The sequence below is a fragment of the Pecten maximus genome, chromosome 9 (genome assembly GCF_902652985.1).
Source record: "Pecten maximus chromosome 9, xPecMax1.1, whole genome shotgun sequence".
Taxonomy (NCBI): domain Eukaryota; kingdom Metazoa; phylum Mollusca; class Bivalvia; order Pectinida; family Pectinidae; genus Pecten; species Pecten maximus.
Genome location: NC_047023.1, coordinates 26,280,177 through 26,411,782, shown reverse-complemented (window position 1 = coordinate 26,411,782; position 131,606 = coordinate 26,280,177). Strand labels below are relative to the sequence as shown.

General features: G+C 34.0%; 7 protein-coding genes across 14 annotated transcripts; 1 reads left to right on the top strand and 6 right to left on the bottom strand.

Moving 5' to 3' along the window:
* Nucleotides 1-7,358: 7,358 nt before the first annotated feature.
* On the bottom strand, nucleotides 7,359-13,349 carry LOC117335156 (3-oxoacyl-[acyl-carrier-protein] reductase FabG-like). The gene is made up of 9 exons (XM_033895114.1): nucleotides 13,201-13,349; nucleotides 11,653-11,792; nucleotides 11,290-11,382; nucleotides 9,469-9,607; nucleotides 9,119-9,159; nucleotides 8,496-8,565; nucleotides 8,206-8,242; nucleotides 8,047-8,101; nucleotides 7,359-7,717 (listed from the first exon to the last, which is right to left on the bottom strand). Exons 1-9 carry the CDS (start codon nucleotides 13,235-13,237, stop codon nucleotides 7,523-7,525), a joined length of 807 nt encoding a protein of 268 aa, XP_033751005.1. The 5' UTR covers nucleotides 13,238-13,349; the 3' UTR covers nucleotides 7,359-7,522.
* Nucleotides 13,350-17,102: 3,753 nt separating this feature from the next.
* Nucleotides 17,103-18,900, bottom strand: LOC117333841 (mu-type opioid receptor-like). The gene has a single exon (XM_033893256.1). The coding sequence runs from the start codon at nucleotides 18,874-18,876 to the stop codon at nucleotides 17,734-17,736; it is 1,143 nt and encodes a 380-aa protein (XP_033749147.1). The 5' UTR covers nucleotides 18,877-18,900; the 3' UTR covers nucleotides 17,103-17,733.
* Nucleotides 18,901-28,061: 9,161 nt separating this feature from the next.
* On the bottom strand, nucleotides 28,062-30,055 carry LOC117335150 (temperature-induced lipocalin-1-like). Its single transcript, XM_033895107.1, has 4 exons — nucleotides 29,821-30,055; nucleotides 29,135-29,198; nucleotides 28,789-28,950; nucleotides 28,062-28,506 (listed from the first exon to the last, which is right to left on the bottom strand). Exons 1-4 carry the CDS (start codon nucleotides 29,953-29,955, stop codon nucleotides 28,271-28,273), a joined length of 597 nt encoding a protein of 198 aa, XP_033750998.1. The 5' UTR covers nucleotides 29,956-30,055; the 3' UTR covers nucleotides 28,062-28,270.
* Nucleotides 30,056-40,555: 10,500 nt separating this feature from the next.
* LOC117334860 (secretory carrier-associated membrane protein 1-like) lies at nucleotides 40,556-59,243 on the top strand. 3 transcript variants are annotated; one of them, XM_033894689.1, is made up of 10 exons: nucleotides 40,556-40,751; nucleotides 41,842-41,952; nucleotides 42,404-42,430; nucleotides 45,630-45,776; nucleotides 46,698-46,764; nucleotides 47,311-47,439; nucleotides 47,806-47,965; nucleotides 48,437-48,535; nucleotides 51,698-51,815; nucleotides 53,522-59,243. In XM_033894689.1, the coding sequence occupies exons 1-10, from the start codon at nucleotides 40,695-40,697 to the stop codon at nucleotides 53,684-53,686; spliced, it is 1,080 nt and encodes a 359-aa protein (XP_033750580.1). In that variant the 5' UTR covers nucleotides 40,556-40,694; the 3' UTR covers nucleotides 53,687-59,243. The 3 variants fall into 3 exon arrangements, with proteins under 3 accessions (XP_033750580.1, XP_033750581.1, XP_033750582.1); XM_033894690.1 differs by lacking the exon at nucleotides 51,698-51,815 and adding an exon at nucleotides 50,091-50,208; XM_033894691.1 differs by lacking the exon at nucleotides 42,404-42,430 and having other exon boundaries at nucleotides 53,522-53,718.
* A 4,201-nt stretch (nucleotides 59,244-63,444) lies between these two features.
* On the bottom strand, nucleotides 63,445-79,366 carry LOC117334859 (aquaporin-10-like). Of its 2 annotated transcripts, XM_033894687.1 has the most exons (8): nucleotides 79,113-79,363; nucleotides 75,393-75,519; nucleotides 74,895-75,032; nucleotides 74,321-74,439; nucleotides 71,574-71,791; nucleotides 70,464-70,651; nucleotides 69,565-69,624; nucleotides 63,445-65,789 (listed from the first exon to the last, which is right to left on the bottom strand). In XM_033894687.1, the coding sequence occupies exons 1-7, from the start codon at nucleotides 79,200-79,202 to the stop codon at nucleotides 69,584-69,586; spliced, it is 921 nt and encodes a 306-aa protein (XP_033750578.1). In that variant the 5' UTR covers nucleotides 79,203-79,363; the 3' UTR covers nucleotides 63,445-65,789; nucleotides 69,565-69,583. The 2 variants fall into 2 exon arrangements, with proteins under 2 accessions (XP_033750578.1, XP_033750579.1); XM_033894688.1 differs by lacking the exon at nucleotides 69,565-69,624 and having other exon boundaries at nucleotides 79,113-79,366.
* A 3,098-nt stretch (nucleotides 79,367-82,464) lies between these two features.
* LOC117334949 (aquaporin-9-like) lies at nucleotides 82,465-94,447 on the bottom strand. The gene is made up of 7 exons (XM_033894814.1): nucleotides 94,336-94,447; nucleotides 93,576-93,702; nucleotides 92,745-92,882; nucleotides 87,455-87,573; nucleotides 86,695-86,912; nucleotides 83,751-83,923; nucleotides 82,465-83,506 (listed from the first exon to the last, which is right to left on the bottom strand). Exons 1-7 carry the CDS (start codon nucleotides 94,396-94,398, stop codon nucleotides 83,451-83,453), a joined length of 894 nt encoding a protein of 297 aa, XP_033750705.1. The 5' UTR covers nucleotides 94,399-94,447; the 3' UTR covers nucleotides 82,465-83,450.
* A 1,785-nt stretch (nucleotides 94,448-96,232) lies between these two features.
* LOC117334095 (myosin-IIIa-like) lies at nucleotides 96,233-130,336 on the bottom strand. 5 transcript variants are annotated; one of them, XR_004534033.1, is made up of 32 exons: nucleotides 130,175-130,336; nucleotides 126,782-126,850; nucleotides 125,386-125,619; nucleotides 124,787-124,889; nucleotides 124,455-124,611; nucleotides 123,989-124,094; nucleotides 123,420-123,542; nucleotides 122,266-122,374; nucleotides 121,845-121,958; nucleotides 121,519-121,619; nucleotides 120,206-120,292; nucleotides 119,395-119,460; nucleotides 118,896-119,012; nucleotides 117,170-117,281; nucleotides 116,822-116,895; nucleotides 116,340-116,393; nucleotides 113,719-113,838; nucleotides 113,188-113,273; nucleotides 112,893-112,988; nucleotides 112,134-112,225; nucleotides 111,636-111,800; nucleotides 110,009-110,142; nucleotides 109,418-109,605; nucleotides 109,216-109,305; nucleotides 108,658-108,775; nucleotides 108,261-108,308; nucleotides 107,217-107,282; nucleotides 106,522-106,560; nucleotides 103,322-103,525; nucleotides 102,277-102,320; nucleotides 101,130-101,160; nucleotides 96,233-99,614 (listed from the first exon to the last, which is right to left on the bottom strand). XR_004534033.1 is itself a non-coding variant. In XM_033893542.1 (31 exons), exons 1-30 carry the CDS (start codon nucleotides 130,286-130,288, stop codon nucleotides 101,146-101,148), a joined length of 3,201 nt encoding a protein of 1,066 aa, XP_033749433.1. In that variant the 5' UTR covers nucleotides 130,289-130,336; the 3' UTR covers nucleotides 96,233-99,614; nucleotides 101,130-101,145. The 5 variants fall into 5 exon arrangements, 4 of the variants coding, with proteins under 4 accessions (XP_033749433.1, XP_033749432.1, XP_033749431.1 ...); XM_033893542.1 differs by lacking the exon at nucleotides 102,277-102,320; XM_033893541.1 differs by lacking the exon at nucleotides 101,130-101,160 and having other exon boundaries at nucleotides 130,175-130,335.
* Between the last annotated feature and the right edge of the window lie 1,270 nt (nucleotides 130,337-131,606).

Genomic DNA, 131,606 nt, shown 5'->3' with positions numbered 1-131,606 from the left:
ACTCAGTAATAGTATCAAAGCTTTGTATGTGATTTTGTAATGTTTGTGTGAAACACCAGGTAATTATCATCAGGTATATATCCATATATTGTAAGGTCTTGAACTTTTTTTTGAAATCTAACTCAAGCCTTGATGTCCAGTAAGTAGATCACAATGAAGTATTACCAATCTATAGAACAAAGCGTTGTATGCAAAACAACACCAAAGGAAAATAAAGTATTCAGGGCGTAAAAGAAATCAAATATATTTAAATTACTTTTGTCTTACCAAAATATCCTGTCTTCCAAATTTTGAAATAAATTCGTCGATAATTTTCTTTCTGTCGTCTTCTTTCGTAATGTTTGCTTCCACGGTGAGAATCTGAAACAATAAAGCGACAGGGGGACACCATATACATGTACCTTACCTTGTTATGGAAAATAGTTTAAGTTAAGCATCCGAATTTTGCTAACTATCACTGTGATGTAATCTCGCCAGAAGATATATTAAAATTCTTTAATCAATTCACAACCACGTAGCTAGGTTGTTTACGTTCAAAAATTCAACATTGGTCATAATAATCTTACGTCATCACTCGATAGTCCTGCCTTTTTACACTCCTCAATGGCAAGCCAAGTTGTCATTTATTCCCGGAGCAATGTAATGAGATATCTTATATGTTTATGAGATATCTTATATGTTTATGAGATAGCTTATATGGTTTAGGTTTATTTTGTTTAACGTCCTATTAACAGCTAAGGTCATTTCAGGACGGCCTCCCGTGCGTGCGACATGCATGCGTGTGGTGAGTGCGTATGTGTTCTTTGGGAGGCTGCGGTATGTTCGTGTTAAGTCTCCTTGTGATAGGCCGGAACTTTTGCCGATTTATAGTGCTACCTCACTGAAGCATACTGCCGAAGACAACCAGCAGCACACCCCACCCGGTCACATTATACTGATAACGGGCGAACCAGTCGTCCCACTCCTAATATGCTGAGCGCTCAGCAAGGAGCAGCAACTACCATTTTTAAAGACTCTGGTATGTCTCGCCTAGGGGACAGGGCCTAAAGCCTTCCTCACAGGGGTAAACGCTCAACTAAAGGCCAAAAGTGAGGCATTGTCAAGGGAGACATTAGGAAGAAGAAAGTTGTTCAGAAAGAAGGGAAAAGATAAGATCCCAAATTTAGTCGCCTCTTACGATCATGCAATGGGGGCAGCAGGTACAATTCTTACGCCCTACCTGCAGGGCAATAAGCTTATATGTTTATAAGATATCTTATCTAAAGTTTATAAGATATCTTATATAATATATGAGATATCTTATCAACTTTTCTTTATAAGATATCTTATATGATATATAAGATATTTAATATCTTTTATAAGATATCTTATAATAAACTTTTCCTTATGATATATCTTATAAAGTATATAAGATATATCATAAAAGATATACGATATTTCATAAAAGATATAAGATATCTTATAAAGAAAAGGTTATAAGATATCTTATAAAGAACGACACCCTCGTGAGACCGGCAAAATCGTAAAGTTAGAGAATGACTGCTCCCTCCGTAAGGTAACTTTGGTTTTGTTGAAAGGCACGCGGAACATATACAATCAACCCTCTATGGCGACGATAGGCTAGGCACGGAGCAGATGTCGTGTTCGAGCAAACATGAATATATGGCAATTATAAATCTGTTTACAAATCATTATATGTAGTTTCAGCTTCATCTCGTCTACTTCATCCAGTGGAGGAGAGTTCATTATTTCAAATTCAAATCTTTTTCTTTATAAGATATCTTACATGTATAATCGAATTATATAAGATATCTAATTTAATTTTCTTTATAAGATATCTTATATCTGTTATAAAATATCTTATATATTATATAAGATATCTTATAAAGAAAAATATATAAGATATCTCATTTATTATATAAGATATCATATAAAGTATATAAGATATATTATAAAGTTTATAAGATATATTATTTAAATATATAAGATATCTTGTATAATTTGGTAAAATCCTGGATGATTGTTGCTCCGTGAATAAATGACAACTTGACTTGCCATTCTCCTCTGCTACAGCTTCTGCACCCGCGATGGTGAGGTCACCAAGTACCAGCTTTGCTCCATATTTAGCAAAAAGAAGTACTGTTACTCTTCCAACTCCAGCACCACTGCCTTTTGTTAAAAATACACAAATCGAGATGACTCTTCATAGAGAAGCAGTAAGATATGATAATAACGTACATTTGTGATCATGTGTTTGATACTAGACTGATTCTCAAAATAGTACAAAATGGAAGGTTTCAGGTTCGGGAAAACTACGGGGAAGCCTTATGGCAATCACCATGATAGTATTTAGAAACGATTTAGTTCTAGCTTAATATGAAATCTGATGCGTTTGATGCAAATGGGACATGTTGATATATCATCCAACATCCACATATCGTTCAATATGATATTCATTTAATTTCTCAATATACAAACGTATGCAAAGTCATTGTCAATGTTACATATAGACCAAGAAATGTAATAGCTCATCTTTTATCATTTATCATTAGTACGGTGACTTGTCTTCTTATCGAGATACTCTGAAGTAGTTCATACACTGCATTATGCAATAGGGGACTATACATGATAGCCATTGAGATATAGTAATCATTCTAGCTTTAACATAGTAATATAAAAAAAAAGTTACAACTATGCATGCTTGTTTGTCGCTAGTCACATTTATCTCTTGGATAATGTCCTTGGCCTCTGTAGCTACAGCCCCGAAACAGGAGAAGCGTCAGTCGAGACTTAGTCCTATTTTCTGACACCAGTACGATCAATGGCAGCTTGTTATTTACATACTGCAGACGTTAAATGTTAGAATGTTCATTAGTATCCTAATATGTGCATAGCATTTGATTTGTGAGCCCTTTAACATATTTTCTAAGTATTCATACATTATACGCAGTATTAAGTTTTACCTTCGAAATATTACACACATGACAACAGATATTAAAACCTTGCAAATTAGAGACAGTGCCTCCCAATGGTAGATTGATGATTTATATTTACATCAAAAAGATATACAGGAAAGGATTTTAATTTACAAAATATACAAATTTATAGATAAAATGTCATTCTCTCAACGAAACGGACATCATCATACCTGTGATGATAATTACTTTGTCTCTGAGAGATTCCATGCTCGTTTGCAGTATCGGCTGGCCGGTAGCTTATCAACTGTCAAGCTGTCTGTATTATGTGTGTCGGCTTGTTTAACTATTGTTTCATTATTATCGACAAGATGTGTATATCACACATATTTGTGTTGTAAACGCTGTAATGTTAGCATTTGAATTTTTTTTAACAACGCTGTTTGGCGTTTTCACCTGGAAAAAGACATGTTGGAAAACGAAGCTAATATGATCATTAAAGTCAGTATAGTCGATACTAAAAGTACAACGTGTCATCATCTACGTTCTTTCAATTATTTTTATACCAGCGCATTGAAGGGCCGCGTTTTAGTAGTGTAATAGGATTTGGCTTGTCGTTTGGTGCATGGAGTAAAATAAGACATGGTAAAAGTTGGTTATCCCATGTACTCAATGTCAAAAATTATTTAAATTATGGAAAAAAACTCGACAGTTGCAAATAACCCAATGATGCAACTTTACAGTCATATTATGAAATATTCCTTTTTAGCAAATATGAATATTTATATATCATAGATTTAATGTTTGTATTCTAATACTCAGTTTGTAGCATTTATTTATTTACTTTAAAAACGGGTCGCGTGTAGGTCGAAACAAGCCAGTGTGCGCTATATCTCTTTCGTTGTGAGCTGACAATTAACATTGATTTATACATGAAGGAATCGAAGACATGAAGAAAGAATGTGGCTCCTTACTTGATTTATACATATGTAAAGAACATATATATTGTACGGACAAATGAGCGGGTCTTTAATTTAATACACAAACGAAAAGATAGATTATGTCAGAATATCGATATTTTCACGAGTGAAAAGCACTCGTGAAAAAAATCGAAATATTCTGTCATACGAGTGAAATATATGTTATATTAAACGGGAAATCGATTCAATTTTCTTTTCTTGCATTGTATGTACTTTAAAACAAAATTAAAAAAAATGAAAAATTATTGCTATCAAAACGTGCAGGAATTTATGACGTCATCTCTTTGTGACGTTAGTCCATGTCAACTTGACAACGCCATTTTAAAAGGATTTATCAACGGAATTTTTGCGTTTTCTGCTGTTATCGGAGAATTTGTGCATGGATAGCTAACGTCAAGTGAGTATTTTGTCAAAAAGATAAAAAAATATTCAGAAATACAGCAAACTAACCTATTTATCTATCTTCGCCTCGATTGGAAAAATCGGTAAGTATCAATAAGGTGAATACCAATCTGATTGGTCAAACACGAAAATGTTACATTGTCACTCCCGGAGAAAAACCACCGGCCTACGGTCAGTACCTGGCAACTGCCCCACGTAGGTTTCGAACTCGCAACCCAGAGGTGGAGGGCTAGTGTTAAAGTTTCGGGACACCTTAACCACTCGGCCACCGCGGCCCTGTTTAAAGAAGGTATCATACAAATATTCCCAGTGTTTCAAGTCAATGTTTCATTGAAATCTTCATTCAAATACACAATGGTAGGCACAGTATAAATATTTTAATAATACGTCACATACAAATAGTTCCTATAAGGTCACAAGCACATATCTAGATAATAAGTGCCATACAAATATGTCATAGTTATTCCCATACCGGTATTTCTATTTTGATCCACCAAATGAATTGTAGTATTTCTAGCACAATCCGTCGCGGTAAATTGTTCTTCTTAAGTCATTTGTCTACGATTAAAACTGTTAAGAAGGTGGTTAATTACAGTCCTGAATACGATCCTGACAAACAGTACAAGAGGAAGTTGAATGTATTGTTAGCGTACATCAGTACGTTCACCAATGTGCAGAAAAGGGTCAGATTCGCTTTGGTGGCCTCATAGCTGATCAAATAATGCTGATGGGTGTCGTACAAAGCAAGAGGACAGAGTTCAGACAGAATAACATTATACTCATAGATGACATTTGAGACCGCTACGTGTGGCCTTGAGATCATGTGGAACTACCTGTCTTCTTGTAGTTCTTTGACTGGCAACGCTTTTGAGATTAGCAACACAATGCCGGAGACGAGAAAAACGGAAAGGCCACAAAATATTGTTAAATCAATCCAAGGCCACATTTTTCGAAGGCGATAACTTTCGAAAACGATATTGCACTTAATACTAGTTAAATTGCCATCATTTTACGACCCTATATATACCGTAAAATATATGACTAGTTGATTAACATGAGAAACACTAGTGTAGGTGTTATTACGAAGGCCGCTGTTTTTCTTAGTGCACTTCACCTTGGTCATTTTGGGGGAACTAGACCAACGCTACCCACTCTGCCATGACAGCTACAATAATCCAGGCGGATAAATTCAGGGAAACATACAGATATTAATTGTATTGAACTTACCGCTTTTTCATCATACTTTACAATATTGCTGTTCGTCTGATTAGACCAATTTGCTTTTGCAGGCAGAAAATATGTCGGATTTTATTCAAAATACATTTCAACATCATTATACTTTATGCATGTATTTCGATGACATAATTTTCGGTATAATTATATTTGTAAATATCTCTATTACCATTTCTATGGTGCCTTGTATTAAGCTGTGGGCAATGCATGCGTCGGGATAGAAGTCATGTGAAACGCTAATGTGTCCTCAGTAGACATCTACGACTTCCCCATAGATATCTGTTATAGATAATTACGATATTCACTGAGTATTGTTTAAACCGTTCATAGTGTCTTTATCGTAAGTTCAATTCTGATCTCTGTTATTCATATTCGCTGATATAGTATTTCTACTTTAGGAATATATGTCAAACAATTCATAATACACGCTCTAGTGGATTTCTGTTCACCAGGTTTTATTTTTAAATCTTTTTTGTAAGTTTATTTTCGATATAACTGTAATAGGCGAATGCGGTTAAGCATCTGTATTTCTGTTTGGAGTGACTTTTTTTGTCTAAGATTTGTTTATACATATCATTTGTGTTAATATTGTTTGTTTATCGACATAATTTGTCATGTTCCTTATCAGCGAATATAACAAGATAAATCGTCTTTCCATGTTCCTAGAAACAACAGGCTATTATCTTGTCAAATACATGCAAAACAACAATGATATATCTCCTTTTTAGGAACAATCTTTGTTTTCAGTTTAGATTTAAGCCTCTTTTGATTGACTGATTGATTGATTGATTGATTGATTGATTGATTGATTGATTGATTGATTGGTTGATTGAAAAGTGGCAATACAGCATATGGAGACAGATACAAAGGTATATAGGGAACATCAACAGAAGAAAAAGTATAGACTAAAGAAAATGTGTACAGGAAAGATCCCAGGCTTTGCAGTCTATCAATTTTTATATTTTAGTGTTGTTTAAGTAGAAAAATAGCAGGTACATGTAACATCTGATTATGTACTTTAAGTAATAATGAGTTCTCAAGTGAAAAATATATAAATCCTAATTTCTACATACGTATTAGTAAATCTCACTATGTCATATTACATTTGTTTGAGTTTCAGCTCGTCCAAAATTAATTTATTTTTACTTTACTAGTATATATTTCTTAAATAAAATGTCCCTATTATTAAATTAATTAGCCAGTATTTCTTATATTACAATGTATATGTAACTCGCGTTTTCTTTTTGTGTCCAATTAAAAAGACGAAAGCACCATTGCTTTATGAAAACAAATATATAATACTGTGAGCTAACATAGTTATAATTTCTAGTTAAGTAGAGGAACGCTTTACTAGTTTAGTTTTGAAGTATTAACATTGTAAATGTTCATTGCATGATTTCAAACATATTTTATTGCCTTTTTGATAGCAACGGAATTGGCTGCAATGTATAGAATTTGTTCAAGGCCATTGAATGTTTTAGTGATTGTGGATGATTCTGAGTGTGTGTTGGAGCGTGCGTTTTATGGTAGATACCAGTTAATGGTTGTATGTATGGAACCTTAGCCCGGATAAGATGGATATTTTATATAAACATTTAATCATAAATTTCACCATGTTACATAGTCTATATGTCATTACCAGCTAGTGTCAGTATATCGTTATTATTTTACACACGATTATTTCAATATCTTTATGCATTTCACAATTCCTTGTATTTTTCCATTATGTGTTTTTATTGTTTATTGGATCGTGCAATCTAGAATGTTTGATACGAAATCAAACTAAATCGGAAATAATAAATGATAAAACAATTTATTTTGTTTCTTCTTACTCTGAAGCCAGACACATGTTTTTGTGATTGTACAACCACGCACCTTTTTATTGATATAACGACGTGTTTACCAACAACAGTTTAAAAGTTTAAACAACCAAGTATACACACACAATCATGAATATAATCTATAACAGAAATATATTCTGGTAAAAAGACATCACTTTGTCTTTGGCATCGCAGCGAATCCGGCCCCAACACAATGACGCCCACCGTCAACATAAATGGCATTTCCGGTTGTGTAGGACGCCATGTCTGACGCGAGAAAAGCAATCGCATTTGCCACCTCCTCTGGTGTTGCAAGTCTTCCTAAGGGATGCTTCGGGTGTTCTGCCGTCATCAGCAACTGTAATTTCTGTTGTTAAAAAGTGCGATACCGTTATTGCTACGCATACCATTAATGTTACACCAGAGAGTTTTTATGATTATATTTTTTTTCTAGAATGTTAAAGATAAAATGTATAACGCTATTATTACTAGCTATATCAGTTTTTCTTTATTGCAAATCTTGCACTTAAGGTTACGTAATGATCAAATACCAATAGTAGTTATACAATTTTACACCTAGCATCACTGGCGATTCATAGAAGGACGAAACATCAAGTGGTGTTATTATATTGTATATATATTACTTGACTCATACTTAAAAGTTTTGTTAATGTGTAGCCTTTTTAGGATAATTACCTCAGTATCTCCACCAAAAAAAGCATCATAGAAGTTCGTGTTCACAGTGCCAGGCCTATAAAATAAAGCATAGTTTTTTTATAAGAATTATGTTTGTTCCACTGAACTTATAATTCTAATTTTTATCATAGCCAGAGAAGAGCGATATATTTATCTTACCTAACTTCGTTTACACGTACTCCAAACTCTGCCATTTCTAAAATAGAAAATATGTACTATTGATATCGTGTATATTTTCCTTTTAGTCCAAACAACTGATGGTGAAAGATTGCATTATCTGAGTATAAAAACGTATCAAATGTATTGACAGGTTATTTTCCTATATCTTTTGATTCATTAACATAAACTGCATTATATTGCTGGTTTTTGGGAATTCCGTAGCGTGTTATCAGTAAATTCCATATGTTAAATCTTTATAATATGTTAAGCTTATTCTATGTGTGTCTAACCTAAGGCCAGAGTTTTGGTAAACATCGCCACAGCTGCTTTACTCATTCCGTAAACGCCACTCAAAGGCATCTAAACAAAAGAAAACGAATCAAAAAGATTTCATTCAATCAGATCTAATAGTATCAATCAAGTTGAGTACATGCATAGCCCACTGGCAATTAAGAAAATCTCAATTACCTTACATTGGATTTATAAAAGCGCAATATATTACCAAAATAAAACAAAATCAAATATATATATATATATATATAGACATCGACAACTTAAAAGTTAAAAGTCGTGCGTTTCGTTCTATTGTTTTTATTGATTTTCGGGGCCTCGGTGGCCGAGTGGTTAAGGTGTCCCGACACTTTATCACTAGCCCTCCCCCTCTGGGTTGCGGGTTCGAAACCTACGTGGGGCCAGTTGCCAGGTAATGACCGTAGGCCGGTGGTTTTTCTCCGGGTACTCCGGCTTTCCTTCACCTTCAAAACCTTGCACGTCCTTAAATGACCTTGGCTGTTAATAGGACGTTAAACAAAAACAAACCAAACTATTGTTTTGACTACACTGGTTTCTTGCTGCATACAACAAAACTTAGTTAAACGTTTTTTGACGATGCCAAGCAATATTTTTATCTTACCGCTTCCTCCGATACAATGCTTGCTAGATTCACAATGTTCCCTGAAATAACAAGAAATGCATACCATGTAACACCCATTTAGTTTGATTATGTAATAACATACAATATTGTAGATTATACCGTAACACCCATTTTGTCTGGTTCAGTAATTACATGAAGTATAGTTAGTGATGTTGTAACATCCATTTAGACTGATTTACTAACAACTTACAGTATTGTATGTGGTGGTGTGACGTGTGTGTGAAACACCAGGTCATTATTATCTGGTATATATCCATATATCATAAGGTGTTAAAAGCTTCTAACACATTATTTAATGATATATCATTATTTACTTAGAAAACATGTACCTTTAGTTGCCTTTAGGTGTGGAACAGCTAGTTGTGTCATATAAAGCTGTGCCTTTACATTGAGGTCCATTACAGCATCATACATGTCGGGTGGTGTCTGTGTTAGGGGTGCAAATCGTCCTATACCGGCGTTATTTATCTACAATACAAACACAAAAGCTATTATAATGTGTGCTAAAACAAACAAGTCCCGGGTTCTTAGACAAAGGCAAAATAGGAACAACAACAAATTTGTTCCGAAGAAGACGTTTGTAAGACTCCAGCCTTGAACTCACGGTCTATGGCACCAAATCACCTAACCAGAAATATCCGCAGCTTTTACCGCTGCGCCACATCAATATTCTTAAAAATAACGTTTCATCGGTGCAGTGATGGTTGGCCCGATACCCTGACATGATCATAGTGACAAATCGTATATTAGATAGTATGAATACCTGGACCGCAATGTATATACATACATGGGTGCGAATCGTACACATATACATTCTGTAGATATAATTATCAGTGTACAATGCATGTCTGGCTCAATTCCAAAAGATAAAGGACGGGATAAAAAAGGAGAGCTTTACCAGCACAAAATGTCCACACAATGTAATAGATGGAATACGTGGAGACGAATAAACAAACTTTTTTCTGAAATCTGAAGATGGCAGGTGCGCGGTCAGAATCCCAACTGGGCAAGGAAGAATCGCGGATTGTTCTATATACTTAAAGTTCCATATGTTTGGTCAACTAGGGCTCTAAGACCACGGGTTATGATTCTCCCATGCACTGATCACGCGTGATGATTCCCTTAAGGAATAATGCATATATGTCCAGTAATACTTGATAGCTATAATTAGTTCAGAGCTGTTCAATAACCGAAAGATGATCACTAACTGAAATTTTAGTAATCTCTTTGTCATAATAACTTGAGCCAACCTAATATCTAGTTAAGGGGCATGTACATCTTACTATGGTGCAAATTAACAGCAGTAACTCTTAGTTTGTATCATGGAAGACCTCGAAATTGTTATGCTGTTTTTCTTATTTCAACGAAACCTACGAAAAAGTATGTTTCGGGTGGGGGGTATAAATAGCTCATTTGCATCGCGTATAATACACTAAATAGCATTGTAGTTTTGCTCACAAATATCATAGGAGTATTGTTTTGAACAGATTTGACTTCATAATATGTAAGAACACTGATTTTATTTCGACCTTGAAATGAAAATGGTGGTTGTTAATAATATCACACAATTATGGCATATAAGGATGCGTTTCAAACATCGAAAATGCTCTTATTAGACACTAAAAAGAACTCTAGACATGGCAGAAAGACTGCTTTTAGGGTGGATGTTAAACCGTTGAGTTTAGGGTAAAAGATGCATATTTCTGATAAAAGACCCAAGTTCACAATTTTAACAATTTGTCTTAAAAGGTTTATTCTTGCTATGATCAGATGTCTTAAAAGTAATACCTCCCTTTATGCAATGTTTGTGTAATATCATTCACAACGCCCTTTACATTTCAGGTCAAAACAAAATAAGTGTTTATACATAAAGTAAAATCTGGTCAACAAATGCTCCTACCCATGTGACACTTGTCAGCATAACTGCTTGGCAATTTTTCATGTATGGTTATTTGTGTGACTAATTATATCGTTTATAGCAGTACAGCGACCGAAATATTACTTAAATCATAGCTGCACAGTATGTAGATTACAATATAATATTACCAATATATCGAGCAAAGCATTGTTAACAAAAACAATACTGGAGTGATTCACGATGAATGGAGGCATTCACGACGTATAAAATCAAACATATTTAAATTTCTTACCAAAATATCCAGTCTACCAAATTTGGAAATACATTCGTCGACAATTTTCTTTCTATCGTCTTCTTTGGTAATGTTTGCTTCCACGGTGAGAACCTGAAACAATACAACGACAGGGTAGCGTCAGTATACATTACCTTAACTTGCTTTGACAAACGCAATAATAAAAGTCCATTTTTTTTGCTAGATACTACGGTGTTATCTCGCAAGAGGATACATTAAAATCAAAGAATATCACGAAAAAATCCTCAACAAAATGATATAACTATAAAAGACAATCGCTTCTTCTTCCATCAATTCACAACTTCGTGACTAAGATGGTACCCTCCTTCTCCAATTCTTTAACATTCGTCATAATAATCTTACGTCATCAATCGATAGTCCTGCCTTTTTACACTCCTCTGCTACAGCTTCCGCACCCGCGATGTTGAAGTCACCAAGTACCAACTTGGCTCCATATTTAGCAAAAAGAAGCGCTGTTACTCTTCCAAATCCAGCACCACCGCCTTTAGGTAAAATGTGAAACAAATCGGAATAACACATAATAGAGAAGCATTAAGATATGACAGTGACGTACATTTGTGATCGTGTGTTAGATGTACTCGTCTGATTGTCTATACGGTTCAAAATGGAAGGAAGCAGATGCGGGGGAACTCTAGATGGGACGTCTGAAGGAAATCCTCAAGATTTTATTCAGAAAAAAAACTACGTTCTTTAACGATATGAAGTTTGACGTGTTTGATACAAATGCTGCGCACTCGTGAAAAATATCGAAATATTAGCCCCACTCGTGAAATATATTTGGTACTACAGAAGACAGTGTTAGATATCCTCTATATATATACTTGTACCAGGAAATATCATAGCTTCTATTCACCGTCTATATCTATCGATTTGACATTGTTATTTTATCAAATGCTATAATCATGAAAGACTGATAACATGATGAAACACTTAAAAAGATTTTGAGGCTTAGAAGATTTGACCAGGAAATCCACTCAGTCAAAGTACGTTTATGATCATACGGGACATAAGAAAATGAATTCCAAGGGACAGATTTTAGCTGGGAGAATTTCAGCTATATACATCTGACAGCGACAGATTGATAAAGGTTGATATCAAAAGAGATATGGGAGAGAGATACCTAGAGATGGTTTGAAGGTTAGAACTAGACATATAGAGGAAGAAACTTATACAAGACACTGTACTAACAACAATCACCAGAGAAACGTCAACGAACGAGCTATTGTCTGAGCGTGTTGTGTAAAAATGATATCCCATTTCAGTTTTTAATGATGCATTTATCGTGATTACAGTGACTTGCCTTCCTATCGAGATACTCTCACATCTGACTTGATTCTCTAATTCCGTGATATAACATTGGACTATATATCATAACCATTGAGACATAGTAATCATTCTAGTTTTAACATAGTACAAAGTTAAAACTTGGCGGTACATGTTTGTAGCAAGTAAAGTTTATCCCTGGTGTAATGTCCTTGACCTCTGTAGCTACAGCCCCGAAACAAGAGAAGCGTCAGTCGAGACTTAGTCCTATTTTCTGACACCAGTACGATCAATGGCAGCTTGTGATGTATACTGACTTCATAACTTTAAAAATGTCCCCTCGCTCGAAACGCACACGTACATTATGTACAAGGTAGCTGTTAGAATGTTCATTAACATCCTAACATGTGTACAATATATTACATTTGTGCGCAGTAATTGTTTACCTACGGAATATTGTACACAAGACATTAGATGATAGCACCTTTCAAATAGGATAGAGTACAGCAAAATGGAGATTACTGATTTAACTTTACATCAAAATCATACGGGAATGGATCAAATTTACAAAATATACAAATATATAGATAAAATGTCATTTCAGCGGCGAAACAGACATTGTCATACCTGTGATGATAGTGACTTTGTCTCTGAGAGATTCCATGCTCGTTTCCAGTATCGCCTGGCCGGTAGCTTGCTGTCGACCAGAGTACAACCACTGACTGGGAGATAGACAAATTCTTCGTATAGAATAACAGATAAATCAAGAGGGCAATGGCCTCGTAGGTCTCTGGCAGGTTGTTTTTATCATTAAAACATATTTTCACATCTTAAATTAATCTGTCAATACATACACACCAGACATGTAGGTTTTTATCTATTTTTTTCATACTGAGCAAATAGTTTCAATAGACTACAACCTATACATCTAACTATAGCTCTCTACCTATGTGTGGAGGTTTGCAGCGATAATGGCAAGTCTACGTTTAAGACACATTCATTATATATGGACAGTGAATACATTTGGTATTATCAATCTAAGATAAACTTTTATCAGTGTTCTAATAACCATGAAATTTGGGTATAAGGCTTTGGTGAGTTCATGTTCTTTTCTCAAGGGCCACCATTCATACATGTATTGTGTTTTATTCACTTATTTTGTCGATTTCTAATTTGAGCTATGCTTTAGTTTTTTATGATTGAAAATAAATACATACATTAAAAGGCAAAGAGAAATCGATAGAAATAGTATATTGTAATTCTGATAAATATATAAAGAACAACAAAAACAAGAGAAAAATAGGCCTTATTTTATTCTTAAATAATAATATTGTCTAACCATTCATATATCTTTAGATCAATGAGCAATATCCCTATGCATAAATAGTCATATAGCACGTTTTAGTACAGTGTAATAGGATTTAAGCTGTCTTTTGTTACATAGAGTAAAATAGGATTTTTTAAATGTTGGTTCTCTGATGCGCTCTATGTCAAAAAAGTATTTAAATTCGGAGGAAAACGCGAAAGTTGCAAATAGCCCGACGATGAAACTTTACGGTTATGTAATGATCAATACATTACAATCAAGAAACACCTTTTTTGCAAATAAAATTATTTATATATTTTAGAGTTAATATTTGTATTCCAAAACTCAGTTTTTTATATCTATTTTTTTAAACGGTCACTTTTAGATCGAAACAAGCCAGTATGCGCTATACCTCTTTCGTCGTGAGCAGAAAATAAACATTGATTTATACATGTGGTTTTCTAAAATATGAAGAAGGAATGTGGCTCCTTACTTTGATGTATACACATGGCAGGAATGTACATATTGTACGGACAAATTAGCCGGTCTTTAATTTGTATCAATCACAGTATATATATACATTAACGGTGCAATAGGTTCTCCGTGATAAAAATGGTTTTGGGGGATTTTAACATAAAACATTGGTTCCTCTTGAAAGATTTCCAAGTTTGTTCATACATTTACACACAATTACTTTATTTATGATACATTAAATGTGGTTTATTTCAATGTTACAATGTTATTTGTGGCTTTAAAATAGAGTAAACAGACTAGGCTTGGCTTGTTTTCCTCTTGTCACAGTCAATGCTGCTACATTTGTAGGCCGTTGAAGTGATACTTGTAAGGGAAGTAACTCCAGCAGAACAACAGTATCTCTCACAGGAGCTATGTTTTCAATATCAGACGGGGGTGCTTAATGAGGTTCTGAGAAAACTAAATACATCACAATCCCGGCTGTGGTTTCATCAATGTTCCTTAACTTAAAGAAATTATTTCACTTAAAATTTTCCGAAGAAACCATTATTGTATTTAGGTTAACATTTCCCTTCAATTATGTAATGCTTTCCTATTTTCATGTTAAAGAATTTCCTTAAATCAACAAACATTGATGAAACTGGAGTCAGGATTTCAAGATTCACAAAAACTTCTTTTAATATGTGTTAAGATAAAACGTATTGACTTACCAGACCCAAAATGGTATCAAAGAAAAAACAAATAAAATATTATATTATATACTTAATATAATAGTCATGCTTTTATTTATTATTATAAATGAAAATGTAAATTTTGTTTATTTTTCGACAACTGTGGAACAAGATACAGTATATCAGCTTATATTGATCAGTACTGTTGGGCCGGATGGAAGTGGCGAGGGTTATGTATCTGTCTGTGATGTATATCATATGAATATATACACATCTATACCTAATTGTTTGCTGTCTCGAGTTTCGTTTTCAGATCCCATGCGTATCTATAGAGTTTTGTTTAACTTTTTCCAATTGATGTATCATTTATGGTTAGTATGTATACGTATGTGTGTAGATGATTGTTCCCTCTTTCATAAAATATCATATCATCTAAACTAAAGTTTCATGTCATTAACAACTCCTATAGTCGGTACGAAAAACGATATTTCATATCCTCTGTCATGCGTCAGATACACAAACAGGACTTCATTCATCTTTGCAATAAATATAATCTGACAATCAGTAAATAGCTATATGTGTATCATTAGATCCTTCTGAAATAGTCTCGTGTCAGTTCTAACAATTTATTAAAGCTTCTTTCATATATCTATTTAGCCTAAAAGCCTACTTCTATCGTAACCACAAACTTTAAGACTATCCGAACAACACACTGGGAATGGAGACTTGTCGATTTATTGTAACCTGCCACATTGCTCAGAGAGCACGGCGAGTAACTGCTTGACGTCGTATTGTTGAGGAGTACAACGAGGTGTAGTATTGCAATGTGTGATTTAATATACGATGAGGTGCATATAAGTACACTCAAAATCAACATTAAAGCTGACAGTGCAAGTTAAAAGCATCCAATTAAGACTAAAAAAGAAAATACATGTACAAATTTCCAAAAATCGTCTCCGAGACATCCCCCAGTTATGGTCGTGTCGTATCTAAGGACGGACAGATATTTTTCTTTTTGGTTATGCGTGGATACGAACCGCTATAAAAGCGCGTGTGTTCATTGAGACAAGTATCAGTCTATCGATACATGCGCAAAGCGACACATCTCTCCATTGTATATAGTATACGTTCTCAATACACACGCCAACGGATTTTTATTTACATTGTACGCAATTGCAGAACTAGAAGAGATAATTGTATATATACATATATAGTTTATTTCACAATAAAAGAAAGAGAAGAAAATATTGACAATATTGGGCCACAACAAAACATACACCTAATAAAATTATAAACAGAGTAAATAATATGAGTAAATTCCTACCCGAGTCTTTCCAGTGGGATGTGCAGCAAGAATAACTTTACAACTGTATATCCATAGTTTCCATCGAAATATTTCCCGTGTTTTCGTATCATTTGTGCACGTGTCATAACGCAATTAAAGCGTGATAAAACTGCACTACTGCACTACAACAGCCCTAGTTTAGTGTAGACAATAGGAATACATCCGAGAAGTTCCGAGTGCTAGTGTAGACGCGAGTAAAAGTCGAAACTCCTCGGACTGTTTACTTGTTATCAAAATGGCTGCACCCACGAAAAACACGTGAGAAAATGGATATAGTATTTGGGATTAACTCGTTATGCATTTTCAGCATTTATTTGGAGACTTTATTTTGAACAAGATTTGAAAGATTGTTGAGAGACACTGACTATCTTTCTGCTCAGGTTACAGGTAAGTGCTTCTGTTTGGTGTCGTTCGCGAATGCAGTTGTAGGTTACGTGGTGTACAGATATAGTGTAGGTGATACAGGTGTGTCACCGTGAACACCCGAGGTTAGAGTGAATGCAAGTGTGACGAAGCACCTTCTTTTTATAGTAGCAGCGGCTTGGATGTATCCACGCATAGCAAAAAAGAAAAATGTCTGCCTGTCCTTAGTTACGACACTACCATAACTGGGGAATGTCTCGGAAACGATTTTTGGAAATCTTTGTACGTGTATTTTTTTTTTTTTTTTTTTCAAAATCTCAATTGGATGCTTTTTTAACTTGCACTGTCAGCTTTAAGTTAAGAAACCGAAACATAAAATTTAAACATCTGTCATAAATCACATAGCAAGTACAGATTAATTCATATACATATACTTTCCTGGCAAATACTTGATAGTACATAGCTTACAAAAATATTTATAGGAAGTACCATTCAAATGTTCCAAGTGTTCTAATTAAAAAATTGATAGAAACACAAATACAAATAAATGATAGTAAGCTCCATAAAAATTTATGACAGAGAGTTTTATACAAATAATTGATGACAAGTCTCATGAAATACTTGTACAGTGTAGTACATTTCATACAAACAGTAATAGTCAGTTATCAAAACATACTTGATAGTTAGTCATAAACAATAAAATACAATATCGATATTTGCGAATAGGTCCCATATAAATAGGTCAAAGAAAGTAACAAGCACATATTTGATAGCAAGTCTCATACAAATAGTTTCTAGAAAGCCACAAACACATATTGACAATAAATCTCATACAAATATTCGATAGCAAGTACCATATAAAGCCCCTATGACGTTGAGTTTTGTTTTCGTTTCGCTTGTTTCGCTTTTAGGTTCCATGTTTTTTCTCATTCATAGGTTCCATTTTTTTCATTCATAAAAAAACATTATTCACAACATATTAACAGGTTCATTGACATTACCTACGAGTTTGTTCTGCTGTCACATTTGATTTCCCCAGGTTGTGTTAGCACAGAGAGAAAATTATTGTTGTCTTTTGAATCACCGGTATTTCTTTCTCGATCCTCCAAAGGAATGGTAGTATTTCTAGCACGATCCGTCGCGCCCATTGTTCTCCTTAAATTATTTTCTGTCCTATCAAAATTGTTATGAAGTTTAAATACAGTCCTGAACACGACCCTAACTTCCGCTCTAAAGCGACTTCCACTCATACAGTATAAGAGGAAGTTGAATGTATTGTTAGCGTACATCAGTACGTTCACCAATGTCCAGAAGAGGGTCAGATTGGCTTTGGTGGCCTCTGTAGCTCCACGGGCCCAGTGTACATAACCGATTAAATAAATGCTGATAGGTGTCGTACAAAGCAAGAAGACGCAGTTAAGACAGAATAACATTATACTCATAGATGACATTTGAGACCGCTGCGTGCGACCGTTGGGATCATGAGGTACTACTTGTCTTCTTGTCGTTCTTTGACTGGCAAACACTTTTGTTATTATCAACACATTGCCTGAAACAAGAAAACAAAACGGAAGTCCACAAAATATCGTTAAATCAACCCAAGGCCAGAGTTCTTCGAAGAAATGACGGTAACTCTCGGAAACGAAATAACACTCTATACTAGTTGAATTGCCGTCAATTTTTACCACCCTGTCTATACCGTAAAAAATATGACTGTTGATTAACATGAGAAACACAAATATAGGTGTTATTACGAAGGCGGCTGTTTTCTTAGTGCATTTGACCTTGGCCTTGTGGGGGAACCAAACCAAGGCTACACGCTCTGCCGTGACAGCTACGAGAATCCAGGCTGAGAAATCCAGGGAAACGTACACTAACCAGGTGTGTATTTTACAAATACCGGAAGTGTGAGTTCGGATGTCGTTCTGGAAGGTGGCGGATATCCACGTGCGCAAAAGACCGGTATAAAGCACAACGAGGTCGGAACAAGCTAACACCACGAGATATACTGTACACGTTGACTGTCGAATGTTCTTTCTCGTAAGAATGTAAATAGAAAAGATGTTTCCGAACGTCCCGAAAACTATCATAAATGGTGGAATCCCCTTGGCAAGAGAATTTGCTGTGTGGTGCTGTTCTGTCATCTTCTAGGTGTAATATGCACCGCTGACCTAATCTGTAAAATAGCAAGAATTCTTTAAAGTCTTTATATACCATTCTTATGCGTTAGTGACTAACATGTGCATTTGTTATGACTTGTCAATACATATTCTGTTCTATTAACAATTAATGTTGATCGGAGCGAGAATACGCTATGAACTGAATATACGATCCTAGATAGCATGATGAACATACACGCAGATTAAAGAAGATAACGCATATGCTGGCAGTTTGTCTAGAAAAGCAGAGAGTAATCAGATGTGCTGACCATCTCGTAGGTGGTAAAATTATCTGGGGATCTTACCTATACACTGAACAGTTCGACAACCAATTAGTGGAGATCTGTAGGCCTATAACACCCAGCGGAAAGATACAATGCTTACATTCGTTTTCCACCTTCTAATTTCGTATTAAACTTTGTACGTATTTATCACACAATTATCAATTTACATATGTTATGTATATATATCTATATAAGACAAAGTTATATACTTCATAGTTGTTGTATTAGTATTACATGGTATCATTGGGCTTTACTCTACGGAACTCTGAAGATTTTCAAGATTGCATATATTATATTATATCTATTATATTTATATATATTATAGAAAACACTGATGAGTATATTTGAAATCCGGATATCTGTATATTTGTTTGAACATATCACATTTGTGAATATTTGTACAAGGCATTAAAGTTCACGTTAATATTTATTCGTTAACATACCTTAGATTCTAGAGAATCATTAATTTATGATGTTTCCTTACAAAATATGTGTGTATGCCAAAGGAAAACCGCACGTTGTTAGCTTTATTCCGTACATATACCCGTTCTTTGGTATTTTGAATAGTGTATATCCCCTCTAAAGAAGTGGACTAATTTCCTTTTCATTGATTTATTCTTAATTCCAAAACATCAGATACCGTTTTATCATATTGCCAATAAGGAGAGAGCTTCTGCGTTAAAGTCGTTAAACATTAAAGTAATTAAAAATGTTCATAATGTTAGCTAAATCCATCTATGTGACAAATAACTCAAGTGAACATCAATTGAATCAGACTGACGTCATTTTTACATTTCCCATGATTGTGTAATGGCCTAACGTTTGTAAACATGTATCAATTTATTCTAATTTCTAATAAGACCATGCCTTACAGGGGAAAAAATTGCGTTTATATTCTCACGAAAAAATAAGATTTTTCTGTATAGTTTGTCTGTCTTAATTATCACTAGGTTCTAAATGAATACTTACATTCCGTCTGCTGAATCAAGAAGTCTTCCTGATGTAAGCTGTAGACCATATATAAAGCCCCCCGATAGAAAACATTTGTTTATATACTTAACATATACCGTATTACGTTCAGAGACTCCAAAGGTCGTTCACACTATTATGCGCATTGTTGAAATAATGTGAAGTATCATTCCAATCGTAACAGAACTGTCTTTGACGTTTCACCAGCAATGCTTGCTGTTCATTGGTCAATTGTTGTTTGTCATCATGACATGTACATGTGTTTCTGAGACAGAGGCCCCACCTCTCGCTATATTGACACGATAAACTCATGAACCTTTGTCCGAATTACAGCTCACATGAGAATGTTAGCAATATCAAATGGCTTAACGGCCACTGATGTGATGTCAGGCGGGATACCGTTATTGAATTATAGCTGCTGCATTTTGCTATGTTGTAAATATTACGAAACCCCCAGAGTAATTGAACACTGACACAATCAGTTAGTCATGAAATGTATGTATGCGTATCATAAACCATATGATCTAGAATACAAACTAATTCTAGAAATCTTATGAGACTTCTACGTTTTGTCGTGGTCTTGTTTTTACATCGAACAAAGGTACATTTTCCTAACCGATATCTCTATATTTTATTATATATGTACAATATTAGAGTTAATACAAATCCAAAACTAGATTATATCATTTTAACAAGAATACTGTTACATGTAAGTATGTAATCAAAACTCATTTATAGATACATTTTAACAAATCACAATAAATACTCACACTCTTGTTTATCTTGTTTATTATAAAATTGTGTCATTAGATTATCGGCCAATAATTGCAAAGTGTTACATTCTTGTAATATATCGATCTTCATACCATGGACACTAGCTAAGTATTATCACATGTACTATGAGGGAGATGATTTCAAAGGTTCGTATCCGTTTATAATTGTTATAGACAAACTATCAACCATCGGCTGCATTCGAGTGCCCATATCATTTGCGTTGTCTAATTGAATCTATATGAATACATGCTTCGTAAATCAGGGATCACCATGGCTTCAGATTTTACTATGGAGGAACGGTAAATGTATGCAAAGATACGTGCGCAAGTCCAAGATATGGCAAAGAACAGGGTTGATAGTCTACGTCTTAGAAAAGTCAATGCCTTACATTAATGCGTTAATTGCGCTTATGTGTCTGATATGACGATACAGATGTATCTGCTACGTAAATTCACACCCTGTTGGACCGATAGGTCAAAGTGCAGGCTACTAGGCATATATGACGATGTCATATTTCTGCCTGTTTTTTCGTTGAAAGGAAAATGACATGACATAGGGTAATTATTTTGGTTTGTTTTTTGTTTAACGTCCTATTAACAGCCAGGGTCATTTAAGGACGTGCCAGGTTTTGGAGGTGGAGGAAAGCCAGAGTAACCGGAGAAAAACCACCGGCCTACAATCAGTACCTGGCAACTGCCCCACGTCGGTTTCGAACTCGCAACCCAGTGGTGGAGGGCTAGTGATAAAGTGTCGGTACACCTTAACCACTTGGCCACCGCGGCCCCCTACCAGGATACTCATAAGATGCAAATAAAAAAGTGCCATAGAGTGACCTGTATAGCATCAGAGAAAGATTCAACACCAAAAGCAAAGCTTCCGTGATTTACAGAACAGAAAATGAAAAAAAAAAAAAAAGCAATTACAGTTAATTAAAGTTGAAACATCTTCTACGCGCTGTATCCAGAACTTCGTTCGTGTTGGATCATAGAACTTATTTTGGCCATCTCAATCCTGCACCGATTACAGAGACAGGAATGCGGTTTCGGACAGATTCCGAAGTTTTGTTTAGAGAATCACTTACAGCTGTAGATATTCCATTGCCTATATTTGTATATGCCTATTGCGATAAAGTAGCGAGAGTAATAGAATCAGGCATGACTTACAATGCATCGTCAAAGTGAAAATGTTTTCGGTCATTGTGGTGTGTCCTATCTCTATTGTGTGATGTAGGTTCCCATTCTGAAGTATCTGGTCCATCGTTAACGTCGGTGAACCATGATATGTACTGAAGAACAAGAAATGGAATAAACAATACGTCTGATTATTCTTATTAGCTAAACTCGTTTACCTGGACATGTGATGATGTAATCTTGAATAAAAGCCTGACTTCTTGTAGAGTTGAACTTTTTTATCTTACCTTTTAACACGTGACCTGCCTTCTGATAGTCGTGTTCTTAGTTGATCCTTAACATTTTGCTTCGTATTTGATACTTTGTAACAGAATAATCATTCATACTAAACGTATCTATCAGTTACTTAATACATTGTAGCTTGGAACCGATGACGTTGTCCTTTAGTTACTCGATTTCTTATTTTATTTCTCTTTACGATGCTTCATAATCTCATACAAAGTAACATACATTTTTGTATTAACAATACAGTGAGCACATCATTTTGATGATGCAGTTATACTTGCAGTTAAATCATCAATAATAATGCACTGGATATTGCATTGATCAATGCTGATCTTGCATTTAGAATGTCGACTTATGAAGTAAACCATTCATTTTCAACCTTGAATGAATCTGATGGTCAATGGTTCTTGTAATGATTTTCAGAGATGCTCGGAATCATCTCTAGATCAACTAATGAAAAAAACACCAATATTACTAGCTTTTAAAACATGCCCTGGGGAAGTCGCACATTCATAGGTGAATAAAGTCAAGTGTATATTTAATTAGACGGTGAAATGTTTGCAAGCAGTATCCTCGATTAATGAACATGTATTCTAGATCAAGATACGGTGTCCTAGCCAATGGCTATAACAGAATATGTTGTCGACCAAAACCTACATGTATCCTCATGCTCTAGTAAATTAAAAGGGACTTTTGACAAATACGTTACATATTTATAGCAAGGAATATAAAAAGAGTCTTCCAGAAGCCATCCTGATGCTTTTACATGTAATATGTCTGATGTAAGGTGAGGATATATCTATTGCGTATGACATTTCTCGTTAGCATTTTTTTTCATTTGCGTTACCATAGGAATTGTACATAGGGGATGACGGATAGCAATATTGTTTAGCCGTCGGTGGATATGTCTCCCACAAAGATGTGATTTCTATTAATTTTCTCTTGACTGATTGGCTGAACCCTCCCTAGAGACTTTTGTGACAAGCAATTAGAGAAAAAATGCAAATATGCTGGAGGTGAGCTACTGGAATTATTGTAATTATGAGAAATGAGAAATATAAAATGAATGTCATGCTGAGTAGAATATATATTTCACACGTTTGGAATCCTAATATTATACTTCCATTAAGTCAATAAATTTGTATAAACCCCAAATATCAGACCATTCCACTATAGTCGTAGGCAAATGATTCATGTAATAAATTCATAAATCCAAATGTCATTCTTGATTGGTTATCTGGACTTTGTTTACGTCATCAGGGGAGGGTTAGCGGTTTAGACTGATTAGATAGACATTTATGTACATAAGCCAACACAAACTCCCTCTAGACGTGCAATGACAAATGAATAGGAGTGCTAGAACAACAGACCGACATCGTGTATGCCCATAATGTTTATGACTAGAAATTTCAGCTAGTGTGTAAATTACAAAATATATTTTATCAGAAATATGATAATCAAACCATTGAAATTTTATGCTCTTTATATTTTTCATCTAATCCATCTTATTGACCAATTTGGAAGCTATTACGTACTGAGAAAAAATGAGATGTATAAATGTATATATAAACATAAATAGAAGAATACAAGGGATATTACAATGTCAAATTGTATTTCTATATTGCAAAGTAAACTTTGGCGAGTTTTCAAGCTTATGCAGTCAATATCACACGCTGACAAGGAAACGTGTTTAAGTTCATCACATAAGGAATGCAATCTTTGGTTAGAATAACGAATACAGCTATAACACTAAATAGACAGAGCTAGTTCTGTGGAATTTACCGTTCGCCTGTCTTTCGAGGATGTTTCCATGCGTACATAAACCACCAATTTAAATTTCCGTAGGAATATATTTGCATAGAGGCTTTCTTCTTTTTGTATATACTGTACTGTACATAGAGCAAAAGGATAGATTTTCACTGTAAATACGGACAATTATTTGACATAAACCTATATAGTATATAGAAGCAAAGTTAATCGATTCAAACAAAATAAATGTACAGAAAATAATTATATCAAATGTCTACCTGTTAATATTAAAACAAGAATCACCATTTCGTTGCAACGCATCACTTGAGATTTCTGGAAGGACTAAATACCAACATACTACAGGAGTCATCATTGATAGGAAAATGGGTATATCTTGTAGTCTATTGAGGTTTTGAATTCAAAGTAAGGCAAATTACTCTCAATTTGACAAAACCATAAACTGCGAATTCAAACTATACCTATGACATATGTTGAATCTGGTTGGGGTCACAAAGAACACACTATTGATTATAATAACAATAGTAATGTATGTTTACTGGAGGCAGTGCTTTTAATATTTACAAGTCGATACGTGTAAATAAACGCAAATTCCCATAACCCTACATTATGCAAATACATGTAATCTACTTCTGCTATATTCCTTCTTGTTTCCAAACCTATTTAAATTCAAATTACCTATACAATTATTTAAGAACAAATAACAAAAAACGGAGGATTTGAATTCAGGCGCATTAAGACATCTGTTGAAATGTAATCAACTTGATAGATTACTTTTTAATCAGGCTCGTTATTTTCCATGTTGTTGTTTTGGGGGGTTTTTTTTTGGGGGGGGGGGGGGGGGTTGGAAAAAGTAATCCGTTTACATTTTTGCAACATCCATGGGTTCACAAATCAAATTACTGACGATTTTAGTAATAATTGTTTGGGGGATTAGATGATATTTCAGTAAATTTCAAACATTTTTTCGTGAATATTTATGCTTTTGAGGCATAACAAATAGCTGTATATAAACCACGAAGCTCACGTTTTTTCTGCCCTATGGCTCTGTAACATGAAAACTATATCAAAGTCAATCATTAAAGTTAAATCTACTCTGCCTAATCTCTATGGAAATCTCCTTTTATTAGTGTATTCTTTTCTCCTGGAAATTAATACGTCGCTGTATCAGGCAATCAAAACCGACGTTACAAAAGGCGACGTCATTTGTTTACGCTATGGGCTCATAACATAGTTTTAAGCCAATCAAAGTGCTTCTTACAAGCAAGATTGAATAATCATTAATCTAAAGAAAATATTTGCATCAATTCATTTAGACGTAAAACGAAGTCCTTAAACATACGTTGTACCACTAGCAGGTGTTCTTGTTGTTTTGGTTTTGAGCGGTGCGCCGAGTAATAAAGTAAGCATGTGCGTTTCCTTGGCAACGAGCGAAAACTATGGATATCAAACGTTACAATATTAAAACTTAAACGATCTTATGATAAGAATATAATTGATTAAGATTCAAAATCATATGAATATTCTGATATATATATATACATGAAAATACGTATAATATAAATAAATACGTATAATGCGTAATGCCTTTGATAAAAGCTACTAATAGAAGCTACATGATAATGCATCACCAGTATCAGAAGACATAATCATGAATTTGAAAACTGTAAAGATGATGTATTTCATTTGTTCAGGTATTCTGTAGCCAATGGCTCTTCCTAGCATTCATATTAATCCTCTCCTTACTCAAATATGAAGAATATACGTTGTTAAGAATTCGAATTAGGAATATACGCCATAATACCAATTACCAGAAAGTTTCCAATAAGCGTTATAAGAGCCAAGTTGCTGTGTGCTAGATATCATATAGGTTTACATTGATTTGTATCAACTACACCATGGACATTTTGAAACACCTACGAGGGCGCAATATTGATATTTTGTATATTTTTGATAAAAGATCAAAATTCAAAGAAAAAAAATGATTCCAAATTTCAATTGTCAAGGCTTACAGACATTATATACAAAAAGTAAAATATATCAGTTTGTATTAAAAGTATCATTAACTGAATATCCTGGGCATCTTGTAGAATCTTAACTGAATGGATAGATCGTGTAACAATGAACTAGATATTGGGGTTATCGGACGACAAACATGATTTTCAGACAATAGGCTTATGGCGTCACTAAAGATAGCCATTCTTTGTTCTGGCATCTAAACACAGATAAACCCGATAGCAACGGTATCGCCCTAAGGCGTTTGGCGGTGTACGCAGTCAAGTCACTTTGCCCAAGATGGCTTATCTTGTGATCATTAGAATAAACAAATACAATTCGTACGGCACTAGGTATTAGCCTAAACTATTCTTCTTAAACTATTTTATACTGTATTGGTGTTCCATAATATCATTGCAAGAACTTACGAGTCAAGGTACTCACGATGTAGAGATTATTAAAATGTTTAGTGTAAAGTTAACAAGATGCATATCTATCCTTGACCCTTGTTGAGATGTTGAGTCAATACCCAAGTAGTAATTGAACCCTCGATCTCGTACGTATATACAAGGCATTATCTTGCCTGTACCCGCTGAATTATCCTTCAATTGATCAACTCTTATGCCAACTCGTTGGAGTTATTGTCATACTTGACCAGTACATAATGTTTGAGTAAAATCCATTTAAAATTGAAGTCGCAAGAGTGTTGACAAATTTGTTCTGTATATAGTAACAGCGACCCTGTCCTTGACATTGGCAGTTTGAAGCACAAATCCTTCTGAGTTTTTATCATTCTTAATCATTATATGAACTATATTATCAAAATCCGTTTAAAACTGAAGTCGCTAAAGCGCCAACAAATATTTATTTTTTGCAGACAACAATGGGGACTTTGTCCTTGACCATGGCAGCCTGAAGCACAAACTTGTTTGAGGTTACTCAATGCTTGACCTAATGCATGAATTATTATTCTAACTTCGCTGCGAGGATTTTACCTGGTGTGTTCCTAGCTTTCACTAACATTCGTATTTGTTTATTAATTAATTTATCTATTTATGTATTTTCATGAAAAATCTAGAAGGTCATTGTATGAAGTCCTTTCTAAGCTAATTGAATATATATCAACTTGGCTGTTGATATTTTCTGTGGAACTCTTTTTCTCCTTGGAAATGACATAAATACATAGTTCACTATCGACGTGCGCACAACAGATGTATGGTAAATCTACAAGATCCATACCAATTGACACAATCATCAGAGATCGACCCCTCTGACCAGCAGCCCTCTAACGACGTTGCCCATTACTAGGTATCAACTAAGCTGTCATATATGGCACTGACATGTCCTGTGATGGAGACAAAAGGTTCGCTACTTCTTGTGGCGATGTTCTATGCCCAGTGAAATGAAAATGCCCATTCCACAAGATAACCTGGTCGATATGCATTAGCAATTATCATCAGGTCCTTGTCAAATATCTATATAAAGGAATGTATATCAAATTATAATGGATTGACATGACGTTTCTTATAGAACAAATGGGCTTGTTTGAGGGCTACGAAATAGGTCATATATAATTAGTACATATTCAACAGCAGGCACACTCGTAGTTAAGCGTTTGACGCATGCTTATGGGAGGGGGAAGCGAAGAGGTTATTAGCCTCATATGAGCAAGGATTGTAAGGGAATACAATTATACACACTATGTAAAGTAAATGTACCATTTTCTTACTTCTATAACATAAGCGGAAAGTATACATACTCAAAATTGTTCTAGAACTTCCTTCAGTGGAAATGTTGACTCGAGAACCTGTGCGCATTGTCATTAGCAGTCAGAGTGTGGCAATATATTGGTGATGTTTGTCAGCGTTGGTAGAGTTGTCAATATTTCGATATGTGTATCATCAATACTAAAACCTTATGACCAGATCATACTGTTTTAAGACAATAGTGAAAACGCATAACTTTATTCAATCTATTATTCAATTTATTATAAAAGCAGCATTTTAGGAAATACACAACACAATAGAAATAAACAAGGGAAAACATGTGATTAACAAATGTACATTTATAAATAGCATTTAATAACATTTTGTATTTTGTTTTAGAATTATTTACATCGCAAATAATTTACATTTGTACTTTGACCTATGACCTCGATATTATTGCTTGTGTTTGTTATTGTTTAACATAATTGCAGTCTGATCCTTGGTACATAGATACCGGTTTGTTGATAAAGGTGGTGAATCCTTGTTGTTTGAGGAACTGGAGAACCTCCTCGTTGTAGTCACGTTTGAACGTTTCTGGGTCTCGCGCCAGTACGAAGAGTGTGGCTTTCAGGTTATCGGTCACTAAAGAGTACTGGTATTGGTCATCGTGTCCGAAGGTTGCGGGTCCGAGTTTGATCACCCAGTCTGAAATAATCATTAACATACATACTGTCCACCGATATATTTTGTTCTAATAAAAGAAAACATCTTTATTAAGTTGATATTCAAAGAGTGAATAGTAAAAGTTAGAATGAATACCATCCAATGTTATAAACATAAAGATGATGTATCGAGATTGCAATTCGCAACTATCAAACTTTCAAATTATAACACTTTGGCCAGTATGTTTGACTTGTCGCTCGTCTATATATATGGCACTCTAATGATAAAAGCATTCTGTCTAATTGGAATAATCTGAATCCTTACAAGGTGCTGGAAAGGGGGCTGTCTCGAGGTTGACGGTCAACTTGCCAGGCTCACTAGACGTAGTGGCATATCCACTGATAGTTTGCTGCGTCCCGTTCGGGGTATTAAGATTTTCTGCATTAAAGACGATCACTTTCCCGGAACCATCCGTAGACTTGGAATCTGCAATTCAATCGACCAAGGTTTTGAGTTGGACGTTTTAGGCAACTGCAGTCAAACATAAATTCTGACTACACGTACTTTTGCACATCTAATAAATTATGTTATGGACCAATGTTTAAGCAGATGACATTCAGGCCTGTGGATTAAAACTGTCAAATGATCAAATATGCCTTGCCAGACTTACAATCGGCGGTCACACACACAGCATTCCTTTCAAATGTGTCAAGCACTGAGGGACTGGTGTACATCTGTAGGCAAAGGAAATTAAAAACTTTCTAAGATAATAAGTTTGCATTATGTTTAACATTTGAATTTGATTATTGAAAAGTAATTTGTTTTAATTTGAAAATAACACCATTGAAAAAAGTTTTATACGTATTAAACTATTCAAACAGAGATTGATCTAGATTTGAGTTCACTTTTTATGCCCATACACCGGAAATTGGTACCATGGAGGTGGAGAAGGAACACCACACAGGTATGTGCATTTTCACTGAATGTAGTAATCTTTCACTTTCAAACCAATTTCCGGTGAATGGGTATACACAGTGGATATGTCTGTTATAAAATGGTAATTCTTCGTGGAGAATGAAGGCTGAGCTGTTAACCTTTAAATCTTGTAAACTTGTGTCATATGCATTCATTCGATAGGCTTTGAATTTTAGTAAATGGGTTTGGTTTTTTTTTTTTTTTTTTTTTTTTTTTTAGTGCAATGTGCCAACGATTCATATCTTAAAAGAATGTGAGATTGTAACCATAATCCTAACCTTACATATACAGTTATAACCGCAGTTAGCTTTTTTTAACGATCTTTCTGTTGTAAGTCTTTATTGTATATTGCGCAGATAAGACAGAACAAGGCTCACTTACCTGATACCATCGTCCCAAATACTTAGGCAAGTCCAGTTCGGTAACGGTTTTGATACCGCTGCCCAGTCCAAAACTGTCTAAAAAGAAGGCCTGTACGGCCGGTACAAAGAGGGCAATCAGAAACATACGGCACATCGTGTAGGTTATTCCTTTTCTCAGCTGTAGTTATGGAATGGTAGGACCTCCCCATATATATACATATTCTTGGTTACGTAAAGCTGAATAACTCACGTTTCTGTCAACACGTTCACGTGTTCATGACGACATACTGGTCAGTGACTTTACCTATCTAAGATAACCATATCAAGACAGTTTGTCTTCAATCTAGAACAGTTTATGTAAAAGTTTCCAGAAAGCACTTTTCACCAAACGTTACGGCTTCTACCGTTCTTGTCAATACACGGTCACACGTGATTCTTGGTAATTACTTCTTCAAGTGATGTTAATATTGTTAAAGTAGACAAGCAATAAGTGGCGATAGGAAGTTCATAATCCTATAAAATTTAGCTTTATAATTCTGGTCTCTATAGAATACAGTATCTAGGATTCTAAGTTTCAAGGTGGGGAAAGATAACACTTTATAAGAATTAAGCTGCACAATTCCTTACAAAAACTATAAGGATCTGGGCCAGTCAAGCTTTTCCCGGGGCATAGAAATGTAGAGATGCACCCACATACGGTATTACGTAGATACGTAGGTAGCGTACGAACAAATCAACAAGAGAAAAATATGTCTTCGCTCGCGAAAAACCAATTTAGCGTCCCTTCATCATACCTCGTTTGTTCAGGCATGGAACAAGGCGTATATATCAACCATGAAACTGTTCTTGTCAATATGACTTATATAAGTGAATATTTGAATTAACGCATCACTAAAGGATGGCCACCACAGTTTATAGAATATCTTTTTTAGTTTTGTAGTTACGATATATAGGTCAAAACGTAGTTAGCATATGCTTGCAACGTATTAAAGGGAGAATTTACCGAAGATTCGTTCGTTTTAACTATGTTGCAAAGTTCTCAATAACTTTGATCGAAATTCATTATGAAGAATTCATTCTCGATGCAGACGATGCATTATAGACTCTCATAGTTATCAGTATCAACTGTCAGACAAAAACAGACTAACAAACTGCCCTGCAGGTTTGGCGTAAGAATTGTACATGCTGCTCCTGATGCCTGATTGTGATAGGCGACTCTAAATTTGGGATCTTTTCTCTTCTTTATAACAACTTCATTCTTATTTATGTCTCCTTAGCACTGCCTCGATCACTTTTGACCTTTAGTTGAGCATTTGTCACTGTGATGTTTGGTTCTGTCCCCTGACCGAGACATATACCAGAAAATTATACATATGGTAGTTGTTACTCCTGCTTAACGTTCGCTCAATATTTTTGGGAGTGGGACGACTGGTTCGCCCGTTGTCAGTATCATGTGACCGGTCCTGGAGTCCTGCTAGGTGTCTCTAGATATGGCAGTATGCTTCAGTGATGTAACACACACACACACACACACACACACCCTACAGCTCGTACATCTCGCACACTGGGGAGACCATCCATAAATTACCGGACGTTAAACAATACTATACAAAAAACACACAATCAGAAAAATTAAGAACGACGCCATCTCGCTCCGAAACAATTTGCTGGTACAAGTACATCTGTGTGTGAATATTGTATTGTAAAGTTGAAAGACCAGTTCCGTCGGTCAGTGATAGGAGAACACTGACAGCAGACGAAATGATAATTTAGTGTATAGCGATGTTATTGGAACATTGACTCCCATCAGAATATTATCAGATAATTACGCATTGTGTACGCACGTGTAAATAAGAAAATCTATATGAATGGTACCGCCAGTTTTATATCAATATTGATAAGCCAATGTATGCTTCTAATTAACAGGTTAGAAACAACAGGTCTAATTAATCAAAACAAACGTTACTTTTTACATAAAATTGAAACTTTTATTTTGTACGTGTACTAGATATATATAATTATACACATCAATCCAATCCCGAGATATACATTTACTTATCAGATATATATAGGTTAAACAGATATCGCCACCTAAAATCTTAGCATTTTTTTTATTCTTGGTCGGAAACCTATATATATATATATATACAAACAATCACTTAAAAGAGGGTAGATTTGTTTAAATCATAATTTGACATCAATCACGAAATTCCCCTTTTATTATTTTTTCTTTTCACACGTGCGCATACGTAAAAACAAACAAAAACAAACAAACAAAAACAAAGAATACCGACATCAAAACGAAGCAATCATTCAAAGTCATATTGATTATACGATGGCAAAATACAAACGAAATTATAGAAAATTACAAGGAGAATAAAAGTGTTCCAGAATGGAATAAGTGACTTCGTAGGCTACTTCATTCACTTTGTGTTGGCAGTGGTAGGGTAAGGACAATGTACTGTGGTAGATACAGGTAGTAAGACAATCAGTCTGGTCTCTATATTGTCTCAGTGTGTATGATATTCTACCAAGGGCCAGTTAGTCGCGTAAGAATATTGTCTTTGAAAAACACTGACAGTTGGGTCTCTGTATTGATTAAACACGAGAAATGTTGATTATTGAAATTGAAAAAAAAAGCGTCGAGGGGAAAATAATTTCATAAAGAATACGAAATGACTTAATCAGATTAAATTCGTTGGAAGTACAATACCGCTGGTCGTGATATTATTGTGCAACCTCTAAATAAGTATTACCAAAGGAAGGGAGATCAATGCACCGTGATAGTCTTTGATGACTCGTCGTGAAGGGTGAGCGATTTCTCCTGTATGTTACAAAATCAAAATCTGGACAAGATTTGTGTTATGGAATTATCTTGATTCCTATCCTGTCTTTGATGTATTGGAATAGTTTGTTTTAATATCCGTGTCTTATCGGCTATATACTTACAGCTGATTCTACTGGTATTACCAAAGTCATTGAAGTCAGATCATCAACCGGATAATAACTCCCCATACCGGTGTTACGTGTGTAGAATCTGAGATTAGCATACCAATACAGACCGTGGATAGGTGTCAAAAGGTACAGAAGTATCTGATGGAAGGTCAACAAAATGTCAACAGGTAATCATAATGTCAACAAGTAAACATAATGTCAACAGGTAAATATAATGTAAACAGGTAATAATAATGTAAACAGGTAAACATAATGTCAACAGGTACTCATAATGTCAACAGGTAAACATAATGTCAACAGGTAAATATAATGTAAATAGGTAACCATAATGTAAACAGGTAAACATAATGTCAACAGGTACTCATAATGTCAACAGGTAAACATAATGTCAACAGGTAATCATAATGTAAACAGGTAAACATAATGTAAACAGGCAAAAATAACGCAAACAGGTAAAAATAATGTAAACAGGTAAAATCAATGTCAACAAGTAATCATAATGTCAACAGGTAATCATAATCTAAACAGGTAATCATAATGTCAACAGGTAATCATAATGAAAACAGGTAAACATAATGTAAACAAGTAAACATAATGTAAACGGGTAAACATAATGTCAACAGGTAAAAATAATGTCAACAGGTAATCATAATCTAAACAGGTAATCATAATGTCAACAGGTAATCATAATGAAAACAGGTAAACATAATGTAAACAAGTAAACATAATGTAAACAAGTAAACATAATGTAAACAGGTAAACATAATGTCAACATGCAATCATTATGTAAACAGGTAAACAATGTAAACAGGTAATCATAATGTCAACAGGTAATCATAATGTCAACATGTAATCATAATGTCAACAGGTAAACATAATGTCAACATGTAATCATAATAACAACAGGTAAACATAATGTAAACAAGTAATCATAATGTAAACAGGTAAACATAATGTCAACATGTAATCATTGTGTAAACAGGTAAACAGTGTAAACAGGTAATCATAATGTCAACAGGTAAACATAATGTAAACAGGTAAGCATAATGTCAACAAGTAAACATAATGTAAACAGGTAATCATAATGTAAACAGATCAACATAATGTCAACAGGTAATCATAATGTAAACCGGTAAAAATAATGTCAACAGGTAATCATAATGTAAACAGGTAAAAATAATGTAAGCAGATAATCATAATGTAAACAAGTAAACATAATGTAAGCAGGTAATCATAATGTCAACAGGTAAAAATAATGTCAACAGGTAATCATAATGTAAACAGGTAATCATTATGTAAACAGGTAAACAGTGTAAACAGGTAATCATAATGTCAACAGGTAATCATGATGTCAACATGTAATCATAATGTCAACAGGTAAACATAATGTCAACATGTAATCATAATATCAACAGGTAAACATAATGTAAACAAGTAATCATAATGTAAACAGGTAAACATAATGTCAACATGTAATCATTATGTAAACAGGTAAACAGTGTAAACAGGTAATCATAATGTCAACAGGTAAACATAATGTAAACAAGTAATCATAATGTAAACAGGTAAACATAATGTAAACAGGTAATCATAATGTAAACCGATCAACATAATGTCAACAATTAATCATAATGTAAACAGGTAAACATAATGTCAACATGTAATGATAATGTAAACAAGTAAACATAATGAAAACAGTTAAACATAATGTCAACAGGTAATCATAATGTAAACAAGTAAACATAATGTAAACAGGTAATCATAATGTCAACAGGTAAACATAATGTAAACAAGTAATCATAATGTAAACAGGTAAACATAATGTAAACAGGTAATCATAATGTAAACCGATCAACATAATGTAAACAATTAATCATAATGTAAACAGGTAATCATAATGTCAACATGTAAACATAATGTAAACAAGTAATCATAATGTAAACAGGTAAACATAATGTCAACAGGTAATCATAATGTAAACAAGTAAACATAATGTAAACAGGTAATCATAATGTAAACAGGTCAACATAATGTAAACAAGTAATCATAATGTAAACAGGTAAAAATAATGTAAACAGGTAATCATAATGTAAACAGGTAAAAATAATGTCAACAGGTAATCATAATGTGAACAGGTAAAAATAATGTAAGCAGATAATCATAATGTAAACAAGTAAAAATAATGTAAACAGGTAATCATAATGTAAACAGGTAAAAATAATGTCAACAGGTAATCATAATGTGAACAGGTAAAAATAATGTAAGCAGATAATCATAATGTAAACAAGTAAACATAATGTAAGCAGGTAATCATAATGTCAACAGGTAAAAATAATGTCAACAGGTAATCATAATCTAAACAGGTAATCATTATGTAAACAGGTAAACAGTGTAAACAGGTAATCATAATGTCAACAGGTAATCATAATGTCAACATGTAATCATAATGTCAACAGGTAAACATAATGTCAACATGTAATCATAATATCAACAGGTAAACATAATGTAAACAAGTAATCATAATGTAAACAGGTAAACATAATGTCAACATGTAATCATTATGTAAACAGGTAAACAGTGTAAACAGGTAATCATAATGTCAACAGGTAAACATAATGTCAACAGGTAATGATAATGTCAACAAGTAAACATAATGTAAACAGGTAATCATAATGTAAACAGATCAACATAATGTAAACAAGTAATCATAATGTAAACAGGTAAACATAATGTCAGCAGGTAATGATAATGTCAACAGGTAATCATAATGTAAACAGGTAATCATAATGTAAACAGGTAAACATAATGTCAAGAGGTAATGATAATGTCAACAGGTAATCATAATATCAAGAGGTAAACATAATATCAACAGGTAATCATAATGTCAACAGGTTATCATAATGTCAACAGGTAATCATAATGTCAACAGGTTATCATAATGTCAACAGGTAAACATAATGTCAACAGGTAATGATAATGTCAACAGGTAATCATAATATCAAGAGGTAAACATAATATCAACAGGTAAACATAATGTAAACAAGTAATCATAATGTAAACAGGTAAACATTATGTCAACAGGTAATGATAATGTAAACAGTTAAACATAATGAAAACAGGTAAACATAATGTCAACAGGTAATCATAATGTAAACAAGTAAACATAATGTAAACAGGTAATCATAATGTAAACAGGTAAACATAATGTAAACAAGTAATCATAATGTAAACAGGTAAAAATAATGTAAACAGGTAATCATAATGTAAACAGGTAAAAATAATGTCAACAGGTAATCATAATGTAAACAGGTAATCATAATGTAAACAGGTAAACATAATGTCAACAGGTAATGATAATGTAAACAGGTAAACATAATGTAAACAGGTAAACATAATGTCAACAGGTAATCATAATGTAAACAGGTAAACATAATGTAAACAGGTAATCATAATGTAAACAGGTAAACAGTGTAAACAGGTAATCATAATGTCAACAGGTAATCATAATGTCAACATGTAATCATAATGTCAACAGGTAAACATAATGTCAACATGTAATCATAATATCAACAGGTAAACATAATGTAAACAAGTAATCATAATGTAAACAGGTAAACATAATGTCAACATGTAATCATTATGTAAACAGGTAAACAGTGTAAACAGGTAATCATAATGTCAACAGGTAAACATAATGTCAACAGGTAATGATAATGTCAACAAGTAAACATAATGTAAACAGGTAATCATAATGTAAACAGATCAACATAATGTAAACAAGTAATCATAATGTAAACAGGTAAACATAATGTCAGCAGGTAATGATAATGTCAACAGGTAATCATAATGTAAACAGGTAATCATAATGTAAACAGGTAAACATAATGTCAAGAGGTAATGATAATGTCAACAGGTAATCATAATATCAAGAGGTAAACATAATATCAACAGGTAATCATAATGTCAACAGGTTATCATAATGTCAACAGGTAATCATAATGTCAACAGGTTATCATAATGTCAACAGGTAAACATAATGTCAACAGGTAATGATAATGTCAACAGGTAATCATAATATCAAGAGGTAAACATAATATCAACAGGTAAACATAATGTAAACAAGTAATCATAATGTAAACAGGTAAACATTATGTCAACAGGTAATGATAATGTAAACAGTTAAACATAATGAAAACAGGTAAACATAATGTCAACAGGTAATCATAATGTAAACAAGTAAACATAATGTAAACAGGTAATCATAATGTAAACAGGTAAACATAATGTAAACAAGTAATCATAATGTAAACAGGTAAAAATAATGTAAACAGGTAATCATAATGTAAACAGGTAAAAATAATGTCAACAGGTAATCATAATGTAAACAGGTAATCATAATGTAAACAGGTAAACATAATGTCAACAGGTAATGATAATGTAAACAGGTAAACATAATGTAAACAGGTAAACATAATGTCAACAGGTAATCATAATGTAAACAGGTAAACATAATGTAAACAGGTAATCATAATGTAAACAGGTAAACATAATGTCAACAGGTAATGATAATGTCAACAGGTAATCATAATGTAAACAAGTAAACATAATGTAAACAGGTAAACATAATGTAAACAGGTAATCATAATGTTAACAGGTAAACATAATGTCAACAGGTAATCATAATGTAAACTGGTAAACATAATGTAAACAGGTAATCATAATGTAAACAGGTAAACATAATGTCAACAGGTAATGATAATGTCAACAGGTAATCATAATGTCAACAAGTAAACATAATGTCAACAGGTAATCATAATGTCAACAGGTAATCATAATGTAAACAAGTAATCATAATGTAAACAGGTAAACATAATGTAAACAAGTTATCATAATGTAAGCAAGTAATCATAATGTAAACAGGTAATCATAATGTAAATAGGTAAACATAATGTAAATACGTGTCCATTTTAATATTTTCAAAACTTCAAAACTTTCCAAAACTTTCGGACTAACGCCGACGGCGCTCGTGAATCCACTTAATCAAGGGTCCAGCTACGCCCCTGACAGTGTTATTTATTACCTTATGTATAACAATACTAGTATATAACATGTTTCTAAGTAGCAATAGCATGCACCGTATTACAAATGTATAAGGTGCCCAGTAAAAAGGTGTTCCAAATTTATTTCAAAAGTTCCCTTATAAAGCCCTTTCAAAGACTCTTGCTTTACTTTCTTGCGGATATTAAAAACGTTCACTAGTGGACATAGATAAATTTACACAGCATAGTGGTATCGAAATGGAGGGTTGGGTTGAAATTCAATTAATGTGGTAAAACTCTTATAGTTGAAGGGAGACAACTCGAATCGCAAATAAGTTCGACGAACGCTGACACTTCTGTGCAGGTTCCTGGGGGGTGTTCTCCGTTTGTCCACAATTTAAAGTTCAAAGAAAGGTGTTGATTTAGGAGAACAATGGGAAATCAATTATAGTCTGTACTATATTGATTTTACCTGTGTTTTACCTGTAGTGGGGAAATAGAGATATATACAATGTATATATTATGGAAAATATTACACTTTAAACCCTTCATTTACATATAACATATCTAACAAATGTATTACATGTATATATTAAAATATACGTTTGAATCAGCAATCATCAAATCTTCATAAACAATACTTTACTACATAGATGTACATTGCATGAGATGGATCAATTCAGTTTATAGAAAAATGTTCTATTAAAAAACCTATTTACATTTGTACAACATCTAAGATACAGTATATATTGTAATATCACTAATGTCATTACAGTGCATATACATATTTCTACCGTGATTTTAATTTTTACTCCATTATCTCCGCTGTACTATCATCTATCGATCTGGTATCATCTCATTCGTCAGTCCGGAGTTTGGTAACTTCCTGATTGTAGATTGTTGGAATAATCTCTGTCTCGCAACGATCTCGGATGTTGTTCATTATCTCTGCTGCTGAGACAGTTACACGATCAGAAGATTATTCAGTCATTATAATATACTGGACATTGTTACAAATGATCATTGTAAATTGGATTATTGTTAATATAAAAAATGTTAAAAATAATTATTTAAAAAATCTTTTGTTTAAACAAATTTTATTTGAGAATAAGTTATACAATAAATCAAAAGTGTACAAGAGGATTTGGTAACAAGCTCATATAACTCATGTAAAACCATCTCCTTTTTAATTCATTATGAAATTTAAATCCATTTTTTTTTCTAATTTATAAGTATTTTTTTACATGTACATCTTATAGGTATAAGCTACCATCATGATATTACTCAGGTAACAGGTGAAAAACACAGGAAAAAATACAGGTAAATTTAGGTCAACTACTCTGAAATAGACTCCCCTCATTATAGGATATTAGAATGTGGACAAATGGAGATACAGCCGTTCCTGGCACTTAAGATGTGCTATATAATAGAATTGCATGATAAACTGGTTCATCTGTATGGTCTAATGCTTCTTATCACTGAACGCCTTCATTCCTATGCTGATACTAATTTTTTTTCTTTTAAAGATATCAATATGTCAGATGAAGTGACTGTACATGTATAGAGTGTACGTACGTTTTAGTGACAGTCTTGTTTTAAAGCGCAAACCATTCCGATTATGTTACAGTTTCTGATACCGTTTTCCACAGTAAAAACATATGTTTGCTCCAATCTTTATTTGATGTATGTATCTTATCGTGACTATTTATAATGCATATATCGGTTTGTATAATAACTAAGATAAAATACCCTGAATCGTGTATTGTTTATAGTCAATTTATAAAATCTAATCGCAATCAAAGCTATCATCGAGAGTATCAATTAGAGATATCGTTTATAAATACGTGCAATGCTGGTCGATTTATTTATGTAATATGATTTCAGATTGCCGTATCTGAACTACATTTCTATGACGTCATATCATTATAGAAATCATGTAACACTGATGGAGCCTTAATTTGTATTCAAGAGTATTACGTCTAATTAGTTTGACAACTTTTAATTGAGATGTGAGAAGCTTCCGATATGTATGTGTAACATAAATCATTATTACATTTAAATTGTACTATTTTGAATATTGAATTATAATTAAGTTTATTCCGGTATCTGATAATTCTGGACGATCCTCTTCGCCGAATATAGAAATATACAATACATGTCAATTTATGATGCAGGGTTTAATACAAATAATATAGAAAGTAAAATTCAATTAAAACATTTAAAGTTCAAATTAAACTTTGGCTTTGTTATTATAAACCTGGTCTCATTTTCCTCAATGTCTCTTAATTTAAAATGTTCCAAAGGGAAATTTTATCGAATTTAAGATAAAAATCTTAGTAAGGAAAATTTTAATTCTGTAGGCTAATGCTTTTTATGGGGGGGGGGGTAAGTTTTTCAGAGTTAGATTAAGGAATAAAAATGAAAACGTGGTCATGATATCAATAAATGATCGAAAGGATAAATACCCGGGTACTTATAGAATCTCATACACATGTATAATGTATACATTTTGTCAGTCTACTATATATTCTCTTATTATTACAATCATGGCATAATTTCTCTTTTAAATGTAGATAGATTCGCGTACATGCAAATTATTCCATTGCTTTTGTGTTTCCTTTACATCATGTAAGCATGGTGTACGGTTAAAATGACTCAAACGTCACGAGGTATTCTGTCATCCTAACTCTTGGCTAATCGATTACAGGGAGTGACATTCTCGGCCTTTTCTGAAGGTGACGTCATTTCATGTGACGTTTGCGACTGCGCATGTGTGCGGAAGTAGGTGATCTGCCATCTTTCCAACTCACCGACACCTGTAAATAAATCCAGGAAATATTGTGGGAGTTAGACACACACTTCATCAATTCGTCGGTCTTGGGTTGCAGGATATTTAGTTATGTCAGACTTTGACAGCAATCCTTTCGCCGACCCAAATGCGGCAAGCCCGTTTGCGGTAAGAAACTGAGTCGTAATAAACGTTATATGGCTGTCAGTTCAGCGATGTGAATACATTTTTAGGTAAAATCCATACATTTATCTTGGAGGTAATGTGTATCACCAACCAGATCTCTGACTCATTGTTGTCATATGCATGACATTTTTATGAAAGATTTATGTATCAAATGATTTTCACCCGAAATAGATGTATTTTGAAGGAAAATATGGAACGATTCCTCCCACTAAAACACTCGCTGTAATGAGGTGGATGCTGGACAGGGTCATCGAGAAGAATCGTGTTATCACGTGGGGTTAATACAGGGTCAACGGATAATGTATAACAAAACGAGTACAGATATACATCCCGGGATAGGGATAAGTTACCGAATTCATAAAATGTTGTAAATATATAATTTTCAATTCGATTGTAGTGAGAAGCAATTTGGGAAATTTAATTTCAATCAATAAGAGTAACTGTTATATGATCATCCTTTTAAAAATACCCCATATACTGTCAAACTCATGTGGTCTTGAATTATACCAACAAACAATGTTTACATTTTGCTGTCAAGCCATACTACTACTGTATGTACATGTTTATAATGTGAAAACAGAACTATGCAAACCATGCACAAATAGGTATAGATACATAATGTAACTACATGTATAATCAAGGCAGTTACTAATAATGACTGCACAATGCAAAACTGCCCAGTTGCACAGTCCATTCTACTGTCACAGGAAAGGAAAAACCAGACCAGGATCTGAACCCGGGATCTCCAAACTCAAGACAGATGCTATCTGGGCACCATGCAATTAAAATGTAACACGTACAGTAACAGGAGAGGGAAATGTAGAGACCAGACTGTGACTCGCCCAAACCTGGAACCACCAAATTATAGACGTTCAGCCCAATCTCATTCCACTATGTATACATTCTTAAGCTTCGATTTCCCTCCTTTAACAAAGTCTAGATCTTTGGCGCTACCTGGCCAGCAGCGTTCATCCTAGTCTAGATCTACTATATTTTAATATGGTTCATAAAATGCATCCATTGTGGCAATTTCTTCATTTAATCATAATCATTTTGCCAATTTGCCTTTCAGGACCCATCGGTACAGCAGGCAACACAGGGAGGGCCTGGTGGAAGACAAGGAGGACTAGATGACTATAATCCATTTGCTGATGGAGGCAATCAGACCCGGCCAGCTGCAGGGGTCAGTATCTGATTGGTGGTAAAACTAACACACCAGAACAATTCTATAGCATGCAACATCTAAACAATGCAGTGTTTGGAGGAAAATGAATTTATTGACACTCAAAACACCTCTGAATTCTTTTAGAGACAGTATTTATGTTATTCAAAATTTAAGCGTTCAATTTTAGAAATTGTCGTTAAATCTGCAGCTAAACAAGGATAGGATCAGTTTGTTCATGTTTAGAAATCCACCATTGCTGAAATGTAATTTTCTTTTGTAATCCTTTTTAACTACTTATATTATTATCAACAAAACTATCAGATTTTAATCATCTTAAAAAAAGATATAGAAAGAAAGTTTTGAATTGATCAAAAATATGTACATATTTTGAAGAATAATTATATAAGTATTCATCTCAATTTGAAGTGAGATGTTAGTGTTTTGAAATATATTTTCTGTTTGACTGTAGTCAATGAGTGAAGAACCTTTACTACCGGTATACACATTTTATAATGTCCTTTAATTTTGCACCAATTTCCCAACACCAATCCAGGGTTGTAAAAAAATTCTTCAGACTGCCACTTCCTTGAATTGAATTTCAATTGCTGAAATGTAGGCATAACTTATAAACCACAAAATAATGAATTTCCAGGCAAATATACCCAACTTTCGCAAATGAGACTGGAAATTGGTTGCTTCAGGCAAGTGGAATTTTACACCCCTGACATTATTATTGCAAACATCTTTGAACACTTTCATTGATGACTGCACCTTCGGAATTTTCCCATTGCAAAACACAGCTATTTATCATGCCACTTTGTTGAAGCTTTTTTTGTGCTATCATTCCTTTAATTTGCTGTACCTATATAGCTACATATATATCATATAAGATTGATGGCACCGTAAATTAAATTAATAACGTCACAATTTTCTCAAAGACTGAGGACAAGAAACCAAAGGAAAAGAAAAAAGAGGATAAAACGGTAAAGGCCTTTTGCTGGTTTCTAGGTTAGAAATAGCCATTTCTAATAGCAGGGTGGAGAAGGCTTTTTATTACAAACTTTTCTTCTTTGTGTGGAGAAGGCAAGGGCTATATATTTCAGTGGTTGGTTGCAGGAGGATCATGATAACACCTGTCGGATTTCATATTTCAACGCATAAACGATGATGATATAACATCAGATCATTTTATCTTAACCAAATCCAAGCATTGGTCAAGAGTTATTCAGGTTATATTCTTAATGTACAGCTGATAGAAAAGTAATTCAAATGTGGTCACAAATTAAATAGTAGAGTCCTTGGCCACATGCCAGTTCCTACTGACATTGTCATAGCCATAGGTGATTATAGCCGGAATGTGTTTGACTCATCATATATATATACCCTGTATAGAAATATTTTCATGATCAGATGTTAGGTGATCACATGTTAATAAATATTTCAATTTTTATCCTTTTGATATTAATTGCTTTAAGATACTCAACAGATAAATACATTGATAGTTAAACTTATATGCGAGTCTCAAATAATTCAAATAGATAGCGTTTTGTAGACATTAACCTGGTTTGTAATATATGCTATTGTCTAAAATGTCAACAAAATGTGTAATAATCTACAGTAGTATATAAACATCAATATATATATCAATGAGTTATGTGCCAAATGCTAATGCATACTTTAATTTTGCTTAATGTTTAAGATTTCTGGTGTTTGAATGATATGACAGTTAATGCTTGATCTATTCTCATGAATTTATAGTTATCTTTCCTCGTTAAATTTAATTGTGCACACTTTTATCAGGTACATGTAATGTGGATACAGATGTGGAGATCTAGATCTATCTGGAAATTCTGTCATGTCACCTAGATAAATGATGGATTGGTTATAATGGTATCTAGTTGAATTTCATTGATTTATTTTGCTTTGGTGATGGTTTCAATTTGATCAATTTTGCATTTATAGATGCCAGTGAAATAAAATGCAAAGTATGTTTCTCATTTTAGTATAAATGTACTGTATATATTGCTCAATCTAGCTAAAATCATATATCTGTCATCTAGGTTGAAATCACTGTTCTGTTCCAATAATATGGCCCAAGGTCATGTATGTATTCATCACTAGGCTGCCAGGTTTCATGACAGTAGTACTAGTACTGTAGCTATATAGAATACCTGATTTCACATTACAAATTAATGACATAGCTATATGGCTTGTTCCCAATTGTCAAAAATAAACATGCATGGTGCAGGCAAAGTTTACCACCTCAACTTACCTGAATATTTGGTATTAATTGACCTATCACCCCCTCAACTTACCTGAATATTAGGTATTAATTGACCTATCACCGTCACAGTTCATCGATGGACCTATTCATCTCTGCCTCAAATCAACAGATGAATGAACTAGCCAAGTGTTTAAAAGCTTTCAATCACTGTCGATCACCAGGTCTAACACCTTATAATAGTGCTGATCTGACCATTGATCTGATAGTTGGTTAATTGGGCATAAACAACAGCACAGCCATCAAAGTTGTTAGTATCCTTGCATTGGTCCATTTAGATAATCAATCAGCCGTTTTTATTTTTGTCTATTTTATCAACATTAGATCAACTTCATACATCACAAAATTTTCGAGAAAAGAGCAAAATCGGGAAGGGGAGGGGACTTATTACTGAATATAGGCCTGGTTCCAAAAGAATAGATAGAAAGGGGATGGGGCTTATTTCCAAGCAGGGTCTTATCACTGGTACAGTATAAGTAAGATTTGATAACATCGGAGAGATGTGTAATGTGTATAAATATAACTAAATGAATTTGAAGTCATCAGTACTATAGGAAGACTATATATAGAGAAAATGAATTATCCATATATGCTTCAAATGCTAAAAAACAGTATATTGTGAAAATGTAATATATTCTATCTTTGATAACAAGGATTCCTGGACTGCAATAGACATCCTAAGGACCTTGATTGGTTAATAATATTCTTATTAAAAACAAAAAGTAATCGGAACAGAAAATTCATTATTAAAAACAAGAAGTAATCAGAACAGAAAATTCAATACATGTATATGGGACATCAAACGTTACGACTCCATAAGTTCTATACATAAAGTTGGAATATATATGTACTATTTAAACAAAAAGGCTAAAAACTAGTCCTTCTCAATGCTTGTTCATGACTGTACATAACCCAAAACAACTTCAATATTTGTCTTCATATTTTAAACAAGAATGTTTATCCCTATATTTGTTACATTGGAAATTTAAAAATATTGCATGATATTTTTTTCCCCATTTAGATATTTCTCAATCACAAATCAACCTGCATACAATTACTTAATGCATTGGTATGGAATATTTAAAAGCATTCATATGTTATATACATGGATGTGTATTGGTTGATTTATGGTAACTACATATACACATATGCATGTATATATGTAAAACAGCATTACAGGTACATTGTTGTGGTTAATATATACTATAATCAAGTATTGATATACAGCACTGGTAACACTGGGTAAGTATTTTATCATGTACAGTATACAGCATTCAAATCCTCCAATTACATCTCTTGGTGATGATCAGTATCTATATAAGTAAGTTAACTATAAAAGTCACCTTCGGTTTCAGCCTACCAAAGGTTTGCGCACCTGACAAAACATTTATATGATATTTGTTCTTGCTAACAGGGACAGAACAGAGGTGGTATTCCCCCTCCCCAGCCCTCACAGCCCGGTGGTCAGCCAGCCATCATGCAGCCCTCAGAGGAGCCTCCACCGTACTCGGCTAGCTCTGCTCAGAGAGTCAACACAGATGATCTCCAGAAACGTCAAGAGGTAGGCTATACTTTAGTGTTTTTAGTTTTGATTTAACCACTAGTTAGCTATAATTGATACTGTAAAGGCAGTTATTTTGGGTATGATATTTTTGCTGATTCGAAATTAGAAAAGACTCAGCATGGAATTAATTTTCTATATTTAAGAAATAAATTGAGAACGTTATGATATATAAGAGGTTACACAACGAGTGGTTGTTGGATATGGAATTTATTTCACACGAGTAAGTTATTTTTTAAAAGTTACAAAAGACACAAGCTTTAGCGAGTGTTTTTGCAACTTTTAAAAAATAACTTACGAGTGTGAAATAAATTCCATATCCAACAATTTCGAGTCGTGTGACCTGTTTCTACCACAATGATATCGGCTTGAATCAAAGGGAAACGTGGCCAAGTATAATTTCGCGTATGCAAATAAAGTGTACCGGTGACGTCCGGGAGCCGGTGATGTGACGTCATTAGATTATTGATGACGTCAATAACAATTGCAGCTTGGGTCAAAGTTCACCGTGTTAACCAATCAAAATACGTACAGAGTTTATACCACGTGTGGTATAAACAGATTGTTAATCAACAGCTGTAATGATTAACTGATGGTCTGAGAGTTGAATAATACAAGGTATTGTGGTAGAAAATCACTTTATACAAAGTTATGAATGTTTGATAATCATGATAACCAAATTGCAAAGTACATCAAGTTAAATTTCTATGATTTTCATTAACCATTATTTTAGCCTTTTTAATTGTGTAATAAAGTGCATTGTTCCCTTTTGATTAAAAAAATATATCCAAATCATAATAACATTGTTTAGAAAGTTCCACTTCAAATTTTTTCAAATCATGTAATATCTACATGAAATGGGCTGTTCTAGTATTTAGAAAGGACAATTTGAGCTTTACTCGATATGTCGTTTCACTGTAGGAACTGGAAAAGAAGGCAGCGGAACTCCAGAGAAAAGAACAGGAAATGAGAAACATGCAGTTTCAAGGTAATAGCAATAGTTAAGAGTTTTACATGGTTGGTGATTTTAAGTGTCATAAACAAATTAACTGGATAACCGACCAACTATATGTAGTAAACACATATGTTATAAGGCTGGTGCGATATTCTCGATGTATGGATATATTTGCGAAATTTCTCTAGTGACGATTCTATTGCAATATACTACCCTCCTGGTTGCAAAGACTACATTTGTACAGAGATTGTCCAAGTTATTTTCTCCAAATCAGCTTTGGCCGCCATGACAGTTTACAAGAGGCCGACATGAATCCTGGTTATTATGATAACATATCTTTTTCTGTCTGGAGTTAATTCTGTAAGCTTTAGCCCCAAGTAGCCCTATTTGACACCTGGACAACTCATGATCATTAGAGTCCATCATTAACATCATTTTAGTAAATGAAAAAGTCATCTTTATGACGTATTGGTTGTATTGACAGATTTTGTTATTAATAATAATAGTGATTGTGATAACTTTATATGATAATCATGATATGCGATAACAATTTGATTAACTGACCTTTTCCTTCATCAGAGCGACAGAACAACTGGCCACCATTGCCTACCTGTTGTCCAGTAGGCCCATGCTTTTATCAAGACTTCAGTGTTGATATTCCACTTGAATTCCAAAGGACAGTCAAACTTGTCTACTATTTATGGATGTGTAAGTAGAACAAGTGTTATGTCCAATCTGACAGAATGTTTTAGTTTTATGTTTCCTAGATCAGTGTTGTCATAACACTGAAATCTACCAATCTTTCAAGCTACCACCATACTGATTATGATTGCTGGTGCATGGTCAAAAAAAAAATCTAACATTGCTACCAGGTTACAAATTTTGATTAAAACATTGATGTATAAAGAGGATATTTTATGTTTCTGGCAAATCTAAATAGCATATACATTACATGGTTATGAAAATTCTTATATACATGTATATATTCACCTTTTGTTGCTGTTGAATCTCAATTAACTTTTATTTGGTCCAAAATATATGAAAGCTGAACTCTATTTAATGGTTCTGTTGCAGTTTACTGTATAACTCTGTTCCTGAATGTGTTAGGAAGTCTTGCCTACTTCATTGCCGATGGGGATGGTGGTGCCACTTTTGGCTTGTCCCTTGTCTGGTTTGTGCTGTTTACCCCTTGTTCCTTCATCTGTTGGTACAGACCACTGTACAAAGCCTTCAGGTAATTTTAAATTAATCATCTATACACATAATCAGTTTTGTGATATCTCATGAGAATCCAGATGTATAATGGTTGTCAGGTTTGTCACATGCACCATTACTGTATATAAAATCAGTCATAATAAATCCTTGTCCTCATTAATTGTACTGAGTAGAAATAGGTCTAAAGGGAAACAACTCTTTAGATTTTATATTTCCAACTTTTCAATACGAGCAAATATCTTTATTTTATAATCATTTGATGCAATCAATATAAAATTTTTAAAAGATCCAAGGATTATTCTTATAATATCTCAAATTCCATATAATTATTTCTTCTGACAGAGAAATAAATTAAATTGGATGCTTTATTGGTACCAAATGTTAATGTCAACTGTTGTTCTATTTATCAAGAAATGTAACTTTCTAAAAATGTTGAATGTAACTTTGAAGATCTAAAATTATTTACCATGTTTGTTTTTTTTATTTTCAGGAGTGATAGTTCCTTCAACTTCTTTGTTTTCTTCTTTATCTTCTTTTTCCAATTCATCGTCTGCGTTATACAGGCATTAGGAATAACAAACTTTACAGTGTAAGTATATCTAAATATCTTTTTCATTTATTTTGATTCTCCTTGTCATCTAGACAAGTTTTACAAGTCGTCTTTGTTTTAACATCTCATGATATTCCATTTTTTACCTAATAGATTAAATATATTATGTACAATATATCTTTTAAAAGTTGCAATTAAGTATTTATTACCATCCACCTGTCATATAATAGATGGAAGTGGAATAAGATATTTGCATTGTATAGATCTTTCACTCCATGTGGCTGTCTGTAGATGTAACATCTGAATTTGAGTTCAGCTCCATTTCTGATATCATAATTTAACTGATGTAAACCGTGTTTACTGAAATTATTTAAAATGAAATATGAATGTTTAGTGTTCTTGACTATTTTAGATTATAAATATAAATATTTCCCTCGTCCGTATATGCGATTTTGGTGGCGTAGGAGTACGTAGTTCTGTCGCGATCCTGCCCTGAAAACGAAAGTAAAACTATCAGTTTGATCGTCGTGGAAATTTACATGCATCCACATGTCTAAGACTCATATGTTCATCCTGAGTTCATATGCAGGAACATTGCATATAAGCCTAAAACCAACCCTACTTACGTAGTCAAATGCACTCGAGCATTCCACGAGATAACTTCAGCTGTCACGTGACTCATCACTAATCAGCCAAAATGGTGGTTGTGTCTAATGTAACTAAACCAACGACCGTTCGCAGTTGCATATTTATTTGTATGTCGCTAGAATACGCAAGAAATATCACCAGGAATTGAAGGCAAGTTGTAACAAACTACATTACCGTTTTTCGTGAGGATGTTATTATTTGTTTATTTGAAAAGAATCTAATGATTATGATCTGTGACTGATGTACTGGTGTCGATGTCAAAACTAGATGTGTCTCGTCGGACAACGCGACCGCTATTTTCTATCAGAGTTCAAATATGTTACTAGGGGTCATAAAGTAGATGTTTGCTAGGCCTAATTAACATCTTATAGTATAAATAAAATTTTAAAAAACTTAGGCTGTGTACATCTTGGATTTTATCTTTGGTTGTACAACATATTTGTCGTTCAGTTGATTTTTTTCAAAGTTTACAAGCAGCTTTACTGATTCAGGAGTATATCAATAATCTTCCACAAGCTTATTGGAAAGTTGTCAGCAGATAAATATGTTTTACACATTTTCTTGAATATATATAGAATAGGAATAACCAGATTAAGACATTTCATCTGATACAAATGTAACTGACTATAAAATCCAATTTTAAATTTCTTATTATATGACCTCAGACCCTGACGTTTCTCAGGGCCTATGCTTTATCCTGTACTATTGACCAAATTTAGCATTCATTCTCTAATGATGGGGTGACAAACTTCGCTGATATTTCACCTAAAGTCATCAAACTTTCTTTATTAATTGTGACCATAGATGCTAATTCTTATGACTGATAAGGGGCTAGATTTCTTTCACTATATTACCTTCTTAGCCATCCAATTTGTCTTTGGATCAAAGACATTTTACATTACTTTTGTATTACCACATGATGTATCTGAAATGTGATCTGTTTCAGTGGAATAATCGGTGGGCTGTCAATTGTCGGGCACAACATTGCTGCAGGATTAATCATGATATTTGTTGGAATATTCTTTGGTCTGACAGCTACTGTCGGGCTTTTTGTGTTGGGCAAGGTAGATAACTCATCATCACATCACTCTCACATTATGCCTGGTGGAATGTTTGCTGACTGTTCCCGGTGGCTGGCTGCAGAATGCACTTAGATGTTCTTTTCAGTTTTCACCCATCATTACTTATGATACATGTACACATCATGTTGTGATTGTGGTATGTGTGTATTAAAATAGAAGAATGCTTGCAGCTTGTAACAATGTACAGAAGGACATGAGACATGCCTTATTTTGTCATTAACTTCAATTATGTAAAACGACAAAAACTTCATTCCAAGCTGTTTTGAGTATCAGTTTTAAAGAAAAGGGAGATAAAAGTGAAAGTCAACCGTATTTTAAGATATAACATCCTATTAAGTTTGTGCCTTCCTTCCAGTATTTGGTTAATTCTCTAGTTTTGATTTTATCAGTATTATACAGGCAGATGTGTCATTCTCTACATTATGGCATCCTGCATAGATTGCTTGGGAAAGAATAAATCTGTGAGATTTGTTCTCGTGCAAAAGCATTCAAAAGAGATTTTGGAAAATTTTGAATTTCTTTTGAATGTTGTAATATGCATGTATATATGTGTTTTTAGTTTCAGAAATGTAAAAATCAAAACCTTTATCAACCTTTCAAAATACTTTACACACTTCAGTGATCTGATAATTATATACTTGGTGCCAATACAAGTATTAATATTTATTCAAGAAGTGTACATGTTTTCACAGCATGTGTTTGGTTTGGTAAACAGCTTTACTTTTCATAAAAAAAGTTCACCAATTTGGCAGTTCTGGAAAAACAAAATGTTTTGATGGTTACATTTTAGTTTGGTATCCTGTGAAAATATCTGTAAATTTTAATGTTATTCACAAGTGCAGCAAACAATTCAGAAATCATACAGGTACGTTATATGGCAGTTGAAAGTTCAGAGTTGAAGTTTAAAATTGTTTCAAATTGTTTAGTCCAGCATTTATTTCTGAATAATGAATTGTTTGTTGTAAATGTGGATTTGTGTAGCACTAATTTTGAATTGGTTGCCACTCTGAACAAAATCTTGTCAAAATTTTGAGAGAAAAAAATGCTTTACAAGGTTTTGTTGATGACAATCATTTCTGGATATCACTCTGTAACTTTCAATCTCATTGTTTTGATGATCAAAAGAACAAGCTTGGAAGTTAATAAAAAAAAAAAAAATCAAGCATTTGTAGAAATTATGAAATGTCAGCAATATTTGTGAACATTAAATCATTGAAAGTTAATTAAAATGAGGACTTTCAGTATATTCTCAATTGCTATGACCAATTACAATGGTATTGTTATTTTGGAGGGCAAAGATATTTAAATGATGAATGACTTTATCGTTTGATCTCTATACTTTGGATTGAAAGTTACTAAAACACATTTTATTTCCAGGTTGTTGCATCATGTTTACTAACAAAAGCTTCTTTGCCTCCCCTCCCTCCCCTGTAGAAATTATTCTTTTAAGTTTTTATTTTATTTTTTGTAGAGGCTGGATTAATTCTCTTGGTATCGTTGGCAAACACACATTCTCGGGAGCAGTGATGCTATTCATTTCATTTTTCTTTACTATATGCGCTGTTATACAGATCATCATGCTGATCAAGGTGGGTAGTGTGGCTCGAAGTTTGGTCGGGGAGGGCAGTTTCAATGTACACTTTAGCCAATTTATTCTTTGTACAAAGATACTCTAGTATAGCATGTCCAAAACCTAAGAGCTAGGATTAAACCATATACTAGCATAAAATGGTTGGGTTCAAATAATAATCTAGCATGAATTTTAGTTTTAGTTAAACAGAGGACACATTAAATTGGCTTTTACATGTTTGTACATATTAACGAATTTGTTGATAGCTTAATTTGATATTCATTTAATAAGTATTTGATAGAATATTTGAAAATATGATAAATGCAGGATAGTTTGACATACATTATGAGAAATCTTATATGGACATATCAACATTCAAATCCTAATAGTTTTGTAAAATATAAAAATGTGATAAAGAAATTTTGAAACAGCCATTTTAAAATACTTTGGGAGGTCAGCCAAGCTTTTAACTCATAAAAAATGCTTTCGTAGAAGAATTATTTTGAATTAGGAATAATGCATGCTACTTGGAAGACTCAGTTATTGGCTGTTCTTGTTTTGTACAGATTTTGTGTAGGCATGTAATTAGTTATTGATAATTTTAGTCATATATTAAAGATTAATATATAGCTTGCTCTTCATAATTTTATAAGTTGCATGAAAATATGCTTATATGTTAACATTCTAAGCGTCAAAATAGTATGCATCATAGCTTCCTTTGGTTATGACTATTTCTTGATCCTACTCAGGCTTCAAATATATTAATCGAAAGTCTAGGAAAATTGCAATTTTTATTTGGTGAATACATACACTCTACTGGGGATCAGAGTTACAGTAAGACTGTATCTTTGTTAAGACTGTTTGTTATTTCTACCTTTTACCATCATGTTTGAATATTTTTGAGGAAAAATAAAACAAGATTACTGTAAATAAATTCACATGTACAACCATAAAATAAACTTTAGTATGATTCTCATAGAGTTCTCAGCTATTAGTTTAGCTTCTTAATTAAATCTGTATAATTGTGTATAATTTCCATGAACCAAGCTCGATACACATAAGGAAAGCTAGAGAAAGATACTGAGAGGCTAAGGAAGTAGAATACACTAATATGAACAGGGATAAAATGTTATCTCTGTATTGGCCATGGTGATGTAATAGAAACATGGTCTTTCTTTTTTTCTGGTTATTGCATGTCAATTCCCAGCATGTTTGGTGTGTCCAGTGGTGTTTGTCATGATCCATATATGTTGTTCATTGTTCCCATTTGTAATGGTAGGTTCCCATGGTTTCATTTCTGATGTCAACTTCATATTAGCATCAATTGTGATATCACAAAAAAAAAAACAAGGAATGCTTTTTTTGCAAACATATTTTCAAGTTGGTACTGTATTTTAATCAACATAATCTTTATATTATATTCATTTTCATTTCATTTAAAATTGATGAAATGGACATTATGGGCAAGTGAACCAATACAGCTGTTGCAAATTATGCAAATAATTTAATTTAATTTGTTACCTAGTTTGGAATTATCTTGTACACAATTAACATACACTTTCAAATTGGCAAGTCAGCTTATTTCTTACGATCTCTTGAGTTTCTAGAGTTTGCTTTACTATGGTATGTATAAGGATAAATAAGTTTTCTTTTGCATTGTTTGACCTCTTGTAAAATCTTTATCCTCATTTCAACAAGTGCTTTTAATTCAATTTTACTTTGTAGGTGCATAGAATATACCGAAGTACAGGAGCTAGCTTTACCAAAGCTCAGATGGAGTTTTCTCAAGGTGTTATGAAGAATGAGGCTGTGCAGAATGCCGCATCTACTGCAGCGCAAGGAGCAGTTAAGGGAATGGCTAACCAGTATGGCACGTCAAACAAGTACTAGACCATACTACCGCTTTACTGCACCCTCTCCAGTAGTAAACATGTTATCTGTGTCGCTGTGACTGTTGCAATGCAGAAAATGAGATATTACCGTCTGTTGGTGAAGTACCTAGGAAACAGCCAGGTACTGAATACATGTTGAAAGATTTCTGTTCAGGGCTAGTCCTACCAGGACACCCAGGGATGGTACTCTAAAATAGCATTGTTGCGTTTGTTCTATTCTCATCTCCTTGGTGTGTGTACAAGAACCTGCCTATGGGCATGTCCATGTGCGGCTAAGTGGTCAAAATTATCTTAATTACCAATGTTGGAAATGAAAACTCAAGTGTATATTGCAACAAGATTTTTTTTTTTACTTTTGAAATTGATATCATATATGCATATTTTTTCTAGGATCATGATTTTTCAAAGTTTAGTTTCATCAGTGGACACCTGCGTTACTGGAAAAAATAAAAATATAAAAAAATAATTAGAATATTTCTACCTTGTCATTGTTCAAATTTTACCATATTTCTACCTTGTCATCTTTCAAATTTTACTTGATGAAATATTCAGCTTTATAAAAAGAGTATAGGCTATTGACAAGTATACACTGCCCTCCAAATGATTTTTCTTTCCAAGGAATTAAAAAAATATATATATTTGAGATTGTTTACCTTTCAACAATCTGTACACTGTCGATATACTAAGAGCATCATTAAAATTTAAAATAAATAAATGAAAAATATTTTTGCATTATCAAACTTGAATTGGGTTTTTAAAACTCAACTTGAACATACTGACCCCCGGGATATTGTAAGAAAAGGGGACTATTGGTGAAAATGAAGGAGACCAATAAAAAAGAAAACAGACAAAAGTATACTGGCACTTAAATTGTTGGCCAACAAAATGACGGGCATTAAATAAAGATTCTCTTGTATATGATGGATTGCCTACAAACTTATCAATGCTATTTAAGATCTTTGATGAGAAAAGGGATGTAGAGATGGTTTTAAGTCTTGTTTTCCACAAATTAAATTTTACACTATATTACGATGTGTATATATGGGTGAGTGAAATGATGTCAGCAGACAAGTCTGTAGTGTGAAAGGGAAGCTTAACTTATTCATGTAGTGTGATATTATAGCACTGTAACCCTGTTAAATGTTATCAAAACGTTGGAATTATATAGATTAGAATCCAATGTGTAAGAAGTAAGTAAATATTGGTTGCCACATATAGCACAAAGTCTTTGGTGAATGTTGTCAGGCTGTGAAAAAATGAACATATCTGACTATAGTGTTGGTAGTGGGAAAACAGAAAGAAAACATCAAGGGTAGTTTGTAAAAATAGAATTTTATTACGTGGTTTGGACTTTCAAAGTCCCTGGATTGAAATGTACAGCATCTTTTAATTTGAGTTTCTGGCCATGTGGATTGGATTTCTAGTTGATGTTCTGATTGGTCGAGTGTGCAAATCTGTTAGTGAATACATGTATTACATAATGTCACTCTCTTAGCCAGATAGAAATCTGTTCATATTCCCATTTTGGTTTAATCCTCTTTGAGATTAAGAGGTCTGTAAATAATATGTATGTACATTATAATTTGTGAAGCATGGCTGTGTCAGTGTATAGTAAAGTGCTATTAATGTATACAGAACATAAGTAACAAATTGTGGACAAGATCAATTAAAATCAAACTTTTCTGCTTACATTTGCTTTAGTGCAGTGCCAGATTTTTAAAACTGCAAGTGTACATTTGATCAAAAGCCATGATCATCATGAATTCTATAAACAGGTCAGTCGGATAAAAAAATCCAGCACAACCACTGAAAATTTATTGAAATACCAATGCTCGAGAAACCAAAGCAAAAAAATGTATAAAATCTTTTGCGTCAAAATCTCCATTTTCTATTTTCTTTTAACCTAAGTTCAAGACCAATTGTCTTGACATACTTCATTTTTGACCAGATAGATTTCTTGTATTCAATCAGGTATCAGATGACACACTGAATTTTGTTCTGTAAATGTTAATTGTTGTTTTTGATGTTATTTCTACTGATACTGTTATTTTACTGGGCTGTGTTTATTGATTGAAACATTTGCTTTTGTTTATGAAGTGCACATATAAAAAATCTGAGAAATTTCATTACCAATTTCATTATCCATAAATAACAAAGTATACAAAAATTAATCCAGGTGTTTTTTGTTATATTTATCGTTAGATACACTGTCTATAGGTAAAGTGCTGCTTTTATTTTAATATTTCATCATAATATCTGGGTGAGAAGGCTAAGAAAGCGTGTTGTATTGAATGATTTTCAGATAAAATGTATTGAAATATTTTGTTATTTTGTGAATTATGTAACTGGAATTGGAATTTTTGTCATTATTCAAGGAGTTATTAATTTAGCTTACAAAACTGTACTTGAATCTGATATTTGCTGTTAAAATATATCCATTTTGAGCTGGTGTTTAATAATGCGGTCTATTGCATTCAGATACTTGGAGTTGCTTTTGTAGAATTTTGGTCATAGCCAGCTGTCTGATATTTTTCGGTAAGCATATAGGCTCGCACAAATTTTGAAGACCTGCATCAACAGGTTCACCATGTATTACCCCCGAAAAATGTTTCCATGAAACAGAGGACACCCAAGTAGTTCAGCATGAACAAAAACGCTACTTGTGATGGATATTACACAACTGAGATTATTAAAGATTTTTATGCACATGTTATGTGTATGGTTCATTTTTTTTCTTTTCTGATTTGTTATTCGTGTCACAACAATTTTATTCATGATCGTATATATCTGTTTGGTATTAATATCAACTAAAGACTAAGTGTGCCAATTGTAGTGTATGTGGACATAGTACTTTGTTCAGAATTTTTGTTTGTACTTAATAAGTTAATACTTTGTTCTTAAATACAAATAAAACCAAAATCGTTCTCCTTTTACTAGTAAACAAATTCTATAGATAGGAGTTGAATATTGTTTGTTTCTGTCATGAAATGAGAGAGTACATAGTGTCTGCCACTGTCTATCATTTATACTTTGGTTTACAGACTTAACATTTAGGTCTGATTCTCAAGCCAACAGTTTTTTTAGAATGCAGATTTTTGCAGAAAGGTTCTCTTCGATTTTGAGTTTGTTCTTTAGATGAATTGGGAAATTATGTATTTTAATTATTTCAATTTTGTAGCACATTTTGAACTTTGGATAGCCTTCAAATAAATAAACTGCTTGAAGGGAAGGAAAAAGTTTTTGATTTGCAAAAAATAAGTGTGTACATGTTTGTTGGAAGTTTCTGTAAGATTGTTAAGTTACATTCATATCACTATGAACCATAGGTCCATGAGAGGCAAACATTCCAGTAACAATTTTGTCATTACACGTAATCACTCGGTGCTCGTTGAACTTCTGCAGGTGTACTTACAGCAGTAAAACCACATTTTAGTCTTGCTGTCAAAACCACTTTCACGTCACAAGGCTTGGATAAAATTACATAGGTTTACCGCTAAATAAGAGTTAATATTAATGCTGAAATAGATTTATCGATTCTTTACAGTTATCACAGAAGTAGTTACATGTATACTGCTTGTATGGGGTTACTGAAATACAAAAACCACTGAACAGAAGTTTAGTCTAATATCAAAACATGTACAGTGATTGTGTTTTAACTAAAATATCTTTATAATTAAAGTCAACACTGATGAGGTAAAAGTGCTTTGAATAAAAGACTTAAACTAAATTAATGCGATTTTATATGCCTACAATGCTTCACCGGAAATAAGATTGTATTAAAATTCTGTTTGAAATTTTTTTTTTTTATCCTTTGAATTATATATGTAAAATTGGTAGGTGTCGTTCAAAGAACTTGACATAGTACTTTTTACTAACTACCTGGGTAACACAACTAGGCTGATGATGTATTATGCATATTATTTGCTGTAAGTTTACTTGTTGATTGAATAAAGATGGTGTAGACGGCAGTGAAATATCTGTCAAACGATGTGAACTCAGAAAATTTACATTGTGGGGTTTGCAATAAAGCTAAACATGTTTGTATGTGATGCTACTCTGTAATGGTATGTATAAGTGCACGCTGGTCAGAAAAGAATATTTTGGTATCGGTGGTGGTTAAATTCATAGCTTGTGTAGTAATTTGTATTCTGAAATCATTGTTGTCAAGATCAAATATGAAAAAAATAAATATTTACAAAACTATTGGCATAAGATACATGTCTTTGTAAATTGTGTAACATTGAATGCTTTAGATATGTATTCATACAAGAATGTTTTTGTAAAATTATATATGGAACATTTGTTTATTCCTTTATCATTGTGTGTAAACATTCATTAACAGAATCACAATTGACTATTTTGCTGTAAATTTGATTGCCAGCAATGTCTGTCTACATTATTGTGAATTGGTTATGCTGTGTGACAGGTTTATAAGGAGCTGTGTGGATGATGTGTCGCATTCTTGAGTATTTATAGCTTTATTGTTATTCATGTGTTGTTTGTAAATATTTGTAATTAGCATCATTATTATGTACTCTTGTTATCAGGTTTTAAATTCTGATCTAGGCCGCACGGTTCAGCTCACAATATCCTCCACATTATTTCCATCTATCATAGTTCACCATAATCTATGTTTTCCTTTTGAGGTGTATATGTAAATTGTTTACCTCGAGTATCTCTTGTAACTATATTGTACCATTTAGTCTGATAGATAGGAATGGTTCTTAAAGTTAAGTCATAAAGGCTTTATTGAACTTCATACAGCCAAATTTCACAAGGTGTTCGGTAGAGGTTTGTGTACACTGACTGAACCATTGGTAATCTAGACACCAGTAGAAACTGGACCTTTGAATAAGGTTATCTACCTGTCTTAACCAAACCCTGTACAATCCAGGCACCTTCCACTCGTTTCTGTGATTTAAATTTCTTTGATCAGGAACAATAAAGCTTTTTGACCTGAGAAGTGTTTACTGAAACAGGAAATATGATGTATGTTGTTTGAGTAGGTAGATGTACCTGAATAGTGACGTTGGCTGTATTTATAAGGGAAAATGATTATCTTATATAATTTCATTTGTATGTGTGGCACAAGATCCCTCTGTATTCCCTCTAGTTATTAGTGGTGGTTTTATCACCCTTGATAATAATAGAATGTCTTGTGATAGAAAATTTTTTCATCAGATATATTTTTCACTTTCTATTTCATATTTCCATATCACATAAATATCAAATCCAGATACAACTGCAAAAAAAATAAGTAAATACCTAATTAAAACACCAAGGAAATGATAAACAGATTTATTTGCAGGCTGTAAGTATCTGTGAGTGAGACGTGTGCTGTTGGTCGGTTAACCTTTCACCCTCCTTTTGTTATAGTTATATGAGTCTAGGCTAGTAAGTACATGGAGTTTATGAGATATTAGATGCAACCTCGTACACACGTGATACGAGACCTGGGTGAGTGAGGTACATGGATATATAGTATTCTTATCATCGTATTAACTATATGTATGGTCAAGTTTATCTGTAAATAAACATTACAGTGTGGCATCGTACAAAGATTTGTTGTTATATTAGCATAGTCCATAGTTTGATCCAATTGTGCAACCCAGAAACAGATGATGCACATATTTCATTATTTTTAGCTCACCGGTTACGAGTAACCGAGAGCTAATGCTGTCCCCCTGGGCGTCCACGTCCGCGTCGGCTTCCCACCCCAAAACTTATAAGTTTTTGGGGTAAGTTTTTGGAAAGCTTGTAAGTCCAAAAGTGTACACCTCATGCCCTTCTAATGTGGTTTGTACATTAATTAGAGGTCCAGGAGTGATGTTATGGCAAAATCATGCAGAAAAAAATAGTGATTTTTTCGCATTTTACCATTTTGTGGACTTAACTTTTTTGGCACCAAAACCCACTTTAAAGTTTTTGGAAAGTTTGTAAGTCCAAAAGTATACACCTCATGCCTTCTAAATTGGTTTATACATTCATTAGAGGTCTAGGACTGATGTTATGGCAAAATTGTGATTTTTTCACATTTTACCATTTTGTGGACTTTTTTGGCACCAAAACTCACTTTAAAGCTTTGGGGGTAAGTCCAAAAGTATACACCTATCACCCTTCTTATTTGGTTTATACATTCATTAGAGATCCAGAAGTGATGCTATGGCAAAATCATGCAGAACATTTTTTTGATTTTTTTGATGACATTTTACCATTTAGTGGACTTACTTTTTTGACACAAAAACCCACTTTTAAGGTATTGAGGGTAATTTTTGAAAAGCTTTTAAGTCCACACCTTCTTATTTGGTTTATACATCCATTAGAGGTCTAGGAGCGATATTATGTGACATACAAGTTCAAAATGACATGCTTATACATACATAAAAAATGAATGCAAGTGTGATTGCTGCCGCCGGTGAGCTTTCGCAATCATTGATTGCACTTGTTAAAAATCAAATCGCTGCTCCTTCTGAATGGACCATTACTCAAGAGACCAATAAGAAGTAAATGACTCGGAGATGGTCCTAAAAACGATTCTGCCCATCTGACTTTCTAGATGGCTACACGCTTGCTACACTGTAGGATGAAGCACAACAAAGCTTGCGAAAATAAACGTGATTGACCGATATTAAAAGTCTAGGGGTCAGAGCAAGCAGATGCTTTGAAATAACTCTTCCTGAAATGTTTTAATCGAGACAGGCTGCTACCTGTAACTAATGAATGGGTCTTAACTAAAATTTCGAACAACTGTCAGATGGAAGATAGCCACAATAACTGCGATCTTGAGGGAGAAATTGTTATGTATAAAACTGGAGTAATGACTGTTTACATTGGCAGTTCGCATTATTAACCGTTTTCCTGACTTTTTAGGTCACGCTGACCTATAGCCTTCTTGCTGCGTCAGTCGTCGTCTGTCGATAAACCCTTGCACATTCAGAACGCTACTTCTCCTTAATCCCAAAGCGAATTACTACCAATTTTGGTGTGAAACATCAATGGGAGAGGAAGATCACTTCTGATTGGTCCTGGGGTCTTTTCAAAGGAGTACACAAATATACATGGCCGTGAAGGTTGAGCTCGCTGAAGTGATCACGAGGTGAAACCTAGCTCTTTTTCGTTACGGAGATTCTGATAGCATTAATTAAATACATTGCATGGTTTAAAGCAGTCGATAGAAAATGCTTGTACATGTAACATCCGATTCAATAAATCACCGAACCTGCTAAGGTCCGTAGGCCTATTCTAAAGAAAGTAATGAAAGGTCAGATGTCTAACCATGACCATATCAATTAATATATTGAGAAAAATGCAGTGAATTAAATGAACGATATTGAAAACGTAGGAATATATCATATGTGGGATATGAATTTACGTGAAATGCGATGTGGTTTTATCAAGAAACGTGATGGATATTTTAAACTCTTAAATCATAATATGCCAATTCAAGCAAGCTTTGAAAAAAAAGTTAATTCTGCTTCGTTCAGCAGAACGTTTAACACAACCACAGCCTTTACTAAGTCAAACTAATTTCTGAAAATGACATGAGCACATCAACGAATGCACAAATCTGTAACATGTGTCATCAGTTAACAGCCACAACTATTTCAATATTATTTTGATTTCAATATTTTATGAAGTCGTTAATTCACGTTCCACTGCTGCAGATTTTATCCTTTGTGGAAAACTTGCGAAGATCGATAAAAGGAAGAGAGGTCATGATGTATTTCCAGTAAGAACTACGAGATTCAAAGACAATTTGGAGACAGTCTGTATGACAAGAACAGACACATGGGCAAAGGAAGTCCTAGGTAGACTCCAGATAGCTCATGCAAATCTACGTGCTACATATGCTTTTTATCATCAATAGAGCAGCGTTAATTTCAGAACGGGAAAGAATATGCCATGGTATTATAGTGACTGCAGTGATGTTTCTACTAGGCCGACCAAGGAAAATGACTTCAAAAGAAGGTTGTTAGACTGATAGAGGAAGGACGGGATGAGCAAATTACTATCAGTGACTTAGTTGCAGAAATGAAAAATGATTTGTGGAAACGAAGCATATAGCTCTGTTCATATAAAAACGAGGATTGTTGACCATTTCGTAAGCTCCATTGTAATAACTGAACTCGAGGGAAAAGCTTAGCGTTGTTACACTAACGCGTAATGTATCCACTAGTATCCAAGACTTCAACAAACGACCCAAAGCTGAAAATGGTTTTAAAGAAAAAAAGACATGTTATCCTCACTGCTGCGAAATTGATTAGAGCGGACATTAAGACAATGGATTCCTGCTTCAAAGACTTGTATCCATCATCTGAGTATACATGCTCTCGTCAGAAAAATTGTGATTATATGCCTTACACATTACAGATGCTTTGAGGGAAATATTTAGCCAGGCTGAACCAACAGTAAAGGTGTCCTCTATTGGACGCTGCCTATCCTGGTTAATCATCGATACTATTTCTCCCAATGATCTACATCAATCCCAGTGATATGACTTGCATCTTTTCAAAGCTTCATTGTATGTAATGAGGCAATGACAAACAACTTGACACCTATATAAACATTTGACTAGCCGCTGTAGGGATGGCGATGACTATCATACAGAATGAACCAATCAACAGTCCTTTTTAAGGGAATGGTTCTGAAGTTAGAGGATTCCATAAGAAAATGAGCTTCGTCGGAAGCATTGGTCAGATACTGGCAGGGTCTTGACTTTCTTAGATGTTGAAACCGTTTATGCACCAATAGCTGTTTCACACATGTTGTCAGGAAAGGCTATTACAAGAGGAGTCCGCGGACATTTCCTTATAGATACAGCACTGACTGCCGTTATCCTGCATGAGTTATGCGACATACAGATACCAGAATCAACAGATGAAAAGGGGGCTGGCGAAAGACTGTCAGATGAGATTATCCAGACTGACGTGCTTGAAACAGTGAGACTGTTGGATTCATTGCTGGAAGGAAATTCGTCGATAGAGATGGTGCGTGAAAATACGGCGTTGGATACCATCCAATCCAATACCGACAAGTTCAGGCTCTCGCATTCGAATACCAGAACAGTTTTTGTGGTCTCAATACATGGATATGGTGGACATTCTCCGTAGGTCCATCAAGGCTGAGAGAACTGGCATCTGCATTAACAGGTCATCCTAGAAATGCTTCCTTTTCTCGCTTCAGCAGGACATACACTTTATGTTAAAGCAGTTATAAACTTACAACTTAAAATGAAGCGTTTAGAGACAGAAAATCCCATAGTATTTGAATCAGAAGAAGTAATGTTTACTGGGCAGGGATTTCTTCAGACTTAGCAATAGAACAAGCGCTTATTCAAAGCATGAAGTCAACTTGTGGAATGACACGGGGAAGAGGAATGACTGAAACTCAGAGAGCTCAGTGGATTTCGTTTACTTAGATGTTGCCTACAGACCAAGTGTTCAACACAAAGAGAACAGCACATCCCGTAGGAATAGAGACGCAAAAGATACAGCGTCGTATATCGTCTGTAAGAAGCCTTTCTTTGAAGAACCAGCTCTAAGGAATATTGAAACAGGCGTCACAGTCGACAAAAAGTCAACGTGGACAAGGCGAAAGAAGTAGGTTTTGCAATATTGAAATCTATGGATGGCAAAAGTATCAGTGAATACTCGTTCAAACGAAATCAAAGAGCTGTAACACTAGGCGGGAAGTCTTCAATTAGAGTCATAATATGTGTATGATTTATTGACCTGTTGTACATAAAGACCACACTGATTTATTCATATATTCTTTATTTTATACAAGACAGCTGTATATGAAAATTTGATAAGGTAATATCATATTTAGTGATCATAAAACTAAAAACGATACTACATTTCTTGGTAGTAATCTCAGAGTATATAGAATAGATACAAATGGACAACCTGTTTGTTGTTTTTCAATGTATTACTCTAGTATATATTACCTGTCACTATTTGAAAGTGATCAGTTGATCAACAATGCAAGCTCTCAGGTTCCGTCGTTGTTACAATAACAAACCTCAGTAACACCTCCACAATCTATAAAATGCCATTTATTATATCTGTTCGCTCTCCTCTTAGTACCAGTCCTTTATATTCAAACAAAGCTGGCATCGTGGCAGCATATCGGGACATTTATGTGGACTCTCACTTTGTAATTTCTATCATTAATACATTTCGACGTATATTTGTTGATGGACAAATCTATATGGAAACAGAACTAGATTAGAGTAAGCCTTGACCTCTTTACCCTTAGGAATACTGATACATGATGTATATGCACTTGTAATGTGACCTTAATGGTCTAGCAGGAAATCTAACTGAAACTTTAAAATTGACTTTATTGTAATATAGTGCCGTCAAAATCGTATTCGTGTTATGCTCGCAATACGAGTTCATTCACATTGTTTCTTATTTTGATTTAACATAGAAGACATACGAAGGCTTCGGAAAGTACGTCTTATAGAACATGACTGGTATGTGTCGGACCGCTAGTTCGTGTATTTATATAAGTAAAATGTTAAACTTTGTTATTATTAATTTCATATCAAGGTGTCCCACTTCCGAAGATTTATTTGTCATCCTTGTAAATAGGAAACGAATCAATTACACGCTTTAAGCTTGTTTTCCCATCCCATTGTAATTTGATTATACTACAATATATATGTAATGTTGTTGTATATTGAATAAATCATCTTTAAACTATGTTTTTATCTTTATTTCCATGTGTAATTTTATTACACAAAGCTGTGCTGATGGATTTTATTCGGGAGTTCGTTCTTAAATCGCAATTAAAAGGTTGTTACAATTTAATGTATTTTGATAGAGAAATTAATCTCAAATATTCACGGAAGATTTAAATTAGCGATTACCTAGAAAATAACGGAATTGCTATACAGTATTTCGATTTTCATTTACCTTTCGGACTTATTCCACAAATATTTTTTATATCTATATTTGCATATTAATTAGTTCTGTTGGATAAGGCACGTTGTGTATTGGTATTTACAATTCAAATAGGATTCCAAACTAGTACACGTTTAAAGCACCATGATAATATATATAAGCTGCCGAAAACTCATTTACGTACAAACTACACGTAGATACAAGTATACATGTATTACAAAAAACATATCTTTCTAACATGGTACAAATACCCGATTCCTAGACTAGACACTCCAGATAAAACATGATCATAAAAATATAACATGTAGTTTGTGGACAAACGGACTAATTTCGATACACTGCATTTAACTATTGAATTTCATGAACAGAAATGTCTAAATTACATGATACAATGTTTCAATTAATCCATATTATAGGAGAGCATTGAGGAATATGACTATGCCGTAATTACAGGTATGATATATTACACGTAGGTCTTAATCAAGGCTGCTGACATGTACATACATAGTAATCATCAGAATATTGACTACAGTTAAACCTCTCAAAATGACTGAAACTTTAAATGCATAAATAACATAGAGTTCAGGTTAGGCAGTAGATGTCGAATTTACTTTAGAAGATATCACCTGTTGTAACTGTCATAGTAATCTCTTACTATTACTGAACATTAACATAAAATCCCACAAATCCAACAAAATAGCAACGCATTAGTAGGAGATGGAGTAATATAACATATATATGTGGGTCACATATTTCTATAGCTGACAAAGCAATCACATTATAATTTCAGTATAAGCAGACGCCGTTTGATGTAGAATGATAACCAATTATCTCGCGAACTTAGCAAAATTAATAAGAACTTACCTTATCTATCCCAATTTGCTTCCCAAGAAAATGTTGGAAACCAGAATAACAATGATACATAACATTAGAAACCCCTAGACATATCTACTGATAAATTATATTGTGTTTGGGAATAAATCAAAGGTTAATCAATGAGTTCGCCGCATCCATTTAGTTTTCAACTCTTAAATGCATGTAGAAGACGTAGGCGATGTCAAATAGTGTTGCTTAATGTCAGAATTATCCTAATTAATGACAATTACAATCTATCTGGACATGAGCTGCCGTGTGAGATTCCCTTCTATTCCCTCGGACATCATTGAGTTTGTCTTTGAATCTAAAATTTTGTATCTGAAAAATAATTATTCAGAAAGCATTAGGGATATTTTAACATATTTTTCCAACGCTATGTTGTTATTAGATAGCTTTCACTAGAACAGAGAGTTATAGATGAGATTCCCTGATACAAGCACAATATGTTCGAACTGATATATTTTAAAACTACATTTTGTATTTATCTTTTTATTTTTATTTATTCAGATCTATTACAGATACATTCTGAGAATTGTTAATCGATGTCATGGCAACGATTGTAAACGATATCAATCTTCATTACATAAAATGAACAATTTAGCTACAGCATTTATAATTATATAAGAAAACTATATGTAGAACTTTAATTTCATAACATACATTAATATATTAAGATATATTCCAATACACCAAACAAGTAGTTAGTTTTAACTGACATCAAAACGACCAAGCTAAAAATAAAAGCAAAATTGTCACACGGAAACAAAACTACAAATCAAAGTATTAGTGATATCAAAAGAAAAAAATAGTCGATAACACAAACTTGTTATTAGCATGTGTTAATAAAGAAGATAAAGCCATTGCAAATTAAAATATGAAATTGTTTTGAAACATCTAAATAAATACAACATTAGTATGCAAATAGAACACAATTAACTGAAATAAATTGAATTTTAATACAATGTATATGTTAATAAAATTAAAGATATAAAAATGATATTGACATCTACAAATATTAATTGAAACAGGAACATTATAAATCAGATCTTGATATTGCAACTCGTTTTAGTTCACTGGTTTAAATTTTCGTGGACAGAAAAAAACTTTTCATGACCGGACGGTATTTTTTTTTTGAATTGTTATTACAATATTGAAATACATCTAGAGCTATTTTCACTGTATATGAATCGAAGTGAAAATTGCGTTAAAATATAATTATATACCACAAGGCAACTTTGAACTTATAGTATATGTTAATGAACATTAAACGTTTTGATATTAACTTATATTCGTTTCAAACATTTTATATACAATAAGCAAGTTTATTTTCTTTCTTTTTTTCATTTTGCAATATCAAGTCTGAGCTTGTGTTCATACTCCACGAAAATGCAACCATGTCCCCCAATATTTATATATATATATATATACAATGTATACTAGCGGAAAAAAACGCAAGTTAATTTCGACAGTCATTATTTTACATGATTTTTTGAATATGTGTTCATAGTGTGGGTTTCTCGATTATTTCATCATTACTGAATACATTTTGATGATTTTTTGCCCTATCACAGATGGTGTTTGCGTGAATACCGTTAGAAGAAGGTTATCCTAAGGCGTTTCCTGATCGCAATCAGTAACGTGTGTGTCCACCCGGCATCAATCGCTGTTCTTACTCTCCTTAACATTGACCCAGTCAAGGTGTTTATTGCCCTTTGATGTATATTATTCCAATCCTGAATAATGGAGAGACGTTATATGGGACGTTGACGCGCTTCCTAACCCTCCTGTCTAGCTCGATCCACAAATGTCCGATTGGGGACATATCTTGTATTTACGGTTGCTAATCAAGAACTGGAACGTTGTTTTGAGCCAGAAAGTCACGACAAACCCTAGCTACATACGAACCTCGCGTTGTCCTGCTGTAACGTTTACGTTGATGGATAAGAGGAAGAACGCGTGATCTCAATACCTGATCCCGATATCTTACTGCTGTATGATTATCATAGATAACCACGAGAGGTGTTTTTACGCCTTGAGATATCTCTGTCCATACCATGACATCTCCTCCCCGAATCCGTCGCCTTCCGTTATGCCAGGGTAAGAATATCGCTCATCATGACGTCGATAGACACGTTATCTTTCATCTTACATGTAAAGTGTACAGCGAGACTCGTCAGTGGTCAACACACGTCTTCAATGGGTTAAACGAAACCGATTAGGTGCGTGTGCAAGCAGCCATTGCATTCGACGTTGATATCGCCTCCGCGAAAGTGGCGGGCCGTAAATGAAACTCATGTTCCCATGTTCGATTTGTAATGATTTACCAGCACATATGGTGCATGAGTACCCGGGATGCACGCTTTCTTGAAAAATCTGCTGAACGCAGAATTTTAACTGAAGAACATGTCCAAAGTGCTCGGAGGTAGCTAAGTGTGAAATTAAATTGAAGTTAGACCACGTGTCGAAAAGTTATATTAGAAAAACCGAACTAACGTTTCTTTTTTCCGCTGGTATATATGCGTATACCCCCAAACTCAAAACAGCAAACATTCACTTTTACCTGATGCCATATTCTAATATATTGCTTTTGAGGTTAGTGAGCAAGCTAACACAAACCACTTTGCTTCTCTAGCATATCAATGGTGTTTTGTTAACAGCACTGACCGATTGTTTTCATCAATATTCTTCTTTTACAAAAAAAAAAAAAAGCATTTAAAAAATAGTGTGTTTCTTTCCCCTGAAGGACAAATCCATTTAATTGTTAGCATGTTTTATTAAAGGACAATATTTGTTTTAACTGATTACAATATATAATTGTAATTTTACTTTTGTGTTTTTAATGATGTTATTTTCAGCTTCTTGAAAAACGTAAAAAAAAAAAAAAGAGACAAAGGTCACAAATGTTTGCTGCTTCAAAGTATATGTGCGAATGTAAAGGTCTGTGCTCATGTTAACGATTTTGTTTTGATATATTCTTGGTGATAAAGATAAAATACATAATACATAATCGTATCATATATGTGGGTATAAGTTAATCAAGAGGAAAATCATGTGATATGGTAGCTGGAATAAAACATTATAATAATTTGGCACATGAGCACGAAACCTTTACGGTTACTTTACCAGTAGTGAAAAGATCAAAGGTATACATGTATCAGGGTTATATGTGTAACGGAAGGAATATGTTGTGCGATATGAGTCACCAATATATACTGTAAATCATATTTTTTTCGCTAGCTATATATTATCTTTTCCGTTAATGTTTGAAAACTATCCAAAAGACAAACAAGAACACGTACGTATCACTTTCACATTTAAGTAATAGGCAGAGCAGCTGCCGAAAATAAAACTACTACTGCGTCACACTTTTTTTTTCTAGAAATAAGTGATATTGTGCTGTATGTTCTTTATAAGCCTAACTTCGTGAGACGAAGAACAATAGGTAATTCGCGATAGGTATGATTTACAGTATCTATATATAATTAGTTTAATTCATCATAACTTGGCGTAATTGAATATTTTGTGCATTGTATTCCAATTCATTCAAATACATTATTTGAGTCATAGCAGTTTTTGTGGGAATGAAGTGAATTACAATGCATGTCATCAGTAATCCGTTACTAACTAATATTTAGTAATTAACATATATCTAGTAGCAGTAGTAAGTTTAATTGATACTTTGAATACTAATATTAGTTATTTTTTCCGTTAGTTGAATAAATGCCAATTCTTTGTTTTCATAAACGATAAGGTATTAAAAGATATTAAGATATTATTGAAGTATATTAGTGTTAACTACAACAAAAATGAAATAAGAATGGTTGCATTTCTTGAAATTCGAATATTTGCCGGCACTATTGATCTACTTCGTAGCATGGATTAGCCGGCGTAGTGTCTCGACCAAAGCTTGCCGTGCTCCTTCTATGCATGGTGATAAATTAAAAAGGCAAAACTTGTGGCAAACTCTCCAACTGTGCCAATATATCTGTCCATATTTCTACAATGTTATCAAAAACATCAAAAGCAACCACCTTATGTGTAAGTGCAAACAGTGCCCAGGACCAAAGGTTAATGTTCGTGACGTGTATACAACCTATATCCAAGCAGTGATGTCATTCCTGTAATTCCAGTCCTCCAGGTGGATTTAAATGGACTGCATTAAATAAAACAATCCAAACGAAACTCCAACATTAGATATAGGAAGAACAATGGTTTCTATACACAACGAAATTATGAACAATTATATTAATCAACTGCATTTTGACGTAGTCAACATAACAATTGCGTTAAGCATATCGTGAAGCCCGCTTTCATTAAGCATACAAATAATGTCATTAGATATCATGTGATGAACATGTTAACACATACCTGTGGGAGCCCAAAAGGAGCATAATTAAGGGTAAAGCATGTTACGTTGTAGGCAATGATATTCAAATCATGGAGTTAAAAATCCAACTGAGAAATTCCACAGTATTTGATTTTTAAAAGTAACTCCTTGATTCAGTCGTCAAAAACTTCTTTTGGATGTTTTCAGAGTAAAGCTGGTGTCTTCCATGAACATTTTATAGTGATTTATAGTGGTATTCATAATTATGCAAAATATCACTATATCATGTTGCCCGCACTTTACCTCGTTTGATGAAATAATAAATAAATCTTATTCGTAATAGCCGAAATCAGAAACTGTTTAAAGATTTAAAGCAATACAACATACAAATGTTTTATCTGAATAGCAGATGACATAGCATGTATCCTAACACAAACTCTGTGAATGAAAGTAGAAGCTGAAATAATGTCGAATGCGTTATATATTTCTCTGTCAAAAACGTTACCTCTGTCTTCGCCGTCCGAGAACACGAAGCAATACAACCTACAAATGTTTTATCTGAATAGCAGATGACGTAGCATGTATCCTAACACAAACTCTGTGAATGAAAGTAGAAGCTGAAATAGTGTCGAATGGGTTATATATTTCTCTGTCAAAAACGTTACCTCTGTCTTCGCCGTCCGAGAACACAGCTTCACGGCTCTTTCGCATACTGTTTTGTTTTTCCAGATCATGTTCCTCCGAGTCATCAGGCCAATGAAATCCCACGAATAGCTGATATGTAAAAGCTCCTACTACTGCGCCGATATGTGGACCAATCACGGGTACCCAGAAGTATGTGTAGTATCTATGACTAAAACAGATTTGTTTTACATATCAAGTTAAGTTCGGTTCGGTCAGAATGGTTAATGGTTACATTTGTTTTTTTTATTTTTTATTTTATATTATTTATTTTTTCACCCAAAAAATTGTATTCAGCTGAACAGCCTTAACATGAAATACTTCTTCTCTTAATAGGACAAATCGGCTTGATATTATACATGGATAACGAATCTGAGACAAACATGACAAATCATATCAATAACATACAGGTAGAGGCAGCTAGTTGACTGATCTTACATGGGAATGAAAGAAAAAATTACAGAAGGATTCCCATACAGAGACACTCTCTTACAATATGAAATTAATACTCGCTCAGATTCGTCAAACATCCATAAAGATAAGAAAAAGCAAGAATGGTTACAATTAGTTTCACACACACAATACTTACCAACTTACTATTAAAAGGGCAATCACTTTAAATCGTGCCCATATCGTTAACAGTCTTTAGTTGTAGTAAATGACAGCCCGTTGCTGTATCATTCTTCGTAAGTTTAGGCAGGGAAATCAACGTTTACATAAACTTCTTTGTAATACTGCAGATCACATTCATTTCACTAAAACTATAGTGTCAATTCAGGATGCCAGTTTGACTATAATTTAAACATTTTGTGATACAGGGATATGTGTAATAAGCAAAGGATATACGCCATCTGAATAGGAACGTGGAAGTAAATAAGTCATGGCAGAAAAGGTAACATCAGTATTGAAACACTAACAACTACAATACCTCTATGTTAGGCAAAAACAAAAAGACAAATATATTTTTAAATTATTCATGAAATATATACATGCAGTTTTGATAATCCGTTTCCAAGATAGCTAAGCAATGCATATCAATGTCAATTATCTACCAATGTAACGAAAAAATATTTTCTGACTTGCAAAAGACGTACCTAAATGGGTCAGCTCCCCAACCAGCGATGGCAGTGAATATCCTTGGCGCCAGATCACGTGCAGGGTTGATAGCGTAACCACAGTTTAGGCCATACGTCATACCAATGACGAAGACTACCAGACCAATGCTGATCGGGACGAGGCCTTTATGTGGAGTCATGTTTCTCTCATCAGTAATGGCAAGAACGCAGATCAATAGTATGGCTGTACCGAAAACCTGAAAAACACCGAAAACAGGGGAAACATGGTTAAGAAAATAATGATCAAATAAAACACGCATAACAAACTGAAAATACCCACATACTTAAGGATTTACTTGAATATCTTTTTTTTATGTTACGGAGGTATAACACAAAAAGGGAGTGTTTATTTAGAGTACAACCCGTTTTTTGTGTTATAACTCCATAACATAAAAAATGTATTCAAGTGAATCCTAATAAGTTAATCCATACCCTGCAGAAATTCACTTTAGTGATGAACTCCTTTCTCTTACAAATCATTACGCTGCTCCATCCGCCGATAAAAAAACATAAATTTCTAAGCCAATGGAAATACTTGTTATAAACAAGATCTAATTACACAAAAATACACAAAAACATTAAAAAAAAAATGTGCCGACAAAAACGACCAACTCAAGACTGCTGGCAAGCACAAACATGTTAATATAAATTGCATGTATTATATTGATAGTCATGCTTACTGATACTATCAAAATGAAGACAAATGCATATTGAATATAATAATTTCAGAAAATATTACAAAAATATAATACGGAAACCTTAGAGATATTATTTCCAAGAGGTTTTTATCGAATAAATAAATTCAAACCAAGACACAGAAAAGAAGTCACGACTTTCAAATCATAACTCTTAATTTATATTGAAAGGGGTTGTTGTATGTCTTTTATATAATCCATTGCAATGAAGACCGATCCAGGCAGAATTTATTATTCCTCGTACGTCAATGCATGTAAATGTTTATCTATCTCCGTATGAAAGGTCAATGTGTCGCAACAGCTGTGCTTGATCATAGTATTATAAACGGTTTATCTGACATAAAATCGATGTTGGTTGATAAACTTATAGACCTATGCACCTCTTTTTATCGCCAACACATATGCTTTGTCAAGACAAAAGAACATAAATTTTAGATCAAAAGCATACTTTATTACACCCAATAAAACATTTAGTGGTACAATACTTACAACGTGCAGGATACAAATATTTTGGTGCAAAATTTAAGCTTCAATGTCTATATTTCTTTCTCCGCATATGATTTTTCTTCTTTAGAGAACTTTCATATGACTTATTTCTTCGATAAATAATTAAAATACATCAATTAATCACGCAACAAATGAAAAACAAATGTTATATACGGCGATGTTCACATATAAGTGTTTACTTAATAACTTGTCGGTCTCAGCATATCGATCCTCAATATTCCCCTACCTGTTTAGTGCTAAAACTATAAGCCATACATATAATGGTAGTTTTTAAGAGCAATTTGTAACAATCAAATCTCAATTTTCAGAATGGATAAGAGAATCTATTTGATTTCAGCAGAAACTACTCGTATTAAACTTACCTCTGAACCTTTAGTTCCAAACAATTACGGTTATTTTTTTATTTTTTTTGCCTCTTTGTGACATGTGTGTTATCAATTTCAGACGACAAATATTTCATTTCATATACATGTACAACCTTAAGAGACATTATACAACATGAAAAATCACACATCCTTCCCCGAATTTGTTTCCAACATGCCTTTTGGTATAAGAACAGCTTATTTTTCTTATCTACAGCATTCTCTATAAAATCCAAACTTTTGTCTTTTTTCTATTCAATTCAACACTATTTAACATAATACTATATATGCATATGACCGAATTAAGGTGTGGACTTAAAATTTTGATATAAGAACAGCTAATTTATCTTATCTACGACATTTTCTATAAAATCCAAACTTTTGTCTTTTTTCTATTCAGTTCAATTATTTAACATAATACTATATATATGACCGAATTAAGGTGTGTACTCAAACTACCTGTGTGTTACCTGATACATGTTATCGTGTTTACCCCAGACTAGATAACGTTTGTTTGCATTAGCACATCACACTGTGTGGAAATTTAAGGGTTTTTTATTATCAATTGCCGATTTCATCACTTCCTTGTTTTTCCAAATTGCTCCTGATATATTACACCTTAAGACATTCGGATGGATCAGTGTGTAGTGTACTCATAAGAGTAGGGAATGGTATGGCTTCATGATGCCACAGGTTTGATCGCATATGTTTATGCTTATGATTTTCTCCCTCATTTCAGCGTCAAAAAGTGTGCTTAACATAAGTTGGTGACCTGTTTCATTATCAACACGCAAATCTATTTAATGAAAAACAAATAATCTTCAATCCGAAGCTGGTGCTTTTAATGAATCGCTATAAGCCCCAGTCATTGGTGCCTTTAATGCCATAGTAGACTTTTGAAAGCTATAAATTGTTTTGGTGTTCTTGATATTCCCGCTTTTCTCGTTGACAATGAGTGTAATACTACGATTGATTTCTTTCTCTGGAAACTATACTCCAGACTAGCAACCATAATCGCTTAAATTTGAAGAAATTATTGTAGAGAAAGACCATTCTTCGAGGCGTGTGACACAAAATACTATCATAAATCCTGACGAAGCGCAACATATCTAAATATCAGGTTAACATACGCGAATATTTCTTGCTTCATTCACGAAATTACCTGATCGCCCAGACAGTTTGCTATAGACACATATGGGGTAGGATAGGTGGACCAAATCCCTGCAGTTCCATTATCACCAACCAGTGCTCTTACGCCACCGTCATAGTTGTTTATTGCGTCTGAAATATATATCATCTAAGCCATCTGATTACAGACTATATATTAACTGGTTAAGAGTAAACAAATACTCATTATATACATATATATTGCCTACCTACTTGTACATGTAGATACTGTAACTCATATTTCTATTACCTGGTAAATCACATATGTATGTTACCTGGGTAGACTGAGAAGTATAAACTTATATTCCCTGTTATTGATTGCCATTTAAAATCTAATATTTCTTACCTTGTCATACACTGTAGTATATTGTTTATGGATATGAATCTGATGGAATACTTCTTTCTTCAGGAAAATATAGGTCCCCCAACAAGTGATGGCTATTAATCACATTTATCTAACACTCATTAGTTAATTTTCAAATGTAGAAAAGTCACGCGCTTTATATATTTCCATTATCTGACTATACATAACATCACCATGTGTGTTTTTCCTGGCAATGAATACTTACCGAAATAGACTAGAAATACTAGGATGGATGCTACAAAACTCCCACAGTACTGGGCAGCAGCATACAGTGGTACCTTCTTCCATGGAAACCTGCCTAGACATGCCTGGGCTACACTTACTGCTGGGTTTATGTGTCCACCTAATAAAGATACATCATGTATAAACCACATATATGTTATTGTGTATTCTGTTATAGATTATCATATTTCAAGTTATACAAAGAATATAGTATCACATTAGTATACTCCATAGCATATCATCGTTCAGTCCATGCACATGAGGCGGTTTCATTATTTCGCCACAAAAGCATAACTATGATAACGCTTGTGACGTCATACACTTGAGTTATTGCGTCATTGAAAAAACTTCATAATGCCTTATAACTTTCGCGTAAATTGATATGAATCTACTTGATACATCTCATGTATTTCACATCAATGAAATACATTGCCCTGTAAGTAATGTCTTCATATAACTGAAAATTGAATGTGATTGATACCTGATACTCCTCCGGCCACGTACACACCCATCATCACCCCGACCCCCCAGGACCAGTGGATAGACATGTGATTGCCCACAGACTGCTTACTTAGCACTGCCTGGGCTACCGAACCATCGCCAAAAATCTGTAATTCAAAATATATTACACATTTTACTTTTAGAGTACGGTAATGAAAACATAGAACTGGGTCTATGAAAGACTGTAGCTGGTATTGTTGTTCGATATTTTAAATGCATCTGTATAATAAAACCACCACCGATGACACCACAAGTTTGTTTTTGTTTGGATGGGGGGGGGGGGGGGGGGGGTTCATTACTTAAGGGACTATCAAAGCACTGCTGGCTTCTTAATGGTATTCCGGAACGAAAATCAAAATTCGGACATTACTTATATCGGACAAAATGGCTACATCTTCGGCAATCAAATAAGTTCTGGCTAACAAATTCATTGGCTAACATCAAAACAAATATATTTTTTCAAGGTTCCTGACCCCTGTTCCTTCATTCAACGACATTCAGTCACTTAAATTTTCCATTGGAAAGCATTACAAATTAAGGAATACATTTTAGTTAGGAATTTCGTAATCCTTTCCTATGGAAACATTGAAGTTAGGGAGTTTTCTTAAGTTACGGAAATATTGATGAAACTCTCCCGCAGATGCTTTCATACGTTTATTACCCCTGAAGAACGTTTCGCCACTATGTGTGCTGTTTTATAACGTGGCCTACATCAGTAAAAATATAACCGTTATCCGGTCATACATACTTGTTGAGGTCAAAGTTTATGACATGTAGTGGAATTCAAATACGTTTATCATAAATTTTACTGTCAAAGTGTATAAACGCATGATCAGCTTAATAACGCATTTCAAAATCAAAAACTGTTAGGATTTCCTCGTTATAATTTATTTATACTATTCCAAAAATTATACTGAATTATGGTAACAGAAAGCTTTGAAAACCAGTACATATAACTTTCATTTGTTTCCGTCTCATTAAACTTATCTAACTTGATATTGAAAGGAATAAAACATAACATTGATGATAAAGAATTTCCATATTGCATTGTCCCGAAAAAACGCATGTATAGTCCCAATTTGCGTACATGTGTCCATACACTATAGTATTCTCTTGAAAAACGTTTCATACTAGCAGTGCTGTCTCATATATTTTACATTAGTTTGAAGATTCGATTACGGTAAATAACATACATAAATTATATGTTAATGCGATTATATATCTTTATATCAATTATCTCCATTTTTACGTAAAAATGATGTTGCTAGTTTAAAAGCTATGCATTCATAAAATGTGTTAAATTTTACAAGAGAGTCTGTCGGATCGTTCTCTAAGTATGAAGCTAATGTATGTTTTCCTTCTCTTAGCTAGCTGTACATTATCAAGTTTTCTTCTATGATTTCATTTGAGCCGTTAAGTGCGATAAAAATGCACAAATACCAATGTGTTGCATATACATTTTACATTGTAATGAATTCCATGTGGCCAATTATGATGAGAAAGTACGTTTGTTTTAAGAAGTGTAAAGTAAACTCAAATATCCCTATATAACTGTAAAATATGATGTATGAAGGATCTCCTTGTAATTCAACTATATGTTTCAAACATATTGTCAAGATAAAAACGTTGTTTTTAAAAGCATGACTCGTATATAAGGAGGTTTGAGTTCAAAGTAAATACACATATAATCTATGACTCGAATAACACAAGTTATGTGCAATTATATATGTAACCCTACACAGTTTGTAAGTAAATGAAATTATAACGTGGAGGACAGGCTATTTAGAGGAAACAGGAACGGTCTAAACATTTCTCTTATCTGATACATCATAATTATAGTTAGTTTGCAATCATAAAGGTTTTAACCAGTAGTAAAAAGTCGACGTTCTGGACACATACAAGGGGCAATTAATAAGGCAAACCATTTCAGCTAATGGAATTTCAGGGAACATTGTCCTTAGTTTGAACCCTGTGTTAGCATGCATGCATACCAACTGCAATAAGCCCAGCATCGCTTGCATTGATACTAAGAGAATAGGGCTCAAAACATATAATAAATATGCCGAGTATTTTCATCACAACTTTTAAATCAAACTATTAAGCTAAATTATTAGAATTGCAATTCATATAATGTGGTGTGGATGGCTTCGTGAGACACGTATACTAACCAGGCCTCACATTTACTGTGTGCACATTAATTATAACAAAAACAGACGACAGCAACAAACCGCATCAACAAAACATATGTCAGAGTGTAGTAAACCTACAACTTTATAAAACACATTACGACGAGAACAAAATACTTTAAATACATTATCATATATATTTCAAATGTATTTAATTAACTTAATATGCGAAGACATGTTTTCGAAAGTTAAGTTGTAACATTTTAATGTTGTCAGACTGCCAAAGGAACACTTTTATTCATTTGCTTAAACATTAATGTCAAGTGTGTCCTTTATTTTTAGAACAAATATAAAATAAAGCTATTGCGTGGACAATGACAATGTAAGAGTCGATTATAACTTTTTTTGGCCTGACGGGTATTTATTTTCGAATACCAAACACAGGCAAGTTATGTTCCTCCAATTTAATAGCAGGTATATTGATATTAAATGCATGCTGTACTACATAGGTAAGTTATCGTATAGTTTAGTGACAGACAACACGTAACTGATGGTGACAAATTAGTCTGTAGTCATTTTTAAAGTAACCAGGTAAATGTATTCTCTTAGCATAACGATTAATTGAAATAGTAAGACATATTTATTGTAAAATCAAAGAAAACCCGTTTTGTTAAAACCAGATGTGAACAAGTGATGTTAAGATAAAAGTGTTTAAAAAAATATCGTAACATTTTTGTCAGATCATCAAAGTTTTGTTTCTCAAATTTTCCATTGTGCACTTAATACAAGGTTCTTCATTATCATTATAATAAGATTAACCCCACACTTTGGTCATATTAGTGCAAACAGAACACGGTATATTTATTATACTTAAATGATAATAAAAACTAAATAACACCGAATACCCAAAAGCCAATTAAAAGAAACACAATCCGAATGCGAACCCATATATGTAACGTTTCACATATACTTAGTTCAAGGTTTTTAAACGTTGTTCCTTAGTCAAACGGTAGTGTCTCCCGCATTTGAATGAATGTCAATAGTCTGAATGACCTAAGCATTTAAACCGTTATACATTTCCGACCTCAGTGTTCACACAAACAACAATACAATCTGTGGGCTTGAATACGCCTGTATGCTACTTTGAATAATCTATATCGTGTCTAGCTTTGTGTGGTGTATGTGGCAATGTCAAAAATAAATCCCATGCTATGCATATTGTACTAGACTTAAAATAATACATTTGACAATTTATGTGCATATAGTTAATCTTGAAATACAATTTATTAAAACAAAACTTAACTTGGGGAACGGTAATTTACATGAATACGTCCAGGTGCCAAGCATTTATATGACATATATAGTATAGTGATCATTAAAAAGACAATCGAAGCTGAACGAGTGGTTTGCATGTGTTTTGCATTGCACGTGTTTATACATCCGCCTACGCAATGCCTGTTGTGCAGATTTCTTTGCTGGTTGTTATACCTAACAAGTAGTCCATGTTTTGTAGCATCAATAGGCATGAGACTCAGTGGCAACATGGAAACCACACATATATACACCACACTTACCATTAAAATGAAAGTACCGAGAAATTCTGCAAGAAATTCTCGCACTAAGCCATTTCTTATTTTCAGCTTCTTCCTCATCCATTCTGTCATACTGTCTATCCTGGTGATCTCTTTCTATCCTAAACGTGAACTCATATCCGCACCATGTTAACAGTAGCTTTGTAAACAGTGATGACTGCCTGGCCGGTCGCTGTATGTGTGTGTTCAGTGACAAGTAATAGCACACAGTGTTTATAAGTAGGCTGGGTCAGCACAGTACGGTCTATATATCTGCGTAGCGATTACCTGTACAAATAGTAAGGAGATTTACCGTTAACTCCCGACAGGTTCATTCACTTCAAATACTGACTAAGTATGTCTTCGAGGTAGATGGTAGCATGTAGTGTATTGGATATGGGAATAAGATCTATAACATGTAACTGTTATGTTAATAGCATGTAATATAGCAACGTAACGGGGTGTTGTGTTCAATGCCACGTGGTCTAGACAGAAAGTTAGATAGCTCCTTTCACAGACATAGATATTGAGAAATGTCTATTTTTAGCAGATCCGCGAGTGCATAGTACATAATCGATCATCGTTTATAAGCCTTTGTGATGCCTTTGGTATATATGTTCTTCTTCACAACAAAGTTGTTAAAGCAAATGTAAATAATTAATTCGGTCTGTCGTACATATCAATATAATCTTTGTGGAGTAATGGTATACCCTCAGTGTATGCTGACGATGTTTATCTGTGAATTTCATTTGATGTAAGGATTCTGAGAGGGGAATGTTATTTGTATAGCCAAGTAACAATATCTTCACACACTGCAACCACCAATAGATACAAAATCAACGTGGAGCAATTGTATTGATTGTGTATAGAGATGAATATATCTTATTCAATAGACATATATGTTTTATGAATCAGGTAACTATTGTTATAAATGTCAATATTATGAACCTATTAATATTGTTCTTTCCATTGTCGCTGAGAGTACAAGATGCATCACTGGCTATTGTTCGAACTGCTAATTAAACTATATCCTACTGATGTTTTACATGCTATAATTTGGTTCTTTTTCTGCCTACGAAAGTTCCCGGTGATATACTGTTGTTCACACACATCCAAAGTAGGCATTGGCAAATGCCAAATCAAACTTATAAAACATGTCTTCTTCATTCGTAACATCAATCGGCAAGCACATCTCCCTAGAACATGTCGATGTAGTTGGCAAGTTCCCTGGCAGCTCGGTAAATCTTATTGTGGGTAATTTAAGGAAACCCATTACTGGCTCTTCATTTAGGCAAGTAATAAAGGCCAGAATATGGCCCAATGTGATGTCTCGTCTTCCGGCTGAAAAACAAGTGCTTCATATGAGACATACGAATAATGATATGTAATGCACTATTATTTAAACAATAGCCGCCATCAGTTTTTGAAGGCGGCGAATTCGGGAATAATGTGTGTGGGTGTTTGATTGTTTCCACCTTTTAAATATTGGGGACATATCCCCAATTTCGGTCACCTTAAAACCTAATCAAAGGCGGTCTGCATGTGAAATTGATTAATATTGACAAATCTGCACTTTTGCATTATAATAATTATATTTCTATTTTGAGATAGCTAGCTTATCAACAGTAGGCAGTAAGCGTTTACACATAAACACACACACACACACACCCATTGTGCTATTTTTTTTTTTTTTTTTTTTTGATTTATAACATTCTAACACAAGTGACGAAAGAAGACAACTTTATGACACGTGGCCTGACCGGGCCTCGAACTCACGATCAACGGCACCAAATCGCCTAGCCAGAAATACTCGCAGCTTATGAAACTATACACAAAATAAATAATAGCAACGACGTACTTTCTAGCGCTTTCGTGGCTGTTGCTGCTCATCAGAAAAGTGGTTATTTTGAAAGGACAACTTAATGACGTCATAAATAATGTGACGTCACAATGATATACATGTACAACGTTTACAAAACAAGATAAAATTGTGGCGCCGTTTTACACATGTATACCATTGTGACGTCACATTATTTATAACGTCATTAAGTTGTCCTTTCAAAATAAACACTTTCCTAATGTGTGTGAATTTTAGAAACTGATGATTTTCTAGCAAATGAAAAAAATGGCAAACAAAACATTATATAATGGAAAGATTCTATTCCATCATTAAGCTCCTATCAGGTTCTCTTAAATTAAGATTTTATCTCTCCTTCTGGAATCAGAACGGTTTGCGCTTCATATTAATCAAAACACTGCGTACATTATAACAGACTGAAAAATACATGTTCTTAAGCTTTGGTCAATATCTCTAAAAAGGGTGACGATAGAAATGATGGAAACCCCTTGCAGCCATTTTCTTTACTGACTTATGGCCCTTTTTGTTATAGGAAGAATGGCAGTTACATGTCCTTCGAGTTTTTGTGCGACAAGGGTTTGATTGACATTATAACATATGCTTGATTTATTGAATTCCTAAGACAAAATCTTACCAATGATGATTCCACTTGCATAGTAAGTTTGCGTAACAATCTTGTCAGTTGATTTCCGTAGAGTCGTTTTACCATTCTCTTCGCATATCAGTTTTTCCGTAAACTCGTCTAGAAAAAGACGAAAAAACTCCAGACGGGGTCCGCTGATTAAGTTTCATGTTGACGATCCACAATTCATTAATATGTAACGAATGTCCCGAAATATAAACGTATGGGGGCAAAGCCCGCATTGTTTTATCTGAAACAAGACTAGGCTAGTCCAGCTCCGGTGTCATGAATAATATGTATCTGTCAACATAGGGACGTAGTGAGAAGTGAGTTTAGGTCGCTAAAAGTCAATTTAAACGGCCTTGGTGAGATTAGGACCAAGGGTAATCCTTCATATGATTTTGATGAAACAGGTTTATATTTTTGCACATGTAAATTAATTTTGTCTGTGGTTTGAACCTTCTCACACCTATGCCTAGTTCAAAGACCTGATATGGAACTGAAAACTGTTTTGGATGCAGTGTAATGCCGTCTGAAATCGTTAATACATATGTTAGATTAATATGCTATTAACAGTTAGCAGTTTACTTATAGCTTAAAGCCATGTACCTCTTACAAAAATGGATGATATATAAGTCATGATTAAATCATTACGCAAATAATATCTGATACGGCTAATACTGTATCGCTCATATGGTTGGATTTGACCCAAAGTCAACATATATTCATGTTCAATTCGTTAATAGCTTTATTTGTTGATGTCAAGCAATGCTATGATTATGGGGAACTGATCTCAACTGCTTCAAAGATAAAAAAAAAAAAAAAAAGGGGGGGGGGGGGGGGGTCATGTCAGTTCGATATGTATTCCTGCAGACTGGAGCATAACAAATGCATTTACACTAGCATATTGAAGTCAAAATTCATATTCAAATTGTTTTCTTTACTTTTTTATGTTTTAGTAACTTATAAACGTAGTAACATAAACCAAAATATCTTAAACAAATCCTGATTTATCAATAAACATGCACGTGTTATCAACATGACGTAGACAGAATAATTAACAAGACACGTTTTATTCGTAAACAAAAACACAATGAATGACATGTTAATATATATGTTTCCAAAACAGAATCAGTCAATATCTTGACAGCATACATTGTTATCCAATCTATGTCAATGATTATCCAATATTGCACGGTTTTGGAGTTGTCAGATGAAGCTCAACACCTTAATACTAGGATACATCCAGATAGTTAAACTAAATAAGTACATTCCCTGATAAATGGCTTTCTTCTTTGTGTCTTTATGAAATCTTATGACATATACATCATCTATATCAATGATATTACCCTGCAACATATTTCACAAAATGTTATGTATGCCATATAACGTTATAATGTCGACCACATTGTATTATATATTCGATATCACTATATTTTTGTAGTATCTTTTGTTTTTGTAATCCATTTTCTTTCATGTCGTCTATGTTTTATTCTATATTCCTAAAAATCATTTGAGATAAAATTCGGGAAAATATCCACAATATCAACTGGCTGTATTCTGTATCATTCGTGTTGTATTCTATATTTCGCATTTCAATCAATGTTTTAGATCGTGACTTCATGTTTTAAATGACATAGTCGTAATTGGATGCTGAATGCATCATTCAACAATATTCTCTCGTCTTATTCATCAATATCGTTACATTTGGTAGAGTATTAGCAACATCATTCCATGGTACGTTTTCCTCTGCAGTACGTATGAACCCTCTCTGCGTCTATAGAAGATATCTGTTTCATGGAGATTTTATCAATTCCATGGGATATATCCATGGTTTTCTTGGAAACATTTCCGATAGTCCTCAGACAGATGTTTCCAAAAGACTGTCGAATTCCCCGTTTTTACTTTGATAGTATTCTGAAAATATAAGACATTTGTTCATTCATTTGTTTAAAGTGAGTAAATGAAATGAACTTCTTTTAGTAAAAACATGTTCAAGTTGCTGAAAAACTTTCCTTCGCAGAAGTACAAATTTCATAAATGTGTCAATTATACAGTAGTTAGGTCTTTACGCTTTCAACGTTGCTTTTGGATTTTCGTTCCTTTTTAATGTATTCGGAAACTTCATAAGTATATAAGTAACTGATAAACTGTTTCATACCTTTTTGTTTGTCAAATTTTCGTCGGATCCAAACAGGTTCCTGTTCGTCATTTTCATTTACATTTTCATCTGGCCAATGGAAACCAACACAAAGGTCGTACACAATGGTACCAAGAATTGCTCCTATGTGAGGTCCCAGGACTGGTACCCAAAAGTAGGAGTACCTGTTATAACTGATGAAGGAAAAATAATTAAATCTTCGTGAACATGACCCTCCTACACATGGCACCTCCTACACATGACACCTCCTATAAGACCAATAACACATAACAAACAGACATCATGGACTTAACAACAGTATAAAATACAATTAAACTAAATGGCGAAAGACAACAATGTTCAAGTCGTGCATTACAAGCTTTGAAATAGAGATATACGACAATATTTGAATACCTAAATCTGCTACTGAATGCAAAATTAAATATATATATATACTGAAACATGATGTATCCCGTGAGAGACGATGTGTTATCAACATTATTCTACTAAGAGTTAAACAACCCATTTGTGGATTTTTAATACAAATCGTTACTGAGAGCTGACAATACAGAAAGTTGGAACATAACTATGAAATACGGTGATTTTTGCATTATTTCCTTAAAGGAAATAAACACAAATCGAGGAGGATAAACTTAATGCTTTAAAAATGCGGACATTGATAACCATACTTAGAATGTCACTGAGACAATGTGAAGGTAAAGATGGCAACCAATCAAACAGTCAAACAATTATCAGCATTTGATAGATATTTCATGGGTTTCATAGCCTGTTTACCAGCATTTTCATTGGCTTAGGAAATTGCGGAGCCTCATTTGGTGACTAAACATTTCTTCCAATTACAAGTGTATTCAAATATTGTATCAATATTATCGCAGCATGTTTCAAAAGGAAAACAGTTGAACAGATAACAAAACATAAATTTATACTTTATACTTTCTTGTGATATTGAGATGTCATTATTTGCTATGTGTTCAACGCTCACAACATTGGGAACACTTTGGAGGCTAAGAAGGTATGTTAGTAATATCTATACTTAATATGTGCGTACTATTATATTATTTATATCAATTTTTCAAACGGCAGCAAGAACAGATACGGAAATCCATCCTGCGAAAATTTAAAGTGTTAACTAATATGTTTTTAGCTAGGCAGGTGTGGCATAAAGTATAGGTCTAGTCATAAAAAGAAGTCTTTAAATCAAAAATTAATATATTAATATACATCGCTCATAACAAATACCTTAGATTTGTAACAAGCAAGATATACTATGTACTATAGCGTCAACATGTATACCATGAAAGGCGGTAATGCATGTTTAATAAGATCTAAGCTTCCCTGTAATATGAAACAATTTAAACACATTTGAATGATTAAGTGTAAATAATAGATATTTTGACATTCAAATAATGGATTGGTCGAATGCGGGAAGACACATCTTTTGACTTATCACAAACTGAAACCTTTAATTCAACAAAAACAAACCAATGTTAGAATAACGTCTTAATTTCATTATTTAATTAGGTTTTTTATTGATTAGGAATCATTCATTTCAGGTATGTTGTAAGTCAACGCCTTTAATTGCTGGAGCTAGTAATTCGTACTTGAGAAAGGACTGCTATATTTTCATGGGCCAGTGGTCAAACACTACAAATCTGACCTAATGTTCAGTCGGAATCTGTACGTCATCAGTATTAGTTTATGCCACTTTAATCAACATGGAGAGAACATGTAGTCAGGTAGCATTACTACATCTTTATGTTACATCTTATTTACATAGGGTGGATGTCAAAATTAAAATGCTGACCAACAGGTCCTGTGGAATAGTATCTTCAGAACTTTTTAGACAGGTCAGTGGTCGAAATTATGATAGTGAACTCTGTTACTAAGACGATACGCCTGTGACTCATTATTCTTATGAATAACGGACGCACATAGTTAGAAAGAAAATCTTGGGGAGAGTGCCCAAATCTTGAACATCGCAGTAAACTTTCCCTCTCCTCGTTTCTTATTATTTGGACAGTAAGAACTAAAGGGTCATTTTTAATTTGGAACTTTTTTTGAATCTTTCGCTTTACAAATTTTGTATAATTCTAAGTTGAAATTCTTCGGACCTGGCATGGTATTACGGATTAATACAAGGATCAATAAAGTGGATGAAATGAACTTAATCAGACTGGGAGTTCTTCTATGTAATCGTACTATGATACAACACTCATAAGTATAAAATCAGGATATCTATAACACCGACACGTTTTTTAATGTGTAATTCCGCTCAATTATATGTTCTTCCGGATATAACGGGTTTAATGTGTACAATGTAACGACTGTTTTTGTTTACATCGACAGGTGAAATACCACACAGATATAGGTTCGGCTTTCTACGTTGGTAGATTCATAAAGGTTGAATTTAACTCTTAAATATGTCTTTAAAATGTGTGACGTACGCCTACATGTTTGTTTATGAGATACGGGATATTCCATAACTACATTTTGCGAATGATCATGATGATTTAAACAGGGATAGCAACAAATTAATCCGCCAGGAAGCTAGCTAGGCAATGTTTATACCAGCCGTCAATACAATAACTGTTGAGAAGTTGTTAAATTTACAGTTTGGAAGCATATAAGTGTCACACTGATATTCAGGTTTATATTGTGTTCGTAAGATATATTCCGAAACTGAATGAGCTGAAGTAGAGAACCGTGCTCCATTGAGGGAGGGGGGTATCTGTAAACAGTGATCAGCTGGGGTCATTTAACAGGATTGAATGTTATTTGAAGCAGGAAAATAATTTGCCAATGTTTATTCCATTTTACAGTACCCGTTAACTGTTCGTGGGCTGTTTATCCAATACTTAATAGAATATCGTTGGTGATCAAATATGAATATTAACATAATATAGAAAATTTGTGGATAATAATTAACAAACCGAACTGGATTTACCTAAAAGGTTCACTTCCCCATCCAGCCATGGCGGTAAACAGCCTTGGCGATAGGTCACGTGCTGGATTGATTGCGCAGCCGCAATTAAAGCAAAATGTACTGTTTATAACGAAGACGAGGAGTCCGGTACACACAGGGAGTAGGCCAGAGGACGGATTCATGTTCCTCTTGTCTGACAAAGCTGATACACATATCAACAATACTGCTGTTCCAAATATCTATAGGGAAACAAAACAAGGTTATGTTCAACAGTATATTCATGTACATTAGTCTTGGAACGTTTGAAGGTATACGTATGATGATATGAAAGTGTTGCTTCACGAGAGAGATGATGAAATAAACAATACAGGATGGGATGGAAAGCATTACTAGGGTGTATTTTCACGCAAACATTTTTCCTTTGTTAAAATTGTCATGTTCCTTTGATATATCATAAAATGTTACATCGACGTGTTTTTATTCGCCCAGTCTAGTTTACAATTAATTTTAAATAGACACTATGCAAACTTGTATTTTGGTTCAAAGAGATCAAAAGCGCTTAGTCTCATTAGTTTCTGAGGAAGAATTGGCGGCAAGACTTTTTATTTATTTATCACAATTAAACATAATATAACCATGACTAAAATGGATCATTTTATACAACCAGAAACACAATTTTCTGGCACAAGAAACCATTTTATTATTTTCTAAAACAATATACAAATACTGTAACGAGAAATGATCCTTTGGTTTTGGACAGGTTAGGACAGTGTCGACTGACCTGGTCCACTATACTATTGGTGACGGAGAGAAAAGTACGTGGATAGGTCGCCCATATCCCAGCTGTACCGTTCTGCCCACTGGTCAATCGGACGCCACCGTCAAAATGATGAAGAGCGTCTACAAGTAACACAAATAATGCACGTATAATACTGTTAGGGAAGGGAAAAGAATAAACGATTATTTTATTTAAACTCCCAAATCACGTGTTTGACATCACGATTGGTACCACCGACGTGATGAAAATGCAAACACAATGGTTAATTAATCATAAAGATAAAATGGTATTGCTTTCTTGCTAGAGCAAAGCTTGTAATAATTGAGTTTGAGAAACGTCGCTTTTATTTTAGTCTTTTGTCAATGGAGTTAATATATCCAAGTGGATGCCTGACAAAAAAGACTTTTCATGGATTTCATAGATATGTTCTGTCCATTTGAAGAAGGAAACAATATCCTAGTAAGTACAATGGTTTAGGTCCTCCCATCGTGCAGCGGACATGTCTGTATTGCATAAGTATTGTACATTACTGTCAGTGCTACATCAGTGTCACGTTAACAATTGAAATATATAGTTATATGTATAAATTCACTGTTCAATCAATCAGAGAGAACAATTTGATTTTTAATAACGTCGATAATATAATAATATGGATTGTGATATCAATGTTTTTCTTGTGATATCATGTTTGAATTACCAAACAGAAGTTTGTCTTCACAAAATAAAAACTCGCGTATATCAAGATTTTTCCTTCTTGAAGTATGAATATTAATGAGTGCCGACAATCATCTGACAGTTTTGGTGCGTGGCGGCTGAGTGAAATATCACTCACAATGTCCTATTTTCGTTACCCCCTGCGGCCTATAACTGAAGTCACACAAAACTTTCCTTGAGAATAAAGAGCTAACACGTGTGGACTACTTCCATACAATGTAAACGTGTGGACTACTTACATATACGTATGGACTGCACATACATGTAGACAGCTTACACACACGTGTAGACTACTTACACACAACTGTTGACTACTTACACATATATATCGACTACTTACATATACGTGTGGACTATTTACACATACGTGTGGACTACTTACACATAAGTGTGGACTACTTACATACACATGTGGACTACTTACACATACTTTTGGACTACTTACATACACGTGTGGACTACTTACACATACGTGTGGACTACTTACATACACGTGTGGACTACTTACACATACGTGTGGACTACTTACACATATGTGTGGACTACTTACACATACGTGTGGACTATTTACAAATAAGTGTGGACTACTTACACATACGTGTGGACTACTTACACATACGTGTGGACTACTTACATACACATGTGGACTACTTACACATACGTGTGGACTTCTTACATACACGTGTGGACTACTTACACATACGTGTGGACTACTTACATACACGTGTGGACTACTTACATATACGTGTGGACTACTTACATATACGTGTGGACGACTTACACATACCTGTGGGCTACTTACATATACGTGTGGACTGCTTACATACACGTGTGGACTACTTACACATACGTGTGGACTACTTACATATACTCGTGGACTACTTACATATACGTGTGGACTACTTACACATACGTGTGGACTACTTACACATACGTGTGAACTACTTACACATACGTGTGGACTACTTACATATACGTGTGGACTACTTACATATACGTGTTGACTACTTACACATACGTGTGGACTTCTTACATACACGTGTGGACTACTTACACATACGTGTGGGTTACTTACATACACGTGTGGACTACTTACATATACGTGTGGACTACTTACATATACGTGTGGACGACTTACACATACCTGTGGGCTACTTACACATACGTGTGGGTTACTTACATACACGTGTGGACTACTTACATATACGTGTGGACTACTAACATATACTCGTGGACTACTTACATATACGTGTGGACTACTTACACATACGTGTGGACTACTTACACATACGTGTGGACTACTTACATACACATGTGGACTACTTACACATACGTGTGGACTACTTACATACACGTGTGGACTACTAACACTTACGTGTGGACAACTTACATATACGTGTGGACTACTTACATACACATGTGGATTACTTACACATACGTGTGGACTACTTACACATACGTGTGAACTACTTACACATACGTGTGGACTACTTACATATACGTGTGGACTACTTACAAATACGTGTTGACTACTTACACATACGTGTGGACTACTTACATATACGTGTGGACGGCTTACACATACGTGTGGACTACTTACACATACGTGTGGACTACTTACATACACGTGTGGACTACTTACACATACGTGTGGACTACTTACACATACGTGTGAACTACTTACACATACGTGTGGACTACTTACACATACGTGTGAACTACTTACACATACGTGTGGACTACTTACACATACGTGTGGACTACTTACATATACGTGTTGACTACTTACACATACGTGTGGACTACTTACATATACGTGTGGACTACTTACACATACGTGTGGACTACTGACATACACGTGTGGACTACTTACACATACGTGTGGACTACTTACACATACGTGTAGACTACTTACATACACGTGTGGACTACTTACACATACGTGTGGACTATTTACAAATACGTGTGGACTACTTACACATACGTGTGGACTACTTACACATACGTGTGGACTACTTACATACACATGTGGACTACTTACACATACGTGTGGACTTCTTACATACACGTGTGGACTACTTACACATACGTGTGGACTACTTACATACACGTGTGGACTACTTACATATACGTGTGGACTACTTACATATACGTGTGGACTTCTTACATACACGTGTGGACTACTTACACATACGTGTGGACTACTTACATACACGTGTGGACTACTTACATATACGTGTGGACTACTTACATATACGTGTGGACGACTTACACATACCTGTGGGCTACTTACATATACGTGTGGACTACTTACATACACGTGTGGACTACTTACATATACGTATGGACTACTTACATATACTCGTGGACTACTTACATATACGTGTGGACTACTTACACATACGTGTGGACTACTTACACATACGTGTGGATTACTTACATACACATGTGGACTACTTACACATACGTGTGGACTACTTACATACACGTGTGGACTACTAACACTTACGTGTGGACAACTTACATATACGTGTGGACTACTTACATACACGTGTGGATTACTTACACATACGTGTGGACTACTTACACATACGTGTGAACTACTTACACATACGTGTGGACTACTTACATACACATGTGGACTACTTACATATACGTGTTGACTACTTACACATACGTGTGGACTTCTTACATACACGTGTGGACTACTTACACATACGTGTGGACTACTTACATACACGTGTGGACTACTTACATATACGTGTGGACTACTTACATATACGTGTGGACGACTTACACATACGTGTGGACTACTTACACATACGTGTGGACTACTTACATATACTCGTGGACTACTTACATATACGTGTGGACTACTTACACATACGTGTGGACTACTTACATACACATGTGGACTACTTACACATAGGTGTGGACTACTTACATACACGTGTGGACTACTAACACTTACGTGTGGACAACTTACATATACGTGTGGACTACTTACATACACGTGTGGACTACTTACACATACGTGTGGACTACTTACATACACGTGTGGACTACTTACATATACGTGTGGACTACTTACATATACGTGTGGACGACTTACACATACGTGTGGACTACTTACACATACGTGTGGACTACTTACATATACTCGTGGACTACTTACATATACGTGTGGACTACTTACACATACGTGTGGACTACTTACACATACGTGTGGACTACTTACATACACATGTGGACTACTTACACATAGGTGTGGACTACTTACATACACGTGTGGACTACTAACACTTACGTGTGGACAACTTACATATACGTGTGGACTACTTACATACACGTGTGGATTACTTACACATACGTGTGGACTACTTACACATACGTGTGAACTACTTACACATACGTGTGGACTACTTACATACACGTGTGGACTACTTACATATACGTGTTGACTACTTACACATACGTGTGGACTACTTACATATACGTGTGGACTACTTACACATACGTGTGGACTACTTACACATACGTGTGGACTACTTACATACACGTGTGGACTACTTACACATACGTGTGGACTACTTACACATACGTGTGGACTACTTACATATACGCGTGGACTACACATACATGTAGCTTACATTATCAACAGTAACACTATCAATTCTGGTTTGTTCTCGTATTGGAGTCCTTTTTTATAAAGTTAAATTGTTTGCAAAGAATTTCCATTGATTGCAACTACACAATTTCTATTGCGTATAATCACAAACGATATCGGCAAATGATAATATGTGGCACGAGGTGACATTATATTTATTTCGACTTTGCACGAGTTACATAGGAGGGCGCAATCTCTAGACTGACAGGCTGAAAATAACATACGACAAAGTGACAGTTGGTGTTAGGGAACATTTGTCGACCAAGGGAATGAAGATAAAGCAACAGGAAGAAGGAGGACATGGGCGGAGAGCCGCTAGATATCATACTGTAAAATACGTCCTATCAAGGGGGTAGAACATTTAACAAGACATTGTAATTACACTAAATGGGGAGAAATAGTACCAAAATCGAGTCTAACGTTTATGGACAAAAGAATTGATAATCAACTATGTAGGTATATAATTATGTGTAATGATCATAAAACGACAATGTCTGCTGGACAATCAGAACACTCATAATAATGATTGAAATCAGGAGAACACGTTAACTTAATCTGACGATGTTAGAGGCAAACATCAACTTTGCAAAACATTCAAAATCGATTGAATCAGACAAAAAAACGACTTTATACTGAGACTATGGAAGAAAGATATAATGTATGTAGCATACAATGATCCTTCTAAATGTTGTTTCCGTTTAACCAAAAACAGTTGTTTAAGATGCAAGACAGACGCCAGAAAAATTGAGAATCAAGATAAAACCTATTAATATCGCCTTTAATTCATGTTCATCGAGATTTTTGTACGAAAATTATCAGGAAAGTATTTTTGCATTCATGACAGAAAGAAGTATCTACGATGATTCTGTGATTGATATTTCAACTTGATGTCATCTCTATTGACATACTAACCGCTGTAGACTAGGTATATCGCCAGAGAAGCAGCAAAGCTCCCTCCATACTGCCCAGCCAAATAGAATGGGACCTTTATCCAGGACAGTCGTCCTCGGAAAGCCTGTGCTACTGTCACTGCTGGGTTTATATGTCCTCCTACAAACAAAGAGAACATTGGTGTCAACCATTGTCGTTTACTTGTTGGTATCAATACCAAACATTTAATCATTTTGTGGCTATTAAGTGTATGGAATAGATTTTGTTTTGTAAATCGACTTTACTAAATACTGCCTATTCACATCAAGGTAAAACATAATGAGAATGTGTTTGATTTTCTAGAGATGTTTTGATGTTCTTTTGTTTAAATCAGCATCACAAGAAAATATCAATAATGAATGGAATAAATAAAACAGTGACATTCATGTTATTTATTTACTATTTTTCCTTGATATCAAATAGATTTGCTTATATTTAATACGAGTATGTAGAGTAGTTTAAAGTTTTTTTATTCGCTTAAGTTTAATTGTGATGGCAATATATACCTATTATATAATTTCAATCTATACCTATTATATAATTTCAATATATACCTATTATATAATTTCAATCTATACCTATTATATAATTTCAATCTATACCTATTATATAATTTCAATCTATACCTATTATATAATTTCAATCTTTACCTATTATTTCATTTCACGCTTTTAAGAAAATATTTAGTTCGCATATGTCATATATAGACTAATATATATGCCCGACTTTTTCAGTTTTTGTCAGTAGATCTGAAGACATCTGTAGATAGCAATCGAAATCTGCAATTGAATGGATGATTCAGGTTTTACATACCTGAAACTCCTCCAGATATGTATACACCCATCATCACACCGATCCCTTGAGATATGTGGATAGACAAAGCAGACCCCTTGGTTCCACTACTTAATAGCCACTGGGCATTCGCACCGTCGCTGAGCGCCTGAATATCAGCATTGAAAAGATTGAGAATATGCAGCGAGAAAAGGCAAACTATCTAAGTAGATAAAAGGTCCAATTGTATTATTTCTGCCATTCCGACAAAAGATATAGACATAGCAGCAAGACCTGATCTGTGCATCTGCATACGACTGTAAGAGCTGACTTATCCCTCTTTATCTGGGTCTTTAACTAGAATTGAACTTCTTCCCCCACCAATGCAACTCTGAGGATTTTCATATATAGTCCTTCCTGTTGATGATATAGCCAGCAGTTCGCACGCGAGCCTGAACTCTTTGAATTTAATAAATAATTAGAGGATTCAATAATTCTCTGTATAAATCTGTGTATTTATGTATATACCAAGCACATACGCTTTAACTTTCGCATCTCCAAACTACAGTTCATTTGTGTAATCCATGCGACATCTTGAACTTGAATACAGTTTTAATTGATAATTGATTGGAGTATTTACATCTTATCATTACCGAACTCAAAACAATTCTTGCATGAACATTTTCCTTTGTTTAAATGTTCACATCCCGCCAAGTATACATCCCCGAGTTCTGATTGGTAGATACGAATAAATAAAAAAATATTATTATGCAATGGAAGCTATAAAAAGTACACCACTCACCATTAACATGAATGTTCCCAGGAATTCAGCCATTGCTTCCCTTTTGATTGATTTTGAAAACATGATTTTTTAAAATCAATCCGTTCCATATATCCAAAACAACATGTTTGAGTTGGCAACCCTGAATAGTTTGAATGTTTCCAATTGTGTGTACGACTCGGTCGTTTTAATTCACACCGATAAACCACATTAATATTCAAGCGAATAATTTATCTATAAAAGATATATAATATATACATTCTTAATAATTTAAATAAATAGAATAAATAACAAAATAAGCGTAAACATTGTATGGCGTATCACAAATAATTGCACGGGAAAATTAATAGAATATAAAGTTCCGATTGTCCCTACATTCAAAAGGTAAGGACGCCACCCAGCAGATAGCAGAAGTATAGATGTTATCTCTCCCTATCCGCCTTGTTTACTCTCGACAGGTCATTTACCCTCGTATTATCTCCGTCTATATATGTGCGGCATTGACAACCCCTGCCAACACAAATCGGTACAGTAAGCCTCATATTGATTATAAATACAGCTCCTCATGCAAGTTTTCATGCCGTACTTGATTTAAGTATCTCAAGAGCTTGATGTATGAATGCATATATCTGATGTTTCCTTCTCATATTAGGATTTGACCACAATTTATTTGTTTTGTGTCTTTTATGAAGCTAAAGACACCTGCCTTCTGAAACACCTAATATTATATCAAGTTCAGGTTCTCGTGTGCAATTCTCGCGTTGTTAATTTTGTTGATATTTTGTTCTCGTTCATCGATTGTATTGTATTTTACTGTAAATCACTTCAATACTTTATTCCGCAAACTTACCTTTTACGACATATTCACGAATATAGGACATCGCAAGCGCTGATCTAGAAACTACTTTAAATTCACGAATGACGAGTTTTTACAGTCATGGACATTGCAAGACTCCTGTACCAGTAATCGGTAGTTTTGCCGCAACCCATGTGTGCCTTACTTAAATTCCACTTTGTACACATCTTTGATCAATCATAATGAATTATATACAATTACAGCCCCCACCTGATGTCTATACCTGGATTTATCGACCCAATTAATGTCATATCCACGTCCGATGTCAATATCTTCTTTTGGGTCGATAAATCCAGGTATAGAAAGGCTACAATGGTTTTATTATTTTTAACATGATAAAATACATGACATGCATGCAAACAAGTACCTTTCCTTAATCACCATTTTAATGCATGGTAAATAAAAATATAACAATGTTTAGGATTTAACCAAATTATTTCATTAATTACTTAGATATAGCCCTACTGATAATGTAATTGATTTACAACATTTTGACAATTGCAAAAGTGATATATCCTACTCTGTATGACCAGTTTCTGGTGTTTCATCTCCACTGACAAAAGTTTGAAGCATTGTGGCAAGTATTTAATCCTCACCTTTTCAAATATTAACCGTGAAGCAATCTTCGTTATCTTCGAGTCTTTACGCCTGTATGTAACGATTTCTTTACGTCCGAAGCACTCAAAATAATTTACCTAGGATTTTGACAAGCCTTTCATTAGAAAAAGTATCGAAGTAAGTTTGGACGCGTATCTCATCCGGATATTGATAGACAACGTCCACAGCTGTCTTCGCTGACCTCTTTGCTTTGCCAGCAACAGAGTAATCCTATTCTTGATATCAGAATCTGACAATGTCGGAAAATAATAACTCGGTCTGTCGTCTGACATCTGGGAAACGAATGTCACAGTAAGGTGCGTTTGAATGAGACGTAATCGTTGTGATTGTCTAGAAAATCAAAGGCATGCTCTTCAAGTCAATATCATTTTAATGAACCGACACTTGGTCAACTTTTGACTACTCAGAAGAGAGTTAGCATATCCAAAACACAATAAGACAAAATAAAATATTTTCTTTTATTATGCCATTTCAATATTTAAACAAGATATATATGTATACGTATACAATACTAGTACATAAAAATATATCAAATCAGTATAGTAAAGTACTTTTATACTAAGGGCAATTTAAACACTTTGATTTAATACCTTCAAAAGCAGTAGTTACATTTGTGTACGCGTCATTTTGTTTTTGAATTTTTCATTTTGGCACTGCGTACTAACAACTTTCATGGATTTCAATATATGAACAATGCCACAACAAAGAATGCAATAAACGTGAGTAAGTACTCTGTAGTTTCCATTTAATGTCATTAATAAAGGTAATTATGAAGATACAATATAATGTAAATATTCATATTGTCGTATCACTTGCCAAATCTCGCACATATATATTACAGGAGTGAGTAATGAAAAACATATTCCCCAAGATGATACGTGTATATATTTTGGGATTTCAATTACCGACTTTCACATAAACTAATGGGAGTCTATTGACCATCCATCATGTTACATTAAGTCTATATTCAGGTTATAGTTTTATGACAGTGATATACATGTGTCAGTTTCCATTGTTTGTTACATGCAGTGCTAAGTACAAGACATTGGTCCAAAAAGTAGGCCTCATCATTGTTAACAATAAAAATACAACAAATATATATTAATTCGACTATTGAATAAACAATATATAAAATGCGTTGTCAAGTGGTACAAATCAATGTGCAATGCATATGCCACGGCATTCATACTTAAATCATCAACGTTAATTTGATAAGTTTAACTGCAGTTTTGGTATCAAAAAGTAGGTCACTGTCACTATGAGTTCCATTTAATTGACCTACCGTAACCATCCTTTTTCATACGCAGCATCATATGCAGATAGTAAAAGTGCGTTTTATTATTTACAGATAAGTAAATTTCTACTTGGCTGTCTATACATATAGTAATTTTATACTTCGTTGTTCATCTATATAGTATTCGTTTTCATGAATAAAGTAAATTTCATACTTCGTTGTTTATGTACACTTAAAACTGTTCATGCAAATTATAAAATTCATTCTTTGCAGTTTGTGCAGCATAAAACGTGTGTAGTAAATTAAAACTTCAGAAATATTAACATAAATCCACTGTAAAAAATATTATCTTAAATCCAGCATGAAATATGCTCCACTGCAAAATTATTACAGTTAGATGGTTCTTATTGTTGGTTTTATATCTTTGATAAATATATCCTAGATACTAAACAGAAGCAGAATGACGGCGGATATTGTGTGATATTCGTTGCTAGAGTTACAGATATCAACTTAACGACAGTGTACACAACATTTATACTGTTGTTATTTCTCCTGAACAATTACATACAACTCTTACTTTTCTCATTCAATAAATGTAACTCCGCAAATCTCATTCATTTATTGCATCTACTTTTCGCGTTTACAAGCAAAATACAATCTGTACACTAGTTAATATAAATCCATACTCCGTTAGAGGAGTAAGCTAAGTAGTAAACGACTTAATGTTATTATGCATCGAGTGGAATACTTTGAGCATGTGTTCAAACCATTGCATTAATATAACAATAGTTCTTTTAAAAAATCAGCATAGATCGATAACAAAAATAATATTAATGTCATTGCACTGGATAAGGCCCTTGTTGTCATGATGATACAATAATCCGTTGGAATGATAACAACGTACAGCGATCTCGTTAGAAGCATTCAAAAATGCTATGGAAAAAAATGCTTTTGGTTTATATCAGAAATAAATTTCAGCGAAACACAATTCATCCGAAACAATGTAATAAACAGTTTCCACTTCCCGAGGTAACAATACTATTTCAGAATCACTGTATCTGATTATTTAAAATTAAACTCAAAATCTGATTTCGATAGTAGAAGTGTCTAAATTAATTACGAGCATTTAACTACTTACAAACAAATAAACTTTTAAGGAAAAAAATCATATAACATGAAAATACAGATTATGCCGATTTTTATCTCTTGCCTTCAACTTACTCCAGTTTAAGGTCATTGCCTATCACTCGCGGCTTCCTCTTTCCGTATTTTCTTATCGGCCCCAGTGCCACATGCTCACTGTAGGAAATCTTAATATAATACAAGCGTCATTACAACAAAATGGTTACAAAGGCGTGTAAAAAATATGCTGTGTCGGATTATAATCATTTTGATTTGAATAACTTTATCACAGCAGTGATGAGCTGTTGTAATTAGCAATACGTGATATTAATAGAATAATAAATCCATACAACATATATTACCTTAAGATGAAATGATTTAAACCTACTAATGTTAACGCACAATTAATTTTGCGTTGCTCGCAAAAAATGACGGCGGCAACTTAAATCCGCAGAAAATAATAGCGATAACTTGTTTTTTTCTGTCTGAAGTCTGAAACAACAAATTTTAACAGAAAATGAAAACGAATCAATAGCCGCAAACTTATCGTATTTGGTGGAAACGCAAAGTTTCATAGGCGCGAAAATTAGTAGGTAAAGGGTATATTAAGTTAGAAAATACAAACAGAAACAAATTTATCATCAGGATATATGACTTATAACAGGTACAAATACACGTGAACCCAATGACAGCATGACAAGTAGTGTACTGTGAAAGGATGAAAGGCTACGGATTTCATTTAATCTGGGAAGGAACTTACATCTACTGGAAATAGGAACCGTCAAGTATGTACAGTGTGGCCGTAAGGGGTTTATATTATTTTATCTGCTTTCGTTTACATTGAAATAAATGCATCACTAATTCATTGTTTTTGTTCAAAATATTCTTTAGTTGATAATAAATTTTACATTCATCCCCTAAAAACTGAATTCTAAATTGTCCAACAAGAGACCCAAGATCGTTATCGATCACCTGAGTTCTGGGATGTACTGATAAAAGTTTTGTTTTTAAACTGAAATTTGACATTCAACTGATCACAACACTGTGACCTTAAAAGCATATCAATGTTTGTTCATTATTTTCCATTCGTCCCAGCATGGTAACTGACTATTGGCCCTTGTCAAACTCATTTGATCTCCTGGGATCCATTCTGAGCGTTGTTGTTGTTGATGAATATGACTTCAAGAAGAGAAGAATTGTCGGTGAAGGTATATTTTCAATGCGTTACATAACTAAATATGTGTATGCACAATCTTTGGTTACACAAATGTAAACTAATATGCAAAGTGAAAATATTATATAACAAAACTGGAGAAAGTCACCGAATCACATACGACGTGAGTAAGACGTACATACAGTCACAGACCACTAGTGTATCACCCGTTGTAGAACGACTGTTACGTACGATACAATCTAATCAAGCACCAAGTCCCAGCATCAGCATTACCATCAATAGTCGTATTTGGTCCTCTGCAAAATTGAATCATTTTAATTACTGTTGAGCATTGACAAATAACTGTTTGAATATGGTAATATACTTAACACCAGATTTTAATTACTGTTTAGCATTGACAAAATAACTGTATAAATATGGTACTATACTTAACACCAGAAACATTGTTTACATGTGCAGCTATAACTCTGATTATATGCCAATCAGACGGCTAGTTTTATTAGCTGCATACACTGTCATATCGTTATATTGGATGTAGATGCATCAACAACGGGATAATCGATTCTAGCGTTGATTCATATCCAAATGTACATCATTTTTATATTATTTTAACGATAATTATGTTCATATATGAGTTGTGTCAAATGATATAGAAAAAACAGAATTTTCACGAAATGGCATTTTACTCGGCTAAAACATCATTGAAAATTTCGTGTTGGAAATGATGTGAACGTGCAACAGATACTACAAAAGAGACGCATTTATGATAGATATGTTCAGATCGAAAGTCGCTGAAGGTATGCATTTTAGATTTAGAGCATGCAAAAGATAATGCATGAAGAAAGAGATTCAGCCAAAGCAACACAATCAAAACTGTGAAGAATACGTAGAATAGATACACTACAAACAAAAACCTCCAAGTAAATAATAATATTATCATCGCTAAGATACCTTACTTGAACGGAAGAAAACGATGCCACGGCATTGTTATAACTAAGATGACCGAATTTCTTCAAGTTTTTTTTTTAGTTTTTTTTTTAGATTTTTTCGTTACTTCTGTGTGTATATACCGAGTGTCTCATTCCTAAAGAAAATATGTTCAGTATCTTTCCTTTCAAGTAACTGTAAAACGTATGAAAACGTCTTATAGTAAATGTAAAATTAATCAGGAAGCATTCGATACATTGCATCTTTCAACAAAGATCATTATGGAATTTTTACGGTTTCAACCTCAACAAGTGAACTCGAAATATCGAATAAGGCTACGGCGATGAAACATATCACATAGCATTCAAGGGAAGAAATTAACTAAAAAATGATCATCAACACATGGAAGTCAAGGTATCTTGAAGTATAACTGAAGCTAAAATAAACTTTTAACAATTCAATATAGACATCTCAACGTGAAAATGATTGAAGCACATGACAGCCATATTGTCTGTCACATTTGAAGGAAAACAATGGAGCACATTTCGTTCAATCTTTACCAACTAATTATGTTTCAAAGTTCCTGAGACTAAGAAGGAACACATGATTTAACTAGTTGTATCCCACAAACGCAGATTGTACTGCAGCCAGATGTATAAAGAATATTCTATAATTACAACTGATACCAGTAAGGACGCGCCGCCAGCATTAATCAAACGCATAAAAATGTCTTCCCATTGACGAGTTGTATAATCTTTCGAAGAGTTAACAATTTTAAGGGAGTTGCATAGCATGAAATTCGTTATATGTTCAGAACTGAATAACATAAGTATATCGAGTACATCACAAGATGTTCTATTCCTAAAGAATCAGTGAAAATTTACCTGTAGTTCAGCTAAATTATGATCGATGAACCTAAATTGCAAATATGTTTAATGAGGTAACAACTACACGGGCCTGAAGTTCAAATTGTATTTTCGATATTTTCGAGCTTAGGATAAAACCGCCACAACACCTTGAATGTTCAATTTATAGAAAAAAATATGTACATACTTTGGTCGATTTTGAATTGGTATTATGATTTCGTTAACATGTAAAGATGTAAACTATTAGATAAAGTTAATAATAGATATATATGCATAGATAAAGTGCAATATAATAAATGTTTTAAAATATTAATTTGTGCGCAAATGGTATATATCGTTGTCATACATGATGTATACGCTAGTCTACTACCTTGAGTACTGGTGTGCTGTCTAATTAACTCACTGGTCTATTCATATTGAGAACCACCTCTCAAAGGATCGTTTAAGATAAACAAACGTAAATATGTACAAAGCTCAAACCAATTGTCGTCTGTGACAATGGGACGTTATATGCCTTTGAATACCGTATTCATATGTCTTTAAATGTTGTATGGTCGATCTTACATGACAATTTGCAAATTACAATATAAAGTACAGGTGAAGAACAACAGCCCCGTCGTGCTTCAAAGATTATCTAAATGGACTGCACTTTTTGATGAGACGTTGATTACTCTCCGTTTCAATCATTACGAAATATAAAAAAGCAAATGATATTTGCATGATCAAAGTAGATAAACATGTACATATATATAGATACAAGTAGATAGATAGGAAAATAACTATAATGAACCGCATCTCAAAAATTGATTACAATTCATTTCATGTTCTAAATAATTTCTGTATAATATACCTCATTCTTGCCAATGTTTGATGACAGAAAAACACTGTATATAATAACTTATTATTACATTATATATATATATATGAGTATAGTTGGTTTTGAATGGACAATACACATATGTATTTGTGTTAAATAAATGACGTAAAATTATTGTTTATTCATTTGATGATCACCAAAATCCGTTTTACCAGAAATGAGGAACAGAGAGTAATCAAGTATGCACAATGCCATGAACTATTTTTGTACATAAGCAACAGGTTCCAATACATTTTAACCAGTGAGTTCTTTGTACAACGATATCATACGGTGGGTTGACTAACTTACTAGTTTCCTCGCTGATAAGGACACCGTCACTACTGGTCTGTGTTCTGGTCATTGAATCAAGTATTACCGTAATTACCATATAATCATTGTGCAGGTCTAGGTTATATATTCCCGTTCTTCTAAGCATTTTGCAATGCTCCTAAATGTCTATACAGACTATGAATTTAATTCTAATCATGCGATGTACCTTTCTCAAAATATAGCCATAGATGACATCGTTTTATGCAATAATTATAAACCGTATGCCCTTAATTTGCAGTCAATTTCCTCTCATAACAGTACAGCCATGTAAATGTATATACCGGCAGAAAAAGTAACGAAATTCGGCGGTGAATTTTGCAAGGATAATCCACTAGAACGATGTTAAAAAGTAAACTGCATTTATAAATTAAACATCCGATCGTAATACAATAACTTACTCGTCTATAACGTAACATTTCCATTAAAAACGTCATAATTATATGTCCATAAGTACCTGTGTCCTTGACGACCATTTCTGGCTAAGACGATATATTTAACTTACATTGTGGCTAAATGAGTAATCATTTGCAAAGAACACATAACTACTATGCAACTGGGCATTTTATGACTGCCCATGAAAAATATGACCAATCGACAGTCTTCTTTCTCTCGACCTCAGACATTTGCAGCATTCTGCAATTGTGTACTAAATCGCTGTGCATTGTATCTACAGGTCATAAGTTCGTTAAGAAGTTCTCAATTTGGGTCTCTAACAAAGGTTTTGAGCCAACATCATTATAACAGTACTTGGAGCAATCAAACTACCAAATTTCGAGGAATAGTAAAGACAATTTAAACCGAATGCGTTACTTGTCTCCATCAGTATATTCTATGTGAATTGATGCCTTAATCGTTTACCAAGGGGAATAATGTCATGATCCAAAGAGCATAACTGATTTGATAATTATTTTCCAAAATAAAAGATTGTTATAAAGGGTGGATTTTTTTTTCAACTTTGTGCATTTCCAATAAATAATGTTTCCATAATCGTTGCAAAGACTAATTATCATTTATTTTTATTTACCTGATTTTGGAGAAGTCTCTTGTGGGCTTCGTCGGGACGTTGGGGGAGTGGTCTTCCACTCATCGCTGCAGATGACCGTATCTTGACATTGGTATTTTTTGGTATGGTGTAGTTCCGGTCAGGAATAGGAGGCCCTGACACTGTGGGGTCTCTCTGAGGGGCACCAACTGGAGTACGGCTTGCTCGTATTCTACTAGCCTGTTGCTGTATAAATATTAATAAGAATTGAACAATAAAAAACACTAGGAAAAAGTGTTTTAAAATTATATCAAATGTTCCTGGTTCCCTCTAAAATATTAAGCCTTGAAAATGTACTTATATATACTTTCCTATAAAAGTGAACATGTTATACAATAATTGTTTAGTTATCGAAATCGGAATGCTGAGGAAAGTCACAAGATTGTATATACTAAAAATACCTATATAAGGGAACGTAAACTTTGTTGAACTAAACAAAGTTCAATTGTTATTTGAACTTCGAATCAACACCTTTTCTTTCACTGAAGGTAAAATATTAAATATATAAATATGAAAATACATGTTTGAAAATGATGGAGTGATGGAAAAAAGGACATATGTATAATTCAAGAACAATCAATGAATTGTTTGGTGAAACATTTACCGTAAATCTCCTTATAAATGAGACAACATGCCACAATCCAAAAACATGGTGTAAGGATTTAATTTTAAAAGAAATAATAAATATTTAGACTGTGTTGAATGTTGAGATAACTTGCTACCTTAGCGTCTTCCCGGGACATGAGTTTCCATGCCTCACCCTAGATTTAAAGCAAGCTACACGTGTTCTTTGCGCGTTATCAACAAGATGATTCTAGTAACATGGTGTAAGATATTGATCTTTCGAATAAGTACATAAATGTTAAGACCATGTTGAATGTTGAAATGACATGTTCCCTTGACCTGGACAATTTTACCAGTGTGAGATTTGCATACCTCACCCTAGGGTCAAGGCAACGGGAACAATACAATGAAATCACAACAACAATTGAAGTAGGTCATATGAATATTGTCTTGCGTTATTGTAAGTCAATATAAGTACGAAAGAGGGTAAACAGGGAAGAGAAAATAATCATTCATCCCCTAAGGTGGTTGAAGATTCTATTTATCCATACCATAATATCATGATGGATAAAACAATAAAAGGAACAATATTGAAGTGTGTGAAATCTACAGATAAAATACTGGCAAAGTGAGGACTTATAGGAAAACCAGTGAAAAGGTACGAAACTAGGTGTTTCGGCAGGCTAAGCATCGCCTACAAGTACAGCAAGTTTAGATGTTTATTTCGAGATTTTTTTTACAACATGCACAATTAACGTTATAACTTTCCACACCTCTAAGTTAATAACATTCCAGTGGAGCTTTAGTAAGAATTTGCCTGGTAGTTTAAAACATCAAGGTAATTTGATTCCAATGAGTTGAATGTCTAAACCTCCTGATCAGTATCACCTTTCTATTACATTAATTGCATCAAGCTAAAACAAGCCAACACATCAGGGCCCAGTTGCTCAAAGGGTAATTAGTTTAATCACATTTTAACTACAATTTTAAAATCTTAATAAAATCTAACTTGTAAAAAACATTATGAAACTATAAACTATAACACTCGGCAGTCTCTTGCTGCCTTTCTAGTTCAAGGAACACACAAATACACACACAGGTCTTGAAGTAAAAGAAAAATGAGATTTTCACTAATCAAGGTGATTAATCACATTTTAAACAACTGGTCCGAGGATGCTGTTATTGCCCGTTATTGCTTTTGCATTAAATCTTAATAACTACATCATCAAGCTTGCTTTTTCATTCTATGAGTCACTACATATATTTTCAAACATTTGTTGTTATACATATCCATGCAGTTAAGCATTTTTCGTGAATCAAAATTGCTTCAACCTTGAGATGTTAACATGCAACAGTATAAACTATTATTGTAAAAGTCTATTTGCTCAACATATGGAAAAATCGCTTTCACACCAAATCTGAGCATCTATATAGAAATAAGAATTGTCTCAAAAGACTACATTACATATTTTTTTAAATGGTGATATGCTAATACAATCACAATTTTCTAATAAAAACCATTTCACCCAACTACTAAAAACAAACATGATAAAAAAAATAGATATTCGTTATAGTTTATTGTACTTAATGACAAAATGATATTACACTTGTATCATACGCGCCCAGGGTCGAAATGAACTGCATTTAAGGTGTTGCTACCAGTTTTAAATCTAATACAAAAATGGTTTTAATAAAGTGGCCAACAATTAAAATGTCTTATGTTTTTAGGTATCATATTTTTTCTTGAATATATAACACAGTCTTTAAAAATAGATTTGTTCCCAAAACTGATTATTTTAATGAAACTTTCTTATTTGATTTTCAAAGTGTGCAAGTACATGTAATACAAAAAACACTGAAAACTTCCAATTTGATTTTAACGTACAGCTTGATCTATTTCAAAATATCAGTATTTCTCTAAAATGAAAAATTATACCATTGCATTCTACTAAAGGAGTGAAATCAAACTTGGCACAGTAACATCATCTTGATCCATAATAAGTTCATTAATGCAAAAATATTATAAATTCATATACATCAAAAGCAAAATCAAATAAAAACTGAAATCCACAAACAACATTCTAAAAGCACACAACCAATTGATCAGGACAAATTGGACGGCAGAGGCAGACAGCATGGACATTCCATGCCTCAATCTGTTTCAAACATGGACAATCTGAACATAATTTTAATGCTCACAAGGTGAAGCTAGCATGTATGGCAAATCATATATCGATTTTTTCATTGACAATAGCCGGCCAATCTAGAACATCGAATATATTCAAATTTTTAGTAACACATATACATAGTAACTGCTTGCAAAAGTGCTATTTTTTTTTTTTTTTTTTCTTTTTTACTTTTTTGACATTTTTGAGCATTTTTTTCAAAAGTTTTATGATCATATATTACAAAAAATGTCCAGTTAATCTAGAAGTTTCTACATGTGTCGAAAGACTCTGTTATCAGTTTATTATGAGGTAAGATTGTACATGTTTGTAACAAAAAGGTCCATTTGAAAATATTTCACCAGAAATGAAATACTGTCAACTCTTTCAAGACAAGCAATGGAAAAAAGCGGTTTAGAGAGGGTTATGTCTAGCATTACATAAACTTCTTACTCTTCTAGGGCCTGAAGAATTCGGCCTATGAGATGGCGCCTGTCATGAAGATACAGGTAATATTTCAGCTCAAGACTAAAGTGACGATCATACCATTTTTTTTAAAGAATTCAATGTTATTGTACCAAACCTTCCCTGTATGTTACGATACCTCTTGTATTTCCGTAAGTGACAAAAACATTAAAGTCAATTGTTAATATTATGTGTTCCAAACTCATACTCAAGTCTTTAAAACGCTACTTTTTACCATCATGCTAGTTATAATAATAATGTAATGAATTTTGAAAAATTATTTTCTTAAAATGATCTAGATATCTGTTGGAAAAGAGAGTATAACCGACATCATATCAGGCTTACCAAAAACAAAGTCAAGGCAAAACAACATTCAACTTTTAAACTTTAGATTAATAAACATTCTAGCCTAATATTTCAACAACAAACAAAATGTTTGTATGTCAATAAAGTTTCAATTTCCCTTCCTTGACCATTACCATCTTAATTGATTATCACATCCACCAGAACCATTAATCAAATGATATCTTTTTTTGAAAATCAAAGTCCCTGACATGAAAATTGGAAAAGTTGACAAGGTTCACATTCGTTGTTACATCCTTACATAAAGACTTTTATAATGATCAGGATTTACATCAGTATAAAGCATCATAATAAGGTTTTCATCTCTGGATTAAACTTACCTCTTGTTCGAGTTTAAAGTAATAGTTGTCAGCGATTAGTTCCTGATAATCACAGTTTCCGTCCTCCTATATGATACATAAATACAAGTTAATTATCAAAAGTTTTTCATTTCCATATGCTACAATTACATGCAAACCATCGTCTTGGATACCCACGGTTTATTGCACTATGCTACGCTAAGTTCAGTGCAATCAAGCGTGGGTATCCGATGATGCATGAAGACATTATCCATGATCGATGCCGCTATGAGCCATAATTTCCAATGTGGCATCTCATTGAAATTTCATAACATAAACATAGTCACATGACTATAATTAGTCACAATATTCCAAAATATGATGTGCTTTCATTCGCACAGTACCAAGAAGGAAGAGTGTGAAAGAAAACAAGTGCAATCAATGATTATGAAGCTCACCAGCAGCAGCAATCACACTATGCACTCATTTTTTATGTATGTATAAGCATGACATTTTGAAATTATACGTCACATAGTATCACTCCTAGACCTCTAATGGATGTATAAACCAAAGTAGAAGGGTGTGGACTTTCCAAAAACTTACCCCAACATCTTTAGAGTGGGTTTTGGTGCCAAAAAAGTTAACTCCACCAAATGATAAAATGCGAAAAAAAAACACAATTTTTTCTGCATGATTTTGCTATAACATCACTCCTAGACTTCTAATGAATTTATAAACCAAATAAGAAAGGTGTGAGGTGTATACTTTTGGACTTACAAGCTTTCCAAAAATTACCCCAAAAACTTTAAAGTGGGGTGGGACCCTGATGCAATGCGGATGCCGGGGATACAGCATTAGCTCATGGTTACTCGTAACCGGTGAGCTGAAAAGGAGGTTTCAACTTATAGGTATGTAAGGGACCAATGATCAGTAAATCACTGTAATCAGTGCTTGATTCAACATTTACTTTCTGAACATTGTTTAAAATGCAGGAACTAAGCTTCAAAACTAGTAAAATTTTCACTTGTTATAGTTCTTTGTTGTCGAAGGTGCAAAATTAAACAATCACTATCTTAGTAGCCATACCTGTCCACAGGATTCAGACAAATATCCATCCCAGTTAGAAAGATGATTCTATAAAGAAAAAAAGTCTTGTTAATTAATGATAATATTTTGCTTAATAAACTGTATTTCCTTTACATTTCTATTATATGTAATGCATTTTATCTTAAAAGAATATACCAGTAATTTCTTTTCTCTTCAAATGGATAAAAACACTATTTTTTTTAATATTAATGATATCATCTTTAATATTTATGATTTATTTTTTTAATATAATTTCTAATTAATATCATCAAAGTAATAAGTACAATATTGTAACTATTTTGCAAATAAATAAATGCTATTGTTTTGTCTCATAACAGCAAGAATCACTGTTCCTGTTTATCATGAAAACAACAAACACTTTAAATTTCTGACTTACCGTGCTGTAGTAGTCTACCAGGTCCTTCAATGTTCGATGTACCTTTTTCTCACCAACAATAACAAACTTTTTATTGGGGAGTTGGTCGATCATATAATGTCTAACTCTGCCCTCAGCTCTGGAAAAATTGAATAGCAGAACAATTTCATACCTAAACAAGCCAATTATTTATAAAGAAAATATTTCAAATAAAAAAAATGTTAAGTTCACTTGTAGTTTGAAATATTTGGTTTGTTTTTGTTTAACGTCCTATTAATAGCCAGGGTCATTTAAGGACGTGCCAGGTTTTGGAGGTGGAGTAAAGCCGGAGTACCCGGAGAAAAACCACCGGCCTACGGTCAGTACCTGGCAACTGCCCCACGTAGGTTTCGAACTCGCAACCCAGAGGTGGAGGGCTAGTGTTAAAGTGTCGAGACACCTTAACCACTCGGCCACCGCGGCCCCTTAGTTTGAAATAAAAATAAATATTTTGAAATATTGATGTGATGCATATATAATGCTTTCAAAATTTATGTCAACAGATTTTATAAGATATCATGTAAATAGAATATGCTTTACCTGAATGATAAGGAGTATCCAAATCGACTTTCACTGACTCTGATGAGAAAACAGCCAATGGGCTTGGAGCCAAGAAGGACCTCAGAACTCCTGGGAAAAAAAACATTATAGATGGTAAAACTTTCTTCAAATTATCAAGTTAATGTTTATAAAACATATGCAGGTATATACTGCTGTCAAGAGTTCATATATGTTAACCTACCTCCGACTGATAACACCGTGGAACCATTCAGCAATGAAGCTACTGACGGCCGGATCATACACCTGTTGAGCTTGTGTCTCCTTGAACCATTTGACCGTTGCCTGGCGTGTCCCAGGTGTACCAAATTGTGTTGACGATATTGGCTTGAACTCATCATCTGAGAACTGATCTGAATCAGAGTTTTCAGCCTGGAGAGGAAACAAAGCTAATATTGGTATATGTTGCTCTAAATGCATTTCAAAATATAAATAAAATTTGACATGGGAATCTGATAAATGTATCAAATCACTAATGAAGAAATAATATTAATATTTCATACATAAAATATGCACCGGTTCCAGCTGATCTTATTATCAAATGGAGCTCAAAGATTAACTAAAGATCGTTACATGTCAGAAGTTGGAAAAATATCAATCTTATTTGCCAATTTGACTGCACAATAGGTAAATGGTAGACTCTGCAAAACTTTAGAGCCAAATTTGTGGAAGGACAACATGTAGACAAAGGGAAACTCTAAAGTCTTCTTCACAGTGGCACAGATGTAAATAAATATGATTTCTGAAGTAAAATATGATAAAAACTGTTTCTTACCTGAGTCCCAAATGAACGAGAAGTGGGACCTACAGGTTCCATATATTTGTTCCCCGAGCCTGGAGGAGTTGCTACGCCATCAAATGTAGGAACAGGAGGGGGAGGTAATGCATAATCTCCTCCTGTGAAGTATGCTGGAAAAAAAACCTTGATTATTTCATCTCAACCTAAATATGATCATTTTCGCACTTTAATAAAGTATAGTTATATGTAGATATTAAAACCTGATATTCATCTGTAAATTGCAAACTACTAATTCTAACCAATTAGAAATTTGAAACTTTAATTTGATTTGATAATTATTTTGAACTATATTTATCCAGCAATGTTCCATGAACAGTAAGTAAAATAAAACAAAGATATCTATTGCAGTTCAGCAACAAGAGGCCCAGAGGTCCAGTATCACTCACCTGGATATGGCAGTGAATAGAAAACATGTACATTTCTACTGAAGAAGGATTTTGAAGTATTTGCTTAATTTCCCATATTTTACCACATCCCTTATTAATGCCCCTGGGTTGCCAGGACCACTTATTTTACAATTTAGTTTCCTTTCACCCAATGATCCTTTTATTCATACAGGAGAAGAAGGATTTTAAATAATGTGTTATGTTTCCCCTATTGGGCCTTGCCACTCAGGGGGCCGGAATTACCATTTCCATTACCATTACCAGATCCACCGTTAATATACAAAATTGCAATGGTTTCAAGCCCTTCATTTATATAGATTTTAAAGGAAACTACAAATGCAGTATATAAGTGTATATTTAATTAAATTCTGTGTTGCATCTGCCTATATGTTGTAAGTAAACTCAATTGTAGTTATGAGATTGTAGACTACAATTTACAGTGATTTGGTCAGGTATTCTAGCAATCTTGTAATAATATGGCTGCCACTTAGAGAGAGAGCTTTCGATTTGTTAGCATTTAGTCACATTAGCCACCACAAAAAACATAAAGGATTTAACTTCACTAGTTACGATGCTAAAAATTTATTGGAAGAAAGTTAGTTGTTACAAAATTATCATAGTCCCTATTCTAGATACAAAATTAACATTTAATTGTCAACATCATCACACTTACAGGGGCTCATTCCTGAATTCTGAGAAATGCATTAGACACAACAACACTAAAAGCCATGCATTTTTAAAACCCTGTGAAAAATCAGGGGTACTGACATAGTTTTTTGGATGATATTAGTGTTGTAGTTAATTACTGAATTAGGCCTAACTTACTCCCAAATAAAAAAAAACCAGAGCACCTGTGAAGTTTAACATCATATCCTAAGTTAGCAACACTTATCTGACCGGTTAGAAATGAAATTTGTTTTGAAAGAAATATCCTTGGAATCGTAATGTCACTTATTGTCAAGATGACTTTTATTTATAACTTTAGGAGATGATAGATATTCTTCTGAAAATAACGTGAATTCACCCACATTGTATTGATATCGTGAATTCACCCACATTGTATTCATATCGACTGTATATTAGCATCTGGTAACCATTCAATGCTTAAATAAACAGCTGTATAAAGATTGAGGAAATATACAAATATTCAATTTTTTTCTATCCGAGTTTGACAGTTGTCACATTTTCTGATAATAAAGTATATTATGTATAACTACCAGGAGGAATTGATTTGTCATGGACTCTGGCACTGTGCTGGTGATTGTTGAATTCTATAGACAGATTATTTATCTGGCTGAGGAAGTTGTACACACGCTGTGTCTGCTTCTGAGCTTCCAGCCTCAGTACCTTGACTCGCTGTCTGGCCAGGAACCCTCTCACAACTATAACAAGAGGCACAACAACATTACATTAGATTAGGAAACCTCAAATATAGCCACAACAGGTACGTATACATGATACACTAGATGATAAGAAAATCTCACACAGCCAGTTATTTGACACAACCCATCATACTGGGGTATACATATTTTATAAATATAAGAGTGAAGTGTGGTTTAGGAATTTTCACCAAGTCCCTGTACCCACACCACAATATCACTTAATTAATTAGGAAATCTCAAATATAACCCAAGCAGACACAAGGTAATTTAAAAAATATCTCAAAATACAAAAAAAAATTATTATTTATAAAAGATGCATTAGGTCAACATTACCTTTCTGAAAGTGAACAGCAGACTTTCCCATAACTTTGAAGATTTCTGACAACTGTTCAAGGTGATAGTACTTCATAAACACTTTAGTTTTCCTGCAAGAATATAAATTGCAACAGAAGATGTCATATTGCCGTGTCATATGAAAAAAAAATGTTTTGAATAAAACCAATTTGATTTAGTTGTATGATAATACCACATTCATTTACAAAAGATTTTATACAAATGTATTTACAACAAGCATACTGGGTATTTTTCAAGCAATACATGTCAACTACCAGTCTCCACTAAAAATAGTAACAGTGACCTTGACCAAAAAACCTGAAACTCTATTTAAGATATTATGGTCTTTTATCATTTTGTGAATTTAATGGTAGGGGACTTCAACAACATCATATACAACAGATTTTCGAACTAATTGTCTTTTTGCATTTCTATAAAAACAGGGTGTTCAATGACCAATTTGTTTCTGTATATTACCAGGAACTATAATTATCTAGGGCCTCAAACTCCGGGCCTTGATATTGTTCTTTCCAAACAGCTAGATTTGTTAATAGATTATAATTATTATTAAGATAGAATCAAGATAGAGTCCAAGTTATCTATTGACAACTAGCATTGTCTTTTCTTACAAGTACCCACAAAAATTCCCAAAAGTGTTGAAAACTGTTTTAAACACTGTAAAATGTCCAAGTTTTTGGTCTGTGACCAATTTCCCAAAATTTCTAGATAGTCATTATACATTAACTGACATTGACTCACCCGACTTGCCAGCCAGTGATTTTACTGGCCTTGAGGATCTGGACACAGTTTTGTTTGTTACCTTCCAGGCTTGGTTTACACAGGATGATCTTGTACCTAATGATGATTGAAAAGTTAGTATGAGGTATGAAATGTAAGTTTTAATAAGATGATACAAATAAATATTCACAGAATTGATAGTATGACTTTTACAAATTCATGCAGTGTATAATCAATATTACATTTATAATGAGATTATCAAATAAAAAAAAAAAATTATATAAAATCATTCCATTCAGTTCCAAGATAGTCTTACTTTTCCACAAATTCTGGGAAGGATGGTCGCACGGCAAAACCTTCTCTTCTAATCTTGATTGTCTCCAACATGCCAGTATATAATAACTGAAGAAAATAGAACAAGATCCTAACAATAATACCACCTGCACAAAAATGCTGTGTTACATTTGACCTTTAACTGTGACCTTGACCTAAGGCTATAAAAACCTATAGGTGGCTTAATTAACCCAAATAAAAATTTTATCCTGGAATTTTTACTCTGTCTTGTTTAAAGCATTTAATTGAGAGAAATGAACCACATGTATACCAGTCTCTTTTAAAAAGCTATACAACAATTGACACGCATGATTATATCACACACGAATTCGGAAAAAAAAATGATAATAGGGGTCACCTGTCAGATTCCAATTTTCTCCCACATTATTATAACCCCAGTGCAAGCCTAAATATCAAATAACGGAGAATGAATATCAGTTTATAACTTTATCATGATTGTTTTAAGAGGTTATAAAATGTTAAAGTTTCATTTATAGCTGAACAGCAATTGTACCTGATTTCTGATGTAAGTTTCGTCAAACTTCCCAGGAACCTTGACATGATTTGGTTTCAAACATCGCACAAACACTGGTGAGGAAGACATCATTCTCTCCATCAATATTTGTAAGGAGTTCTGAAAGTACACATGGTACGATGAGTTTTAAGATCTACAATTAATAAAACAATGTCTCCTTTTTCATATGGTGTAAATTCAAATCAGTAACATTCCAACATTTCCATTTTGTGTTTTTCTTCTCATGTAGTCTAACATTACAGCAGTAAGATGTACAATACGTATTAAGTGATGAATAGAAAAAAAAAAAAAGGATTGGTTGGTTTTTTTTGGAATACAGAGACAAACAAACAAACAACCTTCCACTCACGCTTTCTCTCATTTTAATATATTGTGTTTAAAGGTATAAAAAAAGAAAAACTTTTGACTTACTTTTAAGTACATGTTATGATATGTGTGAAGAAGATCTGAAAAATTATTCACTTATATAGACCATTTTTTCACAAAACTATCATACTCCATGTTGTTTTTGTAAATTACCTCCTCTGTTTTTAGATACAAATCTAGTTCTTTTATGAATCCATTAATACAGGGGAGACAACTTTTAATTTTTTGTTTATAAATATGGAATTTTGCTATTAATACTAACGTATTGAGATATTTGACTTCTTGATCTTTATGTAACTTTCCCAAGATTACATCCGTAACATGTAATTGTAAATTAGTTAAAGTATCATCATATAGCCATACTTTGAAATCTTCCCAGAAGATTGCTACTAGTCTGCATTCCCAAAAAATGTGGACTATAGTTTCTGTATGACGGTTACAAAAAGTACATAATGGAGAGTCCTTTAGGTTTATCATATGTAGATATTTGTTTGTACTTATAATCCTGTGTATTATTCTATATTGAAACCATCTTAATTTACAGTCTATAGTGGATTTGAAAGGGATTATGTTTATTTTTTTCCACCATACTGTACCTTCTACCAAATTCAGTTCTTCTGACCATTTTGTAATGTATTTATTGTTTGTTTTTAAGTTTTTAATAAATAAATTATAAACAGAACGACCTCTTTGCTTGCATGTTTGTGAGTATATAGTATATATGGATTGGACAATGTGGTAGAGAAAAGGTGTGGTGTCTATTTTGAATAGCATACTAAGTTGCTCTGATGGCGTTACGTAAACCATAAAATTGAGTGATTGGAGGGTAAAAATTGTGTTTGGCACAAAATATGTCGTACGATTGAATTAGACTACCATTCTCATCTAGTAGATCATATACGTAAAAAATATCTCTAGCTGCCCATCTCTTGAAGTAAATAGGTTTGTTATCTACTTTTATGTTATTATTGTACCATAGGTGTTGATATATGTTGTCATCTTCATCGACACGATTTGAAAAGATGTATAGATCAGAAAGTACCTCCTTCCAAAAAATATTTTTAATTACATTTGCCTTTTTATTTAAAAATTCTTTTCCGAATTTAAATATGGAGTTAATATTACAACCAATAATACTTTCGAAGATGGCTTTACATGCTCCGTTTGATTTTAGTATCCTTTGGACCCATGATAATTTTAGGGCTTTTATGAAGTATTCTATGTTGAACATTTTTAGTCCACCTTCCTCATAAGGTTTTATTATTTGGTTTCTTGAGATTCTATCATTTTACCATTCCATATGAATTTGAAAAAGGTTTGTTCCAAGTCTTTTAAAACTTCACCATTTGGTTTTGGGATATTTGTAAATAAATGGATTAACTTAGGCAAAATTATACTTTTGATGACTGTTATTTTGCCTAACGTACTTAGTAACCTTTTGGACCATGTATGTATAAGTGATTTTACTTCTTTTAGTTTCTCTAAATAATTTATTTCAGTAATTAGATGTGTATCGACACTAAGTTTTATTCCTAGAAACGTGAAGGGTTCATCAGTCCAGGTCAGGTCCTTTTCTAAGCAGATTCTATCAGCACTGTGTGCCTTGCTATCAATCCAGACACATTTTGTTTTGTCAATATTAGGCTTAAGACCAGAGTATTTTGCGTATTGGTCCAAGATATTTAGTGTATTTCTGAGAGATCTTTCAGAACCATCTAATATGATGCTCGTATCGTCAGCATATTGTGATAACTTAATCTCCTTGTCATTTAATTTAATACCTTTGATGTTTTTGTTATTACGAATCATAATTCCTAGTATTTCTACACATAGTATGAACAGATATGGAGATATAGGGTCACCTTGCTCATGTAGTCAAGTTGACTAAAACTGACTACAGGTGAAAATGATTTGTGATTAGTACATTCTGTGCCTCCCAAATTCCCTCCACAACATGTTTAAGATATTTTGTATGAGTCTTTTTATTGTATAAATTGTGAAAACAACAAACAACATAGATGGAACTACAACGGGGAAATTAAGATGAGTTTCCTGAGGTTCCCAAAACTTATCCAGAGTTTGAATCTCTTTAGATTGTTCTTTCGATCTGCTGCTCACTAGATTCTGCTTGAAATTTTGTAAAAAATAATTCAAAATTAAAAGAACAATAGATTTCAATAGAAGTAAGTTAAAAAAGGACAAGTTTGGCCTTGACGTTTTTGCGTTGAACTGACCTTGAACTGCCCTCCAACAGTCAGTTTCCTTTTGCGTCCATCCATTGAGGGTTTCTATAGTGATAAGAAAGAGGCATTTACAGTAAATCAAGACTCTGGTAACTCATGTTATATTTCACAAAAAATTATATCATTTAATTAATATGCATTCTTTAGATCTGATTATTTCTTCAAAAAGTAGGAATAACACACAATTATGGAAATCAAATATTAATGAGTTTATAGATCATACTTCTTGACTTGAAAAACTGTCATTTAAAATTTGTCTGTATCTTGAGAACATGTAGGAGTCAAATTACTTTTTTAGATTAACAGTTTTTGTTTTTTAATTGTCTGGATTTTAAAATGTAATTTTCTGAAATGTATAGCACTACTATTATAGATTTAAACAAAGACAATCAGCAAAAATTAAATTTGTTGAAAAATCCTCTTCTTGAAATGAGAAATCAAAAATATGAATTAAATATTAGAATAAAATCCACCTTGCTTCTGCGTGTCCTCCTGCTCATAGACTTCCTGGCTTGAAGAGACAGACTTCCAGTTCTTGTCACCTGACCTAAAAATCACCAGTCAATCAAACAATGTATTTGATGTTTACAGCCAATTTCTGGGTAATAAAATCAACTTTTATTTGAAATACTAAATGTGAAAAAGATAGTAAAATATTTTGTCTTTTAAAAAGTAAAACAGGATGCTAAATTATCAAGTTAAAACAGACAATTAAAGATTATATGAGTAAGCAATATATCTATCTTTGTTTACAGGTAAGACTTTCCAGGTAAATTCATTATGAACAGGTAGAAAATGTGTCCAGGTATATCATTCCTCACCTCTGAACATAAGCTTGACAAGTTCATCTGTACTGCCTTGGAATATCTCCATGACACCTGGCGGAAGAGTATCTCGATTTTTTTCCAGCCAGAAGGATGAATCATAGGCCACCTGTAAGACAACATCATACCTATATAATTAATTGGTAACCAATGGCTAAAAGGACTTTTATGATTTAGAAAATGTCCAAAAGTCGTACACTCATTCATTTCCTTGACACTCCTGACCATCTTATATATGGTGTATAATGTCAAAACTATAGGTGAAAATAAACGCTAAAACACTTGTACATGTACATTCTAACTTGATATGACTGGACTAATCTAAAGTGAATACTTACTGTAAGTAACCCTTGATTGGTAACAATCTACATTTTTTACTAACCTAACTTCTAGTAATGATGTTTATTTAGGACTTTACTAAATGTATAGTATAGTAATTTTACATCTTTATACCTACCTTTAGTAATGACCTTTTATAATTACAGTACTTTATTAATTGCCCACCTTTAGTGATTACCTCTAGAAATGACCTCCTTTTATTAATTATCCTCCCACTATTAGTAATCACCTCCCTTAAGTAATCACCTCCCTTTAGTAATAACCTACCTTTAGTAATCACCTACCTTTAGTAATTGCTTACTTATATTAATAACCTTCTTTAAGTAATAACCTCCTTTTAGTAATTACTGTACCTATACTTTAGAAATTATTTGAATTTAATAATTATCTTCCTCAAGAATAATGTCATATCTATATTTATTACCTCCCTTTAATAAATGCCTACATCATTAATTACCTCCCATTAGTAATTGGCTTCATTTAGTATTTACATACATATCTTAATTACCTCCCTTTCGTAATTACCTACCTTTATTAATTATCTACCTAAGAGTAAGTAATACCTTTATTTATAACCTCCCATTAGTAATTGCCTTCATTGGTTACCTCCCTTTAGTAATTACCTACATTTATTACCTCCCTTAAGTAATTACCTGCCTTTAATAATTGCATACATTTATCAATAACCTTCCATTAGTAATTGCCTTTATTTTTAAATTACCTCCCTTTAATAATTGCCTACATTTAGTAATTGCCTTCATTTATTATCTCCCTGTAGTTATTGCCTACATTTATTGATTACCATACTTAAGTTCTTACCTCCCTTCAGTAATTACTTTCCTTTAGTAACTGCCTGCATATATTAATTACCTCTTTTAGTAATTACCTACCTTTAATAATTATTTACCTCAAGTGTAATGTCTTTACTTTTATTGGTGTCCTACATTTATTAATTATCTCCCTTTATTAATTACATTCCTTAAGTAATTAACTACCTATAGTAATTATCTGCCTTAAAAGTAATGTTATACTTTTATTTATAACCTCCCTTCAGTAACTGCCTACATTTATCAACTGCCTCCCTTAAGTAATTGCCTTCATTCATTAGTTACCTCCCTTTCGTAATTTCTTTCTTCAGTAATTACCTCCCTTTTGAAATTGCCTTCATTCATTAATTACCTCCCTTTAGTAATTGCCTACATTCATTAATTACCCCCTTAAGTCATTGCCTACAATTATTTATTACCTCCCCCTTATCAATTGCCTACATTCATTAATTACCTGCCATTAGTAATTATACTTGTAATTATTTACCTTTAGAGAAATGTCTTACTTTTATAAGTGGCCTACATCTATTAATGATCTACCTGTGTCAGTGACCTACCTTGCCAGCATAATGGTGGATTGTGAATTTGCCAGATGTACTTTGTTGTGATTTTTCATAGTAGTCATTCCCATGAAAATGTATATTCAGTTTGTCAACAAAGGTGTGATCTGATCCCTAAACAAATAAAAAGAAATGCATGAAAGAGTCAAATACACTCGCACAGATAACAAATCAGTAGTAACCAGTAACTTTCTAATATAAATGTAGATCTATATTTTCTATACATCATTTATTCACAGCTATTCATTATTAAGCTAATTATATAGAATTTTGCCATTTGATTTTCATTTTTATTTCAAATGAATGATATATTGATTGCAATGAAGCATTATCGATTAGGGCTTAAAGGGTAAATGATGAAAATATTGAATAGCCATTTTACACCATCTTGAATAAATAATTTGGAAAATCTAGCAAAAATTTAAAAAAAAAAAAAAAAAAAAACATCTCAAATTCAGACTAGAATATGTTCAGACTTCCATCATTTTCTAATTACCTTTGGGAAGTTGCTCTCTTCATCCAGCAAGGATAAGATCCCAATGGGTTTGTTCAGGAACAAATTCTACATAAGAGTAACATTTCACATTAAAAACAGGAACTAGATATCTAACTAGAGTTGTATCCCAAGGGATAACTTATACCCCCAATAGGCGTCTATAGTTGAGTAGGCTATTGGTGAGTGTAATTATATCTTATCCAGTCTGTTATTAAATTTTATGAATGACAATATTAAGACGTACACCAATGGATCCAAGACCAGCTCCAATTTATAAATATACATGATAAACACCATCCAATACTGCAATTGTACATCAGTTCGGTAACAAATATTTAACACTGACCTAATAACATTGTAAATTGACTTGTGTTTATTTTAGTTGGGCATCTTCATGCCAAGTTTGGTTAAAATCTGTTTTGTACTTTAGTAGGACTTGTCCAGACAAGCCTCAACCAATCAGAAGTCGGCAGCCAGTTTGAAAAATGCATAATCGTAAAAAAAAAGTTGAGATGCACAAGTACATGTACTGATTATACATGCCAAGCTTTGTTGAAATTGGAACAGTGCTTTAGTAGGAAAGGCGTACAGGCCAATTCCAATATACCGCCTTAACTTAAATTGTTACGGGGGGTTTAAAAACCAAAGGAATAATTAATTAATCAAATAGCTTCATATTTAAATATCAATCAAGTTAACTAAATAATAACTAAATAGAAGCTTCACCTTTCATAGTGACCTAACAAGTTCTGGAATCAATATCAAAATTGCCACGAAATTGTAATTCATGATCAAAAAGTATTTTATTTACCAAAAGTGGCTGATTGTCCACAAATTTGATCTCTGTCCAATCAATACCCTCCTTTGTGTACTCGTCTTGTTCCAGCTTGAAGACATGCTGTAAGTAAAACATATATAATGTATTTATGTAACACATAATGTAAAAGATGTTCAGCAATGAACCCGTTACTGTTGACCGAACAGTGTGAGTAATCCAAAACAGACATTCGCATTAAAATTTGGTATCAAAACTGAACAAAATTTTATACCTGCATTGAGATGACACTTAATTTTCATAACTTTCAAATTGTATGTGACACTGTTTACAAGATTTATGCATGATTCCCTTGACAAATTGACCAACTTTAAACAAACAGGCAAACACTCTACATGTATTTAGAAAATGGGACATGACACTTATACAAGAGGCCAATGGGCCTTAATGGTTACCTGATTAGTTTTGATAATTTTTAGCATATTTGACCCCTGTGACCTTGAATGAAGGTTCAGGTCATTCATTTGAACAATCTTTATAGCCTTTTACCCAAGAATGCTACAAACCCAATATCTGGTCTTTGGGCCTTAGTTATCATGAAGTTGTTTTTAAAATTTTAGCATATTTGTCCCCTGTGACCTTGAATGGAGGTCAAGGTCATCCATTTGAACAAAGTTGGTAACCTGTCATACAAGCATGCTATAGACCCAATATCAGGTCTCTTGGCCTGTTGATATATAGTTGAGAAGAAGTTGAAAATGTAAATTGCTTATGACACAAGACGCCTGACAAAAGGCGATCGCAATAGGTCAAGACTTTGTCTCAGGTGAACTAATAAAAGAGACACAATGGGACAAAAATTTCTCTTGTAACTGATGTAACTTGTGTGTTCTCCAACTGGGTTCTGAATGAAGAAACGACCTTGTTGGAAGAATTATCCACATAACAATTACAAGTAGTTCAAGGCCATTTATGTAGATCCTACGTTAACCAGGAGTCAAAGCTTAATTGTTACTGGCTAAATAGCATGACACTGAAGAAGAATTTGTCAGAGAGTTATAACAGCATCAACCCCTGTGACCTTGAACATTCAGTTAAAGTCGTTTCTTATCACAAACTTTCTGAGGTGTCATCCCAGAAACCTATACAAGCAAACCCTGATTCCTATCTATATAGACATTTGGTTTGGTTTATCAGGAGAATTTAGTCATCATTGCAAAAAATTGCTTACCTTTCAACAGGTGAGCTAATAAATGTGACAACTGTAGATTTACAATAGAATGTAAGACATATAATACCCAGAAAAAAGTTGTGCATTGTGAACAAAGGGCAATAACTCTATATAATACCTGATTAAAGAAAAACTGGAGCTGCTCATTGGCCAGGTTGATGCATGCCTGCTCAAAGCTGTTCTTCTCGAAATGTTCAAAGCCAAAGATGTCCAATATACCTTGAAATTAGAAAATAGAAAGATAAACACAAATTATTCAATTTCTTCATAAATTCTTTTGTCATCAAATAAATATATGTATATCTTTTTACTATCTGGTGAACTGACTGCAGGATATTTAGATACTGGAATATAGTATATCTCTGGGGTAAGAAACTTTCATCTCTAAAGATCAAATATCTTTTCTGACACTTTTATAATGTGTAAAAGGGATGTAATATTTACCAATCTCTCTCTGTTCTGCATGCATCAGTGGAGGGGCCAGTAACTGGTTAACCTTGTTAACGATCCATCCAAATAGACGCCCATAGATAGCCTTGGCCATGGCATCACAGGCATCTGAAAATTTTCATATTACATAATTAGTTTGGACAACATCGTTATTAAGGTTTTACTTGAAATGTCCTGTGATATTTTTTTCTAATATCTACTAACATGTAATTATTGTACATTAAAATACTTTTCTTCTTACAAATTTTGATATATTGAAAACTTTTTGCCAGAAATCAACTCATTCATGTAATTCATTGAGCATAATGTATATAAAAATGTGTAATTAATTATTTTATAAGTTTGATTATAATAAATCATAACATTCCTAACTTTGAGGAGGTAGGCCTGGGCCTACATGGTTACCAATACTGACCTCTAGCTCGTTCAGCAGTGTAGTTACGCTTCACCTGTTCTCCGCGGGTGAAGGTCACCATCGCTGTGAGAGTACCTACCACTTCCTGAGTACTGATACCCAGAAGTTTCTGGAGAAAGAGGACATGAATTAATCAATCATCGTTTATCACTCAATCTTCATTTTATCAAGCTCTTCAAAACCGAAAGCTTCCTACTGCCCATTATATTGATAAACAGGAAATTTAGTTAATTTTCATCCTGTTAAATCAAACTGCGAACATTTGTAAATTGTATTTCATTGCACAGATTCTTCTGACCATAGAAAACATTCTGGTGTTTGTTGTCATCATTATAACAAATTGAGTTTTGACACCAAGCTTGAACTAAGGATACCAATTGTGTTTTGACTTTGAACAGGTGATACCAATTTTGTTTCAACCTTGCATGAACACTGGTGATACAAATCATGTATTGAACTTGAACAGACAATGCAAATGTGTATTGAACCCAAACATGTGAAACCAATTGTGATTTGATCTTGAACACAGATGATACCAATTGTGTTGTGACCTTGAACAGGTGATATCAATTGTGTTATGACTTTGAACTGATGATGCAAGTTGTGTTATGACCTTGAACAGGTGATACAATTTGTGTTATGACCTTGAACAACTGATACCAGTTGTGTTATGACCTTGAACTGATGATACCAATTGTGTTATGACCTTGAACTGATGATTCCAATTGTGTTGTGACCTTGAACTGATGATATAAATTGTGTTCTGACCTTGAACTGATGATATCAATTGTGTTATGACCTTGGATAGGTGATATCAATTGTGTTATGACCTTGGATAGGTGATATCAATTGTGTTATGACCTTGAACTGATGATTCCAATTGTGTTGTGACCTTGAACTGATGATATCAATGGTGTTATGACCATGAACAGGTGATATCAATTATGCAGTGACCTTGAACAAATGATACTAATTGTGTTGTGACCTTGAACTGATGATACCAATGGTGTTGTGACCTTGAACAAATGATACCAGTTGTGTTATGACCTTGAACTGATGATACCAATCATGCTATGACAACTTGATACCAATAGTGTTATCACTTGATTCTGTTTTTTGTTAGAAAAAGAGAGAAAAAATATCAATTCACACACAGATGCAACTTTGACTGCTCCATTTTCGTCCTCTATGAATGCAGCGTCATTATCATCCATGCCAAATGTGACGTTACCCAGGTGTAGAACACTAGCTAACATGTTGAATGTGCTCATCTGGTCCTGTAGACAAACAAAAACATCAATGTGTAAAAATCAAAGAGTAAAATAATAATAAAAAGAAGAGAAGGTTAAGGGATGCCAGGTGTTTTTGTCACAGAAATTTACATTTCAAGGATTGATCCTGACTAATAACAGATTAAAATTAAAACTCTGATAAATATACTACTTAACCATATTTTCTTAGAAAACCCAGGGCAGAGAGTTGGAAAACTGTGGCAGACAGCCTAGTCAAACATCATCGAAGGGAATTATTAAATATGGGAAATGGGACTATAATACTGGGAGACAATGTTCTAGTTGAAATATGCAAGAATGGAGATATGGTATGTATGATATGAAATATAACTTTGGAGAAAAAATTCAATTATTTTCAAGTTCTGCGAAGACAATGTTTCATCGCTAAAGTCACCATAAATCTGTGAATTTTTCCCTCTACCACTTCTTACCTCATCCGTAAACCCCACCATATCCATCGCATTGACGAGGTCCTCATAACGACTCTTCATCAGGGAAGGGTCTCTACTCAGGGAACATGCACCATTAGTCAGGTATCTGAGTAAATAAAAAAAAACATAGTTACACAAATAAAGAGTTTATTTCCAAGAGAATATTAAAATGTACATTTCTAACATAGCTGATCTGGACATTTTCTGTGGATAGATGAAAAATGAAAATATACATTATCTTAAAAATTAAAAGATCTTGGAAATTAAATCCAAACAAGAGATGCGTGAAATAACAAAAAATATCAGTAAATGAAAAGCTATTTTTTATATCAGGTAGCAATAACTGCAGAAGTGACGTAAGCTGATTCAACAGCAACAATTTGCATCAGAAATATTTGAAGTAATTTTGAATGTGTTGTATAGAATAATTTTATTTTTTAGTTTGTATAATTATGAGCAGAGTTACCTGAATTTATCTGCTGACTGGAGATAATGTGCTGCTTTGAACTCATTGGACAAGCCAGCAAACATGTAGTAAAAGATGTGGAAGTTCTCCTCATTCTTGCCTTGACTGACAACTCTGGACTTCTCCAGTAAGTATTCAGATATCTTCGCCCCCATCACTGAAAATTCAATATACATTTTTAAGTATCATTTTAATGAACCCATTAATATCATTATCAGTTACAATATAGTATAAACATTAAAAGACTGAAAATGTCTTCAAGTTAATATTATTAACATAATAATTATTATCACAATTACATTAGTGTAAAATGTAGTCTAGTATTTAATTACCATGGCCGTCTTTAAACACTAGTTGTATGTATTTCCCAAAACGACTTGAGTTGTCATTCATCAAAGTTTGTGCATTTCCAAAGGATTCCAGGAGAGGATTAACCTATAGTAACAAAGAACACACACTTATATACCATACTTAGCACCACCGATGTTTCTGTAAGATATTTCTGGTATACATGTATATCTTTATCAAAATGAAATTATGAAGACACTGTTGTGTCTATACAGATGTAGCTAGTAATGACAACAGTTCCAACGTCAGGTGTCCATTTAATTTTAAAAGCACTTTGTTTGATTCCTCAAATTAAGTTGTCTGGAAGATAATTACATTCTACTGCTTGTTAACATTATCTCACACATGAGATTTGTCCTAAAAGATATAACTCTCTTCTGACATTTAATGTTCTCTGATACGTTCACTCATCAGTATCAGTGTCTCTAGATATTGATTCTTCCTATTCTGTGAAATTTGTCAAAGTACTGGAAGTACTACAGATATTCACTTCACTAGATACACAAACCATTTACCTAAAACATGATGATATTAAATAATAGTAATATTTTTATGGTTTTTTTTGTTCCCAAACATCACTTACCTGTAATATTTGTTGTTCCAGTTGTGTGTTTCCCCTACAAAGCTCGATCAGCTGTTTGATGATGAGTTTGGTACTTTCTGTCTTGCCAGCCCCACTTTCCCCACTGATGAGTACACACTGGTTTTGTGGAACTCGTCCTCCATAGCCAATAATGTTCTGGTATGTCGTGTCAGCAACAGCAAATATGTGTGGTGGGTTAGAGCTCTTTTGCTCCAGGAAATATCGCTGACTTTCCTGTAGGCAAAAATTACAATGTTTGAAAAATAGGTCAGGGTCATTCATATGAGGACACTTTAAAGGAGTCCATCCCAGGTAACTGAACTAGTCATATATCAGTACCCTAAAGATTTTAACACACCAACAATATAGGTCAAGGTCATTTATATGAAGAAAGTTATCAATCTAATTAAAATATTGATGCTCATTCTCACTACGTTACATTAACATCTAACGACATCACATAAGGGGTCACGTTCTGGTGACCTTTGTTATCTGAATATTTCACTTTCAGGTTGAATTGTCAATTTTTTTGATGTCATCGATCTCATCATTCATCTGAAGCTGACCATTTTGGTACAGCATGTATATAACTATATGCTTCGTTGGGCGAAATTGACAGATTATGTAAGCTATGCACTCTAGTCATGCTATTTCGCACATACGAAATTCACTTCCAAGATTCTGTAAGTAGCAATTTGATTGGTTAATCCAAAAGGTCACCAGAATGTGGCCCTTATGTGATGTTGTGAGATGTTCATGTAAGGTAGTGAGAATGAGCATCTTAATTTTAATAAGATTGGAAAGTTATAAGCAGTCTTTTCTAGGTACCTACTGTGTGCCCCTAGATTTTCTGGAACATGCGAAGAAGATTCTTTAAAACTTTGACATACTTTTCCCCTGTGAACTCAAGTCAAGGTCACTGATATGAAGAAACTATTACAATACTCTATCCCAAGTACCTTCTGACCAAATATCAGTTCCTGTTAACAGCTGCCCATCATTTTCTAGATTATGTTTATAGTTATGAGCATATGAATAATTCACCACAGCATTGTGTTCTACTTGATATATCCCTCATATATACAGCTAGAATAACGTAAAGTTTTATTCTAATTTTAGAAACACTGAGAATGACCTTATTCTTAGGAAATTGTTAATTACTATTTCAGTTTTAAATATAACACTTTATCCTAAAATATGAAACTTGAGGAATGGTAGACTTCTGGTAATGAGGTAATCTGAAAAAAAAATAGACAAAAAGATGGAGAGGGGACATAACTCTGGATACTCTGCTAACCAGAAAATAGATTGTGCATGGATACTTCTTCAAAAATGTATCTATTCATCACAGTAATTTTGATAAGGTACTTCTTGTCATGCAAAATTGAGAACTTACAGCATCTTCATACAGCCCTGGAATCTCCCGGAAAGGATTGACAGCTATCAATATATCTCCAACATAAGTCTGGAATAAACACAGGCACAATTTAGAGTAACATCTCTTTAATCACAGAGGGAAGGCAGGTAAGATGATGTACAGGTATGTTTTCTATATATAACGTATTATTCATAGTAAACTGCTTTGTTGGGATGCCAGGAACCTGGTCTCCTAAGGGTGATGATAAATAATTGATAGGATCAAGCAAATCATTGATAGATTGTGCTATTTTATCGTGCAGTGAAATGTGGTGAAATTCAGTGACCTTTTCTACATTTGGAAGTTTTTTTCTGAAGAAATTTTTGTAAAATAATGGGACATCTTTTTGGTTAAGATAAAATATGGGTCAGATGCAGCCTCTGTAATATCTATAGCATATGCTATATGCATCCCTCAATGATTCTGTCATGTGGGTTTTGTTTAATTCACCACTCATAATTATTCCAATACTGATCTTCACCATCCTTCTTAACATGGATATAAAGAGGTAGAGCTTCAGCTCACCTCAAAGAATTCTAAAAACAAAAGGTTTCACAATTTCAAGACTATAACTTCACATAACAATGATTAATTCTGGGTTTTACCTTATACAGGTGCAATGTATTTTTGGATCAATGTTATCAGTTTTGACCTTCAATACCTAAGAGAGAGCATATTACCAGTGTCATATCAAGATCATTATAGTCGGGAAGTCTAGGAGGGGACTGTGGTAGGGAAGACAATCTGATGAGGGGTTCATGGTAGGGGTATTTAAGGATGAGCCATGGAGTTGGGGCACTATGGTGGGGGTGGTCTGGTGACGTTATGGATGCCGGTGACATGGTGGGAGAATCAGGGTGGGGGTATGGGAATCTGGGTATTGTTTGGGGTGGGGTGTCATGGCAGGGGGGGATGTCATTGGGAGTGTCATGGTAGGGGTGGGGATGTCATTGGGGGTGTCATAGCAGGGGGGATGTCATTTGGAGTGTCATGGTAGGGGTGGGAATGTCATTGGGAGTGTCATGGTAGGGGTGGGGATGTCATTGGGAGTGTCATGGCAGGGGTGGGGATGTCATTGGGAATGTCATGACAGGGGTGGGGATGTCATTGGGAGTGTCATGGTAGGGGTGGGGATGTCATTGGGAGTGTCATGGTAGGGGTGGGGATGTCATTGGGAGTGTCATGGTAGGGGTGGGGATGTCATTGGGAGTGTCATGGTAGGGGTGGGGATGTCATTGGGGGTGTCATGTCAGGGGGGATGTCATTGGGAGTGTCATGGTAGGGGTGGGGATGTCATTGGGAGTGTCATGGCAGGGGTGGTGATGTCATTGGGAGTGTCATGGCAGGGGTGGTGATGTCATTGAGAGTGTCATGGCGGGGTGGGGATGTCATTGGGGGTGTCATAGCAAGGGGGATGTCATTTGGAGTGTCATGGTAGGGGTCGGGATGTCATTGGGAGTGTCATGGTAGGGATGGGGATGTCATTGGGAGTGTCATGGTAGGGGTGGGAATGTCATTGGGAGTGTCATGGTAGGGTGGGGATGTCATTGGGAGTGTCATGGTAGGGGTGGGGATGTCATTGGGGGTGTCATAGCAGGGGGGATGTCATTTGGAGTGTCATGGTAGGGGTGGGGATGTCATTGGGAGTGTCATGGTAGGGTGGGGATGTCATTTGGAGTGTCATGGTAGGGGTGGGGATGCGTTGGGAATGTCATGACAGGGGTGGGGATGTCATTGGGAGTGTCATGGCAGGGGTGGTGATGTCATTGAGAGTGTCATGGCAGGGGGGATGTCATTTGGGGTTGTCATGGCTGGGGGGGGATGTCATTTGGGAGTGTCATGGCAGGGGGGGGGGGGGGGGAGTCTTACGTAGTGTCATGTCAGGGGTGGGGATGTCTTTCGTGGTGTCATGGCAGGGGGGATGTCATTGGGAGTGTCATGGCAGGGGGGGGGGGGGAGTCTTTCGTGGTGTCATGGCAGGGGTGGAGATGTCTTTGGCCTTGGGGGGTCATGTCAGAAGTTTGGATGTCTTTGGGGTGTCATGGAGGGGGTGGGGGTGTCATGGAGGGGTGGGGGTGTCATGGAGGGGGTGGGGATGTCTTTGGGGGTGTCATGGAGGGGTGGGGGTGTCATGCCAGGGGTGGGGATGTCTTTGGGGGGTGTCATGGAGGGGTGGGGGTGTCATGGAGGGGTGGGGGTGTCATGGAGGGGGTGGGGATGTCTTTGGGGGTGTCCTGGAGGGGTGGGGGTGTCATGCCAGGGGTGGGGATGTCTTTGGGGGTGTCATGGAGGGGTGGGGGTGTCATGCCAGGGGTGGGGATGTCTTTGGGGGTGTCATGGAGGGGTGGGGGTGTCATGCCAGGGGTGGGGGTGTCATGGAGGGGTGGGGGTGACATGCCAGGGGTGGGGATGTCTTTGGGGGTGTCATGGAGGGGTGGGGGTGTCATGCCAGGGGTGGGGATGCAAGAAGGAACAGAGGTGCACTATGAGTTATTAATATCCATCAAAGAAACCGGGCAATCTATATTTCAGATCCACTCACAGGCCAGCTACATGTAGGTAGAGTAGATAAGAACTGCTACAGGTATATATACAATATTATATAGAACAGGAAACTGATGACACGGAGGTACAAATCAGTAATACCCCTACCCACCTGTACATATGCATGTTGAAGATGATTTTAGTACAGATTTAAATTCTAGTCATATTAACTTCACCTGAGAAGATAATTTCTCTGTCGGGTTCTAAGAAACATCTCACTTTTTTACCATAAAGCATTTCTTGTTATCTGGATGAGGTATGAGGTCATGGTGACAGGCTGACAAGAAAATCAATTATTCACTTCATATATGTTCAAGATTAAAATTAAACAATAATTTTTTTTTCAAAGAACAAATATTTTATTCAATTTAGAAATAATGTAAAAAAAAACATAGTAAACGTGTATTCTAAAGTTAACTGTTTAAATGATACACATGGTGTGCAATGGTGTCCACAGCCTGTAGAATATAACTAGGAAGTATATTTGTAAGTCGTGATGTAGGTGTGTGCTGTGTTGAATAGCCTTGCCTACCTATCAGTGTCATATATGCTATTGTAATGTACCATATATTGTTCAGCTTCATGACAGCTGTTAAAGGCTAATGACAGTACAATTAAAATATACCTTAAATCCAATCCATAGATAGTACATACGTAGTATACATTTCAACAATAGTTAAAACATAGATGACATCCAGCTAAATGTTGTTTATTTACAGTACACCTATTACTGTATATTGGTCAATGCATTGTACATGTGTATTGGCCACACGTTGTGACGTTAGTACTTACGTATACGTACATGAAACACCTGAGCAGATTACTTACGTATATGTCATTGTTTCTGTATCTTGCTCTTAATTCCTCAAGAAGAACTTTATCGTCGAGTTTCGCCAAAGTGGCGAGATCCTCCACTTTACCTAGGGCGGGTCTGCCGTCCATCTCATGTATGCTTCCTGTATGAAACTGCTACCCGTTTACCTGTGCTTTCTGCAGTTAGTGAACCAGAACATTTTAGACTATTTTTAGATCAATAACATTGACAGGTCATTCTCGATGACGGTCTACACAGGTAAAAACACACTTATTTGGGCTGTGCATTGTCTAGTCGTGATTGTTGTGAGGGTGATTCACGCCACACCTTTAAGGCGTCTACGTAATTCTGAGGTGTTGACAAAACATTGCATGCTAATCATTATACAGCATGTAGTGTTTACGTACATTGTATACACGTAATTTTGACTACTTAGTTTGGACGTGTATATCAGTATACACGTCTCTGGTTTTGGCAAGCCGAACTGAAAAAAATCACTTTTCATGGATATCCATAATTTTTGGATATATTCATAAAAAGATAAAGAATGAATTATGGGTATCCACTCTGGCTCTACAAGTTGTCAAATGTGTCAAATGCTTATCCGCTACGGCAGTGGATTATATATAGCTGCTGTACGTGTATACGCTACATGTCATAAGAGAGCAATGCCCAATAGTCCGAAGGCCCGATAGTCCGAAAATAGGTAATATTGTAACGTGTATTAATGGTAATATACATGTACATGTGGATCACGAGTTTGACAGTATATATTTATACGAAAAAAATGATATCTAGCGAAAATAAATTGTGCCTAAACGCGTGGGTATCAGCTATGTTAATGTCGCGTTGTCGAGCTACAGAAGCAGCTGTTGACATATTCGTTAAAATTGGCGTCCGATCAGATATAAAGCAATGGAAAAAAAAAATCATAAAATAAGTTTTTCGTACCAAGTCTTTATCTCTGAAAGTTTCCTTTCAAGAATGCATTTGACATTGGATCTGTAATTATGTTATTACTGGTTTTTTAAAAACAATATAGAAAAAAGTAACAATTTCGGGTAATGCTGACATAAAACTGTTTATCGACATACCTATTTTAGAACTATCGGGTCTTCATTCAGATTATCGGGTCTTCGGACTATTGGGCCTCCGGACTATGAGACCTTCGGACTATTGGGCCTCCAGACTATGAGACCTTCGGACTATTGGGCCTCCAGACTATGAGACCTTCGGACTATTGGGCCTCCGGACTATGAGACCTTCGGACTATTGGGCCTCCGGACTATGAGACCTTCGGACTATTGGGCCTCCAGACTATGAGACCTTCGGACTATTGGGCCTCCGGACTATGAGACCTTCGGACTATTGGGCCTCCGGACTATGAGACCTTCGGACTATTTCATCATGGTCTATTTTTAAAATATTGCTTTTCCTTTTTTCAGT

Excerpts from the sequence above, each read along its gene's own strand:
- LOC117335156 (XM_033895114.1), bottom strand. The coding sequence starts at position 13,237 with ATGGAATCTCTCAGAGACAAAGTCACTATCATCACAG. Across the intron at positions 11,793-13,200 it reads CAAAGTCACTATCATCACAG|GCGGTGGTGCTGGATTTGGA; the intron begins GTATGACAATGT and ends TTTTACCTAAAG. Across the intron at positions 7,718-8,046 it reads TTTTTGGTGGAGATACTGAG|AAATTACAGTTGCTGATGAC; the intron begins GTAATTATCCTA and ends TTTTAACAACAG.
- LOC117333841 (XM_033893256.1), bottom strand. The coding sequence starts at position 18,876 with ATGACAGAACAGCACCACACAGCAAATTCTCTTGCCAAGGGGATTCCA.
- LOC117335150 (XM_033895107.1), bottom strand. The coding sequence starts at position 29,955 with ATGTGCCGTATGTTTCTGATTGCCCTCTTTGTACCGGCCGTACAGGCC. Across the intron at positions 28,951-29,134 it reads TGTGTGTGTGACCGCCGATT|ATTCCAAGTCTACGGATGGT; the intron begins GTAAGTCTGGCA and ends ATTGAATTGCAG. Across the intron at positions 28,507-28,788 it reads AGCCCCCTTTCCAGCACCTT|ACTGGGTGATCAAACTCGGA; the intron begins GTAAGGATTCAG and ends TGATTATTTCAG.
- LOC117334860 (XM_033894689.1), top strand. The coding sequence starts at position 40,695 with ATGTCAGACTTTGACAGCAATCCTTTCGCCGACCCAAATGCGGCAAGC. Across the intron at positions 46,765-47,310 it reads GAGAAACATGCAGTTTCAAG|AGCGACAGAACAACTGGCCA; the intron begins GTAATAGCAATA and ends TTCCTTCATCAG. Across the intron at positions 51,816-53,521 it reads AGATCATCATGCTGATCAAG|GTGCATAGAATATACCGAAG; the intron begins GTGGGTAGTGTG and ends TTTACTTTGTAG.
- LOC117334859 (XM_033894687.1), bottom strand. The coding sequence starts at position 79,202 with ATGACAGAATGGATGAGGAAGAAGCTGAAAATAAGAAATGGCTTAGTG. Across the intron at positions 71,792-74,320 it reads CAAACTGTCTGGGCGATCAG|GTTTTCGGTACAGCCATACT; the intron begins GTAATTTCGTGA and ends GGTGTTTTTCAG. Across the intron at positions 70,652-71,573 it reads TGGGGAGCTGACCCATTTAG|TCATAGATACTACACATACT; the intron begins GTACGTCTTTTG and ends AATCTGTTTTAG.
- LOC117334949 (XM_033894814.1), bottom strand. The coding sequence starts at position 94,398 with ATGTTTTCAAAATCAATCAAAAGGGAAGCAATGGCTGAATTCCTGGGA. Across the intron at positions 93,703-94,335 it reads TGGGAACATTCATGTTAATG|GCGCTCAGCGACGGTGCGAA; the intron begins GTGAGTGGTGTA and ends GCTGATATTCAG. Across the intron at positions 92,883-93,575 it reads CATATCTGGAGGAGTTTCAG|GAGGACATATAAACCCAGCA; the intron begins GTATGTAAAACC and ends CTTTGTTTGTAG.
- LOC117334095 (XM_033893540.1), bottom strand. The coding sequence starts at position 130,288 with ATGGACGGCAGACCCGCCCTAGGTAAAGTGGAGGATCTCGCCACTTTG. Across the intron at positions 125,620-126,781 it reads CAGGGCTGTATGAAGATGCT|GAAAGTCAGCGATATTTCCT; the intron begins GTAAGTTCTCAA and ends TTTTGCCTACAG. Across the intron at positions 121,620-121,844 it reads TGCAGAACAGAGAGAGATTG|GTATATTGGACATCTTTGGC; the intron begins GTAAATATTACA and ends TCTAATTTCAAG.